Source organism: Macadamia integrifolia, chromosome 5 (assembly GCF_013358625.1).
Source record: "Macadamia integrifolia cultivar HAES 741 chromosome 5, SCU_Mint_v3, whole genome shotgun sequence".
NCBI classification, from domain to species: domain Eukaryota; kingdom Viridiplantae; phylum Streptophyta; class Magnoliopsida; order Proteales; family Proteaceae; genus Macadamia; species Macadamia integrifolia.
The window spans coordinates 889,609-1,011,491 of NC_056561.1; the positions used below are offsets into that span (position 1 = coordinate 889,609).

The 121,883-nt window shown below is 39.6% G+C and overlaps 7 protein-coding genes and 3 pseudogenes across 9 annotated transcripts in view; 9 read left to right on the forward strand and 1 right to left on the reverse strand.

Moving 5' to 3' along the window:
- LOC122078205 (lipid phosphate phosphatase 2-like) overlaps nt 1-2,250 on the forward strand; it is an 8,014-nt gene extending 5,764 nt beyond the window's left edge. The window contains exon 8 of the mRNA XM_042644093.1: nt 1,839-2,250. Within this exon, the coding sequence (XP_042500027.1) occupies nt 1,839-2,059 (221 nt within the window). The 3' untranslated portion in view covers nt 2,060-2,250. The remainder of the gene's footprint in view (nt 1-1,838) is intronic.
- A 3,268-nt stretch (nt 2,251-5,518) lies between these two features.
- LOC122079650 lies at nt 5,519-6,246 on the forward strand (annotated as a pseudogene).
- A 135-nt stretch (nt 6,247-6,381) lies between these two features.
- Nucleotides 6,382-12,027, forward strand: LOC122079649. The gene is made up of 2 exons (XM_042646294.1): nt 6,382-10,850; nt 10,953-12,027. Exons 1-2 carry the CDS (start codon nt 10,587-10,589, stop codon nt 11,460-11,462), a joined length of 774 nt encoding a protein of 257 aa, XP_042502228.1. The 5' UTR covers nt 6,382-10,586; the 3' UTR covers nt 11,463-12,027.
- Nucleotides 12,028-31,670: 19,643 nt separating this feature from the next.
- On the forward strand, nt 31,671-32,087 carry LOC122079603. The gene has a single exon (XM_042646208.1). It carries the CDS (start codon nt 31,671-31,673, stop codon nt 32,085-32,087), a length of 417 nt encoding a protein of 138 aa, XP_042502142.1.
- Nucleotides 32,088-35,842: 3,755 nt separating this feature from the next.
- On the forward strand, nt 35,843-36,827 carry LOC122079605 (annotated as a pseudogene).
- Nucleotides 36,828-37,335: 508 nt separating this feature from the next.
- On the forward strand, nt 37,336-44,004 carry LOC122079850. 3 transcript variants are annotated; one of them, XM_042646601.1, is made up of 3 exons: nt 37,336-37,732; nt 38,150-38,408; nt 41,262-43,595. In XM_042646601.1, the coding sequence occupies exons 1-3, from the start codon at nt 37,581-37,583 to the stop codon at nt 41,505-41,507; spliced, it is 657 nt and encodes a 218-aa protein (XP_042502535.1). In that variant the 5' UTR covers nt 37,336-37,580; the 3' UTR covers nt 41,508-43,595. The 3 variants fall into 3 exon arrangements, with proteins under 3 accessions (XP_042502535.1, XP_042502536.1, XP_042502537.1); XM_042646602.1 differs by lacking the exon at nt 41,262-43,595 and adding an exon at nt 43,760-44,004 and having other exon boundaries at nt 37,342-37,732; XM_042646603.1 differs by having other exon boundaries at nt 37,349-37,732; nt 41,213-43,595.
- Nucleotides 44,005-54,995: 10,991 nt separating this feature from the next.
- On the forward strand, nt 54,996-56,003 carry LOC122078891 (glycine-rich cell wall structural protein 1.8-like). The gene has a single exon (XM_042645083.1). The coding sequence runs from the start codon at nt 55,039-55,041 to the stop codon at nt 55,840-55,842; it is 804 nt and encodes a 267-aa protein (XP_042501017.1). The 5' UTR covers nt 54,996-55,038; the 3' UTR covers nt 55,843-56,003.
- A 4,723-nt stretch (nt 56,004-60,726) lies between these two features.
- LOC122078892 (glycine-rich cell wall structural protein 1.8-like) lies at nt 60,727-61,638 on the forward strand. The gene has a single exon (XM_042645084.1). The coding sequence runs from the start codon at nt 60,738-60,740 to the stop codon at nt 61,449-61,451; it is 714 nt and encodes a 237-aa protein (XP_042501018.1). The 5' UTR covers nt 60,727-60,737; the 3' UTR covers nt 61,452-61,638.
- A 13,940-nt stretch (nt 61,639-75,578) lies between these two features.
- On the forward strand, nt 75,579-77,699 carry LOC122079998 (protein SCAI-like). Its single transcript, XM_042646831.1, has 4 exons — nt 75,579-76,188; nt 76,292-76,679; nt 76,832-77,038; nt 77,232-77,699. Exons 1-4 carry the CDS (start codon nt 76,082-76,084, stop codon nt 77,490-77,492), a joined length of 963 nt encoding a protein of 320 aa, XP_042502765.1. The 5' UTR covers nt 75,579-76,081; the 3' UTR covers nt 77,493-77,699.
- Nucleotides 77,700-87,654: 9,955 nt separating this feature from the next.
- LOC122078981 lies at nt 87,655-91,815 on the reverse strand (annotated as a pseudogene).
- Nucleotides 91,816-121,883: the final 30,068 nt, after the last annotated feature.

Here is a 121,883-nt window from a genome sequence, read left to right on the forward strand (position 1 = left end):
GTTGAGATGACCAATGAAATTTGGACTTTGGTGAACCAGATGATCATATAAAGGTAGCTGTTTTTGGTACAAAATACGATAAGTAGAAACACAGTAGATATCACTGGTAACTTTGGGGCTAATAGCACCATCATGGGTGAACCCAGGCACCTTGGTGAACCAAGGCGTTGAGGGGGGAAAATTTGAAGGCAACACCAGCAAGACGCCTGGGCGACCAAGGCTCTAGTCCAGGCCAAGCCTCCTGGATGCCTAGGCGATGCCTTGACAACTATGAACACAATAACAAGTGATGTATTTGGGGGTACCAACCTGGTATATGGTTGGTTTTGGATCTTCCAGATACGTGGCAATGATGTGATATCCAAATTACCAGAACAATCAGCAGCAAAAGATTCTTGACAAGTGTAATTTCTTTCAGCCAAAGCTTTATGTGGACTGTTGTTGTTACTAAACTTTCTGGTAGAGTAGTTAGCTTACATAGTCAGCTATAGTTGTCAAGGCCTTGCCTGGCCCCAAAGCTCTTAAGAATGACAGCCTGTACTCACTTATTTTTTTTACAACTTGGCCCTCACCGAGGTTGCCTAGATATTGCCTTGGTGATATTGGCGAGATTTTGTCTTGGGAGGGTGCCTTTTGTTTTGCTTTTGTTTATTTATTTATTTATTTTTTTTACTTGGTCTAATCTATGGTTGTATTCTCTGATGATGCACCTTATTATACTTATTAAGGGTGCTAACATTGGAAAAACAGTGAAAGGAATATTTCCTTGACCATTTGGTGCTTGTTTTGATGAATGCTGAATGATCATTGATTGATCGGTGAATGCTTGATGTTTTCTCTTTAGTTTTTCATCTTATTTGCTAGTTGCTACTGGGCAGTGTAAGTTTTTTCACAAATTGGTCAAGAGTATTAGCAAACAATAAGTGCTAATGTAATGTAACAGGCCATAAATTAAACCCTGTTTTATGCATGCCTTTGGCCTATAAGGCCTCACCTAGGCTCCTAACCACCTTGGCGCCTTGACAACTATGTGTTAAATATATATTAATAATATTATATTGCCCTTCATATATGTCTTACTGTCTGGATATGCCACAGCCAGTAACAAGATTCCTTTGAAAATAATTATATATGGTATACAGAAGTGACAGAAGAATTTGCATGCTGAATTTTCTGTCAATTCAGAGTGAAAAAAGGAAAAAATTTACTGCTTTGGAATTAAAAAAGGAAAAAAGAAAAAGAAGGTTTCTATCATATAGCTGGTTTGTTGAGTAAAGGGCTGCCAAGCCAGTCCCGCCAGTGATTGAGCAGTCCTAGATTCACTGGTTGGGGTCAATTGCCACTTGTTTCTTATGATTGGTGCTTTCCAATTTTGCTTCTGGGAGGTGCCATGTTTTAACATTTGGATTTCAGGAGAGAACTCCATTTTAGGAACTTAGAGTGAGTCCTCTGGAGGGACTGGCTATCTTCTTAAGATTGTATCCTCTTTTTGCCCTTTGAGGCCTTTATAATATTGCCCTTCATAGGATTTTAAGTGCAAAAATAAAAAAGACTTGAGATATGCCGAGAAAGAAAGTTTTATCTTTATCGTCCTTTATGTGGTGTTCCAGAAACTCCTCATTCCTGTCCATATGAAAATGGTTGGATTTCTGAGTCAGTTTTATGTGCTTGGTTGGGGGTTCATGAGGAGGGTGTCGTAGGATATATGACCTGCTAACTAGCTCATTCCTTGCTTTCCTCGGACTGAACTGAGAAATCTTAAACCGTCAGCATATTGGTCCAGCTTTTTTAATCGAGTTAATGGACTTTTTATTTCTTTGGCTCCATTGGACGTGCAGGATGGGGACCTTTTGCATATTTTCAGATGTTGGCAGATTCTTCCCAGAATGACGAATCCTCATCCAACACAAACAACTGCCTTGGTGTTACCAACTGTCTTGGAGTACGTACGACTGAGATGGAGACTGTTTATATGCATTCTGATGATGGGGAGGCAGGAATTGGCTTAAGGGAATCAAACCCAATGCTGGACAGCATGGAGGCTGGAAGAAGACGTTAATCTTGGTTTGAGAAAGTGATAATATGTACCTGATAAATTTTGTAGAAAATTCGAATGTCACACTTTTTTTTTGGGTAAAATTTGAATGACACGCTTGCATCTTTGTGTATTGAAACGTGAAATGTGTTATGTTGTAGCTACTGACTAGTAGTGGTGCTTTTCAGACATCAGTTGGTTTCATTCTTCGTTTCTGTGCAGATGCATCGTGCGGAGAAGATCTGCTGGAGTGTTTGGATTACATTAATCTCCCCCCCCCCCCCCTCTCCTCTTTCTAATAATTGTTCGGAGAATGAAATGAACAAAATATATAGAGGTAAATTTCTCAATAGGTAACCTGTAATTCATCTATATTCCGTATGACTACCTTCTTGATCTGTGTATCAGCCTAAAGAAAATTCATGACCTATACCATAAATACACCATAACTTTGTAATTATTCTTTTTTCTTTTTTTTTTGGTGAAATAACGTTGTTAAATTTTGTTTCGAATTCTTCACCTATTTTGAAGATTGACCTGTTCCAACATATTTTGGTGGTAACCTGAATGGGAAGTTTTCTGAGATCTATGATGGAAATGGAGGGGTTGGGCTACGCCCTCGTGGTATGGTTCGATAGGATCGATTGTGACTCGATGGGTCGACACGTGACTTGAAGTATATAATGTACTGTAGTCTTGTTGAGAAAGTCATTGTATTTTTGGGAGTTTTTGAGCTAGGGTTTTAGGATGAGTTTTCTTGTCGCTGTTTGGGTGTAATCTCTCATCTACATAATAAAACATCTTCTTCTTCACCTGAGGATGTAGCACACCACATTGGTGTGTGAATCTCGTTAAATCTCTGTGTCGTGTAGATCTTTTATCTATTTATTTTCGTATTTCTTGGTGTTTGATTTAACAAAATTTATAACTGTTTTAATCCAATTACAGGGGCAAAGAATAACCCCAACATGTTGCATATGATATCAATTTGGAATTTGAAGGCTCATTTCATATGCAACATGTATGCATGTTTGAGATTTGACGGCTCATTTCAACTCTATGCATGTTTGGAATTTTTCAACTTTCTTTTGACAATATCACCGTCGTTTAAACAACTTTATGAAGAATTGATTTTTTTTTTTTTTTTAAGCAATTTTTAAAGCATCATATTTATAAGAAGCAACAACAACAACAACAATCGAAACCTTATCTCAATTTAATGGGGTTGGTTATATTGAGATTCAAAGCAAGGATGATCGTGTGGATCCATCTAAAAAAATTGACGGGTTATGGCTAATTATAATAAGTGTTGGTTGTTAACTTGACGCACCAATATAAATAAGCTACAAGTTTATAACGACAGACTATAATAAGGTATCGACTGTCTACCTGATGTACCATATAGTTCAATGAAGCCAAGGCGTCTTGCATGCATTACGTCCACCACCAAGACAATTCATCACCCAACCTACTTTTATAAAATGTGTAATAAGATAATGAATTCTTGACTACCCCACTAAATATGAAAATAACAATTCGAACTACACGACTTCGCATTGAAAACTAGATATGCAATATACAACCCTGCATTGAAAACTAGATAAGTAACCCACAACTCGGGTCAAAGATATTTGTGAATAGCGGTTCAATACACCAGCATAAAGCCCACCACCATGAGCAAACCAATTGCAACTCATGTGCGCTACGTTCACTATCAAACCTACTACACTAATAAGGATTTGGTAGAAGAAAGCTCATTATCCAATGACAATTGGATAATGTTGGTCAATACAGTTATGGTTGTCTATTGTTCTTGTGCAACGAGTTGCAACCAAAATATTCAAGTAGACACACAACTCCACATTTAAAAGAAGCAATTAAAAAAAAATTGCGATTACACATGATTAGATGATTACAAGAACATGTGTATCAGATTGTGAAATTTTACATATGATTGGAGTTTACAAACAGCTCCCACATGAATGTGTGAAAACTAAATTTATCCTCCATATCTAAACAATAAATCTTCTTTACCAAAAAAAAAAAAAATCTTAGAAATTTGTACAATTAACAAGCTGTAATATTAATTAGGTTGGATCAGGGCATTAAATTTTCAATCAAATCTACTCTTTACTAGGCCAAAAGTCCTACAAATTAGTACAATTGAATCCATTTTGTGCTCCATTTTCTGTTTTGTGAATCTTTCTAGTGTAGTAGTCAGCTTCATTTTTTTTCCTTTTTCAGATCTTAAGTTCTTTGTTTTAAGTTTGTTATTGGGTGGAGGAAAAAAATAAATAAATAAATAAAGAAGGAAAAACTAATCCAATCCTTTGACAACCCATATTGGGCCTCCGTTATTTTGTGAGAGGAATGGTTTTTTGGAAAACAAACAAATTCCACATGGCAGGTTGATGGGTCTAAAGTTGTGCAAAATTTGGCCCTTCTCTTTATATATATATTTTTAATGGTTTACTAAGGTCTCCTACTTGAGTATTAAGTTTCATTTCAAAAGAATTTGATAACAAAAATATAAAAATTCAAAAAAAAATAGAATTTATGAAGAAAAAAAAGAGTCCCAATTTCTTGGGTGAAGGAGGAAACCATTCATCACTGCTTTATGCTGAATGTGATTGAACTAGAGAGGGGTATTTTTGACCTTGTATAAATTAAAGGTGAGAGTCATTGGTGACGTAAGAATCCAATCACAGGATCACATCTCTATTTGTGAGGGGATTCTTCTTCCAACTCAGTTCCTCATGTCTGAAGGTACCATGTATAGTTTCATGAAAATATGCATCCTCGTGCTTCCACAAATGACCCTCTATAGCGTCATTAAAAGTGTTTCGACACACATTTGTAAAATAAAATAATACATATCATCATGAACGTGAGAATTCGTTACTTTGGCATATGGAATCAAAAACTTAATCATTGAAACAATGGTTGAAAGGTGAGTGAAATTAGAGGAAGAGAGCAGATAGTTAGAAATCAAAAGAAAACCGGACTGATCAAATGCATTGATCATAAATCGGAAATAGAACATAATCAAATAAAAAAAAGGGATACTAGATCGATGGTAACCCGATAAGAAACCGAAAACCCAAAAAATATGATTTTCTCATCAATGTCCTTATGCATGCATGTAAACCCGAAACAAGAGTGGATTAAACCTTATGTTACCCTGATAACAAGCCGATAAGAAATCAGACCAAATCGGACCAAAACAGAGAACTTCCTTAAAATGATTTTGTTTCGGGTTGTTCCAGTAACAGACCAAAATTGTTTTGAGTCTGACGGAAACTGGTCTAAATTGGGACCGCCCGCCCGCCTGCCCGCCCGCCCGGCCGGGACCTGGGCTGATCGAAATCAACTAGCCAAACATCGGGGCAATATAGCAATTTTGAAATGTTAAAGGGGTATTTTAACCGAAAAGCCAAAACCCTAACCCTAGCCTTCATCTAATATATATTTGAGAGAGCGAGCGAGGAAGGAGATTTGTCGCTGTGCCTTAGCCGGAGTACTCTGTGAGCACTAGAGACGAGAAGAGAAGAGGAGATCAGCCATGAAGTACAATCCACGGGTTCAAGCTCCAGGCGCAAATGCCGAAAGGCACACTTCACCGCACCTTCTAGTGTGCGAAGAGTACTGATGAGCTCCCCACTCTCATCGGACCTGAGGAACAAGTATAATGTGAGGTCAGTTCCAGTGAGGAAGGACGACGAGGTGCAGGTGGTGAGGGGAACCTACAAGGGCAGAGAAGGTAAGGTGGTGCAGGTCTACCGTCGCAAGTGGGTTATCCATGTGGAGCGTATCACTAGGGAGAAGGTTAATGGATCCACCGTCAATGTCGGTATTAACCCTTCCAAGGTTATCATCACCAAGCTCAAGCTCGACAAGGATCGCAAGGCCCTCCTCGATCGTAAAGCGAAGGGTCGTGCCGCCGACAAGGCCAAGGGTAAGTTCACAGCTGAAGATGTTGCCGCCGGTGCTGCACCGTCTCTACAAGAGATCGATTAGATCGCTCTGGTTAATGCTTTCTTTCTTCTTGTTTCTTACGATTTTGTTAAAAAGAATCGCTTTTTATTGTTGTGGTTTAGGAAGTAATGTAATGGTTTTGAGCTACTCAAATTTTGGGAACATGGATGGTTATTTACATATTCTCCTTGGTGCTTATTTTGATAATTAATTAATGTCTTATGGCATTTTAATTAGTGGCGAATACGGGAATGATTTCAATTTGTTGGTTTTAAATAGTTCTTAAGGATTATCAATTTAACTCGGTCACTCACATAACCCTAGCTTTGCATTGGACCTTTTTTTGTTGCTTATTACTGAAATAGTTTTGAGTGCCTGCATTCTTGTGGTTCTAAGTGATTGTGGTGAAGCTACAAGACCGGGTTTTGGAAAGCCCATTAGGTGATACCAGAGGTCAGCAGATTTAAACTTGATGGGTTGGTTGCTATATGTCAGTAGGCTTTCAATCATAAACTCTGTTAATTTGTTGGTTACAAGTTGATGTACATTAGAATATCATAGCCAAGTTATTGACGTGAAGTGGTGTGGAGTTATATATTTCTAATGTATAGATAGTAGTGCGGTTAGAGTTATTGTTGCATAGACTTGTATTGATATCGTGGTTACTAGTTTGGAGAACCTTAGTTAGGTTGGATCATTGGCTGTTCATCTGAGATTGTCAATCCCTTTTAGGATGCAGGATTGACATAGAGTTTTATGACGTTTATTTTCTTGTTCCGACGATTGCATGAGAAATCATCTATTTATAGGTGTTTGTTAGTTTGTTAGTGAACTAATCTAGATTGAAGAAAACCTCTTATAGGAGTTGAAGCATTTATGTCCTTCCCTGTTTGACCTTCAATCTACAGAACTTCTAGATTGGGTTGATTTTGAGATTAGTACCCTTCATATATACATACACCATAAAGACACATTTGATAGGATTCTGCATAACAACCTTGATCATGAATTTGGAATTCCTTCTGTCCTTGACTTGCTCTTCTAGGAGAATATGGGTATAGAAATTGTATAATGTTGCATTTGTTGGTTTCAGATGGTATATGATTATATGAGCTTGTTGTTCTCTTAAAAAGGATAACCTATATGACTAATTATGATATCTCTTTGGGAGGTCCTTTCATTTCCATTATGTGAGATCGTGGACTAGTGGTCTGACCCTCACTGATCATGGAGGTCATTCGTCATAGTTTCTACCTGCTCCTTTGTCCATCAAACCTAGCTTTTGTTAGAAGTTGTCTAGGGAATCCAGGGGATGCTGGCATTGGTTGGGTCTTCTGTCTCGTTCTTGGCTGTATAGTTATGTTGTTTTCCAGGCCTGTTGGAAGAAATGATTTGAGCAATCATAAAAGGTTTCTATGTGTTTCAAAGTCTATGCTTTTATTGGAGGGCAATCTGGATTTTTTTGTTAAGTTGATATCTAGAAATGGAGCTTATAACACTTGTTTTTTAGGGTAAGATATTTGTGTCTCTGAGAAACATCTGACCTATTTGAAAATCAAGATATAGTAATTTCTTAGAGGATTCTTTGGCTGAGGAATGAGGAAGGGTTTGGGAGTGTATCCGTACATGCTGGATTTACCCAATAGCTTCTTGTGGATATTGAAGGCTGGTGAGTTTTGTTGTACTACTATTATCCTGTGGTGACTGTATATTGATGTTTCAAGTTTGTATTGTTATATTATTATTTCGTTTGCCCAGTAAGCTTTTATCATTAAAAACTTTAGGTAATTGTGATTATTTTGAAGTGTTGGCACTGGTGCTGTTAGTAGATTCTTACGAGACTAGGAAGAAGCAGAAATTTGTACCTTTAAAGGCTTTTACTTGGCAAGTTGGAATTCAAAAATTTCAAAAAAGGAAGTGAACTGAAGAAGGAAATTGGATCTTACCAAGAAGAAAGCAAATAATGTGCCTTTGGAGTGCTTTTGTGTGTGTATAACGATTATGTACTCGTTTTTTTTCCCAAGATTATGGCTTTCACTCTTGCTGCATCTGTCTGTCTTTTTTTTTTTTCCAGTTAAATTAAATGAGGTAGTCTCCTTATGCAGAGGAAATAGGTGCTACTTCTGTTGCAATGGTAGTGTCCCAGAAAACAAGAATAGGTGCTCTGATCACCATTTATGGCAATGATTAGAAGCATTATTAACTGCAGTTGCATTTTTATGTGCAAGCACCATAGGGGTTTCAACCTGCAGTATATCCTTGAGTTTTGATCTAGTGTGATATTCAGGGAAATTGAGCATGGGTAGCCACTGCTGGAAGGGTTTCAATCAAATCAACAAGAAGGGATAGGACATCTATGGGTCTTTGTATGTCCTTTAATCAGCTAGTGGGATTATATGAATTGTGTGCATGTTATTGCTGTCAAGTTATTATATCAGAGTAGTTCTTTCCTACGTGATGGAGGATCTGTACACAAATTGTTTTACTGCATTTTTTCACTTAAATCTTGGGTCCTGCTATGAAAATATCATTGCGGAAATAGAAGTAAATTGTTTACACATCATTTGGCCCATAAATAATATGTTGTTGATGTCATATTCTTTGCTGTTACAAAACTTATATTCTTCCTTGTCTCAATACTGAATCAATCATTCACTATCCTCTTATGAGTGGACGAAATGGAAGAGAAGTAATGGAACCTGCTATGGCTACTGCATTATCTCCTTTAATAGGAAGGGTTTCATACAAAACGATAAGAGCATATAGGAATTTTTAAAGTTTCCTCTAGGACACTTGTAGCTGTTGCATTTTAGTGTATATGCATATTTGATAACCAGATTAGGGCTAATTATTTCTGTGGCTGATTCAAGTATTGGCACAGGATAAATCCCTTGTAGCATTTGCTTGTGGTGATGCCACAAGGGAATTCTTTATATGGGTAATAATTCTCTCCATGCACAAAGACTATATTATTGATTTCAAATTCCATGTGTATTCAATTATTATATGAGTGAGTTCTTATTACATCTTGCTAGTTTTTGACTTGTATCCAGTCTTGTACTTGTTATGGGCTTCATTTGAGGAAATCTAGGGCATGTTTATCCCCATGGTTCTTCTATCCTCAAAGCCAGACGTTATCACATTCGTTATAAAGGAAGGAGACACCTTCATATGGAGTTGCATTATGCTTGAACCCAAGTCACATTTGGTCGAGGAGAACTGAATTCCTGCTTGTGCCAGGCCTAGCCAAATTAAGGAGTTGGTCCCATCCAGGATTTTGACTATTCTCTGTTTAGTTAATCGGCGTCCAATGCTTCGTATGATGATCTTCCACCTGATTTCCTGAAAATGGTAGAGCAACTTGAAGAAACTAAAAAAGAGAAGTTTTGCGGGCAGGGACTGACTGAACTATCTTTAGCAAGAGGCAGCAGGCGATGTTTGCCGTTCCGGTTTTCGCCGTGCCGCCTTACAGTGAGCTTTGGCCTTGGCATCGTCTTTATTGAAGTATAGGTATCTTCTCCTGGCGAGCAGCTTACTACTTCCTTTTATTCTCAGCCATCCCAGCCTTCTTTTGATTGTGCCCCTTCACTCGACGCTTGCCCAGCTTTGGTTATCTGGTCGGATCTCGCACGTTGTTTTGCGGATCCTGACAGTAAAGAGAAAATCGATCACTCTTATCAACAAGAATTTTGGTCCTCTTGCCATATTTGCTGATGTTTCAATCCGGGTTGCCTTTTTTCCACCGCCGGCTGGCGTAAGTTCTTCCACATTTCCGGTCATAGACAGAAGTATATGGTCTGTCAGGTTTCTTGATCGCAGGCTAGGTTTAGCACAATATTTTATTTTGCTTGCCAATGCATGTGACCAGAGACTGTGTCGTCCACGTGGCTCTCATGCAAACGTTCTCCACTTTCCCCCTTTGCCATTCACTTCAGTTTTTAGATACGTTGCTGCGTGTTTACCCTTTGGCTTCCTTAACCTATCATTTTCTCCATTTATCTAACCTCTACCCTCGCCCATTGTCTCAATTCATCATTATTCCCACTATTCCATTTTCCACATCATGCATGCTCATCAACTTGGCTTATCACTTATTTACCCGAGAATCTCACCCATGTTTATACACCCCACCTTCTATCCTTTACCATACTCTCACGGTCTTACACCCTTCTGTTTATCCCCTCTTTAGTTAAATTGCTTCGGGAGATGAGGAACTGGTAGAGCTGCATCTGTTTTTATGCACCCTTGCAAGACTCCTCCATGCGCATTCAGTCCATTTCGGTAGAGGGCTGCTCTCTGGTACTGCTTGAAGATTCTGAAGTGAGGTGGCTGGCCAGATAGCCACTGCAAGTGCCATGAAAGTATTAGCTTTAAACTGCCGGGGAATTGGTTTGCCCTTGGCACGGCGCAAGGTTCGCCTCCTAGTAAATAAAACCCGATCTAGTTTATGTTTTCTTTCTGAAACCAAGTGTCCCAACCCCGGAATGAATCGGCTTTGTAGCACTTTTGCGTCCCTGCTATCGGTGGGGCGGGGGGTATTGTGCTTCTGTGGTGTCGTCCAGTCAGTGTCAATGTAATGTGGTCGACTCCGTGGTGTATCCATGCTGAAGTTCATCTTCCAGATCTTAATCAAACGTGGACTATGTCGTTTGTGTATTTGAGCTGTGTGGCAGAAGTTCGAAAGGTGCAATTTCATTCTCTGCGCAATCTGGCCGAGTTCAATCACCTCGGTGACTGGAACTCTTACTTAACCCCATCAGATAAATGGGGGGGTCGCCCAATCACAAATGCTCAGTTGACTCCTTTCTCAGAGTTCATCTCTTCCTCTTGCTTGCCAGAGGTACCAATGATCGATACTCGGTTTACCTGGAGTAATAGACAATTTGGAGTCCGATGCATTGAATCAAAACTTGATCGCTTTCTTTGCTTGGCTTCATGGCAGCTCAATTTTCCGCAGGCGTTTGTGTCCACTGAACAACTATCTTCTTCGGATCACAGGGCTTTAATTCTCCATACTCATTCTTTGCGGTGGCGAGTTCAGAGGCCATTTCGTTTCGTAGCTCTATGGACTCTGGAACAATCTTACCAGGACACCATCTCCTCTTCTTGGAATTCAACCCAAGCAAGGGGATCGGCTCCGTTTAAGCTACACTTGAAGATGAAGGCTCTTAAATTGTCTCTTAAACACTGGAACTCCTCAGTGGTTGGTAATGTTTCTACGAGGATTGAACAAATTAAGGGCCAGTTGGTGGGCTTGAACCAGATTTCCTTTGACCGACGGGATGATCGGTGGTTTCTCCATGAGAAGGAGCTTCTCTATATCTCCATCAAGAGGAGCTCTTACGGCAGCAGAAGTCGAGGGAGCTTTGGATTAAATGCGGTGACTGCAACACCAAGTACTTCCATATGTCCACAGTCCGACGGAGGGCTCGCAACAATATTAGCTTCTTGAACCACCGGGGTACTACTTTGTCCGATGCAAATCTTATCGGCTCAGCTATCTCCTCATTCTATAAGGAGCTTTATACTACGCAACCTCTGCAAATGGAGGGCCTTACGGACTTCCTGGCTCCGATCGATTCCCGTGTGACTCCCGAGGACAATCACCTTCTCACCCGCCCTGTTACATAAGCTGAGATCACTGCCACTGTCTTCTCCATGGACGCCTCCAGGTCTCCAGGGCCTGATGGTTACCCAGGCTTATTCTTCCACTCTTCCTGGCAACTGATAGGTCCAGATGTTATCGCCACAATCATGCATTTTTTCAGGACTGGAACTTTCTCGCTCTATTTGAATCACACGTATATCACCCTTATCCCAAAGGTGGAAAACCCGTCTTCCTTATTGGAATTCCGTCCGATTAATCTCTGTAACTTTTGCTATAAGATCATCTCCAGGATCATTGTCAATCGGCTTTGCCCCATTTTGCGCAAGGTTATATCCTTTAACCAAAATGGGTTCATCCGAGGACGGCAGATTCAGGACAATATTCTAATATGTAATGAGCTTCCTCATAAGGTCAAGAGCACGCGACGGGGCAGATTGGGGTTCTTTTCCCTCAAAGTCGACATGCTAAAAGCGTTCGATCGTGTGGACTGGAATTTTTTGAGGCGGGTCCTTCAAACCTATGGTTTTGCTCAGGGGTGGATACAACACGTCATGTTTTGTGTGGGGTCCTCACAACTTAGTGTTCTCTTCAATAGGTTGCCACTTACTCCTTTCAATCCCACTAGGGGTCTGCGTCAAGGCGATCCTTTGTCCTCGTATTTGTTTATTTTATGTGTTGAAGTTCTATCTTCGAGGCTGGCTTTGGAGTTGTAAGCCAAAACCATCAATGGCATTTCTATTTGTAGGGGGGGGGGGGGGGGGGGGAGCGCATATCCCACATGGCATTCGCAGATGACTTGATCTTCTTCGGGGTTGCCTCGATGCAAGAAGCTCATGCTCTTTCTTCGATTCTGGACATCTATAGCAGGTTCTCCGGGCAGCAAATCAATCTTTCCAAAACTCGTGCGTAGTTTAGCCCCAATGTTATTTCCGACATGAAGAGACAGCTTCGCACTCACTTCCAAATTGCTCCAACTGGGGCACTCGACAAGTATTTGGGCATTCCTTTTGTGAGCGACCAGCTTTCCAAAGCCCATTGTGTTGATCTCCTCCAACGGGTTTCGGCTAAACTGCAGCATTGGAAGGCACAGTTTCTCAGTCTCGCGGGTAAGATCGTGCTTATTCAGTCCACATTGACCACGATGCCACAATATATTATGTCTTGCTTCCAAATTCCTGCCTCGGTGCATAAGAAGCTGGATCGCATCAACAGAGACTTATTCTGGTCTAACGGTTCTTCTCTTCAAGTTCCTACAATTGCTTGGTCAAACATATGTCAATCAAAGAAATCTGGGGGCCTTAATATAAAGATTGCTTCGATCATGAATTCTGCCCTCCTCGCTTAGAAGGGCTAGGAATTGCTCCTTCCCCCCTCTTCTAAGTGGAGCTTTTTGATGAAGCGCAAATATTTTCCTTAGACTTCTTTCTTCTTCGCCAAGTGCCCTGCATTGGCTCAGTGGGGATGGAAATCCATTTGTTCTACGAGGGATCTTCTTCGACTTGGAGCCTTCTCGGTCATTGGAGATGGGTGATCCACTCACCCATGGACTGACTTTTGGATTCCTCACACACCCCCGCCGGCAGCTCCCTTTCCACTCCCCAGAGATGCTCCAACATCTGTGGTTCAGCTCATCAACCCAAGCTCTAGGTCCTGGAGACGAGATATCATATCCCGGTGGTGGCTGCCTGACATTTGCATGGCAATTTTCGCCTTGCCCATTCCAATTTTCCCAAACCTGATAAATTGGTCTGGGCATTCACGGCCAATGGCAAGTTCTTGGTTGCTTTGGCCTATCATTTCGCCACTCATGGTCCGCCCTTCATGGCCAGCCAGCCCTCTCTGTGGTAGTTTATATGGAACTTACCTGCAGCGCCTAAAGTCTAGGTCTTCATTTAGAAGATTGTACATAACAAGTTGCCCCTATTGGACCTCCTCAACACCCGTGGTTTCAAATTACCTGTGTCGTGCCAGCTCTGTAGCTCTTCCCAGCAAAGTGCCACCCACCTTCTCCAGTGCCCCTTGGTCCAACGGGTATGGATGACCCTCTCATCACTTCTTCATTTACCACCCTCGACAAAGTTGATTGACCTCTTGTCACTCTTTTGTCTTTGCAAACTGTCTAATTGGGAGCATATCGCAAAATTAGCCATCTTCTATTCGGTTATCTAGAACTTGTGGACCGCATATTGGAATTGGGTTTTTCGTCAACAACCCTTTTCCTTCCAGGCCATCGCCCTGTGGGCGCTTTGTGAAGCTCAGGAGTACTTCCCGCCTCGTCCTGCTATAACTGTTTCGTCTGTACGTTGGATTTCTTGGAAACCTCCCCCTTATGGAACTCTTAAAATTAATGTTGTTGGGGCTAGCCATGGGAATCTTGGCCCGACAGGTTTCGGAGGTATTTGTCGAGACTACACAGAGCACGCGGTTGGTGGGTTCTTTTCTGGTATTGGAGAAACTTATTGTTACTGCCGAGAATCTCTGTGAGGCTAAGCGTCGATCCTGCACATGCACAGAAGGCAGAGGTCCAGAGGTGTCTCCGGGATTAGTCCTCCGATGCCCAAGTTAGAGACCGACAGAACAGTATTTTCATAGGAAGAATGGTGTGAGAGTATTGACTTACACGTTCTGTCTTTTAGGGTTCCTTCTTATAGGATTACCCCCTTTCCGAGTCCTACTAGAATATGTCTTCCTACCTTCATGAGGAATATTCCCTATTCAGGTATCCCCTCCTTACGTAGTTAGAGTCCTTTGCGAGCTACTCTTCATTGAGGGGACTCAAGCCTCCCCCTTCTTCTGATCTCTGGAGTCTTGGTCGTGGCGGATATCCCTCGGCTGGGTACCACGTGTCCCTACTTGGGATGCCACGTGCCTTTGTCTCACTGGGTAACTAATTTGAGCGTATCAGAAGCCCCTTACTGCCACTAAGAAGCCCTTATAGTGGGAGTAACCATGCCTTTCTTTTCCCCTCTCTTCATGTTCCTTTGGCCCTCTTCATTCGGATTCGGCCTTCGTCCTGTCCGAGGTAGAGGCCTTCGGTCAGGTCTACTCAGCTTTGGCCTAGGCAACCAACCAAGGTAGTAGTGACCTTCGGTTAGGTCTGCTCGGCCTTGGCCTGAGCTCCCAACCGAGGTAGAGACCTTTGGTCAGGTCTGCTCGGCCTTGGCCTGAGCCCCCAACCGAGGTGGTGACCTTCTGTCAGGTATGCTCGGCCTTGGCCTAGGCAACCAACCGAAGTAGAGTCCTTCGGTCGGGTCTACTCGGCCTTAGCCTGAGCCCCCAATCGAGGTGGTGACCTTCGGTTAGGTCTTCTCGGCCTTGGCCTGGTCAACCAACCAAGGTAGAGACCTTCGGTTAGGTCTGCTGGGCCTTGGCCTGAGCCCCCAATCAAAGGACGAAAGAGGTTTGGTTCCTCGTGAGTTTGACTTGAATAGTACGTTGCTCGTGTCTCTGGCTCGAGCGTTGCGTCACTCGTGTGTTTTGCTTGGCGGTGCCTCGGGAATCCCAACTGATGATGTGTCTTGGTCATTAATGGCCTTAAGCAGTTGGATAGTCACTACCTTGCCTATATAAAGCGACCTTCCCCTCATTGCCATCAACCTTCGGTCTCATACTCTCTCCTTCGTCTTCGTCTCATATTATAGAGGGGGTTCTTGAATCTCGAGCTTAGACGAATGAGTCTCTTCCCGTAGAGGCTAGGGACATAGTATCTATAATGTCTGAGGTCGAGCTCGATGAGCTTAGGGTCTCCTGTAGTATCCCGATCGAGTTCGACCTTCGGCCCCCTGAGGCCCACCGACAGGGCCAGTTATAGGAGCCCTGGTGAACTCTGCTTCTACCGAGATGCCTTCAAGGCAGGGCTTTGGCTTCCTCTTCACCCTTTCTTCAGCCAAGTGTTTTGACACTATGGCATCTGCCCGGCCCAGTTGACTCCGAATGGGTGGCGGTAGATCCTTAGCTTTATAGTATACTTCTCTCGGATTCAGAGGCCCATCTCCCTTCCTCTTTTTCTTAATTATATGTCCCTCGGTGCCAGTAAAGGGGACTCGGGATTAGGCCTCGGAAGGACAATAGGTTGCTGAATGGATATCCTACATTGATCCACGGCTGGAAGTATAAGTACTTTGTGAGGTCACCCGAGGGTTTCCCCATCGGCAACGTCTGGGATATGCCTAACTTGAGGGATGTGAACTCTGCGCTAGCCCTCTTCGGGGTGGATGCGGAGTCTCTAGCATTGGCCAAACGCAAGCCTCAAAGTCCACCAGTTGAGTTCTATAGTCTTCAATCGGATGCCGTTCTGTTTCAATTCGGGCTTAGCCCCGGGTGAGTCTTAGGTTCACCCGATTTTATTCTTGCCTCATCTGCTTCTTCATTGTGCTAAATTTCGCTTCTCCTATGCAGTGCAACTCTCCAGGGTGGATCTTAAGGCAGCTACGACCACCAAGCAGGCACAAGCGAAGGAGGCTCGAGTGAGAGAAGAGCAGCAGAGGAAAAAGCAAAAGCAAAAGGAGAAGAGGAAGGTTTTAGCTTTTAAGCCAACCGAGCCTACTTCTAAGAGGAAGAGGGGTCTAGCACGCGATCCCACCGAAGGGGCCATTCAGGCCTTGGCCACGCAAGACCGAGATGCCTCTGCCTCGGTTGAGCCTCCGTCCCCGATTGGTCTATGAAGGAGGATGACTCATTTTCCTTTGGAAGGGTGGCTCGAGAGCTATGCTGAAGGGGAACCTTCCGAGAGATGTTTCCGATGCCTAGAAGCAGGGGACCTCGACCATGGTGACCAACGCCTACTTCTAGATGGCAGGGGTAATCTTCCTTGGGCCTTCGGCCTTCAGATTTCCTTCTTAATCGATGTATCTCCTTTCTGTAACTTGTGCTTTTCTACAAGCCCATAAGCAACTTGCCCATCTCATCGTCCGAATTGAGGTCATGGTTCAGGATTTGGAGAGATCCGAGCTGGAGAAGGTGAGCCTGGAGACTGTGCGGTCTGTTCTACTTGAGAAGGTAGAGCATCTGGAGACCAAGCTCCTTCGGGTTTGTCAAGAGCACGATCATGAACTATTAGAGCTGAGGTCCCAAATGTCTGCAAGGATTGAAGCGGTCGAAGCCCGAGGGGTCGAAATGTATAAGGCCTCCGAAGACTTCTATGAAGAGGTTAAGCAGGCCACTGCTCCAGCATACACGATGGGATCGCTCGAGGTTCAAGATTGGGTTCTTGAGCATTACCCTGAGGTATCCTTCGAGGATAGTGGCCTAATTTTTGAGGAGGAAGGTGGAGCAGCCTCGGCTTGTGCCCCTGTGGCCACTTAGGTGACCGAGATCGAGGAGAGTGGTGACGAGGAGGAGGTCCAGAGGCCCCGCAAAGTCCCCCTTACTCCTGGTCGTGATGGTTCAGACCGAGTGTCCCTGGCACTGTTGATAGCGTAGCCATTCTCCCGACCGAAGCACCTTGAGATGTCTAGATCTTTTTGATTACTTTTTGGCCTTCGGGTCTCTTTTTTTTTCAACTTTGGCCTTTAGGCCTTTTTATGTAATTTTGGCCTTCGGGCCTCTTTGATGAATGGAACACTTTCTTTCTTTCTTCAGATTTCCTTGTATTCTCGCCCCCTTTATTATTATTTTTTTGCAAACCGGATGATTAATTTCAAACCCAAAGGATTGTCATAGGTCTTTGGCGGTATGAAAGCTGAAGCTCTTATGCAAGTGATTTTGCCAAGTGACAGCCAACCTTAAGTACAAGGATCAGCCCTGATGGGTTGTTGGTTCGATGGTGGGAGCATAAAGGCCGAAGCTCCTACGTAATTCTCTTAAGTAGTGTTTTCCTTTAGCCCCAACCACAGGCGGTTCCTTTATGACCGAAGGATGAGGGGCGCTATTGGTGGCCCTCTTGTGACTTTGAGTGGACCTTCAATTAGGCATGCTCGGCCTTGCCCGAGCCCCCAACTGAGGGGGGTCCCTTTGGTCAAGTCTGCTCGGCCTTGACCTTAGCCACCAGACCGAGGGAGAGACATTTGGTCAGGTTAGCTTGGCCTTGGCCTGAGATCCCAACCAAGGGGTGTCCCGTCGGTTAGGTAAGCTCAGCTTCGGCTTGAGCTCTCAACCGTGGGATAGACCTTTGGTCAGGTTAGCTTGGCCTTGACCTGAGCTCCCAACCAAGGGGTGTCCCATCGGTCAGGTAAGCTCGGCTTCGGCCTGAGCTCCCAACCGAGGGGTATTACTTCGGTCATGCCAGCTCGGCCTTGGCCTGGGCACCTGACCAAAGGATGTACGTTTCATAGCCAATATCAGGAAACAATTGCAGTAAACCAGCTTATATATTTTGAAATGAAAATCCTCTGAAAAGCTTAATATGGAGAACTACAAATTGAAAGTGCTTAAGAATTGAAAAAAAAAACTAAGTAAATGTGTACGCTACTACAACTAGGCACGTTATTACTACTGGTAGAATTTTCTTAAAGTTCTATGATCGGGGTACCCTTTCTCCCCCCATTGTCTCCAGGTGATAGGACCCTGGTCGTATTATCCTGGTGACTCTGTAAGGCCCTTCCCAATTTGGAGATAACTTTCCTTGATGCTTCGGGTCCGACCTCCGCCCTTCTTAGGACGAGGTCACCCACGTTGAACTCGTTCCTTCAGATTTTTACATTGTAATGCCTCGCAACCTTCTGTTGGTAGGCTGCGATCCTTTTTCGTGACGCTTCTCACACTTCATTCAGGAGGTCCAGATTAGCTCGAAGCCCTTTGTCGTTTTCTTCTTCATCGTAGTACTGAAATCAATGGGTTGTGGCTCCTACCTCTACTGGGAGCACATCTTTGGTGCCGTAAGTTAAATTGAAGGGTGTTTCTCCGATGGTGGACCTTTCAGTTATGGGGTAAGCCCAAAGGATGCCGTGTAGCTCTTCTGCCCATAACCCCTTGGCATCATCTAGCCTTTTCTTTATTCCTTGAAGCAAGGTGCGATTGGTTACCTCCGTTAACCCGTTGGTCGATGGGTAACCAACGGATGTTTTCCTGTGGTCGATGCCGAGGGCTTCACAAAACGAGTCAAAAGTTAGGTTAGTGAATTGAGTTCCATTATCTGTTACCACCACCTGGGGGATCCCGAATCGATAGACCACCACCCTCTCGAAGAAGTCCCTTATACTCCTTCGGATATCGTAGCCAGAGCTTCGGCTTCTGCCCACTTTGTGAAGTAGTCCACCACCACCACAACAAACTTTCTTTACCACGTGGCTAGGGGGAACATGCCCAAGATGTCCATTCCCCACATGGCAAATGGTATCGGGCTTGATAGGGAGAAAAGCTTGTAGCGTGCTGCCTAGGGACAGGGGTGACCATTTGACACTTAATACACTTCCTGACCAACTCCTCTGCATCTTTGCTCATGGTCGGCCAGAATAGGCCCTGCCTCAGTACTTTGTGGGCCAAGGCCCGGGCTCTCAGATGGTAGTCACATATCCCTTTGTGTACTTCTCAAAGTGCATATTCGGCATCAACAAGATTTAGGCACTCAAGGTATGGTGTGGTGAACCCTATCTTGTACAATGTCTCATCCTTCAATAGGAACCGTGTTGACCGCATTCGTACCTTCCTCGCTTCGTCCTTGTCTTCGGGGAGCGCTCCTTAAAGTACCTTATTATAGCATCCATCTAGCTAGGGTCGTTCTCACCTATGGGTAACACCTCTTAGGCACTTTTGGTGCTTGGTTGAGGTAACACTTCAAAATAGATCGATCGTCCAAGGTCTGTGAAGTCAGAGGTGGCCAACTGCGACAATGCATCTGCGTTGGCATTCTCTGCCAGCGGCACCTACCTTACCTCGAACTCCTTGAAGGCTGCCACTTTCTCTCGCACCGCCTTCAAGTATTCGGCCATCCTTTGTTCCTTGGCTTCATAGTCTCTATTCACTTGTCGCACCACGAGCTGTCAGTCACTGTGTACCACCAACTCTTGTACCATCAAAGCCCGCGCTAGATTAATTCTGGCTATCAGTGCTTCATACTCAGCTTCATTGTTGGAGGCACTGAAGTCTAACCATAAGGCGTACTCGATCTTGAATCCTTTGAGGCTGGCTAGTATGATCCCTACGTCGCTTCCCGCTCGATTGGATGCACCATCCACATACAATGTCCAAGTCTTTTCTGCCTGAGCCTCGACAAACTTCTGGGGTTCATCTGAGAGCGTTGTCTCAGCTATGAAGTCGACTAGGGCTTGTGCTTTTATCACGGTTCTCGATTTGTATTGGATGTCAAATTCTCCCAATTCTATTGCCAGTTTACCAGGCGGCTGAATGTATCCAACCTCTGCAGTATCTTCTTCAGGGGTTGATCCGTGAGCATGCATACCGTGTGATTGAAAATAGAGTTAGCTTTCTTGCCGCTATCACCAGAGCGTATGCCACCTTCTCCATCTTTTTGTATCTTGTTTCTACGTCCAAAAGGGTTCGGCTAACGTAGTATATTGACTGTTGTTGTCTTCCTTCTTCCTTTATCAGTATCGCGATTATCACCACTGCCGATACAACTAGGTATAACTGCAAGGTATCCCCGGTGTTTGGCTTCGTCAGTAGCAGGGGTGTCGCTAAGTACTCCTTCAGATGTTCGAAGGATTTCTCAAATTCCTCCATCCATTCGAACTTTTTAGATCCCTTTAAGGCTTTGAAGAAAGGAAAGCACTTGTCAGCTGATCGAGACATGAACCATTCTAGAGCGGTGACTCTGCCAGTCAACTCTTGGACTTGCTTCACATTTTGCGGTGATCTCATATCTCGAATGGCTTGTATTTTTATCGGGTTGGCTTTGATCCCTCTCCGAGATGATGAAGCCAAGGAACTTCCCCGATGCTACTTCGAATGCGCACTTCGTTGGGTTCAGCTTTATGTCGTATTCCCTCAGTACTTGGAATGCCTTATCTAAGTCTCGGATATGGTGTTCTACCTTCAGACTTCTCACAAGCATGTCATCCATGTACACCTCTATGGTCTTGCTGATCATGCCCTTGAAGATCTTGTTCACTAACCTTTGGTAAGTGGCCCCTGCAGTTTTTAGCCCGAAGCGCATTACTTCATAGCAGTATAGCCCCCCCTCAGTTAGGAACGATGTCTTCGGGACATCGGCCTCACACATCTTAATCTGATTGTACCCTGAATACACATCCATGAAGCTCAGTGCCTCATGTCCTGAAGTGGCATTGATGAGAAGGTCTATCTTCGACAGGGGGTAGCTGTCCTTTGGGCAAGCCTTATTTAAATCCGTGAAGTCGATGTAGATCCTCCACTTCCCGTTTGCCTTTGGGACCGTAACCACATTGGATATCCATTCGGGGTATTGGATTTCGCGGATGAACTTGGCCTTTCGTAACTTCTCCATCTCCTCATCTATCTTCTACTGTCTCTTAGGGGTGAAGGTCATCTTCTTCTGCTGTATCGGCTTCTTAGTCGAGTCGACACTTATACGATGCTCTATTACCTCTCGGGCTATTCCAGGCATGTCTGAGGTTGACCAGGCGAAGACATCAGAGTTGTCTCGGAGGAACGAGATGTGCTTTTCTCGTTGTTGCCTTGGCATTAAGGCCCCAACCTGGAATTGGAGTGTTATCCCCTTCTTCGACGTCAATTTGTATCAGTTCTTTTGGCTGTTCCCCCCCTCTGATAACTAGTATAATCTCACAGATTTTCTATCGGGAGCGCCTCGCCTGCCTTTTCTTTTCCCCATAAGGTGGTGGCGTAGCACTTTCGGGATGCCTCCTGATCACCTCGACACTCGTCGACTCCGTTCTTGGTTGGAAACTTCATCTTGAGATGTGGTGTGGAGACGACGGCCTTTACCAGGTTTAAGCCAACTCTCCCCAGTATGGCGTTGTATGCCGTGGTGATGTCCACTACTAGGAAGTTGATCATGACTGTTACTTGGTGGTCTTTGGTGTCGGCCCTTACTAGTAACTCGACCGACCCCTCTACTCTGACGGGGCACTCGAGAACCCTTACAACGGGTGTTCGACCTTCTTCAACTTTTCTCTGTCTAGGCCCATCTTCTAGAAAGCTTCGAGGAACAGGATATCAGCTGAGCTGTCGTTATTCACCAAGATCCTTTTTACTCTACAATCGGCTAGGATCATGGTGACTACCAGAGCATCGTCATGTGGCGTCTGCACCCCTTCCAGATCATCATCAGAGAAGGAGATAACCGTCCTGATCTTTGCCCTCTTATTTGACCATTCGGCCATGTGTACGCTTTTCGCATAGGCCTTCGCTTTCCTGGTCGAGATGGAACTTTCTCCAGCGGCCAAGCCTCGACTGATAGTTGCTTTAACCCTGGTTGGGCTTTTATAATCATCCTAGGGTTGATGGTCAGCTTCCTCGGGTGTCCGGTCCCTTTGTCGTTCCTGGTTGCCTCTATGGGCTGGCCCCTTCTATCACGATTGCCTCTTCCATCCCTTTGGCGGTTGTCCCTGCGGTCATTGCCGTCTTGGGCATCTTCCTTTTCGTGGTCTACAAATCAGCCCAGATATCCTCTTTGGATCATCCCTTCTATTTCCCCATTCAGGTGCCAACAATCTTCGGTGTTGTGGCCGTGGTCTCTGTGAAATTGGTAATATTTGTCCATGTTGCACCTCTCAGGATGTCGTCTCATCTTCCCCAGCCACTTCATGGCCCTGGCATCTGAGATGTCTTTTATCTGCATTAGCACATCCATCCGTCTCCGGTTTAGGGGTGCATATCTTTCAAACTTCTTCGGCGAACTGGGTGTTTGATCATGTTCGAACTTTCGTCTTTTGCCTTTAGGAGGCTTATCCTCACCTTTTAAGGTCCTTTTCCTCTCCGCCTTCCCTTCAGCTTCTTCTTCAGCCTGGAGGGTTTCTTCCATCTGAATATACTTATCACACCGAGCCCTTAACTCAGTTAGGTTCCTCGGTGTGTGCTTCGCCAAAGACCTTTTTAGCTCTTTATCTTTGACACCTCCCAACAGGGTTGTGAACTCTTCTTTCCTGTCCAGACCTCTGATCGTGATCTTCTCCTGCTGGAAGCGCTTCATGTAGTTTCGCAGTGACTCTCCTTCATGCTGTTTGACGTTAGTCAGATTCAATGTGATCTTTTGAAGGGGTTGTCTACTGGAGAATCCCTTCACGAAGAAGTAACCCAAATCACTGAAGCTGTGAATTGATTTCGTCGACAGGCGGTTGTACCATAGCCTTGCTGTTTCGCTGAACGTCAAAGGCAAGGTGCGACACATGATGTTTTTCGAGACTCGATGGAATTGCATCGCGACCTTGAAACCTTCTAGATGATCGACGGGGTCCCCAGACCCGTAGTAGGTGTCGTATTTGGGCAGACGAAAACCAATCGGGAGCGGATCCCTCATGACCTCATCAACTAGAGCTGTGTCATTAGTGAGGTCCGATTCGTGAGTTTCCGTCTGATTTTCTGTTACCTTTCAGATCTCGTCCTTCAGGTCTAGGATCATCTGCTTCAACCCTGGGTCTTCATGTCTCTGAGCGTCTCCTTGGTGCGATTCCTTATGCCTAGCCCCTGTGGCATGCTGCGTCCTTTCTTTAGGTGCAGGGCTTTCCCTTGTTGCTCGGCTTCGGGGATTCTGATCGGACCTTATCGACCCTGAGCTACTCCGGTCTTCATCTTGAGCTCGCTCTAGTGGACATGGGAGCCTTGCGTTGCCCCACCGGTCTTCTGAGAGACGACCTTGGAGACCTCCTTCATTACCTCAACCATTCTATCATACTTCTCCTGAAGGGCGTTGAACTGCTCCCTAGTCACATAATCCTATGCCCAGGGAAGGGGTGGAGGATTACTGTCTCTACGCATCGAATATCCGATCGAGCGGTGGTCCCTTGCAGAGCCTTCCCTATCATTGTTTCCCCATTCTTCACATACGTTCGCCAAGGGGGGGGGGAGAGATTCTACAGGTTCCCCCTCATTCATATTTATACTCGGCGCTGCTCTTGTTTTCTTACGATTGTAGGTTTTCCCCACCATTACTCTGTCGTTTCACATAGTCAGCGTCAATCTGTTACTGTTGAGAATCTATGTGAGGTTGAGTGCCGATCCTGAACAAGCACAAAAGGTAGAGGCCCGGAGGTGTCTCCGGGATTAGTCCTCCGACGCCCAAGTTAGAGACCGGCAGAACAGTATTTTCACAGGAATAATGGTGTGAGAGTATTGACTTACCCGTTCTGTCTTTTAGGATTCCTTCTTATAGGATTACCCCATTTCCGAGTCCTACTAGGATATGTCTTCCTACCTGCGAGGGGAATATTCCCTATTCGGGTATCCCCTCCTCCTTACGTAGTTAGAGTCCTTCGCGCGCCACTCTTCGTTGAGGGGGACTCAAGCCTCCCCCTTCTTCTGATCTCCGGAGTCTTGGTCGTGGTGGATATCCCTCGGTTGGGTGCCACGTGTCCCTACCTGGGATGCCACATGCCTTTATCTCACTGGGTGACTAATTTGAGCGTATCACTTATGCACTTGTTGCTGAGGCTTTGGCAACCGGCTTCACCCTCATCTGGGCTGCAGATTTGGGTCATCGATCCATCCTTGTCGAGAGTGATAACCTCTTGGTCATTCAGCTTCTCCAACGCCGCTCTCTGTCCTGCCCCTGGCGCATCACGACAATCATTGAAGACTGTTTCACTCTCTTCTCGAGATTCCAGACAGCATCTTTCGTTCACACTCTGCGCGAAGGAAACAACGTGGCGGATGCCCTCGCTTCTCTAGCAGCTTATGAGCAGTGTCCCTTGTGTGTTTTCGATCATCCCCTCTCCTCTTTCCTTTCTACCGCTTTGTTTGCTGATTCGGATGGAATGTTGTTCCCTCGCGGTTAATAAAGTCTCTTTTTACCAAAAAAAAAAAAAAAGGTTCCTTCTATCAGTTCAGCCCAAGTGTGCCAAGTGGCATGATAGAGCTTGGAGAATATCAGGACTATTGTAAGTGGATCAAGTCTGCTGTTCCAGCAGTTACCTTGCTGCTGGTTGGAACTTTCCCCTGGGGGTGTTTTAGGGACTTGGTCAGTGCCTTGATGGCATCCAAGTCATAGAACTGTTAGTATCTTTCCTATTTTTGAAGAAGGATGTGGCCATCTTTGGCTTTTTTGATTGCTTCGTGGGTCATTTGTATGGCTTCTAGTGGGCCCTTGCACAGTTAAAAATGATGTACAGCAATGGGGTATCAATACGTTTGCCATGCGTGCCAATACATGAGGGAATTGATTGAATTAGGCTGTGTTGTTTTTACATGATTAATTGAGACCATGTCCTCTGTTTCTAGTGATCGGAATAGTTACATCACTTATCCTTTGTGGCACAATAATGATTGGAAGTGCAGAATCCCTTCCTAAGTGGGTGGCACAAAGAATCCCATTTATATTTATTTATATAATGATAAGTTTTGGGAAAGGGAAGAGGAAATAAGAGACTAGATGGTTTAGGGCTCCTAAACCCTTACTAGGTAGCATAGTTAGAAAATTCAGGTTTTGAGTCTTGTTTCAGTTGAACTGAATTAAGCAAAAGTTGTTAGACAGAGTAACATAGTAGCCGACTCCTTAGTTAGGAAAGCCATGTTGGTGATGTGAACGATAGTTTTGTTTTATGTGTTTTTCATGTTCAGATAAATAAAATTTCCATTTTTTTATAAAAAAAAAAAGAAAAAAAGAAAAAAAGAAAGAAAGTAGGATTTTGTTTTTGTTTATTTCTGTTTTTTAATGAAAAGAGGAAAAACATATATTAGTAGTTAGTTAAAGAGTTTAACAAATAATTAGGGTTCATCGAAACCAAATCGAGCCGTTTACATTGAAACCAAAATTGCTTATCGAAATCGAATTGAGCCGTTTAAATCGAAACCACAAAACCATTTAGTAAATGGTTTGGTTATGGTTTCAAGTTTTAGACCGATTAGCTAAACATGTTGAAATCGAACCGTGCCATTTAACCCGTGGTTTCAAACCGAATTGAAAGTTTGAAACCGTGAAAACTGATCCGATTAACCCGTTTAAAGATTAAATAAGGTGGTTGCAAAATGTCATTAATCTCTTTTGATTCAAAGATTGAGTGCTACAAGCTTGTAAGTAATTTTAGAGGTAGCTTGCTCATTGTTTGGAATGCCGATTGAATTAATCCAATGCATTAAGTAGAACGTATATTGATAAAAATGCAATTTTTACTTATACCATGACATATTAAACATATATTTTCTAATATTATAATACATTATTTGGGGGTGGGGGGGGAGAAAGAAAATCCCTGCTGTAAATTACTTGCTTACTTGTTAGATGCGCTTGAAACTATTTTCTATCAAAATATTTTCTTTTGCTTAGTTGTTTAGTTATTTTAACAAAACATAATGGTTTGCATTTCACATTCTCAAGATTGAATCGTTTATCACCAAAAGCAAATTTTAGTAAACATGCAAATAAACTAGCAAACCGATTACTAGCCGTTTATAAACCGTATGAAATAAATCAAAATCGAAACAATTTAAAACTGTGAAACTGAAACCGTTTAAAAAACGTGGAAACCGAAATCGTTTACTAAATGGTTACGGTTTTAGAAAGTGCAACCGTTTAATAAAAAGTATGTGAACCAAACCAAATTGAACCATTTAAACTGAACCGATTAACACCCTTAAGCTTAAGGATGATGTTGTTATTAGGCATAATACATAGATTAGGCCTTGATAAAAATGATCAGTAGTCAGCAAAAGAGGGGCTGCAGTCCATGGCCAATGGCTAACATAATTGGTTCCCCGAAAATTCCTTAATTCCCCTATGTCAGTTCAAATCTCATCAGCCTCCATCCACTTTTCATTGCTTTTGTTATCCCATATAGGAGACTCTTTGCCTTTATCATTTTCTATCAAAATATAGTTAGAATGGAGTAAGGGACAATTTCTTTTTTGATATTAAGACTGTAACCCAACTCGATATATTTTTTAAGAATCAATTATCCCAGTGCATAGCAAGATAGAATTCGGGGTAACAGGTAGATTAGTTTTTTGGGGTAGACTGGTGAGGTTGTCTGGTCACCTTTTGTTCATCATTGATAATATAGAGAGGTCCAAAATCCACCAGTTTAAGAATATAATATGGGTTGGATTTGTGATTTTTCATAGAGGACCTGGTTCCTATATTGTTCCTATATTGCTAAATATGATAGCACGTTATAATGAATACAATGAAAAAGGGAATCAATTATTTTTTAAGATAATATTAAAATTGAAAAAATACATAAAAACTGAAGAGAAAGAACTGTTATTAAGAAGATCGATTTTGAGACCCAGGAATCCAGCAGCCCAAATTTTAGAAGTGTCGGGTGTTTTGGCGATGCAATCCAGACTTTAAAACGGCATTTATTAAACGGTGAAACCCTTTTAAGCTTCCATCTCCCCAACCCCGAGTTCCCCACCACCCACCATTGCCAATGGAAAAAAACACAAGAAGAAAATAAGAATTTAGATCAGACCGGTGGAATGGCAACATTAGTCATCATTCCTCAGCCATCTGGCTTAAGGAATTGAATTAAAGGTGTTTGTAGTCAAGTAGGTTTTACTTTTGGATCAGAATATTCATGATATTCATGTGGCGGTCATGCACCGTTGGACTTTCCTAAATGGTTTTTTCTAGGACTTTCTTTGCTTTTAATGCTTATGAAAGTCTGAATGTGTCCAAATTTTATTTAGTTTTTGTATGAACTTACGATGCCAAGTGTGGTTTCAAAGTCCCACTCCCACTGTTGTTGGATATAATACTTGTGGCCCCCTTTAAACTTGAATGTTGCATGCTAGTCAATTCTTTGACCGACCACATATTAGCTTTTTCCATCAAATAATTGTATTTTCAACTTTATTTATTTATTTTGAATTAACTTGTTAAATATATTTTTCTAGCATGTTTTTATTAAAAAATCAGGGGTTTTAAAGTTAATTTATTCTAAAAAAAAGCTTGGTGACTCAAGGGAATCTAATATGTAACGGAAGAGAGATAATTAGTAGGAAAAGAGAAAATAGAAAAATATTAAAGATAAAATAGAAAAGTTGGCCATAGAGAAAATATAGGAAATGAAATTGATAATTTTTTTCTTCTTTTTCATTCCTTTGTAAGTCTAGTTTATAAATTAAATTAGTTACAAATTTACAAGTAGTTATCCGTATACCATGATACCTACTACCCACGTATTATCCCATTATATAACTCCACTACTCCATTAATTACTAGATAACTATTGTAAATAACTATACAATAATTACCCATTAACCACACATGAACTACATAATAGCCCATCTAAACCTGGTACGTAATAGAATCATTTTTTTTTTCAACGGATTATCTATTCAACAATGAAAAGGTGATGTTTTACAAAATCATAAGACAAATTTTAAGTTATTTAATTTTACATTATTTTTATTGTAAATTATTTTTTTCACTTAAGAGTTGGGAAAGTGCATAGTAATATCTAGAGTATTGGTACACATGAAATGGCATATATTGGATGTGTGCTAACACAAATGGGACGATTGAGTTAGGCTTTGAAATTTGGCACGTGGCTACTCTAGACCATGCCCTCTTTATCTAATTATTATTATTATTATAATATTTTTTTTTGGTAAGGAATCCTCTCTATCTAATTGATGGTATGGATATCATATGTCCGTGTGGCATAATAGACGCTTTGTGATTTTTGAAAAATAGCATACCTTTGTAATAATGAAATTATTCATCTTTTTAAAATACAAGAAATATACATAAATCATTAAAAATATAGACAATTTTTGAAAAAGATGAGAGAATAAGAAAGTCCCATTTATGAAATTTGGTTGTTCATTCAATGGAAAAAACTAGAATTAAAATTCATATAAATGATTAGTCTCAATAGTAAAAATAAGGGAAGGAAGATCATCGAACTCGACTAGTTTTTACTGACTTCGATAATAATACTAAGTCATAAGCAACTCGGGAAGACTTGGACTAAATTCAAACAAGAACCCGTGAGACTTCAAAGCTCATGATATTTTTTACCTAATTCCGGTGACTCACCTAAATTAAGGCTTAGGATTTTCGATAATAAATTTAGGAGAAAATTTTCCAGAGCCGCTGATGAATAAGAATATTTCTTGTGTGGACTAAAAATTTCTTATGAAAACAAAGATGGATTTCCTAGGTATCCACAAATTTTGAAACTCAATGAAACTGACACTTTGACACTAACACAAGGCGTGAAACAGATACATACACCGAACCTTAGTTTCATAATTCATAGGGCGCCTTAATTTTCTTTGTTAGATGTTTCCATCATGAGTAGAAGCTCCTTCAAAAAGTCATATAGTATGGTAGGACACTTGTTGGCTTGTGAGAACAGTACCAGATGCTTGAGGGCATCTCCCATTTGAAATGTATAGGTCTTTCTTATCTTCTTTTTAATGATGTTTTGAAATTTATAGGTAAGTTGTCTCCTTCTTAGGGGATGTAAGCCTAATAAATGAAAAAGGATATCATCATCATTCTGAATTTATTTATCATTAACTCAATAAACTTTGTTCCTTAAACTGGTAATCCACAACTATTGCTCATTAATTTTACTTAAGTGGTCCTATGGGTTCTCTCTTTCCTTTGTGGGTTCCTTCATCATGTATAAATCTAAATTTGTTAAATTTAATAATCTTTAAAAAGGAAAAAAGAAATGTATGATACTAAGATGTAGACTTCACAGTAACACTCATCTATTGTCACCAATTGTTAATAGTGAGACAGAGATGCCTAACCTCAGAGAGGAAAAGGGGTTAGTCCATGCATGCTTCTAGGGTTTCTACATGGGCTTTTAAAAGTCAAATTCTACGGTTAAAAGATATACAATTAATGCATTTTGTTTGGAATCTTTATGGTATAACCCCAAGAAACTATGCCCCCATCTCCTAAACTTCTCATGCTTTAGCTAATGAAATCATGCATAAGATAACAAAGTATTCCCTTAGTCTATGTATGAGTCATTCCCTTATATAAACGAAGTGTGGAGGCTTTTTATCCACTAGAGAAAAGAAAGTTTTCTTATATAATGAAGAATTGTACAAAGTTTACATTGTGATACAGTTGTAGAGAATGAAAATGGTACATTTAGAAAGAGAGAATTGAAGGAATACATTTGGAAGACGAACAGACTTAGAAGGATTCTGTGTGGCAGGTGAAGGTGATGTGGGCGATGAAATGGCATCATCATCCTTATTACCTTTCACCCTGAAGAAAAAAAATAAAAGATATATCTAGGTTACCTTATTTACAAATATTCAATATAATCTATACTTAAACCCCCCCCAGCTAACAAAGTCAAACATTTTGAAGAGTATCAAAATGAGAATTTGATTTTGATGATTCCATTTGTTTTCAAGGAAAAATTGGGTAAATGTTAAATTTCAATCCTTTTGTACTACTTTTATCTACATTTTCCCTCGCTTTTGCCTTAAAAACAAATAAAGCATTAAGAAAAATTCAATTCACTAATCATTAAAAGTTAACATAGTTATTTAAGTAAAATATTTCTGCAATGTATAGTCGATTTACACTATTCGACTTGGTCACCTAAATCAAATATTTCTAAATTTCTTGGTAGATTAATCTAAGTGTATTTCACCAGTAATCGGAAGTTTCAAACCATCATCCTGATTGACCTATTCAACTTAAACGATTTTTATTTAAAAAAAAAAAAATACAGTATACTTGTGCATTGCTAATTAATATTTAATGAATGGAAACTAATTAGAACCAATTCTCATCAATATCATATAATATTCCCAAGGGGCTAGCCAAGTTGGCCAGGGAGGAAAACAGTGTTCTAAATACAATTCCTCTTATCTTTTTGGGGCCACTCACATGGGATGCTTAGTACTCTTCACTGCTTTCGTTGAAAGTTGAATGGTTTTCAGTCAATTTCAATATGACCTGGTCCATATAACTATGGGGTCAGTATGGACTCGTGGGACTAGTCAGGCCAAAGGCCTGGATACCGTCGTTAGCAAAAAATAAAACTATAACATATAACATCTAACTCAAAGTAAAAATATCACTGGGGGGATGCTCAAGTAAGACCAATATATTACAGCACTGTTAAAGTTATCATAAGAAATTAAGAACTATCTTCTTGTGTCTCATGTTGGTGTGGTTGGGATCCTCAAGTAAAAGATGTATCTAGTTATATTAAAGGATTCAATTTTAATATATAGCATGATTAAATAAAAGTGCACTCTAGAATCGTTGATCGCAATTTCAATCAACTAAAATAAGCTATGGAGATAAAAAATAAGGTTACAAATTTTTTCACCAACTTGTATTACAACAAGATTTTCCCCACAGAATAGTAATTCATAGTAAGGATTAAGTGTTGTTAATCCTATTCTATTAATGGAATCAAAACAATAAATCAAATATTAATAAAATTCATAGTAGATTAAGCATTGTTAATCCTATTATGCTAATGGAAATATTCAAACAACTAAATCAGATATTGATAAAATTCATAGTAGATTAACTGTTGCTAATCCTATTCTGCTAATGGGAATCCAAATATATGCGGCAATGGTGTTCCAAGTCGAACCGTAGAAATTTCAACCCATCATACACAAATAACTTGGTATACACCAACTTTTTTGCTTAACTGTGAAAAAAGTGGATATTATTTATTTAAGAAAAGTCAAGATTTAAAGTTCCAGAAGATGCTCAAAGAAAAACCCATCACAGGTATGAACACCAGTTGAGTTTTCAGAAACCTGGATGGACTTTCACCACACACGCACACACACATACACACTCTCTCTCTCTCTCTCTCTCTCATCCCATTAATAATTAATGGCAACTTGGTAAGACCGACTTTATTGACACAAGGGGCTGATATGTATTATTAAATCCACCCTTTTCTTTTCCTATAAAGCGTTTCTTGATGCCTTTCTGTAGTCATCAAGTTAAGCTGCTCTCTTCTGGTGCTTCATTGTCTCTCTTTCTCTCTCTCTCTAGCTCTCTCTCTCTCTCTCTCTCTCTCTCTCTCTCTTAATCTCAAGAAGAAGAAGATGGACATGACTTCAATTCCAGTTTATGGGAGCTTGAAGAGATATTGGAGTAGGAGATCATATAGTCGACTTAAAGATGGATTCAATGTCAAGAAGAACATAAGGGTGTTGAGGTTGGGAGGGTACAGTAGTCGAAGACGTTCATCATGGAGGATAAGAGCAATACCAAAGCTGCAGCTGAAAATGAAGTATCCCATGAAGATGTGGAGAAAGCTTAGAGATGGTTATATAAATATGATGCTTGGTTTTGCAGGCAACGTCGGTGGCTACTCAGACAACAGTGTTTTTGGTGGAAAGAGGATCCCCAGAAGCCGACCCATTCCACAGATTTCTAAGTATGACAGTAATGAATTTGATCAGAGACTTGCTCTTCACATCTTCAACTCACTGCTAGCTTCTCGTGAATTGGTTGCTACTCGTTAAATTTTAAGTAACTTTAATTTTTGTCTTCATAATTACTTGATCTTCTTCAATTTCCAACTTAGATTTAAAAAAAAAAAAAAAAAAATGTTAGGGTCTTATTTCTGGGTTCCTTCTTGTTTTTGGGACGATGAAGAAGTTTCATCTTCCTATTTCTGATGGTTTTGAACGATAATACTAAGCTTTAATTATTCTATGAATGTGTATGTAGAATTGTTTGCATGTATTTAACTTAATGAATGGCCTAGTTTTACCATTTTATGAATTTTTTTGGTAAAAAGAAATTTATTCATTAGAGCGTGAAGGCGGAAGCATCCAGGTTCCACCAACTATGAAGTCATACATGCTTTTGATAGAGTCATCCCTAGAATTGATCTCCCTAGCAATACAATGAAAAGAGCAAAATTTAAAATATGATAATAATTACAAGATACTAGATGGATCGGTCATACTTGGATTAATTAAATCGTTTTATCTTTTAGATTAAATACAAACGCTTTGGTTTGTTGGATTGTTTAACCCTTCCTCGTTCTAATACCACCACTATAGTGTCATTATTATATTAGTAATGAATATTGTCTAGACCAATGAATATTGATTACCGGCGATACCAATATGACACCGACACCTAAAATCATCAATTGATTATTGCATTTGTTGTGTGTGGTTAAAATATAAGTCCAAAATCTATTAAAAAAAAAAATGTAAGTTCAAAATCATACGTATAAGACATGATATGTGTATTGATCTCGATTGATACCAATATAGATTGGATAAATTAGGCCCATTCGATCTCAAATGGTTTATTTTACTGTATTAATAATATCAGGTGCTGCAGATACCGATATTGTATTGGTCAATACCCTCATTTGCTTTCATGTTTTAAAACCGTAGCTAAATTGTGTGAGAGAGAGAGAGATGAAATAATATATTGACAAAACTGCATTCAGTTTAGCAAATCCATTAATTAAAATTCTCATACTTAATTAAGACATTAGAGCATGTGAGAAACAGACCCAATCCGCCGGTCAAACGCACGGTTTGGAGTAGACACCATTCTGGTTTGGTTGGTTTACTTTTTGTTATCTTATAGAAAGAAAATATAAAATTAACCTTAACAATTTGTGTGGTTTCGACTCGCCTTTCAATAATTTTGAATTGTGGTGTTTGAGGACTTTAAAAAGTAGTAACACTTTTTGTGGTTTGACTTTGGCTTTCTATTTTCTTTGTGGACTGTGGACCACAAAATCTTTAGAGAGATTCTCCAAATCTTATCGGTGAATGTTTCTAACAATACTAGCATGGTCATGACATCACGAGGAAAGTAAATAGAAAGGGGGAGAGGGTGAAGTGGGTGGGGGGAGAGAAGAGAAGTGTTGAGATTATACGAATATAACTGGAGTGGCATAGGAGTGAAAGCTCTATGTCCATTTTTTTTTGGTGGGTGAAGCAAAAGCATCCCATCAACTCCTCTGTATATGTTTCCTTGCTCGTTTCAATTGGCATTCATTAACCGTCCTTCTTTGGAGGAAACACTTCTCATATGAAAAATAAGCGTTCAAGTTCTACTCTATTTGGACTTACGAGTTCATTCCAGATCAAATCGGACTAAATTAATTTTTGATTTGATTTTTGGTTGGGGTTTATAGACTAATGCAAATCAAAATCATACCAAACTGACCAATTGTATTGATTGATTTTGGAAATCAGATTGAACCCAATAAAAAATCAAGATGACAATAGTAATCCAATAAAAAACCGTAAACCCTAAAAAGACAAGATTGATTTTCCATTAATTTTCTTACCCAATAATTTTCAGTTTAATTATCTCTAGAATGTAGTGCATGATGAGGAGGAAAACTAGGATGGGCAACGGTCAATCACCAAGTGCCTTTATAAAGTCACATATATATAAATTTTATGGTGTTGAACGTTTCCTTTTACAGTTTTACCACTCATATAATTAAGGTTTATATAGGCCTACACTAAAAAAACATAAGGGTTATGACTGTTATATGCCATTAGTTCGATCCTTTTTAATAGCAATTTATCAAAAAAGAAAAAAAAGAAAAACACAACTTGTAATAACAAGCTTTTAAAATGGATTTCTAATATAGAGATTAGTTGTTCCGGATCGAGATTCAAGATTCACCTTAATTATCCTATTAAAAAAAAGGAAAAAAAGAAAAAAAAAAAAGATCAATCTTAGTTTTCATATTTCAATAAAAGTATGTTGTTTCTCATTATAGAAAAGAATGTCATTGCATTAAAAACATGTCTCAGGTTATTAGATGAGGATTTAGATCCTCTCCAATCGCGTTCGAAATCTAATGTGCATCCAAGGGCTAGGAATTGCTATTTCATCAAAAATATTTTGTATCTCATAAAAAAAAAATATATATATATATATATATACACCAAATAAATAGATAAATAAATAAAAAGAAAGTTTTTTTCATTCAAAACACATCTCAGGTTAATCGGCGAGGATTCAGATCCTCTCCAAACGTGTTGTGAGCGTAATGCATATGCTATGATTGGGAGCTCCTGGGGTGCACACCTAAGTGTTAGGGTGTGTATCCAAGTTCCCAGCCATCGAAATGGTGAAACCCCATGCCATTCTCCAAACCTAAACCACAATCCAAAATCATGGAGATGAAGTTACGCTTCGCCCACAATTATTGTAAAAATCTCTCTTAAAAAGGGTTGAAACCTATGTAGACTCCATTTTCACGAATTTGTTGGGTTCGTTTCTAATTTTTCATCGCTAATTCTCTACCAATTCTCTATCTACATGCACCGTGTGTCCTATTCTAGTTCAACGACTGTGGATCAAATCTCTTTTTTTTAATTCTCAAAACAACACTTGTGCAAACGCAAAAAATGAGGATCTTCCTACCCAAAACCACTCTCATTTCACTTTCATAGGATTCATTGAGATGCTCTTCTAACCTTTACCAATTTTTCCACCAAGTGTCTACTGTCAAGACTCAAACCTGCGTCTCACCTAGGCACCTTGAGAATATATATTTTTTTCAACCACTCTCGTTTTGCATGTTTTCAAAGTAAGCTTATCTAATTGTGGAGGTACTAGGATGATTGGTGTAACTAGGGAGTAAGTTTGGCCAAACCTGCCATAGAATCAAGCAAGGGCTAAATTGGGTTTATTTATATAGAAAATTACATTATCACCTCCTGGACTTTTTGAAATGACATAGATATCCCCTATAAATTTAAAAAATAACAAATTCATCCCTGCCATTAGCCATCTCTATTAAGTGATGAAAAAACTATTAGTTTTTTTTGTAAAATGGCCAAAATACGCCCCCACTTAATGTGACATTACTAACCTCCCCTTGACACATCTTCTACAATCAACTCAAACAATTTCTTCTTTAGACAGTTGCTACGATTTTGTGAAAGAAGGGGCTGCGGTGATCTACAACTATCGGTTGCTGCTGCCGCCCTCCAACGAAGGTTCGTGTGTATGACCTTGTTGTACGGGCCTCCCGGAACGGGTAAGTCTTCTATGAGAGCGGCCATGGCTAATCTCTTGGATTACAACATTTATGATCTTCAATTGATGGTCATGAATGACAATACGGAGTTGTGGAAGTTGCTAATCGATGGATAAACTAAGCTTCTTCTTCTACTTCTCTACTTCTCTGCTCTCCCCTATTTCTTGCATCTCTCGCTAACATTCACAAGCGAGAGGAGCTTGAGCCTTATAGTGGCAAAAGAAAATCTAATTAGCTTCCATGGCTATTTCTTCTACTGCTATGGCTGCTACTGAATCCCCAGCTTCATCAAGGCTTCTCTTTACTGCCGCCTCTTCCACCACTTCTTCATCTAATTCTGCTTGTACGACTAATTATTTTCCTGTCTAATGGGAGAGCTCACCCTAACAGTAGAACCCTTGCAAGTAAAGCAGCACCTAGCCTCACCTCCTTCACCAATCCCTCCAGCATCCTCTGGTTGACTTCTATGGCAGCAACCGAGACTAGGAGGAGCCACCGCTCCTTCATGGTTTGCACTGCTAGGGGTAAGCTTGAGCACAAGAAACCCATATCAATATTAATACCATAGGGCATGTCGACCACGGCAAGACCACCCTCACCATGGCATTGGCCGTTGTCGGTAACAGTGCCCCCAAGAAGTATGATGAGATCTATATTGCCCCTGAGGAGCATGCCATAGACAGAGAATCGCCACTATGCTCACGTCGACTGCCCCGGACATGTTGATTACATCAAGAACATGATTACCGGTGCCGCTCAAATGGACGGTGCCATCCTTGTCATTTCCGGCGGCGTTGATGGCCCTATGCCCCAGACCAAGGAGCACATCCTTCTCGCCAAGCAGGTCGGCGTCCTCAATATGGTTGTTTTCCTCAACAAGCAAGACCATGTCAATGATGAGGAGCTTCTCCAGCTCGTCAAGTTGGAGATTCGTGAGCTACTCTCCTCCTATGAGTTCCCCGGTGACGATGTTCCCATTATCTCAGGTTCGACGCTTCTAGCCCTAGAAGCCCTCATGGCCAATCCTGTCATCAAGAGAAGGGATAACCAGTGGGTTGAAAAAATCTATGAGCTCACAGATTCCGTAGATGGCTACATTCCTATCCCCCAGCATCATACTAAACTCCCCTTCCTCCTTGCCGTCAAAGATGTCTTCTCCATCCCCGGAGGGCAGCATCATCAATCGATAGATGCAGATCACCGGAGCCCCTTCTTCACAAGTTGATTGTAGAAGATCTGTCAAGGGTAGGTTAGTAATGTCACATTAAGTGGGGGGTCTTTTGGCCATTTTACGAAAAAACTAATAGTTTTTTCATCACTTAATAGAGATGGCTAACAGTAGAGATGGATTTGTTATTTTTTAAATCTATAGGGGATGTCTGTGTTATTTTAAAAAGTTCAGGGGGTGGCATTGAATAAGGACCATTGTTCAGGGGTGATAATGCAATTTTCTCTTATAGCTAAGAAAAATATTGTTATACCGAGTAGGTGAATTAAGATTTTTTTTTTTTTTTGAGGGGGTTTAAGCCTTTAACTCAAAAAGTTGTGACCGTAATCGTTTCCATACTTCAACCTGACGGTCATAGCGGTCCTCAAAGTTACCGGCGTTCAGTTGACAGCAGCAGACTACAGCTTTTGAGGTATCTCTTCTCTTAAGGATTACCCTCTCATATTATAATAGGCTTAACTCCGAAAGGCACAATAATGGCCACTAATGGGGGACCAAAAAAAAAAAAAGCCTTCCGTTACGGATACCCTTTTTCCTATCAACTACTCTTCAAAGCTCTATTGTTTAACTTTACCCTCTTTGACGTTTGAAGTGGAGTAGAGGATAGTGAAATTCCTTTTGACCTTCAGGTCTAGATTCTGAACTTCTCTGGCGGTTGCAGATAAAGCTGTTTAAAAGGGACGGAAAGCAGAGGCAGAGTCTCTCGTAGAGTAGTAGTAGAAGTTGGAACACAAACGGTTGGGGATTTACATGGGAGAGGAGATGGAGTCTGAAATTAGGATTTCAGAACTAGTCCATGACGGATCTCCTTATTTTCCTCTCCAAGACGACGATACCGTTAAATATGATGATTCTCGGTTGAAGCAGCTCGGCTACAAGCAAGAGCTCAGTCGAAGCCTCAGGTACGTCTTTAATTTTCCTCCCCTCTTATGATTCTGCATTCCTTCGAAAAAATGGGGTCCAACTGCGTGGTATAATGGTGTTGAGTTTCTTGTAGACCATTTTCTAGGTATTTTTTTAACTTTGAAATTTAACTGTGTTCGTCTTATGTAGAGTGAAATAGGAAAAGGATTTTGATCTTCCCTTGGAGTTGAGTTTCTTCTAGATCATTTTCTAGCTAGATTTTGTAATTTAGCTCTGTTCGTCGTATATAAACTAGAAAATGTTTTGATCTTTCCTTCGCCATTGTTGGAGAAACTAGATCTTCATTTTAGCCCTTTTTTTTTTCATAAATTGGAGCTTGATCTGAGATCCTAGATGGCAGTTCTGTTCCATTTTACTTTCCGAGCTAAGAGTAGTTGATTCTGTCTTCTCCACAGTGCTATCTCGAATTTCTCTGTGACATTCTCCATCATTTCGGTGATCACTGGTCTGACGACCACGTTCAACCGGCCTGACGTTCGGGGGGACGTTGACAATGGTCTACGGATGGCCAATCGCTGGCTTCTTCACCCTCATCGTAGGTCTCTCCATGGCCGAGATCTGCTCTTCCTTCCCGACCTCCGGGGGCCTTTACTATTGGAGCGCAAAGCTCAGCGGCTACTATTGGGGCCCTTTCGCTTCCTGGCTCACTGGCTGGTACGTACCTCTACTGATCCCACACTACCCACACGTTTACACGCTTTTCGATGTCCACCTGTCCTACCGTACGTTTCCCCGATATACGTCTACGTTAAAAGGTAACCAACGCGCTTCATAGTAGATATCGCTATAGCCCATGGGGCACGAAATTCTTTAACTATTACTCGAAACATAATTGGTGTGCCCCACCTGTGACACGACCTGTCAGAGATAACGTGCAGTTGAAGGGAATTTTCGGCAAGGGTGTTAGTTGGTTCCTATTCGGTTTAAATGGTTCGATTTGATTCAATTCACATATATTTTGGTTATTTTGGTTGAAATCATAATTGCATCATTTACTAAACGATTACACTTCTGAAATCATAACCATTTAGGAAATGGTTTCGATTTGCACGGTTTTTAAATGGTTTTGGTTTCATGATTTTAAACGATTTCAGTTTCGATTTATTCCATATGGTTTCTAAACGGTTAGCAATCGTTTTGTTAGTTTATTCGTATGTTTACTAAAATTTGCTTTTGACAATAAACGATTCAATCTTGAGAATGTGAAATGCATACCATTATGTGTTTGTTAAAACAATCAAACAACTAAGCAAAAGAAAATATTTTGATAAAAAATAGTCTCAAGTGCATCTGATAAGTTAGTAAGTAATGCTTACAATAAGAATTTTCTTCTTCTCCACTCCCCCCAAATAATGTGTTATAATATTGAAAAATATATATTTAATATGCTATGGTATAAGCAAAAATTATATTTTTATCAATATACATTCTATTTAGTGTGTTGGATTAATTTAATCGGCATTCCAAACAATGAGCAAATTACCTTTAGAATTACTTACAAGCTTGTAGCACTCAATCTTTGAATCAAAAGAGATACTAATGATATTTTGCAATCACCTTATTTAATCTTTAAACTGATTAATTAGATCGTTTTTAACAGTTTAAACGATTTGATTTTTACGATTTCAATTCGGTTTGAAACCATGGGTTAAACGGCTCTGTTTTAACCCGTTTAGCTAATCGGCTTGAAACTTGAAACCATAAACGAACCATTTATTAAACAATTTTACGATTTCGATAAATAGTTTAGATTTGATTTTGATAAATAGTTTTGATTTCAAATTCACATCGTTAGTTTTCGGTAATTTAGGGCATTGGTGTTAATGCGTTATGGGAAAAATGAAATCAAAACTGTACGTTGAATTGGGTTCACGTTGCTGTGATTGCCTGGCAAGAGGTGTTCCGTTATATTAATTTGTTTGTGCTTGGCTGTCTGCGTCACTTACTTTAGCTTCGTACTATTAGTGCTGTTTTCCCCATAACCAATCCCATTGGATTGGCGTTTGTTTTTTGGGCACCATAATTGTAGTTCACGGTATCGGATCTGGTATCGATCACGGCTGATGATACTGATACATATCGGATAGCATCGATCGCAATCGGCTGCAAATGAAAAAGCAGTTACTTTTTGCTCGATACTAATGATATGCTGATGCATATGATGCCGATACTGATTTTTAGATCCGATATCGATACTTAAAATTATGTTGGGCAACGATTAAGGAGGGATTCATGCCTGTTTGTAACCTATTTAGTTGTCACCTAGCTTTTTCTTTTCCTATCATAAAATAAAAAAGCTTAGTTTTTCCTTTATATATGTAAATTTTCATGCGTTTTGCTTGATATAATTACAGTTGGTTACATCAAGAGTAAACCTTTTTATTAGAATCTTTATACAAATAGGGAGTTTTTGTGTAGTTAAAATTTTATTCTTATTAATGTGTTTTGTCTTATATGCAAAAGGGTTTTATCTTTTCTATGCCACGTAGGATGATAATAGTAATAAGAAAAGTTGGTGTTAGTCTCACTGTGTCACCATCGTTAATAAAACTATTGTTCATTCAATTAGAATAACAAAAGAAAATAATAATAATCTATAATAAGATATCAAATAATTATTTAAAAGTTTAATCTCAATGTAAATATATATGTGACCTAATTGTTACCATTCTATGTGGCATAAAAAAGACAAAACTTTTTTGTATAAAAGACAAAACACCATTAATGAGGCTCACATTTTTATTATCCAAGACACTCCCTTATTAGATTGAGATTCAAACTCGTTAAGGTCCTTAGACTCAGTGTAACCAACTGTAGTTACACCAAGCAAAACCATTTACTAAAATTGCATTTAATTGAAGATAGATGATAGATGACAGTTAGGAGACTTGTTGGTAGAGTGTAGGCTCCTAGGAAGTCTCGGATTCGAGTCTCTTGTCTTCACTTTGTCCCCTTATTCCCTTCATATCAAAAGGAAAAAAAATCTCCGACCTTTGAGTGATTATACTTTCTTCAACTACTTTGGGGTGCTTTTGTCACTCCTCTTTATTGCCACCATTATTGCATATAGATAATCCCCTCAACCCCCTTTTTTTAAATTCTACTTGACACTTCGGACTTTGACTACTATATATATATATATATATATATATATAGAGAGAGAGAGAGAGAGAGAGAGAGAGAGAGAGAGAGAGAGAGAGAGAGAGAGAGGTGTGCCTTAAAGTATACGGTGAAGACAAGAGAGTCAAACCCGTGACCTCCTGGAACGTCTACACTGTACTGGTAGGATTCTAACCAATATCACTAGTAGGTGTCTTCCATTTGTATGCTTATTTGATTCTTCAAAAAGCATCCATTGTTTACATACCAAATTTGTCTTTTTTCATACAATGGGAGACAATTTTCTTTATCCTGTAAGAAGTATAAATGATAATATAAAAAAATTGCAATGTTATCAGGTTTTTTAATTGCCCTTTGTTTTATATGGTCCACGTCAAATGGTGACAGCTCAGTGTAACCATGCATAATTACACGGAGAATATCTTAATACAAAAGCATCTTTGCTCGAAGGGGTTTTCCCTCTACATAACCTTTAAGAGGTGTTTGTTAGAATTTAAAAGTGGGGAGAGGGGAGAAATGGATTGGGCATGGCATTTGGCTATAGGTAAGGACTGTAAGGTAGGCTTGAGATTACCCTTCATGGTGGCATGTAAGGGCCTCTACCAAGGTTTAAGATTCGAAATTTGGTGTTAGATTAGTCTCCATTGGTCTTGTTCAAAAATTTCGAGAGTGGTTTGTACTTGTTCCAACTCTATCAAACTTATTAAGTATAGAATTTGTTGATTCTATTGATTCTGAATTGATTTTTAAAACTTTGGGCTCGACTCTTGTCATGTAGAATTGGTAAATTTTTTATTCTCTAATCCCATAGGGTTTTCAAAAAAAATTCTCACTTTTTTCTTTCTTTCTTTCTTTTTTTTTTTTTTTCTTTTTTTTAGTAATACAATGGGGTGGGGGAGGCTTGAACTTGAGACCTCCAGGGAACTTGCACTCTACCGGCAAGGTCCAACGAGGCACGCTAGCATTTGGCTTCAAATAAATTGTCTCTTTATCTCTTAAGGATATATAAATACATGAGTTAAGTCAAGAAAACAACATCCCTGTCATTTCAACTTATAACTAATTTCCCTCCAAGGGAAAGCATTATCAATGATATTTGGATTTGGGAAACGGCCCATTGACTATGGACTTAGATGGGATGGGTCATTAGGTTTTGTATGTTCGCCGACATGAGTTGTTAGCCGTGGGAATATATTTGTATCATGTTATTCTAAATGTATATTTTTGGTGTAAGTTTGCATGGTTATACGGAGTCTATCACCATCTGATGTGTATCATATAAGACAAAGGGTAGTTATGATTTTATGGTAAAAAAAAGTTGCATTACCATTTATACTCCTACAGGATGAACAAGACTGGCCTTATTGTACGGAGAAGGATAAATTATGTATAATGATGTTATGTGCAATCATTATTGGTTACACTGAGCACATCTCTTATTTAAAATATACACAAGAATTTCCTAATCCCCCCTATACGGGTAAACAAGGAACATCCTATCTAACGAAGCTGATGAGCCCACACCCTCTTCATTTTCTTAGTGTAAAGAACCCCCACCATGGTTTCAAGTATCACTATTGTATTGGCTATATTATATCAGTATCGGTTGAGATCGATCCCTAATCCTTGACCAATTTGGATCGGTTACCCGTATCATTTCAAAGGTAAAACAGTAAAAAAAAAAAGTATTTTTTTTGAAAAGCAAGGGGCAAAAGTGACTAATTCCTACTTATCCTCTCCGATACAGATCTGGATCAGATCGGTATCAACGGAGACCAATATCGATATTGATATTGATATTGAGAACTAAATCCATGACCCCCACCTTACTCTCCTTAGGCAAGGAGGGTAAGGAGGGTAAATGGGTCGGTCGTATAACGTGCATTTAAGGTTATAGTTGGCATAGCCAGTGAGATAGGATCTGCTGCTCGTACGATCACCTGGTCGTACAAGTCAGCATCCAACACTTGTCCTTCCTTTTATCATTACAAGGATAAAAAGGGGTATATTTGAAAATAAAAAGGACAGATGTTGGATGTTGACTCGTATAACCAGGTGATCGTACGAGCAGCTGATCCATTTTCTAGCCATTTACTTTGATAATAGTAAAATTAATATAGTTTATAGTAGTGGTTATCTAGATCATAACAATTTTGAAAACTATTTTCTTTTTTTAATGGGGAAAAAATGAATATTTGCTTGTGGTGATTCACTTGATCAATTATGAGTAGAAAACTTCCATTTTCTTCCATGAGATTTCGTTGGGGAGATGTAATTATACCTTTCGTGAAAATTCTGATTTGACTGTCATCATCAGAAAAATGACTTGATCATCCAATGAGTTTCAAAGGGAAAAAAAAAAAAAAAAAAACTTTATTTGATTTATCCTCATTCCTATTTATAGTAGATTTATGGGGTGGGGCCATCCCATGTGGGATGTTTGGATAGGATTATTAGGATATTTTGTGTGACAATGATTGTAAAGTTAGTTTGGTTTTCAAGGAAATAATCAAGTAGTTCAATCTGAACATCGTACATGGTTCATGGGATGGGTCCGCACATGCAAATCATAATACAAAAGGTGTGAGAAAAATCAAATAAATCTTTACAATTAATCTATCCAACCATTTCCCTAGCCGCTTGTACGTCGTCTTTGTCTGGGTTGATTTCCTTTTGTGTTCTATCTTTATTTGTTATATTTGAAGAAAGGAATTTTGTACCCAAAAAAACAAGAAAGGAAGCAACATGATAACTTGCTGGTTGTAAATCATGCTGATTAAATTAGGAGAAATAAAAGATCTGTATTCATATGTCAGCTATTATACATCTGACAGTATTGAATTTCTGGTTTCGTAGAATTCTATATTCTTATTTTCCTGTGTCAGCTCTTATACATGCCTGCTGCTATGGTATTTGCTAGAAGGTATAAATTCTATCCATGCTCTTCATATTTGCTTGGAGTTCGTGATCCTGGTTCAGGATGAAGGCTGGTATGCATGGTATATACATGCAAGTCTTGATGTTGTATATTAGTGTTCTATATGATATAAAGCAAAAACCATGTTTTCCGCCAATTCCTTGTGAAAGATATCCCACCGATTAGATTCAAATTGAAACTTTAGATTTGAAATTTGAAGGGTGTTTTCTAGAGTCAGACTAATCCTAATTTTGCATTTCTTAAACCATCTCCACGATTCACCCTCAAATTTAGCGTGTTAAGTCATGTTTATCTTGGTGGTTGTGTATCCTAATGACTTTGGTCCTAGCATTAAAATTAAAATTAGTGTTTGACATGGGGAATTCCTTTGTCATATGGCACGTGCACATAATCAATTTGACCATCCATGCGGTATGCTCCACAAATATAGCACCCTGCCTTTATTATGGAGAAAGTCCAACATGAGTGTGAAATCGACGTCTAACGGCGGAAGATGAGTTTTCTCTTGTAGGCTTTGATGATAGGTATAAGCGAGTGATATTACAATTAGAAAAACCAAAACCTGCCTTCCTGTCTTCCTCAACAGCTGGAAATGTGGAAGTAGCAGACAGGCAGTAGAGCTTTTAACCAAGACACGAGCCAAACAAGCGTATATTACTTGCGTTTTTCTTGCTCTTGCGTAATCTACTCGGCTGTCAGCACCTTTTCTCTTTATTCATCGCTGGTTTTTAGTTTCCTGTCATACTTTCCACATCCTAAGGTCGTTGACACTTCGCACCAAATTAAGTGGATCCATTCTTTCGTTCTTTCTTTCTTTCCTGTTTTGTTTTTCCATAAGTAGGCTTGGGTTCTCTTTCACACATCCGATGATTTCTTTATTAAATATACAACCTACTTGACATTTTCTTTTGTGTGTGTACCTCCCTGATGAAATCAAATTTGCAAAAGGTAAGGTCCCAACTTAAAATTGTTTGTCTCAAACCCTTGATTCCATTTTGAAATGGTGCTAATAGAATTTATTTTACTGTTAAGTTTAATGGAGGAGGGAAGAGGGTTTTATGGTTTGGGGGCTTAAAATTATGAGTCCTAATGACTCTTGGATGTTAGTAGGGTTATTATGGTAACTTCATCCAATAGCGGGTGTATTAAATGTTTTTTCTACAATGGATGACTCCATGTCGGATGGTTCATCTCTAGTCAATAGACTAGAAAACTTTTTTCTATTAGATTATGTTTGAAAATAAATATTTTCAACTAATTTTTTGGTAAGAGATTTTTTGGTCGATGGAGCAGTGATAGGACATCGTGGTTTGGAATTATTCACTATAGAGAAAGTATTAATACTTCCCCTATTGGACGAAGTTCTCGAAATACCACTCCACTTTTAAGCAAGAGTTATTATGAATTTAACTTTTTTAAGCTACCTACCATGGGATCTTTTCCCCTTTTTCTTGTTGCAAATGGGAATTCCTACTAAATGTATTTGTCCATATTTTTGTTTTAATTTGATTCTAATAACTTGGCATGAAATTTATTTTAATGAGCGATTTAGAGAGGTTATGCCGTTGGGATTATTTGATCCATTTGAGGCTTTAGGAATACAAAAGGAAATGCAAGGAAAAGAGTTTAATTAAAAAAGAAAAAAAAAGATGAGAAAAAAGTAATAGAAACTTATATAAGCTCAGGTTCGCTTTGTGCCATGTAAAATGATGTAGTAATTATAATTTTGATTTTAGTTACGAGTCTAATAGTAACAATAACAGCAACAACAACAAAGATTAGCCTTATCCCAACTAATTGGGGTCGGCTACATGAATCGACAGGAAAAAAAAAACCTTTGGGTCATCCCACTCACGGGTCTAATAATAGCATCTAATTCAATCAAACACCCTCTTGTGTATTTGAGCACAAAATTTCAATCCCACTTAAATTGTCATCGTTGGTTATTGAATTCATGCTAATTTACGTCCTAATCGAGATGAGGTCATGTTGAGCTGCGCTTGCTCACCTTTTTTTTTTTTTTTTCCTATCTTTTAATTTATGGTAAACAGCTAAACATATAGCTCACCTTATCTTCCTAACAATCTATTGTATCACTTACTATTTTAATATATTAGATCGAGATTGATCTCGATTTTAGTTGTTGCATAGCAATCAATTCTAGGGTTTTTTGGGCTATTCAACCTTTAGAGTTTAAAATCATTGGTTACATATTCATGATTTTAATTTCTGTTTTAGGTCATGTTTGGTATGTATTCTTGGAATGCATTCTGAACCAAGAACACATTCTGAACTGTTAAAAATTGTTTGGTAAACATTCCATTCTCAAAATTCTAGAACACGGTCAAGAATGTAGCCCATTCTGGAATGGAATGTTTTCCCATTTTGCATTTTCCATTCTCCAGCTCTTGGCACAGTCTGATGGACATAGCTCAGCCACTAATCTTATGAAAGACACCTTCTCTCCCAAGGAATAGCGTCTCATTCTTACAAATCTCCAAAAACTACTTTTTTTTTCTCTCTCAAAAAATCGTTTCTCTCGCCCCAAATCTCTCTCTTTTTCTCCTTCTTAAGATCTCCTCTCGAATCCAAAATCGTAGAATCTCCTGTTTTCCACGATCTTTCCAGGTTTCATGTAAGAATACTATCTAAAAAACCATTCAAAATTTTATATTTTTATTTGTGAGTTATTGATATAATATTGTCTGGGATTTTCACCAAAGAGATTCTACCTGTGAGGTGTTTGATAAAATGTTTGAGCATTCTCATATAAAAAATGCATTTTAAACAAACATTTTATCCAAACAATGTTCTCATTCTCAGTTAAGAACATATTCTGTATTTTCAGAATAGTAATGCACATTCTCATAATGGGAATGCATACCAAACACAGCCTTAATTTGACATAATAGCATTCCATAGCTTAATTAATAGCAGTCCATAATTCAGACTTCCGAAAAAACCTTCCTCCAATAAATAATTGAGTATTACATCCTCTTAAATTTCAAAATTCCTATAAAATTGATCAAATGGATAAGTTACGCTTGACCCTCTAAATTTTTGAAAAGTTTAGACACCTCCTTCACCCGCTTCACCCTTCTTAAGATTTCAAATATTACCCTTGAGCTTTTAACTAAACTTGTAATTTCACTGAGTTTCTCAAAGATGAAATATACACATAACGATACGATATTGATTTTTTCCTTTCATTGCTAATTAAAAGAGATCTTTCCTTATTTTCCTTGAATTTTTTAGTCTAGTTTTTGTCTAAACAAGGTTTTATAGTATACAGAATCGGTAGCTTTTTAGGGTCTCGGCTGATACCCAATTACCCATAACGATACGGATCAGCTGTATTTGATTGGACCAATTTACCCATAACCATCGATATCGGTATCCACCCATATCGATACAATACTGATACCTAGATCCACGGGTCTAACGGCAATTTGTCCGAAAACTATAGTGGGAATTAATAGTATTTTAGGAAGATGAGGGAGGTATCTAAAGTTGTCAAAAATTGGGAGGGTTTAGGTGCAATTTACCCAATTAAATTATCTAAGTTTGGCTTTTGCCGCAAAGGCGCAACCCACCTCCAGTGTTCTAGTTTTCAAGCTGCGTAGGGAAATGAATTCTTGGTAGTTTTGCACAGCCAACCTTATTTGACCCGTCACAGATTCTTGAGATTCAGAAGACCTGACGAATTGAAATTCAATAACAACCCATCCATTATATTATGAATTGAGTTTTAGCCCTCTAGGAGAATGAGTAATGAAACAGAGTGAAGCAGGGAAGCATTAGTATTAGCTAATCAAGATGGTCTGGAAACGCGAAGAGAGAATCCTTCCTTCTAGAGTTAACAATGGCGATGCTTATTCTGATACAGGCACTTCACTTCTGCAACAGCTTGGTTATAAGCACGAGCTAAAGCGTGATCTCTCGTAACCATTTCAAACTCCCTTTCTTTCTCTTGCTTCTTCTTCTGGTTCTGTTCATTGATACTCATTCTAAAAGGATGAATAGTAGAAGTTGGGTGACATGGTTTCATTTCGTTTCTGATGTAAACGGAATTGCAGGGTCCTTTCGAATTTTGCGTTCTCGTTTTCGATTATATCGGTGCTTACAGGGGTATCTACCTTTTACAATACTGGGCTTACTTATGGAGGTCCCGTTGTTATGATTTATGGGTGGTTTATTTGTGGTCTCTTCAGGGCTGGTACTTCCTTCTCTCTTCTGATTTCTGTCTTCACATAAACCAAGCTGAACTGATGATTCTAATATTCATTTTCAGCCCACCCAAATTTAATGGTTTTTTTCTGGAAAGAAAACAAAAAGGAAAGCACTTATTTAACTTATTCTGGTTCAATCATAGTTTTGACTTATGCTCCATTATTATCTGAAAATGTAAGACATGGGTAGAGTTTGAACTGAGTTGTGTTGTTGATTCAGATGGAATCTCCTATGCATGCAAGCTTCCTTGATTCTTGCACTAGAAAAAGAAACCCAAAAGGAGCTTGCAATCTTCCTTTTTGTACTCAAAACCATGATGAAGTGGTGATAATTCTCCACTGTACTTTGTTTGAGATTTTAAATGTAACTGTAAGCATACGGATCAGTGTAGCTACGGGTCGAACTCAGGGAGAACAGCCACTTTATTTTTCTTTTCTTTTAATAATGCGAAAGTGAACCTATTAATGGTTGTGATATAATTCTAACTACCGTCCTAAACATATGTATCTAAAATAACGTCCTAACCATTAGTCATCTAAGAATTTAAAAACACAAGTCACGCAATTAAAATTAAATAAATAAATAAATGAAAATAAACAACCCACGCAATTAAAAAAAAAATAAAGGAAAAAAAATGCTGAAATAAAAATAAAGTAAAAGAAAGGGGAGAAAGCTAGAGAGAGACTCACAAGTAGGTTTCTCTACTTAGCTCGAGGGATGCATCATAATATGAGCTTCCCTACTTGACCAGAGAGTCACTCTTACAAGGGTTACTCTACTTGGCTTTAGGGAAAGGGAGACAATTAAAATAAAAACAATAAATTGAGGGTTCTATGGCTAGGAGGGGCAAAGCCAACACATACACTAGCCATGAACCTTGGGGGAAAGGGATAGCAATAATGTAACGACTGAAAATAAAAATCCTAAATTAAGAAAGAAAGGGTAGTCAGAAGAGGGAATGAGAGGGGGGGAGAGAAGACTACTGAAGGAGCCTACTTACTTGAATCAATGCTTGAACTTGAAAAAAAAAAATTGCTCCACGGCTCGTGATCTTGTCACCTAGATCTAAGCCTAGAACTATAACTTAAAAAATTACAACTCAATTGCATAAATCATAAACATAAAAAGGCTGAATAAAAATAAAAGAGTGCTTGCATTAATTAACATAAAAAACTATTACAAAAGTGATTAAAGCAAAAATAGAGAAGAACTAAAACTAAAGAGTGAGAGAGGGAGAGAGAGAGCAACTAAAAAAAAACTAGAAGAAGAATGAATTGTCTCTCCTCCTCTTACATGAGTTGTATTTATAGGGAATGAGGAGGTAGGGTAAAAAATTTCTCTTTCCTAAAAGAGAGAAACCCACAATTGATAGTAAGATCTTTTGAGTCCAAAAGTGCTAAGATGGAGGAGAGAGAAGAGAGAAATAAACTTGGAGAAATTTCCTATAATTTTTTTGCTTATTTTCTTTCTTTTTTTTTCTAATTTATTTCTCTTCTTTTTCTCCCTCCAAGGGATGATTTTCTTCTTGCTTTGTGTGATTTGGACAATATATTGGTGATGATGTGGAGGAGAGAGAAGATTTGGACAATCTTTATTTCTCCCTTTTTTTTTCTTTCCTTTTTTTTTTCTTCTCTTCTTGCGTAGGAACCCTTCCACGATTTTGCTTGCTTCTAATTTGATGTGAAAATCCCCTCCATGCCCTTAGTGCTTTAAGTGAGTGAAAAGCAGAAAATCTTCAACAAAATTCTCTAAAAAAAACAACCATGAGATTCGAACTTGAGACCTCTTGGTGAGCAAGGGAATTTTGTACACCATAGCTCACCAACTACGCTAGGTAGTTGTTGTTACCAAAAACAAATCTTTAATCACTTAAGGATGTGGTCCATCGATCCTTGTTGGCATTTGGAGTATTCCTTGTACCTCTGGGACAATTGCAAACAGGCTGGTTCTGCATCTCGGTTCAGTTCTGATCCATTATTCTTTTTCTGGCCCGAAAAGAATAATCATTTGTACGGGTGACCAAACAAATGTGTACTTTTAATTGAACACGTCCATCTTGCTCAGAATTTTGTCCTCTTCGTAACCATGAAAAGAAATAGGACCTCTTTACATGTAAATGAAGATATAGCGCCCGATAGTCCTTAAGGTCTTGCAAATATAAAACCTGCAAAAAGAGAGTAAAACCCAAGGTAGCTTCATTCTAAATATGTAAAATGCATGTTTTACTACCCTAGATTTCACACATAAATGTGCTCATCAATTCCCATAGCTAATTCCTCTTCTAGAAATATAGCACGGAAAGCCTGCCCGTATTCCCACAATTGATTCTTATTCTAGGAATATAGCATTGAAGCCCTGCCTATATTCCCACAGTTGATACTTATTCCAAGGATACACTGCGGAAGCACTATCCAAATTCCCAAAACCAAAATCCATTTCTAAACCATAGCACGAAACTTTTGTCTGATTTCTTTCCCAAGTGCCGGAAGTTTTAGTTTCTCTAAGAAAGTGAGAAGAAAGTCAAATCTTTGCCCCTGAGTCTTAGAGAATTACTGAAAATTTCATTATTGTCATCAGTTGTTATCAAGTAAATCTTAGATCGTAATTTTATTTATGTTTACAAAATACAGACCCTATGTAATGTGGGGACAAGGGTAGAGTAAGCTAATACGTGTATAGCGGATCCCACGAGCAAAGAATGCAATTCAACACAGCAAGACCCACCGGATTATGGTCACCAAAATAGGTCATTGTCCAACCGGTGGGTGCTACCAGTGGACAATACCAGCTATTTTACTTAGCTGATTTCTGCCAACACCTAGGGTGGTTCCCTCAGAATTTGTGCATGGTATATGGAGAGTGTTTACCATGCATGGGAATCATGTGATAGGGTGAGTCACTTACCACCAAGATTTGAGAGGTCTGAAACCTTTCCACGTGTCCCGGTAAAGTCTGCACTGGCAAGAGGGTTCATTCCTTAGTAAATTGTTGCTATCCACAATTCTTTGGTCCTGACACTCTCAAGGGCATCACCGATTAACAAAAGTTAAAATTTGATCGAATTAGGGCACGGGTGTAACATTACCTATAGAGAACAATTTATAAACAAAAATATAAAGGTCGAAGCGTATTAATTCCCAAAACCTCTAGAAAAATAGGGGAGGGGATCTGTCAGTGCCAAGGTCTTTATATGGCTTGTAAAGAAAAGGGCCTCTTTCAACTCCTTTAAACTAGGTCTTTGACATAACATAATGTTTTCATCCTCCAAAACACATGGTTGAATAGAATAAAGAGCATTATCATCAAAGCCTTCAAAACTAAATAAAGAGCAATAACACACTAATATTTTTAATGCACCTCCTACTCTGAGTAAATGCACATAGATCTCAATTTAGTTCTTCAAATGCCTAGATGATCGATAATGTCCGTGTGAAAACGATCCTAGCCTCATCCACTTCAGTATCTACCTTCCTCATAGAAATCACCCAATAGTCTGTTGAGAACTTGAGATATATTTTGGCTCCATGTTTTCAATTCGGAAGAAATAAACTATTCTTAATTTATGGATTACCAAGACAAAAGATGGCATACATACCCAAGCTAAAAAAAAATACATGAGGACCCCTAACATAAGGATTGTTACAAGGCAAAACGATTCCTCATCACTCTTTAATTAAGAAGCTTAGAAAAAAAAGGATCCTGGTGAGACAAATCAATATCTTCTCTAATAACAATTAACCACATGAGTGAAAAACTGTGAGTTACATGACTTTAAGCATAAAAAGCATAATAAGTACATTAGAAATTATCTTTCTTTATTTAATTGTATTTATATAGATGTTCTTATCTAATAGGTGACTCCAAGGTTTTGTCAGATACAATATTCATGATTGTAAAATTTCTTTAACTAAATTGAGAAGATGTGTTGCTTAGTATCATCTGTCTAATACACTTAGATCTATGTAGTTAACAAAGAACATTTAATATATAATGTCCCAAAGTGTAAAGGACCCCATGCTGAAACAATCTTGGATTAGCAAACCATAATCAAACTTAATATCGAGTGGGGGGGATGGCCAAAAGCTTCAGCTATTGGTCCTTCTTCTCCATCCATGTTGGCTTTGCAGCCTTCTAGAGAAGATTCTAGTGAGCACTATGTGGTGCAAGGAGGTATGGCTACTGGTGGTGAGAAAGAAGGAGTTTCTTCTGTCCATGCTTTCAGAGCTTCCTACTGGGAGAATGGGGTTTCATCTATGGGAAAGATGGATGTTGTCAATGGAATTCTTTTTGCTTCTTTATTCTCGCCAAATGTATGGAAGAATAAGGAGGGTTTTCAACTCAAGTTAATTGATCTGGTCATGGTGGGTGATCAAAAGGTTGCTAATCGTCCTACTGAAGCTATTAGAGGACAGATTAGCAGATGGAAAAATGCTCTTGTAGGGTATTTCATAGGGAAGAGACCATCTTTTCATTACACTAAGGAGTTTCTTCTCAAGAAGTGGAAGATTTCAGGCAATGTTGAGATAAATCTGCTTGAAAGTGGTGTGTTCATCTTCAGCTTTAACTTGCAAGATGATAGAGATAAAGTCTTGGAAGGAGGTCTGTGGTATGTTCAACGTAATCCTCTTGTTCTTCACTCTTGGAGCAAAGAGGTATCGTTGGGGCAGATAACTTTAACCTCTATCCCGATGTGGATTATTTTACCCAATCTTCCCTTTCAATTCTATTCTCCAGAGGCATTAAGTGCTATTGGGAGTGTTATTGGGCATCCAATTTCTTCAGATTTGAGGACCAAGACATTGGAGAGATTATCTTTTACAAGGTTGTTTGTTAAAATTAATGCTTCTGAAGAACTACCTTCTATTGTAGCTATTAAGGACGAAAAAGGTCACATTTTTAATCAAGAGATTAGATATGATTGGAAGCCTCCTAGATGCAATGTCTGCAATGTTTTAGGCCATTCGATGGAACATTGTGGTGGAGCTCCGGTGGTTCAACAAAATCAGAAAACAAAACTAGTTTGGAGAAAGAAGAAAGATGGTGGAGAGCCTACACTGTCAGCTGAGAATAGTGACCTGAGCAAGGAATCTAGCCCTACAATTATTCAGAGTTCAAATTCAAGTTTGAATTTCGAAAAAAGTGGAGTAGATAAGGAAGGATTCATTAATGGCAGATTTAAAGGTGAAAAGATTCCAAACTGAGAGGAATCAGTTACCCATGTTAATGCTTTCTCTTTCCTTGAAGGGTTGGCTGAAGAGGTGCCAATTTCAATTTCAAAAGAGTCATTTATTGAGGATGAGGAGAATGAGATTTATGAGGAAGAAGTTTTGGAAGTTCAGTATATTGCTGAGTTGGATTCGGGTTCCAACTTGGTTTACTCAAATTGTTGGCGATTGAGGAGAAGAATATTTTGGTGTGCAATAAGGATATCTTGCTAGCAAATAGGGAGGAGGATTTGGAGGAAGGTGAGTTGGAAATTATTCCATATATTAATGGCTTAAATAATGGGGAAATGATGGGGCGTTTTTCAAATGAGGAATTTCCTCATCAATATACGTTGGTTCCCTCTTTGGAGAAAAATAAGGAGTTTGATGGAGAAGAATTAGGGAAGGAGGCGTAGGATTTGAATTTGGAGGAAAAAGTTAGTAAGAATTCAAATTCTAATGAAGAAGTGTCTGACGTCGTGGAACGCACCAAGGGACGAAATATTATCTCCAATTTGAATCTTATCCAAGACTTTCTTAACATTGAAGGTCTGCTGGATGATGAGGTGGCAAAGGCAACATATTTTATTAAGCAAAAGGGGGTGAACCAGCCAAGGAAATCTCTTATACTAACCATTTAACCATGGATTTGCCTTCCTCAAAAAATTTGGTGGAGAATATTCCTAAAAGAGACAATGTTGACGTGGCAGATGAAGAGGATAATGGTAGGTTAATTGAAGATTTGACTTCCAAATCTGTAGCAGATGTGACTTATTTCAAGGGAGCTGAGAATCTTGTAGATTCCGTTATTTCTTCAGAGGAAGAGACAGAGTTGAATCATAATGAGAAGGTGATAGATCAAGCTGAGTTAAACCACAGTGAGGAGGTGACCCATCAAGTTGGTAATATAGACGGTATATATTTGGATTTTTCAGAGGAAGCACCAGAGTCAAATGAGGACGATGGCCCTGAAGTTTTTAGAAACCTGACCCATCCAGTAGTGAGAAGCTTTCTGCGGAAGAGTCGTCGCATGAAAAATGCCCCGTACTTTCTTCGCTCCCGTGATTAGGCTACTTAACTCTTTCATAGCATCTTTTCCTAATTGTTAAAACTTTTCTTTCTATATTAGATAAACTATGTTACAGGCTTTGTGCTGTTTGATTTAAGGACCTCTCAACCTTTTTTTTAGTCTACCCAAAGAAGGTTGTAGGGGTTGCCTTAATCTGTATTTTTATATTTTTCTTCTTCCTTAATACATACAAATTACCTATTGAAAAAAAAAAAAACATAATCAAACTTAATAGTTACCATTGTGAAGGAGGATAATACCAATTACCAATATGGGTTGCCCTATAATGATTCAAATCAATGTCTTATTAGATCATAAGAGGAGATTCAAATTGATCATTCAAGTCCATGAACTTAACAAGGCAATGCAGGTGTAAAAGAGGTTCAAATGAGTCCAAATCCACCAAGAGCATCAATAAAAAAGGGATAACAAAAAGTCAGATCCAAAATATACACTGATGGCTCTAAAGAAAAGTATAAAAAATTGATACTATGGAGGACAGCAAAATCACACTGACTCTACTAGTGCTAGTGTATCTCTATCTGTTGGTTTATTGGGCCAGCCTGTGGGACACACATCCTCTATTTCATGTGCCTCGGCTCTCAACCACTCCCAAATGACATAACGCGGGTTTGGACTTTGGACCACCACAACACTCCTATAAATACCCATCTTCTCCTTCCCTTCTTCTCCATAGTTGTGGGACTTAAACATCTTCCACACATGGCTACTCAGAGACTTGCTAGTATTCTCTTCTTTGTGTTATTGGGCATTGGCATATGTTCAGCTGCTAGAGCCCTCCTCAGTCACGATGAAGGAGCTGCCACTGGTTATGGCGCCGGCCATGGCATTGGTGGTGGCTCTGGGTATGGAGGAGGAATTACAGGAGGATATGGTGGTGGCGGTGGAGGGGGCTCTGGTGGTGGTGGTGGGTATGCAGCAGTAGGGCTGAAGGGTGCTGACGCCTATGGTACTGGTGCGGGAAGTGGCAGCGGTGAAGGTTCTGGTTATGGTGCTGGTGGAGGACATGGAGGTGGCTCTGGTGGTGGTGGCGGTGGTGGTGGTGGTAGTGGGGGTGGTGGTGGAGGTGGTGCTGGTAGTGGTGGCGGTAGTGGCCATGGAGCTGGCAGTGGTAGTGGTGGTGGTGCTGGATATGGTGCTGGAGGAGAACATGGTGGAGGCTATGGTGGAGGCGGTGGTAGTGGAGGAGGAGGTGGTGCGGGCTATGGTGCAGGAGGAGCTGGAGGAGCAGGCTATGGCAGCGGTGGTGGGGAAGGAGCTGGTGGTGGAGCTGGCTATGGTGCAGGAGGTGCTGGCGGTGGAGGCTTTGGTGGTGGCGGTGGTAGCGGAGGAGGAGGTGGCACGGGCTATGGTGCAGGGGGAGCTGGAGGATCAGGCTATGGAAGCGGCGGTGGTGAAGGAGGCGGTGCTGGCTATGGAGCTGGTGGAGAACATGGCGGGGGATACGGAGGTGGCAGCGGTGGCGGTGGCGGTGCCGGCGGCGGTCACACTGGCTACAAGCCATGAAAATACCATAAAATTGTCCAAGTCCTACTATCTCTGATGTCATCGAAAAAATCTACTATCTCTGCTATGGGATATAATTATTAGTATAATAACTGTAATGAGGGAAGAATGGAAGATTACTAAGTAAAAGATAATGGCTTTGTGTTGTGTTGTGTCTCTAATTAAGGAAGCGCTTAGTTCGTTCGAACTCTTACGACTATGCACGTTACGTACTTTTTTTTTTTTTTTTTTTCGGCTAACGGATCATTTCTATTAAATGAGAAAAGAAAAGAAAAAAAAATCAAAAATCAAAAGAAACTACACAAATCTCCGGCAATCTCTAGAGATACACAAACAGCTTCCACTGCTGACCCCCCCTTCTCACCTTCAGTATTGCCATCAACAGGACAGAGGGCCAGAAGAAAACACAAATATCTGAGACAATGAAAACCTCATACAAAGTTAGTGAATTTAAGTAGGCCAAACAAGAATAGCTTCAGAAGTAGTCATTCTAAGTATGCATGGAAATATCTCTCTCTCTCATCCATATCTGCAATCTTCACTTTTCTTTTTTTTTTCTTTTTTTTCTTTTAAATATGGTAACAGCAAATAGCCCATGAAAAAATTTGGATTGTAATTAGTAAATGGCTGGTAATTGGATCCTCAACTCGCCCATGGTGAGTTCCCACCACCTCGGAATGGTAGCGGCAGGGTGGTTCATCTCAGCATCCCAAAGTCTTCTGCTAAGGTGAGTAGAGTGTAAATTGCTTCACTGATTCATTTTTAATTATTGATGCAGCTTGGAAGAAGGAGAACCAACCTGGTGGCTGGTATCGGGTTTATTATCAGGGATCGTTAGGGTTGCGTCTGTGTAGCGATCACATAACCTTTAAGTTTTCTAGTCTCCTACAGGAAGGTTTGGTTTGGTGATATGTAGTGGGATGCTTGAAGCAATCTCTGAGTCTTTTGGCTGTATTATAGTGGAAACAGATTGTAAAAAGTTACGTTCTTACATCACGGAGGGGAGCACATCCATTCCGTTAAGTGTTTACCCCTGTGGTGGAGGACATATCCCATATTGCTTTTTATTTGCTGGAATGTAGTTTTCATTTTATTCTTCACCAAAATAAAAAGTTTCCATTTTATTCCTAGAGAGAACAAACTCTAGAGTGAACTCCTTAGCCAGAAAGACCTGGTCTATTCTGAGTACAACGGTTTGATATATATTCACTGTGTGATTAATAGAATCTTGTAATTTGATAACTACAAGCTTTTCTTACTCTCATGAATAAAATCTTATTTACAAAAGAAAGAAAAAAATTGGCCTCAAATCCATTCTTTGCAATTCCATGAAGACAACCTTTGAATGCATGCCCCCCACCCCCCCCCCCCAAAAAAAAAGAAAATCCATCCTCAACCTTCCAAGTACTAGAATGTAGAATTCTTCTTAAAGATAGATATAATTCCATTAATAAAAATTAATTTTACGTTTAGCATTTAATAGATAATAGATATAACGGTCAGAATCATCTTGAAGAAGTTACCTGAACTTATCCAGAAAATCAAAAAGTAAGAACATTCGGTCAATTCTATGTAAGGATCACACCTCATCAAAATCTACATGCTTCCTGAGTTTGACTCTTCTTACCCATTTGAGGCCAACCCCACCACTTCTATGATTCTCATAGGATTTATTGTGGATCGGATGTGCATATATAGAGGTGTATGTGCATGCCAAGAGAATATTCAGGCAGAATGTCCAAACACCCCCACCCCCAAGAAAAAAAAAAGCCATTCTATATAGGGATCATAGCCAGCACAAGGATTCAAATAGAAGCTTGAGAGCTAATCATACATTCTTGGATACCTCAAATAAGGAGGTGGGGTTCAATTGTTCTAAGAAGCAAAACCCAATTCTCCATCTCTATTATTGAAACAATCTATCCTGCTCCTTTCTCCGGAAGCAAGGCGACCACAGAAATACACAAGGACTAGTTGTCCTTCTGTGTTTTGACTGGACATTTTATTTTGAGTTGGGCTCCAGGGATAGGGTTTCTTGGTAAGGACATGCCAATTGGACTCTTGGAGCCTCAAAATGGAACTTCCAATGTGTAGATGGCCCATGAATTAATTAAGGGCACCATACCTATCCTGTTGGCCCCTCAATGGTTTAATCCGTCCAAGGCTAGTCAGAGGCATGGATCTAAAACCGGACCAGATCGTTCAATCGCGGTTGGTCAAGCCAAATTAGAATCATTAGCCAGAATCGACCACTAGTTAAAATGGCTTTTATTTTTCCAATTAGATCCATGATTGGCGTCTGGTTCGTTTTTCTAAACTATGGATTATCAGAATTAACCTGGAATCGGATAGAATCCGTCTAAACCTTAGAAAAAAGAATCAGGTAGAAGAAGGCGAAAAAAAATCAAAAAACTTTGATTTTTTGGACTTATAGTTCAATAAACTTGACGATCTTGCTAGAAGAGGTAAACTGCATTGATTTTATGCGATTTTACTGATTTAGAAAAAGGAAATAATGGTTAAAAATGAAAGTTAAACATGAGTGACTGTTGATTCAAAAGAGGGTTGCAGGGATCATGTTTGGGAGATTTTAAGGGTTGATGTCTTCTATTTTGTGGACTGAGTTGTGGGATGCTGCTCATGCATGCAAGGGTTCAAGGTGTGAGGTTCTAAGGAAAATTTATTTTAGGGTTTACATGAGAGTAATTACGAAAATTTATGGCTTATTAGAATTACTGAAAATTTATGGCTTATTGCTAGTGAAACTACTCTCATATCTTCATGAAGGTAAGCACATTATCAAACCATGTATATCCTTAAGTTGGGTGATTGTTTAATTGCTCAATCTATTTGTTTTATGCTATCGTATATAAGAATTTAGGTTGTGTTTGATAAGCATTATTAAAATGCATTTGGGATCAAAGACGCGCTCTGGATTGTTAAAAAATAAATAAATAATTGTTTAGTAAACATTTCATTCTCTAATCTTTGGAACGCTACAAAGAACGTAGCCTATTCTAGAATGCAATTTTTTAATTCACATGCCACGTTCTCATTCTTCAGCTTGAATCACAAGTCTTCCCTCCCAAACCAAGAAATTGCAGAGCTCTACAGCCTTAAATCAAGAAATTTTGAGTTCCAAAGTCGACGACCCAATAGATACATGACTTTCTCTCTTCTTTGCTTAAGACTCCTCCATCCTCCATCGCCGGCAAGAGATCAACAATTGCATGAATTGCTCAAACAATCTCAATCAGCCCCTCTCACAGTGAAAGAACAGATAGTTACTATTATACCAGAATAAATGGATATCTTGATTTGCAGCCAACTCGTGGATTCCCGAAGTTGCTTGCCGACGTGCTGCATCTACCACCATCAGCGAAGATTTATTGTATATAGATTGTCATTGTTGGCAACCATGGTCATGTTCCAATGATGTGGTGGCCAAAACAGTAATAAGGTGGCTAGTTCTGATAATGTAGCAGTGCCCACATCTAGTGGTAGTGTCTGCTTTGGCGGTGAGGATGTGTATGATTAGAGCAGCAGTGCAGATCGAGGCAATGGTTTAGAGTGGGTGCCACAGTGTTTGGTGAGGTGGACAAGGCCCCACAGTGCAGAGGCGCTGGGTCAAGGTCCAAGAATCCCGTGTTTTGTGTTGATTTGATCCAAGGGCACTTTGGTCTTTTCAATGACCTAAGGGAGCGGTGGTGATGGGCTTTGTGTATTATAGCCATTTTGTTATGTGGTTTACCACGTGGAAGGATTGTGGTGAGGTGGCAGGGCCATCTGAGTCATCAGCCAGCATCAAGGGCCTCGTGCATGGCCATGGGCTACCAGCAGCCAAGCCAAGCCAAGCCAGGGACCTTGGTATGCCACGTATATAATAATAATAATGCAAATTTTTATTTGCTTTAATCACTTTTAATTGTGTTTGATGGACGCATATACTCAACAATTTAAACCTCTCACCTTGTTCATATTTTTTTTTCTAGGACGATATGAATTTTTTCCCTTATACTTCAACCTAAGGATGATAAATCCATTGTCACCCGAATTAAAACCTTCTATTGTGTTAAAATAATTCATATTGGTTATTATTATTTTCTTGAAGAATGGAAAAAAGAACGTCATCCATTGATGCAGTTACACACCTAGATACAGCTAGTGAAGAAAGACTGTGCTACCCTTGCACTAAAGATACTCCAGCATGCCCTCCCATTAGACTACGTGCTGGTATGTATCAATGTTAACAAGGTAGCATGATATTAGTTATTAGAGTATAATTAACTGTAATCCACAAGCTTAAAGTGCAAGGGTAGCCAGAGAGAGAGAGAGAGAGAGAGAGAGAGAGAGAGAGAGAGAGAGACCTTAAGCTCTGTACATATATTTTTGGCATCCTTCAAGGTTTCTTCATCAGCTACTAAAGCAGACTTTGATCAAATACTTGATAAAAAGCTATTGATTTATCAAGAGATCGATTACCCAATAAAATAAACTTAGCAAAAGATCCATGCAAGAAAATTATGGTCGTGTGGAAAGGGTTGAGAATTGAGACCTCCCAACATCCATCATCATTGTAAGGAATAAAAGCAAAGGCCCATACACGTTAGATTTCATCCAAGTACCAGAAAGAAAAAAGAAAATAAAAATTTGATTTTACTTCATCTAATGTGGACGACAGCCAGTCACACTAGCGAGTCTCAACTCCCAAGTGTGACTGCTTCAGTGGTAAACCTAAGTGCCTGTGCATGTGCTGATGTGCCTCTCAACAACTCCATAACCAAATCACGCGGTTCTGGGCCACCCCCACCCCTTCCATTCCGTGATATTTTCATCTATAAGTACACCTCTTCTCTTTCCCTCCTATCTCATCAGTGTGCGACTCAAGTCCTTTCATGGCTACTCACAGGGTTTTTAGTGTCCTCTTCTTTGCTTTAATGGGCTTAGGCATATGCTCTGCCGCCAGGGTCCTCCTCACTTTTGAGGAAGGAACTGGTTCTAGCTATGGCACTGGCCATGGCATTGGTGGTGGCGCTGGCTATGGAGCAGTAGGGGACCATGGTGCTGTGGGATATGGTGGTGGAGGTGGAAGCGGCATTGGTGGTGGCTATGGAGCTGGTGGAGAACATGGCGGTGGTTATGGAGGCGGCAGCGGTAGTGGTGGTGGCGGTGGTGGTGCCTATGGAGCTGGAGGAGAGTATGGTGGTGGCTATGGAAGTGGAGGTGGCGGTGGTAGCGGTGCTGGAGGAGAACATGGTGGTGGTTATGGTGGAGGTGGTGGTCATGGTGGTGGAATTGGTTATGGTGCTGGTGGGGAACATGGTGATGGTTATGGCGGCGGTGAAGGAGCAGGCAGTGGCGCTGGTGGAGACCATGGTGGTGGTGGTGGTGGTGGTGGTAGTGGAGGTGGTGGCGGCATTGGTTATGGTTCAGGGGGAGCGTATGGAGGTGGCTATGGTAGCGGTGGAGGATCTGGCGGAGGCATTGGTGGTGGAGGTGGAGGTGGAGGTGGAGGTGGAGGTGGAGCTGGTGGTGCCAGAGGATATGGTGGCGGTTCTGGGGGTGGTGGTGGAGGTGGCCATGGTGGTGGCTACCCCAACATCCCATGAGAAAAGCTTCAGATTGTCTAGGATTATTATATCTGTTTACTACTTAATTACTCTTCATAATTCGATTTTGGGTAGGGAGAAAAATTAGTAAACTTTAAGTGAGAGAGCTTAATGATCTTGTTGTAAGAGATGTGCTATATATTAAGTTGATATTAAGACTGTTAATTTGGTCGGTTCTATGTGTTAATCTAAGAGCCTGTTTGGTATCATTTTTGTTTCAGAAACTCTGTTTCGTGTCAAAAATGAAATTTTCAGTTTCTGTGTCAAAACACCGTTTTTAAATGATTTAAGGTTGTTTGGTGAATCTGTTTCTGAGACAGTTTCATAACAGAAAAACAACAGTTCTACCATTTAGTAATGCTTGTTTCAGAAATTTTTTTTTTTAAGTCAATAATTACAGAAATAACATTAAAATACTATTAGAAATTACTAATCCTTTGGGACAATAAAATATTACATACCGAATAAAAAAAAAATGGTTTCAAAAGGACAAATAAAGTACAGAATTAACAATGCCTCATCCAAATTAATTATGCATTACATAATTTCGCAAATTTTCACTTTTTATCTTAGTCTAAAGACTTGAATGCATGAAGGATATCTTTCATCTTATTTGTTTGGTCATCTAATCCTTTAAGTGTCTCTTCCAAATATCCTTTCATGTATTCGTTTGAAGTGGACAGTGGTGTACATGCTATTGGTGTTGAGCTTTCTGAACATAATGTATGTTGTAAGGTAGAGATATGTATTTCATCTTTCAACCATACAAACATACCACATCCACGGTTATTATATATTTTTCAATCATACAAGATAGTAAAATCAATGCAATTTTGAGATTGAAAGCCCAATATATATCTCAAACTTCAAATTTTCAATTGTCATCAATTTTGTGCTTAATTTGGATAAATTAGATGAATTTTCAATCAATAGAAGGCCATGAAATATTAATTTTGTGATTATAAGCTTGAATTTTTGACAACATCTTGCTCAATATCAACACAACAGGCTCTTATTGAGTAGTATCACTCTTTGGAGGACAATTAAAAATCTAATTTCCATCAAGGACTGAATCAATTAACATGAATTCTTTTAAGCAGAAGGGAATAAGTTCAGCTTCAATACCTCTAAAATTATAAGCGTTAATTGATTCCTTGAATATGAGGGAAAAAAAATTATCTATCATTCAAAGAAATGACTAAACAATTTTGAGAATCAAAGAAATGTTAAAAAAGAAGTGACTATAGGAAAGAACTGCACTTTAGACTTTTTAATGCACATAGGCTGGAAGAGAACAAGTTATCTTAAAAAGTCCAAATTATGATTAAGTATCTGGGAAGAAATGATGCAAAACCTCACAAAAACCCTTTCCCGTCCACCACCTCGTCTTCAAAATGTAAATAAGTCCTTACCCTTGACATTAAACCAATGAACAAAACTAAAGTAGAGAATAATCCCTTTAGTACTACCACATAAGTCAACCATATATTATAAAATTTAATATTTATCCTCTTTTCTTTTATTGTTTGAATCCAAGAATAATGTTCCTCAAGTCTATTGGTCTTAGAGAGTATTCCAGATATATGAGTTTTAACCACCCTTATAGCCATGAAACGCCTCTCCTTGCACATCTAAAGTTCTTTCCCTAGATAGTTGATGAGGGTTATTTTAAGGCATGGAGGCAAGGTCGAACTGGGTATCCATTAGTTGATGGTCGGATGAGAGAGCTCTGGGCTACTGGTTTCCAGTTTCTTTGTGAAGGTTCTGTTTAGCCTGGGCTACTGTTTAGCCTTCCCTATTTTTCATAGCAAGATTTTTAGATCTATAAAGGTCATTATCCTCGATCCAGATTTTTTTTGTTTTTTCAAATTAGGTTCTGATCCTTTCAAGTAGTAGACAGTTGACCAGACATTCTCAAATACCAATCTGGATATATTCCTTTTCCATTTTTTTCCAAATTTCATACGTTGGTGGGATTGTCAACCAGCCCATTGTAATTAGGCTTCTAATAAGTGAATTCACAACTTGAGAATGCCTAATTGAGAACCCATCTCATAGCACGAAACAGTTCATGAGTTTTCACCAATGTAATCAAATAAAAGCTGTTCTTTACATAAACCGTGATAAAAAAAAAAGAAAGAGAGATGGGAGAAGACAACAGAACCAATTCACATCATCATAGATTTTTAAATTCTCCTTAACTCAAACATAACTATGGCACATGGAATCATTCAGTTAAGAGATAACTCACTTGGACTCCACATATAACCACTAACCCTAGAAAACCCAAGTCCCCAATTGCCTAATTTTTGAGTTGTTCTCCATAACAGTACCATTCAACAACATCACAATTTTGCAGAAAAACAAATTGCAGACAATTGCAGAGGCTTCAGAGGGAGATGGAGCCACTTTTAGATGGGAGAGATGGGTCAATGGAAGTTCTTCAGAGACTTCCCAGTCTAGGGAGAGAAATAGGCACACCTGTTTGAGCAAAAACGAGCAGAGAGCAAGGTTGAGAGGTAATCTGGTTACTTGCAGAGATCTGAGTCTTCACAGATGAGATATGAGACTTCCAAACGTGATCGATGAGTAGAGACGAGCAGAGATGAGCAGCGGAGTTCTCCCTTGAGAAGAACGATACAAGAACCTTCTGGTTTGTAAAAAATCCAAAAAAAAATTTGTACAAAATAGAGAAGAGCAAAGAAGAAGAAGAAGAATCAAGATGAAGAACAAAGAAGAAGAAAGAAAGCAAAGATGTACCTGCTATGTCGAGGTTCAAGGTCGATCATGCTTCTTCTTCTCCAGCGATCGTGTGTGCAAAGGTGAAAGGGTGAGAGGTGAAAGAGGGCGAGTGATTTTATCGGGAACGAAGGGTTCAAAATCGTTCCTTTTTTACAACTTTGGAACGAAACTACACGGACATAACGACAAATGGTCATTCCGTCTTTCTTCCTTCAAATCGTTTTTTTCCCAATTTTTGTTTCAAAAAAACTGAAACACATCATAAGGTTGCCAAACAGTTTTTTTCGTTTTTTGGTTCCAATGGAACAAAAAAATGGTAGAAACGTTTTTTGAAACGATACCAAACGGGCTCTAAGTGTCCAATGTTTTTCCTTTTTAGCAGCAAGTCTTTTTATAGTGTGTTGTGGACTACAAACTGTAGAAGTTGGAAGGCATGGTAATCGTGTAGGTATTATAGGGCCCCACCATTATTCTCATTGAGTCATTGGTCCTTCAGTTCTCTTGTCATATATTTGGCCAAAAACATGTATAAGGACAGTTGCGGCATGAATTTCCACCCCTTCCATGTAAGGAGTCAAGGCCTAGTCAGGCTTACCCACTTTAGGACCTCGCATTGAGATCTATCTATTTAAGTAATCATTCCTAGGTATGGTCTCATTTCTAAATGGTTGGTCAAATATTGATATTTAGTTAGGCTATCAACTAGCTTTAAACGTGTTCAGCTCTAAATGGGCTGTGAACATATCGAGGTTAGTCAGGCTATTAATCGGTCAGTCCTAATTAGGTTCTTATCAGGTAACACCCTTGCACCAGGAACAACCAAATATTAGGCAGGCCGAACTTGAGCCCAACATGCTTAATAAATGGATTGGATTGATTTTGGGTTTCTCGATCAAGCCTACCAGTGCCGGCCTGGAAATGACACCCTTACTTCCATGCATTAAACATTGACAAATTCAAATATAGAAGGGATGACAAACATTATTTACCTATAGTATTAATTGGACAGTCCTACCCCCGCAAAAAAAAAAAAAAATGGATAGTAAGGAAAATATTAAAAGGTTAAAAAACAAATTTGTGATTGTTTTAATAATATATAGTGAACAATATAATAAGTTGTGTTGGTCTACAAAAATGGACGCATCTTTGTTTGGTTCTTACATGAGAGCAAAGTACTTAAAAATTGAAGGATCCTTAATATCTACATCTAGTTAAATATTGTTGTGGCAATAAATCATCCTAGGCAATTTGTGGAAACTACATAGAGAAAAACATAAGAAAGTGAGCGTCGGGTCGATCCAACGAGGGACTCTCAGATGCCTAAGTCAAATCTCTTTGCAAACAGGAATCCCAACAAGAATGGAAAAGTGTCAATCCCCTGAAAGGGTGACTTACCTGGGTTAGTTATAGCTGAGGAACGACGACAAGAAAGAGAGTCCCAATCTGATAGTTTTCCTAGCATTAGCAGGAGTCCATATATGGCAAGAGTTATATTAGGAAAGTGAATCGGGAGGATATTCTGATTGTGGATATTGGGAGATACTGTGAGATATCTTCCTTCTGAGGAGGATTTGATATCCCCAGAGTCATTTCCTGATTAGGGCAAGTCTACTTCATGCTTGTAAACCACATATTGGACTAAGAATGCCCCTCAGGAGGGGCATATTCCATATGGAAACCCACGAGCATTATGCGCCAAGCGACCTGGATCGGGTGGTTCAGTTGCTAATCTACTTATCCCGATTGCCTGATGGTGGTATTACTTGCTGCTAGGTTAAAGGTAAGGCCTTGAATTTGCTACAGGGCCATGGTTCTGGTGTTGCCTTGAGCTACTAGTTGTTCAGATATGGCGCGGCTACCCACACACATCGCTTTCCATATGCTAGTGCTGACCAACTACTCACTAATTGATCAATTTTATTAATGTTGATCGACTGAGTTATACTTGACCTAGATAGAAGCTATCGTACAAGGATGTAGTTCAATTGGGACTGTCCCGTTTGGGTTCACTGAGGCCATCTATGCCTGCTCATGATGCCCTGCTCAGTCCTGGTGGCATGCCCCCAATGGTAGCATATTCTACCATAACAAATGCCCCCCACTCCTACCAAACCACTTGTGGTCGGTTGGAGTATTTGGGCCATGCTCATCGTCATCGTTTCCATTTACCGAATCCATCCCCTGGGTTGGCTGAATGATTTGGTCCTTTATCCGAGGGTCATTAGCCCCGTTCGTTGTGGCTGAATGGTGTTTCCAGTGGGAAGGATTACTGCCACAAGAGCTTGGCCTTTGATTTTTGAATCACGGTCTTCTTTAGCCATTAATGTGCTACGGGTTATTCGAGATGGAAACTAACGCATCTAATTTTCATAATTTGAAAAGATACCATTTTGACAGTCTGATGAGGCGATCAGTGTTCTTGATACCAGCCTGACGTAGGGGGCAGAACTGGTTCACCAAGCTGGTCCGATTCTCGCCCATTTCCCTGAGGGGTTTCAATTTATCAGTTCAACATTAAATGCCCCCTCCCGTGAAAAGCGTCTTTTAAGTACTTCCATTTTTCATCATCTCCATTTTACTATTCTTCCTCCTTGAGTTCGAGAGATTGTTGTTTCTACATCTCTACTCCCTTTCTCATCACCGATGTCTTGGGTGTGCCTTCTTCACTTCTGATAACATCACCGTCATCATCACATTCTCTCCCCTTGCTGGAACTTGCTTGTTCACCAGTAAGATTCCTCCTTTTCTTTTACTTCATCTCCTCAGACCCAAGTTTGTTTTCGCATTAATGGCTTCCAACCAAGACTTGAGGGCAGAAATGCCGCTAATACAGAGCCCTTCACCCATGATTCGTTAGATGCCCCTCAAAAGGTTGCTTTGGCCCTTCCATTTTGGTCATGGCATCTTCTTCAAGGACAGGCCATAATTTAGTTGTTCTTGGTGTTTAGAGGGGTACTCACCCTGCCTTCATTCCTTTGGGCATAGGCCTCAATCCTAAACTACCACATCACCTAGTAGAGGATGACCTGGTCACGATTAGGTCATGCTACCACATACCTGGCTTAGTCACCCTTTGAGTTCCTATAGTCAATGAGTTATCATGGATGCCAGTCAATGATGAAGTCTGTCTGTATGAGAAGTTCTTCAAAGCCGGACTTCACTTTTCCATTCACCCCCTCGTAAGCGAGGTCTTCACCTATTTTGGAATCAACCCTTCCCAACTTCTCCTGAACGTTTGGCAAAGTCTCTTGGTGTTTTGTGCCCTTGTCAATGGAATGGACCGCTCAAAATCTTTTTCACCCTTCTTGGCGTGTTGTCACTTAAACTCTCAGGGCGGTTGTCACGGCTAGTACGTGTTGTGCTAGCGTGCAAATATAAAGGTTGTGGAGGGGAACATGTTCTCCTTCGCGTTAGGGTTCGAAGGTTTCCCAATCGGCAACAATTGGTACGATCCAAACATAGCTATGGCAAACGTTCGCCCCACTCTCACAGCCCCAGATGAGAATACCCTTAAAGAGCAGCAAGATTTGAGCCACATCATCAACATTACCGAGCTGAGTGATGGGGATTTTCTCACTCGGCATGGGTTGAGTGCAGGTGATTAGATTTTTTAGAGTGTTCCCCTTTCCCCCCCTTTTTTTTTATTTGGCACTAATCTTGACTTTGCGTTATAGTGTTGCTTAGTCGTCACTCACTACAAGTAGCCTTCGTTTCTCATAATGCAGAATCAAAGCTGGGCAAAGGTACTTAGGGAGAAAGAGGCTGAAGTTGCCAGTCACCGTCTTGAGAAGCGACGAAAGAGGAGAAGAGTAGTGGCTGCTACAGGTCCATCCGCTCCCCCAAGATGCCATGGTAGAGGAGAGAGAAGAAGTTGGAATCCATGGACCGCTTGGCCCTCGAAGGATTGGGCAACCGGAGAGACTCCCTATATGGGGGACACTCTGTTGAACAACTGGTCTCCCCTATCATGAAGGATTTTCCTGAGTATGTGGAACCCAGAACACCTCAGAGGGAGCATACCCTACTTCCTGAAGAGACCTTGCGTCATGTGGGGGTCTCCAAGCGACCAATGTGGTGTGGCCCCAGTAATGTCCTAACAGGGGTCATATTCCATTGAGGCGAGCGCTTAAGATAGATGAGGCCGAGCAGGCAAAGGTTGCTGAGGCTAGGGGTGATTGCGTGGCCCTTGATGATGAGAACTGACTAAGGATTGTGTCGCTCGATGATTGTTCGATTTTTTATGAAAACTTCATGGCTGGCTTCTGGACCCTCACATGCCACTACACCCATGACCATCTGCTTATGTATGAGATGACCATACATGAGCTCAACTGGAAAGGGAAGGCAACAATCACTTGGGTAAGTTATATTAGTAGTTGTGCTTGGATACTTAGTTCTTTACTTGTGTAGGCTGCATCATATGCTTCGGAGGTGTACGGCCGAGTGGGCAGGCTGACCAACTAGGTGGGGGAGCTATGTACCTCTATCATGGCTAAGGACAAGGAGATCGCCTCTCTCCGCGAATAGTTGAGGAAGATGAAGGTCGAGACTAAGATGACTCAGAAATCCCTTATTGATGCTCCGTAACGGGTGTCAATTCTTGAGGCCCAAGTCACGACAACCATCAAAGTTCACGAAGTTGATAAGTCTTGCTGAGAAGAGAAGAAGAAGGAGATGCTGGTTTTGTTCACAAGCACCAAAGCCGATTTAAACTCCGCCTGGGCCCAATTGGAGGAGGAGAAGGTCTCCTCACAGAGTGAGCAGACGACCAGAGAGAATGTTGAGTGGCAGGTAGCTCAGTTAGAGGCAGAACTAAAGTCCTTTCGAGAGATGATACCCGCTATTCAAGCTCGCAAGGTGGAGGACTACATGGTTTCGAAAGATTTTGAAGACTACATCTCCACCTTCCACATAGAAGCTTATATCTATGGGGCCCTGAGTGTTGGGGTTTTGTTCTTGCCAAGCAGCCAACCTTTAACCTCGCACCCCTTATGCTTTTCAATTCTAAGACTATGAAGGAGTAAGGGTGTCAATTGGTCGGTTCGGTTTGGTTTCGGTGGGATTGAATCGGTTTCGGTCTAGGAATGAGGGAGACCAAAACCAATCCGTTAAGGAACTTCAATTTTTGATCGATTTTGGTTTTGATTCGGTTTGGTTTCAGTTTAGTTCGATTTTTCGATATTGGGTTACTACTAGTTTAGATCGGTTTATTATTGGGCTTGAACCATAATAAAATCTTACATTCATAACTTATAGTGATAATATGTGAAAAAAAAAAACACTTTAAATTTATGATTAACTCATGGTTTATCATTATAAGGGAAAGATAACTAATATAAACTAATGGATAACAAATTACTAAGAAGATAACTAATATTGAAATCACAAAATGAACCCTATTATCTAATCATTCATTTAACTATCTAACTAGTTTTGTATAGTGAACAAGGAAATCAATGGAAGCATTATAATTTACAAATCAATTTCTCTATTCATAACCTAATATTCAATGATTTGTAACAATTCCCCTTACAATAAAAAACATTCTCACTAATATTGTAAAAAATGGATAGTCAATTCACCAGTTGATAATCTCATAATCATTTTTTTTATCGGTTTCATTCGATTTGGTTATTGGTCGGTTCGGTTTGGACCAGTTTTCACCCGATCCCAACATACCTCAGTCCAAATCCAATCCAATAAGAATTGGTTTGGTTCGGTTCGGGTTTTATCAGTCGATTTTGATCGGTTTTATCGGTTCGGGCTGGGTTTTGACACCCCTAGGAAGGAGATAGAGGAGGAGGGAGCAGCTCAAAATGCCGACAATGACCTCATACATAATAAACACATATTTACATAAAAAGGACTTCATCTATCTTGTAAGGACTCTTCAACAGTCTTCGCGTTGAGCTTGCAATGCTTATGGTTTTTTTATCTTGTATCAAGTCTTCAAGTGGTACTTGTCTTGATATGGTCTTCATGTCTTGACATCTTGGGTCCTTGGTTCTTGGTGTTTGATATCTTGAGAATCCTTCTTCAAAATTGATTCCTTTCACCAAGTAGTACTCAACAACTTATGATTAAATGAGTCATTTGTTTGCTATCATCAAAACCAACTGTAAAGGTACGTACTTAGGAGTGTGGGCATATCCCCAAAAATTTGAATTGTATGACATGTTTTATTGTTGATGAACTATTTACATTTTTTGATTGTGTGAACGAGATCCAGTGTGGCTAGGGGGATTCCGGTACCGTGATCACCATGTGAATGATTGCATTATGCATTGGTGTGCATTAGAGTTAGATATGACTATGGATATGCGGTGTGGCCGATGGTAATTCCGGTATCATATACGTTATGGTCACACTTGAAAATGGGTGTGTAGTGTGACCGATGGTAATTCCATTACCATGTATCCCATACTATACTATATGTATGCTATATAGGCTTGGACATGGATGTAATGTGTCCTATGATAATTCTGGTATCATATTCCATAGTACCTGTATCACTATGAAAGACATGTAGATTATTGTGCTTAAGTCTACATCCCTATGCTATGATCCCTTGCCAATAAGGGTGAAGTGTTAGATAACCCACTGTGGGATTGTTCAATAAACATTTTTGGAATTTCACTTCCGCGGTGCGATATGATTGTTATCGGAGGTGGAAACTAGTCTGGCATGGCCAATGGTAATTCCAGTTCTGTGACTACCAGGAGGGGTTATCAGGGACCCGCGGGCTCCTAATCTCAACTAGGGTTTGTATCGTTGGGTGATTGATTGACGATTTTTAGGACCAGGGATACTGCCTAATGCATCATATTATCATAAACCCAACTTTGTTTTACGTTAAGTGGATAAAATAAAATGAATAATCATTCTTGCACTATAGCTTATTTGTGTATGCTTGCATGAACCCCGTCCCTCTTGAGTTAGTTTGAGCTCACACCACGTATGTGTTGATTTTTAGATAATGATGCAAATACCATCTTGTAAATGGGCATGGACACTTCTTCCTCTATGGCTTAGTATTGGGGTGATTGGTGGACACCAGAGCTTGAGGAGCACAATCCAGATTGTGCATGAGATACATGTGCCTACTCTACACCTTGAGCTGAGGGTGAAGCTATCGAATTCTCTGATGTCGTATTTTTGGATGATAACTTATGGGATATTATGTGTATGTCTTGATGACTTTTTTGTGAATGATTAAATATGTTATGTAATATACCTAATATTAGCTTCTTCCCCAACTGATTTAAGTTGGTTTTACATATATATATATATATATACTTTGATTTCCACTGCATTGATTTTAGTTGGTTCAATTGTGTTATGGTTGTGACTTTTAAGGTATTGCTATCAGAGATCTTGGTAGAGATATAGGACGGGGGTAAATATCCAATTCACACTGCTGATATCCTAGTTCGGAGTGGAGTGTGATGTGTTGAGCCAAAATGATATATTATTTTGATAATGTGCTAAGGGTATAAAAATCATTACTTTATTTTTTTTTTTTTTTTTTGTGTTTAACCTATGTATTAATGTCTCATAAGAAAGATAGAGCCCAAATTTTTAAAAAGGATTCCACAAAGCAAAAGATATAATGATGAGTTGATAGAGAATTATTGAGTAAGGTCAATGTTAAGAATTGCAATCATCTGTGAACAAAAGACACAAAGCTTCAAGATAAACTCATTTGAAGAATAGGTCTTCCGAAGATCAAATTTATGTGTCCAGTAATGTCGAATGTTATTATAATCTTGATGATGTTAATGTTCACAAGATCTAAAAGAATAAGCCCAAGTAAGTATTTCATTTAAATATCTAATTGAATTAACTTTAGGAAAGTAGGTGGTTTGAATTAGAAACCTTATTTCTACTATGTAAGACTAACCATGAATTTATACGGTCATATGTGACTTACATAGTGCATCAATGGTTTAATTCTACACTATCAAAAAAGAAGCCTCACCTAAAAGGACATTGTTTTTGTTGTCAACCGTAATTATCTATAGTCACCTGTGGTCATTGAAATTAATACTCTTCAATTCAAGCGTCAATCGGATTTTGATTAAAAAAAAAACTCAAAGTCTTTTAAACGAGTCTCATAAGTTTAGGAAGAATTTTAAATAAGTCTTTGAAAGTTAATTGCATTAAATATTTTTCAATCAAATCAAAGCTTATTTTAGAAAAATTAATGAAGTTTGTTTTGCATTAAAATCTTTCCATTAACATATTTATTTACTAGGTTATTTAATGAAGTTTGTTTTATACAAACATTTTTCACTAAAGAGGCTTCCTATATAATATTTTCACTCAAGTTTAAAAGTTTGTTTTAAGCTTTAAATGATTCTCATTTCAATTTGAAAGTTTATGTAAAACTTAAATGATCTCCATTTACTATCAACCACATTGGATGGAGCGAAACCTCCGAAGATGGACTTTCAACTCCCGTTCCTTTGAAAGGATTTAGAATGCCATCTATTTTGACGTCAACTCCAAAATTGGCACTATCAGGCACAAGCCCGTCAAAGATTCCCTAAGGAACATGCTTATTGTTGTCTCCTGGGGACTGCCCTTCTACATCATATCCCCCACTGTAGCCCCCCGCCATTGATAGTTCCCCCCATGTTGTAGGGTCCCCTAGTTGTGATCCTTTTTGTGCCCTTGGGTGTTTGTATCTCTCTTCCCCCCCCTCTCTCTCTCCCTCTCCCCATTTCCCTTGTATATTCTTTCTCTTGCTAATGAATTATTTATTCATCCAAAAAATAAATAAATAAAAATATGATCTCCACTTGAATTTAAAAGTTTGTTTAAACTTTAAATGTTTCATTTTAAGAATGTTTTACATTTGAATATTTGAGCTAAATATTTATGAATCTAGTCAACCTTACCTTGAAATCAAACTTTTTAAGAAGTCATTCTTGGCTAAAGTTGTTGGGAGCTTGTCGAAGCTCATTGCTTGTTTGTTTGAAAGGAATCATTGGCAGTGTGCCTTGGTATATAATATGAAAGGATTGTGACTGTGTCAAATCCTTGGTCCATAGCCTGGGCAAAAATCCTTAGTCAAGGACCTAGGTGCTTAGCTTGAAGGACTATAGCTAGGTTTTAGAAATCCTTAGCCGTGGAGAAGTCTGGATCCCAATCTAAAGGACGATGATTTGTTCGTGTAAGGGTTTTTATCCTTGCCTAAGAAAATGATCTATTAATGAAAAATCCTTAGTTAGGTTGAACTTGGGAGTAAACGTAGGATCGTGGATCCAAACTACTATAAAAATCCTTGTGTGCTTTACTTTCCTTACATCACTGTACTTCACTTGAATGCTTAGCACACATATGGCTCTTAGTATGGTTATATTTACATTATTTCTTTATTTGAATGCATAACTAGTTTAATTTGTTTTATTTCGTTTAAATTGCTATAACCCAATTCACCCCCTCTAGGGTTGCATTATGTGTGAATTTATGTCATAACCTCAATCTATAATAAATTCCATTGTTTAGAGTTTGTGTAATTAGGAATGGACCAATAGAAATATTTTCACATTTTTGTATGAAAATAAATATTAATGAATAAAATTGTAGTACATTATTCATCCCTCCCTTGGACTATGGCCCGATTGTGGACCACCCCTTACGATTCGAAACTTGACTTGAACCTCACTTACATTTTATGAAGTCTTGCAAGTAGCCCTAGTCCATTAGTATGTGATCGTTAAGTGATGATTCAGTAGGCACTACATTCATAAATGCCCAAGATATCATTTGGTTGTTGTGAGTTTACTTTTACCCTTTCAAAGTTGGAAGCTCATTTCCCCTATTCAGAAGTTCTCTCCGATGACCAGTGTGTACATTCAAGTTTTATTTTTTTATTTTTAATTATTAAGGCAAAGAATTGGGATGAGAATATTCCCCACCTTCTCCATAATGAGCTAAAGTTCAATCTTGCAATCGGAAAGATAGTCGAAAAGAAAAATTTGCAGTGATCGATTCTGACTACCACTGGTTCCCAAAATAACCGTGAAGGATGAACCAAGTTCGTGACTTCGTTGCTAGGTTAGGTGCGGAAAAAAACAAGGCAATGTAATTGCATTGATAAGTACCCCTCACGTCAAGAGACCTATTATACACTACAAATGGAAATTCCATTTCATAATCAACGGATAGTACCACACATATGGAATTCTCGTATGATACAGTTCAATGTACAGATAGTATGTAGTATGTACACTCAAATTTGTACCTTAAAATTTTAATTCCTAGCTATACATAGTGTGATGACCATATGGACAGAGTGTCCAATCCTGTCCCTAGTCGTAAACAGTTTTAAGTTAAAACCTAAGGATAACCAAGACTCGTTATTAAATCATACTAAACAAATGAATAAATTAAATAAATTTGATTCAAATAAACCAGGTTTGATGGATACACTTCCAACAACAAATTCCTCCTCAGGCTCTCCAGCGTTATCATCCTTCTTTTGTGCTGTGCCAACATTTGGAATCCTTCCCATAACTCTTTTAATACAAAACTCTCAATTCCATCTTCTCTGCCATCACCAACAACAAATAATTTCTCTCTCTCTCTTTTCTCTTATTCAGTATTCATAAGGTTTTTAAAGTAAGATGTCATAATGGCATCTTTGTAATTATTGAGTGTAGTAACGAAAATAATTCTGTAAAAGGACCTTCCAAACTTTATTTCTGGTCTTTTCTTTTTGGATTCCATCCCTGAATAGATATACCAAACCCATTTTACTCATACAGCTCACTCTAATGGAGCAAAATAAAATCAATTCCACCAAAGAATTTACTCTTAGGCTATATTTGGTGGCCAAGAGAAGAAAAGAGAAGAAAAAAAAATCTAGAAAAGAAAAGAAAAGAAAAGAGAAGAAAAGAAATGAAATGGTGAGAAAATAAAAAGAGTATGTATGTTTGGTAACCAAGAGAAAAAAAGAAAAAAAAATTAAAAAATTTTGAATTTTATGAGAGAAATAGACACATAGGAAATCATTGTGTAATCATTCATTTTTTATCTTATTATGTTTTCAAATTTTCTCATATTTCCTTGTGTTTTATGCAATAATTTTTTTGGAGAGCAAAAGAAAACTTCACAATTCTCAAGAAGAATTTTGAATTTTAAATGTTGAATCTTCTTTTGGGTGAAGACATACCAAGTCCAAAGAAAATTTCCTAAATCAAGAAAAAATTACATCTTTTCTTTTCTTCTCTTGGAAGCTATGTTTGGTAGCCAAAAGAAAAAAAGAAAAAAAAAAAAGAATTTAAATATTTCTGATATTTTCTATTTCCTATTTGATTCCAAAACAGATAAAACACATTTTACTCCCATAGCTTATTCTAGCAGAGCGAAAATAAAAACAAGGGAGGGAAGCGAATAAGCGATGGCATTTGCCGGACTTAAGAAGTCATAATGTTTCCGTTCAAGTATACATTTCAAATCCGCTTCAGCGCTTTGCATCGTCGAGCGTCCCACCAAGCCTTTCGCCTACAGAGTACAGAGAGACTGAGAGAGGGTGTGGAGTTGTGCACCGTGTTGAGCTTTAGCGTTCTACATCCTTAGAGCTTGTGTTAGTCCGATCATCACTTATATAGGGATCATACTTCGTTATCGATTTAAAGAAGCTTAAATCCATTCTCTGCAAGTCAGTGCATTCGATTACGATTGATCAAATGGATTAGATGATCAAGAAAATTTCGCCACAATGATCGAAATTTTGATCAAATAAATCTTGAAATAGGGACATTGAAGTTTAATTCGATTTTATTACTTGTTCTGCGAATGATCTTCTCTGGAATCGATTAAAAGAAATCGCTCTGGAAATCCGCCAAGATTAGCTGCGATTGTTTCCAGAATCCTCTTTAATGGCGCAGAACAACATTCCGGTCAGCGAAATTTACTGGTCTCTGTCCGATAAAGCAGATAAGAAGTTCAATCGTATTAGGGATTCGCCCTACCATGCTAGAAACAGGTGCGACCTCCGCCGTCTTTTTTCTTTTCTTTTCTTTTCTGTTCTGTGTTCAAAATGTATGTCCTCTGCCTTGGAACCCTAAGTTTTGGTATACATCTTTCAGGAATGATGACTATTTTAACAAGGTCTTCAAGGTATACACGCAGCTATGGAAATTCCAACAAGAGAATCGCCAGAAGCTAGTCGAGGCGGGGGTTAAGAGATGGGAGATTGGAGAGATTGCTTCTCGCATTGCTCAACTTTACTATGGACAGTATCTCCGGACTAGCGAGGCCAGCTATCTGTCGGAATCGTATGTCTTCTATGAAGCTATATTAAATCGGGAATATTTCAAGGAAAGTTCGATGCAGGATATTAATATCGCAAACAAGCAATTGAGGTGCATTGTCAGGTTCTTGATCGTTTGCTTGATTTTGAATCGGAGAGAAATGGTTCATCAAATGTTTAATCAGCTAAAGATGTCTGTAGATGAGTACAAGAGGTCTTTCCAGGTGATTTATTTGTTTCTTTTTTACTTCAATTTGCTATTAAGTTTATACTTTGAAATCCGACCTTTTGTTTTCGGAAGTTTTTATTGGTAGTAGCATAATAGAAGTCGTGCAGATTCTTATAGTTGGTCTTTTCCCTGATATCTTCTTTCTAGGAAAATGACTTCAAAGAGTGGAGACAGGTGGTTCAAGAGATAGTTCGATTTCTTAAAGCTGACACAGCCTTTATGAATATGAGGCCTTTGAGATATAGTTTAATACTTGATTCTCATCTAGATTCTCAACCACATGTGAGTTCATTTGAGGCAAGAAGAGGGTTAAAGTTACGGGAGGCAATTTTAAGTAGCTATCACCATAATGAGGTAATCTAAAATCCAATTTTCCTGTTTGTTACAATTATAAATCATAAAAAGACTTCATAATAATTCCCAAGAGCTGCTCCTTTTCCCATCCTTTGTATTCAATTCTTCTCTTCCCTCTTCCTGTGATATCTACTTGTGTTTATTCATTTTATGCCTTATCAGCCTTGCCTTTTTCATTTTCCTTTTTTAACAGGTCAAGTTTATGGAGCTCACCTTGGACACCTTCAGAATGCTTCAGTGCCTGGAGTGGGAACCTAGTGGTTCTTTTTACCGGGCAAGTGGACCTCCTAACAGTGGGATTGGTAGTAACATGGGTCAGAATGGGGCCTTTGGGCCTAATTGCATCAGCTATTCGCAGGACATTACAGATCCTACTTTGCCAGCAAACCCACGAAAGGCCATTTTATATCACCCGGCTGTTACACATTTTATAGCTGTGAGTATGACAAGATAAAATGAAACTGGCAATCAATTGTTTGACTATTAGAAACTACAACATATGCTCCATGTGAATGATCATATGGAGTGGCATTTTTAGTACCAAAGTGTTTTAATTAACTAATAATCAATAATTTTCTAAAAGGCCAATATAGAAAGTAGAAACAACGTCCACCTCTTAAACTGTTAATGCAAAAAATATAATAAAATAAATAAAAAAGGAGATATTGAAATAACCTAGAGGGGGGGGGTGAATAGGTTATACTAGTGGAATTTAACTCTTTTCGACAAAAAGATCACAAGTGTGACTACAAGTTAAAAGCGATGCTGAATAAATAAGATAACAACAACCACAACACAAGATTTATGGTGGTTCAACTCAATTTGAGTCTAGTCCACTCCCTACAAGAATCCTCTTGTAAGGTATTCCACTAGTTTTCCCTTTCAGTACAGTAGGTAGGGAAGAAACCTTTACAATCTTTTTACGGATAAGAGTATCCTTACAAATCTCCTTTCTAGGCAGAGAGACGCCTTCACAATCTCTTTAAGAGGTAGAGAGAGACCTTTCTCTTTTTAGGATAAGAGTATTCTTACAATCCTAAGTACAATCTAGAATTGTAAAAACAGAAAAATAAGAAATAGTGGAATAAGAGGAATACTTCAAGTGTGGTGCAAATGAAAATGAATAATAAATGAAGAGTGATGCACCTTTTGTAAAGTCCTCTCTTATGGCTTTGACTTGCACAGGAGAGAGTAGAGGACTTTGATTGAGACTTGAGCCTCTTGATTGGGATTTGTGTAACAGAATAACTCAAGTAGAAATAATCTTCTCTAATGCTTGCAACAATGCTCTTAAAGCTATTTCTTAATGAATAATTAATTAAGAGTGATTAGGGTATTAATAGGTGAACTTAGTGAAGCATTTTAGGCAGGGAATCAAGCTCTAACGGACATATTCTGGGTCTACCGGTCGACCGCCATTGGTAGCCGGTCGACCGCCATTGGTAGCCGGTCGACTGCCAAGAGCCGTTGTAGGCAAAAAAATAGCCGTTGGAGTACTTCCAGGCAGGCACCGGTCGATCGGGACTTTCAGCCGGTCCACCGCCTATGGTCTCGGACAGGTCCGGTCGACCGGGGCTTCCAGACGGCCGAACGCCTATGGTCTCGGGTGGTTCCGGTCGACTGGGGCTTCCAGCCGGTCGACCGCCAACATGACATGCTCTGTCATACTGACTAGTCACCAGTGTTTTGACCATAACTTTTTGGTCCGACTCAGAATGATCGTAGTACAGTTGCGTTAGAATCACAACTCAATTTTCTACAGCTTCTATGAAGGATTCATCTCCTAATACTAATCTTGAGATTCCCTAAAAATACCCTTAAGTCAGGTTACTGTGTGTTCCATGCCACTTAGTGACTTTCCATACCTGGTCAAGGCATGCTCTATGGTCATTCTAATATGATGTAATGCACATGCATGAGGTGAGTGCATATAAGTAGGTGAAAATTACAAATTACATTGTAAATAACTTAATCTATCCTAGTGATCTTCTTCTGCACTTGAATCTTCCATTCTTTGGCCCTTCATCTTCTTTCCTTCTTGTTTGCTGTTTCATGTCTTTAAGCTTAGCTTCATGTCTTGATTCGACCTTCAATCTTCTAAGGGTTTCTTCAAGCTAATCACACTTTATCAATCAAGTTAAAGATGTATGTTTGTTTGTTAACACCAAAACATGGCAAGGAGTGTGGACATGTTTCCCAACAATCTCCCCCTTTTTGGTGATGACAAACAAACATAGACAATGAAACCAAATACAAGAAATAATTTGACTACTTCTGTGTAAAGATCAATAGTATAATCAAATTCAGAGCCAGAAAGTAAACAAGGATAGATAAAGTCATTTCCATAAATAATTCAACATTTATTTAAAGATAACACTATCATTGTCATTGTCAGGAGTAAGTCTTTCTCCCCCTTTTGTCAACAGCAAAAAGGTAATCAAAACAACACAAAAAATACTCCCCCTGAGTATGTGCCATATATAAAAATATCATAAGGTCACATTTCCATAAATGTCAAAAGTATATAATAATAAACGACAGAAACAAACAGAAAGTTGCAAAAAAAACATAATTCCTAATCTGCTGCATCCTCATCCTCCATGTCCGCCTCGTCATCCTCATCGTCCTCTTCGTGGCGGAGGAGCTTGAGAATCTCATTCTGCTTTCTTTCCATTTTTGCCAACTGGGCAAGGATGATGTTTCCAACTGTCTGAAGATCAACAACAGTTGCATAGGCTGATGTCTCATCAATGCCTGTTTGCGATGGCTGGCTGGGTCCAGCAGTAGTCCTTTTGGAGGGCGTGGGCTGCTGGGGAAGAAGATGCATTTTGCGAATGGTGGAAATATTGATCTCTTGGGGAAATGGGTCAAATGATTCACCAGAAAAATCTACTTGAAAGTGGTCCATGATTTGGCAAATCATCCGTCCATAGGGTAGATTTCCCTTTTGAAGTCTATCACCATGGGTAATCATGGTTTTGAGCAGGATGTAAGGAAGGTTGATGGGTACACTTTTGCAGACACAGTAGGTAAGATAGGCATGAAATGGGGAGACTTCATCTCTATGACCACTCTTTGGAAGAATGTTGTAAGAGATGATAAGATTAACAATTCTCCCTATATCAGTAAGTTCTTTAGCCTTAATTTTGTGTGTATTAGCATATTCCTTCATAATGCTAGAGTGCACACAGTCAACATCCATGAATTGTTCTATGTAGGTCTTGGGTTGGTAGTATTTGAGGTCCCCTGTCACAGAAATGTCTAGGATTTCTCCTAAAATCAGGATGTCGATGTCTATTGGAACGCCCTTAACATAGGAATGGACTAAAAGGGTGTCACCTTCACCAGAGAAGGTAAGGTTACAAAAGAACATTTTAACTAAATGGGGATAACAATGGGAGTCAAGTTTGAGAATGTTGCCCCATCCCAAAGCATCAAAAAGGTCTTTGATGTCATACCTGGACAAAGGGTCGGTATTAATGGTCCTACCTTGCTCTATGTTGCGAGAGATGTAAAGATCCCATGACTCTTGAGCAATGGTGGAAGAGAACCATGTATCTTTGTCAGAGGCCTTCCTTTTTCCCTTCTGAGCCACGGTTTTCTTGCCTCTATTTGGGCGGTGAGAGTCCATGATGATTAGAGGTATAAGAGAGAAAGAGATGCAAGGATTTTTGGAGATGAATAGGAATGAATCTCAAGAGTTCTAGGGTAGAAGGAAGTTCTAAGCTAGGGTTTTGGGAGATGAATAGTCGAAATAGGGTTTTAGGCCAAATAGGATTCTAAAGTTGTTAAAAAATGAGTTAAAATTTTGATTTTAAAGAGTTCAGAATCGAATTTTCGGCGGCGCCGGTCGACTGGTATATTGTGGCTGTCGATCGGTATCCCTTTCGGTTAGAGGCGGTCGATCGGAAGTCATTGGCGGTCGATCGTCAAACTATTCTGTCAGTGCCGATCGACCGGTATATTGGGGCGGTCGACCGGTTGAGTCCAAGAAATTTTCAGAACCTAAAAATTTCTGGCTGTGAAAAGGATTTTTCAAGTCCGGTGCTTTAGGAAAAGAATTTTTTTTTTTAAATGTTTATTCAGCCAAACGGGTTGCAAATGCCAAGTTCCTTCCTTAGGAAAATAAAACGCTCTTCACCAAGAGGTTTAGTAAATATATCTGCGAGTTGTTTATCAGTTTCAATGAATTCTAGAGAGACATCACCATTTTGAATGGTGTCTCGTAGAAAGTGGTGTCGAATATCAATGTGCTTTGCCCTTGAGTGTAAAATGGGATTTTTACTCAAGTTTATGGCACTGGTGTTATCGCACATGATTGGGCAAGATTCGAAACGCACTCCAAAGTCCTGAAGAGTTTGCTTCATCCAAAGGATTTGAGCACAACATCTACCAGCTGCAACATATTCAGCTTCTGTGGTAGATAAAGCAACGGAGTTTTGTTTCTTGCTAAACCAAGAGACAAGGCAAGAGCCGAGAAAGTGACAAGTACCACTGGTACTTTTTCTATCAATATGGCAACCTGCGAAATCAGCATCTGAAAAGCTGACCAAGTCAAGGGGTTGGTTTTTGGGGTACCATAACCCAACATCACAAGTGCTTTTCAGATATTTAAAATTTTTTTTTACAGCAGTGAGGTGAGATCTCTTGGGATCAGCTTGAAACCGAGCACATGCACATACACTGTACATGATGTCAGGTCTACTTGCTGTTAGATATAGAAGGCTTCCAATCATGCCTCTATATTTAGTTGCATCCTCAGAAGTTCCATCCTCATCCTTGGTTAGTTTCAAGGATGAGCTGATCGGAGTGTCTGAAGATTTTTGACTATTAATGTCAAATTTCTTTAGCAGCTCCTTTGTGTACTTGCTTTGATTTATGAAAATTCCATTTTCAATTTGTTTTATTTGAAGTCCAAGGAAGAAATTTAACTCTCCCATCATACTCATTTCAAATTCACTACTCATTTTGTTACTAAATTCAGTACACATTTTCTCGTTGGTTGAGCCAAAAATGATATCATCTACATAGATTTGAACAATGAGTATGTCATTCTTCAGGTTCTTCACGAACAGGGTTGTGTCAATCCTCCCCCTTGAGAAGCCACTTTCTATCAAGAAAGTACTTAATCTCTCATACCAAGCTCTAGGGGCTTGTTTGAGTCCATATAGAGCTTTCTCAAGTTTATAGACATGGTTTGGAAACTTAGGGTCTTCAAAGCCGGGAGGTTGAGCTACATATACCTCTTCTTGTATGTATCCATTCAAGAAGGCACTTTTGACATCCATTTGATATAGTTTAAAGTTCTTATGGCATGCAAAAGCTAGTAACATTCTAATGGACTCCAACCTTGCTACCGGTGCATAGGTTTCATCATAGTCTATTCCCTCTTGCTGGTTATACCCTTTGGCAACTAATCTTGCTTTGTTTCTCACTATGTTCCCATCTTCATCCAATTTATTACGAAAGACCCACTTAGCACCAATGATGGTGTGGTGGTCAGGTCTAGGGACAAATTCCCATACCTTGCTTCTTTCAAACTGGTGAAGCTCCTCTTGCATAGCTATAATCCAATCACTGTCTTTTAGTGCGTCTTCTATGTTCTTGGGTTCGATCCTTGAGATAAATGCAGTGTTATTGCATACCTCTCGGGTTTTAGATCTAGTCTGGATTTTTCCATCTAGTTCTCCTATGATGTTTTCTAAGGGATGATTCCTATGCGGAATGACTTCCTTAGGTAGTGTTTCTAATTTTTCTATGGTAACATCATTTGAATCATTAAGAGAAATATCATTAGTTTTGTTCTTAAGTTCATCAATTATAATGTCATCATCATCAACAAGAGATTTATTTAAATCATTCGGTAAAGATTCATCAAATCTTACATTCATAGATTCTTCAACCATTAAAGATTTTTTATTAAAAATTCTATATGCCCTACTGTTGAGTGAGTATCCTAAGAATATTCCTTCATCAGATTTTGCATCAAATTTTCCAAGATGATTTTTGGTGTTTAAGATGAGGCATTTACATCCAAATACTCTAAAGTAGTTTACTTTTGGTATTTTACCAAAATATAGTTCGTAAGGTGTTTTAGAAAGCAAAGGTCTAAGGATTATTCTATTTAGTACATAACATGCTGTATTTACAGCTTCAGCCCAAAAGTACTTAGGCAAAGAGTACTCATTAAGCATAGTCCTTGCAGTCTCTTGTAATGACCTATTTTTCCTTTCAACTACTCCATTAGATTGAAGTGTTCTAGGAGCAGAGAAGTTATGGTCAATACCATACTTGTTGCAGTATAAGTCAAATTGACTTATATTGTCAAATTCTCCTCCGTGGTCACTCCTCACAGAGGTTATAGTATATCCTTTTTGATTTTGCAATCTGTTACATAGAGTTGCAAATTCATCGAAGGCATCATTTTTATTTTTTAGAAAAACAGTCCAAGTGTATCTAGAGTAGTCATCAACAATTACAAAGGTGTAATTTTTACCACTCATACTAGATATATTGATAGGTCCAAATAAGTCTAGGTGGAGTAGTTCCAATGGCCTAGAGGACGAGACAATATTCTTCGACTTGTGGGAGACTTTGGTTTGTTTGCCTTTTTGACAGGCATCACAAAAACTATCTATTTCATACTTGATTTTAGGGAGGTTCCTCACAAGATCCTTGGATGCTATGGTTTGAATCAACTTGACATTTATATGTCCAAGTCTTCTATGCCATAATGAAGACTCACTATGGTTGGAAACCAAGCATGCATTTAAGGAACTTACTTCATCAAGTATACAAATATAAATGTTGTTTTTCCTGGATCCTTTTAGTATTAGGTTATCATTTGCATCTTTGATACAACAGTGGGAGACATTGAATTCTACTTTGTATCCAATGCTACATAATTGACTTACACTTAGGAGATTATAGTTCAAATTTTTCACAAGGTAAACGTTCGAGATTGAAATACCTCCAAGTCTTATTTTTCCAATACCAGCAATCTTTCCTTTGCTGTCATCTTCAAAGGAGACCCATCCTCCATCGTAGTCCCGTAAGCTTGAGAATAGGTTCTTGTTGGATGTCATGTGTTTGGAGCATCCACTATCGATGACCCATTCAGCTTCCACCTTATTCTTCAAGCAAACCTATAACAGAAATTTAATTGTACATTGGTCCCCATAATCTCATGGGTCCATTATTGTTAGTGTCAAACTTCCCAACTGGAACCCAAATGGTTTTGTACTTTTTAGGATTTTGGTTCTGCCTTTGGAATGGCCTTATGTTTCTTTGAGTCCTCTGTTTTTCATAAGATCCATTTGATCTTTGTGGAGTATAGTATCTATAGAGTCCTTGATTTTGGTATTTCCCTTGTGATCTATAAGTCTCCCTAGGATAGTTATTGTATCCTTGGAATTGCCTTTGGATCCTCTCAATGGAGTACTCTCTATGAGGTTGGGTTTTTCTATACCTAGGCATAGGTCTAGAGTTTTCTTGAGGCCTATATTGCCTTCTTAGGGGTGTGTAGTAGTAGGCATGGTTTACTCTTGATCTCTCAGTTTGAGAGTTGGGTTTCTTCCTTTTCTTGGAGTGACACTGGTTTATGGAGTGTCCTGTCTTTTTACAAAAGCTACATTTAATGTAGGAGGTGGATGGTTGGTTTCTTTGGTCACCCTTTCTTGGATTCCCATTTCTAGATGGATTTTGTCCATTATAACCCAGTCCTTCTCTTTCATTTTGACTCTTCCTTTGAGAACCTAGAAGATTGCCAAGGTTCTTTTGCCCCTGGGTAAAGGTGCAGAGGGTGGAGTTCAACTTAAAGTTTTCTTCCTCCAGTTCACTTACCTTTGAGGTTAGTGCCTCCACTCTCTTATTTAGTGCTTCAACCTCTTTTTCAAGTTTACATTTAACAGACTCTAATTTTATACTTTCTTCATATAAGGCCTCGAAGGCTTCTTGAAGTTCCTCATTAGAGTCCCTTGCTAAAAGTTCAGGTTGAATTTCACATACCTCTTGTTCTTCATTTCTGATGGCCATCAAGGCGAGGTTGGTGACTTCTTCTTCAAATTCACTTTTCTCTTCTTCATCACTTGAGTCCCATGTAGCTGCATAGGCCTTTCTTTTTTATTTATTTGGGCATTCAGTTCTGAAATGTCCACGCTTTCTGCACTCAAAACAAACTATGTCTTTAGTATGAATTTCCTTGGGTTTAATTTTTGTTTTACCTTTTTCCCCATAGGATTTGTCACCGTAGGATTTGTTCTTGTGTTGGAACCTTCCTTTCTTTTTGAGGAATTTGTTGAATTTCCTCGTGATGAGTGAAATTTCCTTTTCCATGTCGAATTCTTCATCTTCTTCATCATCACTTACTTCTTCGATAGGTTGAGTTGATTTCAGCGCTATGGTTCTTCTTTTCTCAGAATTTGGTTTGTCGGCGTTTAGCTCTACTTCATGCGTTTGTAGAGATCCAAGCAAATAGTCCAATGATATTTTAGTCAAATCTTTGGCTTCTTCTATTGCTTTCTTCTTGGGTCTCCAAGCTGCAGGTAAGGCTCTTAAGATTTTTCTGACTTTTTCAGCGTTAGTATAAGTTTTACCTAAACCTTTAAGATTATTCACAATATCAGTAAACCTAGTAAACATAGAAGTTATTGACTCATTTTCTTTCATAGAGAATGACTCGTAATCAGAGACGAGTTGATCTACCTTTCTTTCTTTTACCTCTATTGTACCTTCGTGTGTGACAAGAAGCATATCCCAAATTTCTTTAGCCGTGTCACATGTAATGACTCGGTTGAACTCTTGTTCATTGAGGGCATATTGAAGGAACGTAATGGCACGAAAGTTGTACTGGATGAGGGTGATGTCTTCAGCCGTCCATTCTCCTTCATCCTTAGGTACTGTCTTTCCATCAACTATCTTGGTGATGGTGTATGGTCCATTCTCTATGGTTCTCCATACAAGAATGTTGTGACCACACAAAATTCTTGAATCTGCACTTCCAGAAAGAAAAGTTTTCTCCATTAAAGTACGGGGGTCTCGAGGCGTTCATGCCTTCAGGTGGTCCTTAGAATGTGGCCATGGTCTTTGACTCACTATTAAGACGATATAGTCTTAAATAAATAAGATAACAACACCCACAACACAAGATTTATAGTGGTTCAACTCAATTTGAGTCTAGTCCACTCCCTACAAAAATCCTCTTGTAAGGTATTCCACTAGTTTTCCCTTTCAGTACAGTAGGTAGGGAAGAAGCCTTTACAATCTTTTTACGGATAAGAGTATCCTTACAAATCTCCTTTCCAGGCAGAGAGACGCCTTCACAATCTCTTTAAGAGGTAAGAGAGACCTTTCTCTTTTTAGGATAAGAGTATCCTTACAATCCTAAGTACAATCTAGAATTGTAAAAACAGAAAATAAGAAATAGTGGAATAAGAGGAATACCTCAAGTGTGGTGCAAATGAAAATGAATAATGATGAGTGATGCACCTTTTGTAAAGTCCTCTCTTATGGCTTTGACTTGCACAGGAGAGAGTAGAGGACTTTGATTGAGACTTGAGCCCCTTGTTTGGGATTTGTGTAATAGAATAACTCAAGTAGAAAATAATCTTCTATAATGCTTGCAACAATGCTCTTAAAGCTCTTTCTTAATCAATAATTAATTAAGAGTGATTAGGGTATTTATAGGTGAACTTAGTGAAGCATTTTAGGCAGGGAATCAAGCTCTAACGGACATATTCTGGGTCTACCGATCGACCGCCATTGGTAGTCGATCGACCGCCAAGAGCCGTTGTAGGCAAAAAATAGCCGTTCGAGTACTTCCAAGCAGGCACGGTCGACCAGGCTAGCGGTCGACCGCCTATGGTCTCGGACAGGTCCGGTCGACCGGGGCTTCCAGCCGGTCAACCGCCAACATGACATGCTCTGTCATACTGACCAGTCACCAGTGTTTTGACCATAACTTTTTGGTCCGACTTCAGAATGATCTGAGTACAGTTGCGTTAGAATCACAACTCAATTTCCTACAGCTTCTATGAAGGATTCATCTCCTAATATTAATCTTAAGATTCCCTAAAATACCCTTAAGTCAGGTTACTGTGTGTTCCACGCCACTTAGTGACTTTCCATACCTGGTCAAGGCATGCTCTATGGTCATTCTAATATGATGTAATGCACATGCATAAGGTGAGTGCATATAAGTAGGTGGAAATTACAAATTACATTGTAAATAACTTAATCTATCCTAGTGATCTTCTTCTTCACTTGAATCTTCCATTCTTTGGCCCTTCATCTTCTTTCCTTCTTGTTTGCTGTTTCATGTCTTTAAGCTTAGCTTCATGTCTTGATTCGACCTTCGATCTTCTAAGGGTTTATTGAAGCTAATCACACTTTATCAATCAAGTTAAAGATGTATGTTTGTTTGTTAACACCAAAACATGGCAATGAGTGTGGACATGTTTCCCAACAGAAGAGAGAAGCGAGATGTAGAGGATGGGAATCGACGAAGTTGGTTAGAGGGGTAGTTTAAGAATTTTGAAATATTAGAGGAAAAAAGAAAGGTGGGAACAAAAAAAATAAGTTTTGAGTAAGGGTGTTTGAGTGATAATAGTACAAGTTTAGACAAATAATAATAATTTACTCGAATTTAATTGCAAATCAGAAAAGAGGTGAAATGTAAAGAACCATGGTCAACAACAATAAGAAGAAACGCCAAAGCCTAGGCACCCCATAGGAGAATACTCAATGGGGTTGTTGTCAAGATATAATGACTCTGTGCCAACTACTTCCCTGGCAAGCTCATCAGGCAAGAAGTTGGCAGATGAGAAAATTACCCCTAGCATGCAAGGACCTTGCGTTCCTTAAATTTCTCTTCCTCACCTGTTCCTCAAATTTCTTTAAAGTTCTTATTCCACAGCTTTAAAGAAATTTAAAGTGCTATTTTTCTCTTTCATGGTGACTAGCATACACTTAATTGTGCATTACCCTTGATCCACTCACATTATCTGGGCTCTAACTCACTGACTGACATTTCATTAACAGATATTGGTGTCCCCCTGCTTTTAGATTGATCTGATTCGGCATTCTGCATTTGTTTCCCTTCTATAAGTATGCCTGATTCCATTCTGCTTCGCACAAAGAATGCTGGTTGTGAGGGGGATGGAAGAGTAACTGTAAAGCTGCTCAACATAAGGACTATGCTCGCCATAGTAGGTCTATCAGCTGCATCTTCCTGAACACATAATAACCCCATTTGAATGCATCTCATCACTTCACTTCTTGAACAATTTTCTCTTAGAATTGGATCAATCATATCCAAAGTTGTTCTTGCATTCCAATGTCTCCATGCCTACAACCAATTAATTTATACAAGTCATAAGATAACTCTAGTTTAAGGCAAACTGAAAGGCCTATTAATGTTCTAGCAGATTGTAGCAATATACAGTAATGAAGGAAAAAGACTTACATAGCTTAAAAGGTCCTCAGCAAAGTCCAATTGATAGAAACTACTATTCTTCTTTCCAGTTATAATCTCCAAAACTAATACACCAAAGCTAAATACATCTGATTTGACTGAGAACTGCCCATGCATTGCATACTCGGGAGGCATGTAACCACTGTGAGCAATTATTATTATTATATAATTTAAGAAACTAAAGGTAACTACAAAGATTCTACTAGATCACTTTTCTCCTCAAAAGTTGGCTAACCTTTGTTTTGGAAACTGGTTTTAGGTTGATTAGTCCTAACCAAGAATATGTTTTCATGTCCAGCATTTCCACATGGGCTGAACCATCTTCATGAAAAATCATCTCTCTTAATTTTCAACTAGGTCCAACTGCTATAAGCCTTGTCCAAATTCAGCTAGATCAGGTATGACTCACCAAACTAATCTATTGCTATATCTATTTCTATTAGCTCTCTGTTTTTGTGAAACAATGTAATTAAGGTTGTAGATTTAATAGATTATGCACTTAAATTTTCCTCACCAGGCCTAGCTGGAGCCTACAAATATTAGCCAACAGTTGTTATTGGGAGGGAGAAAACCCAATTATTTAAGAACTTGATAAATGTGAATGCGTCAAAATGTTTTCTTTGATCATATATATAAGAAGGAATGAGGCTTTGAAACTTACTAAGTCCCAACTACTCTGTTTGTATTTGCTTGAGATTGTTCCACACCAACTATTCTTGCCATCCCAAAGTCTGAGATCTTGGGATTCATTTCTGCATCTAACAAGATATTGCTGGCTTAAGATCCCTATGAATGATACGGAGGTGGGAATCTTCATGAAGACAAACAAGCCCTCGAGCAGTCCCTTCTATGATTTTATAACGTCTTTGCCAATCTAACTGCACACATTTCTCTGGATCTGTAGTCATCAAAATAAAATGTAAAATCAGAATTTTGGATTTGATCAAGTTGACAAATAGTTCATCCTAATAGGTCAATGCATGGACAAAAGAGGATGAAGTGTCATGAGTTTCAGTTGTACTGAAACATTTGCATAAATTGGAATGTATAATTCATTTAAAAAAAAAAATGTATAATTCATGGAAATCCCTGTAATATAAGAGAAAATAAATCCTGAGCAAAAAAAAAAAAAAAAAGGAGAGAGGTGTTCATTGGGCCTACCAAATAGGAAGTAATCGAGGCTTTTGTTGGGTACAAACTCATAGATAAGGATTTTTTCTTCGTCCTCCAACCAAAATCCCAATAGCCTAACTAGATTACGGTGTTGAAGCTTTGCAACTAACACAACCTCATTCCTGAATTCTTCTGCACCTTGTCCTGAGTGTTTTGAGAGCCTTTTTATTGCAATTTTTTGCCAGTTGGGAAGATTACCCTGATAACATAATACAAGTGATTTATAAATTCTTTATCTTCGAGACTGAATGAAAACTTCTTCCAATTATTATTCACCTAAAAAAAAAATTCTTTCAATTATTTTAAATTCATATCTAATAAGAATTTCTGGCTATGGCACAATGAATTTGACATACGAGAATTCTATTTCATTTGCTACATGTTTGTAACTTCTTTCTTACCTCATAAACGGAACCAAATCCTCCTTCACCAATTTTGTTTTCCTCTGCAAAGTTGTTTGGGGCAGCAAGGACCATACTGAACTCAAATTGCAACGCCTTTGCAATTCTAATTGTATTTTCACCTGTTCAGAAGCCACAAAGGGAGATAAATTTAAATCTGACCTTTGAAAAGAATAAATGAATAAATAAACACCCCAACAAGATCAAGAGGTCAGGAGTTTAACTCTCCTTGGAGACTAATTAAAAAAAAAAAAATCAAGAAGATTAGGAAACATTGGCTTCCTTAGCCACCTGAGGTAATAGATACAAAATCATACTCAGATCTATAAATCTAAGTCTCCAACTCTAAGATTGAAGTCTCAATATCATCAAGTTTAAGGAGTAAGACAATAAACTTTGGATGATCAAATCGAGGGTTATAGAGTAGATGAAAAGACCAAAGCTTCTACCATTGTCCTTTGATGGATCCTTCTTTTTCTTCCGGATTAGCAAACACAGAATACAGAAAAGAATCAATACTCCTGCAGCAGCAGCAATTGGCACAAAAATGACCAATAAATTTTCTAGACGAGCTTCCTTTTTGTTCTGCATAAACAATTTGAAAAAATTAATTAATACTCCCAAATGTGACAAAAAATTAATTAATATTCCCAAATAAGATTCTCTCTCTCTCTCTCTCTTTGAGTAGCTCACCAGTAATGATGGTTTTGTTACTCGGAGGCGGCGGAGAAACAAGAAGAGTAGGCGAAGGAGCCGGTGCTGAAGCTGTGATTGTATAGAAAGGGTACACCTCAAACCTGATATTACAGCTCGGATAAAGAACCCTTCCTCCTTGCTTGCCACTACAGCAAGTGGGGATATAGGAAATGGCACCCACAAGAAGGCATGTATCACAGTCGTTTCTTGTTAGATCAGGGCTGCACTGCGCTAGACAATACAAATTCTGAAATTGAGTAAAAGTAGCTTCTCGAGTGCCGAATCTCTCAGAATTAGAGATAGCTTTAGTGGCGGCGTCGTTCATGGTTTTGCTCAAGACCTGATTAAACCGAGTGGGGTCAGATATGTTCTGTGTATTCCACATGTAGATGTTAGGGGATTCGGCAACAGCGGAGAAGGACTGGTTGGAGTAGCGCAGCGTACACATTTCGTACCAAATGTATCCAAATTTTCTGTTGGGGCAGCGCTGGACAATATCAGTAGCTGCGGCTTTGACGCAATCACGACAGACCCCGTGGGTGACATCGCCTCTGCAGTAATAGAAGCCGTAAACGGTATTGGGACTCTGGCCGATGGTGGCATTGTGATAGGCGTAGTTGGAGTTGGATGTGGCGTTGGAGGAAAGAGAAGAGAGAAGGATATTGAGGTTGGATTGGTAGCTACTATTGGATGCGAAAAGAGTTGTGTTGGAGGAGCAAACGTGGTAGAGGTAAGTTTGGTCGGCACAGCTACTGAAACTGAGGAGGAAGGAGAGGGCAATGAAGAAGATAAGCAACACGGCTGGGGCTCTTGGGGTCGTGTTGGTACATGGTTCCATCGCTTTTCCAATTCTCCACCTCCTTCCTCCACCATAAACTCTCTCTATCTTAGGGCTCAAGAAGAAGACTTAGGGCAGAGAGGAGGCAGAGTCTTCCTTGACCATCTGCAGAGCTTCCATGTAGCGGGTCACATACATAAGGCCGTAGCTAGCAAGGCATGGGTTTGACTCTTTGGTTAAGAATTTTGGTTTGAATAGTCAATAAGCTCAACTTCCAAATGTGAGCCTTATAGCAAAAGTGCGATCATAAATCCTACCATCTCACTTTTCAATATATATACACGCTCTTTCCAGCCCTATCAAGTTCTGTTTTTTCCTTTTATTTAAATGTTTGACCTGATTTTCACCCAAAAAAAAAAAATGTTTGACATTGGTCCAACGGTAAGGAACGGGCTCATCTCCAACAATCGTCCAACGATTTCTCACGAAGTGACACATGGACTTTTCCTAATCCAACGATCATGAAGAGCCAATCCATTTAGGTACACTCAACACTCAAACCCGATCCAACGATGAAAAAACATTCAAACCGATCCAATTTCCTTCGATTTTCAGGAATAGACTTCATCTACCTCAAACGAGGGTTTCCCGAAAATTAGAGCTTGGGCTTTTGGTTGTTCTAGTTTATTCTAAGCAGAATGGGAGAATCAAGAGTTGAACAGTTGAACATATTGTGTTCTTCTTGGGAGTTCATAAAAAAATAAAATAAAATAAAATTATTTAGAAAATTCATTATCACTCCCTTACACTTGAGTTATATTTACCAAAACTTCCTTAACTTTTACTTTTTTACTAATACTCCCTTGCTTTTTTTTTTACATCTCTTTCTCCACTTTTTTTTTTAAATACTCAAATTATCCTTCTTTTTCACTTGTAAGATACTACATTTTTTTTCATATTGATTAATTTAAAATATGGTTTGAACCAAACCACTAACAAGTTTTGTCTCATCCAATCATCAAGGATATTGTAAATTCAAAAAAGAAAAATTTTGTATCTAATCTATATCTATATCGGTATCATAAGTTTCAATCGGGTACCACATGTTTTTTTTTTTTTTTCAATCCTTAGATTTGTTGAAACTGATACCAATCTAATATCGATAAAAAAAATAAATTGCTAAATTTGTGATGATGGAGGAGATAAAAAAAAATAATAATAATAAATAAATAAATAAATAACATCTTGATGATTGAATGAGACAAAATAAAATAAATAAATAAATAAATAATATCTTTAAAAAATTAAAATTGTTTTAGCTTTGTACGATCCAAACTAGCTTTTGAAAAAGACTGGGTATGTCTCGTCTGAGATGCAGCTGAAGTGAAGACTGTTAAAGAGTTATTTTGTTCGAGTTCTCAATTTCAGATGCAGATGATGTTCAGAATTGGGGTTTCAATTCCGACTTCCAGCAGATATACTCAGAAGGAAACCGATCCAAACCCTAATTCTCCTCCCAATCCAGCTCCTGCACCAGTGGTGAAGAAGAAGAGGATTCTCTACAGGTGAACTTTTTTTTTTTTTTGAGGAGTTGGGGTGTTCTACAGCTTTCTACCTATGGGTCACTTTTTAATTAAACAGATCCAGACGCCGAGGTGATAGCTTTATTGCACAAGACACTCATGGCCACAAACCGATTCTTCAACAAATGGTTTTAGAGAGACTAGAACTTGCAGCTTCATCGGTGAGGGCATAATCTGCCGAGGAAGCTCAGGCAGACAACGAACAAGGGAAAAATTTTTTGACCATCATATATTTTGTGGAGCAGTCAAACACCTTTGTTGTTGGGCTATTGGGCCTTTAAGCATTCCTACAAAGTAGTCTGGGCCTCTGGGCCCATCAGTCACTGGGTATTTCATTTTTTTTTTTTTTTGTTGTAATCTACTCACCAATGTCTTTGTGGAGTCAGCATTTATAATGTGAGGCTATGGTTGTTCTAATTTTCTCTAGAAGACTTTCCATTTGTACAATCCACAGGAAAATTGATAGTACAATCTGTCTCCCTCTTACCCCCCCCCCCCCACCCCCTTAAAAAATTAATGAAGAAGTTTCAGTGGAAATTTCATTTGGAATTTGGAAAACATATTATTACCATTTTAACTCTCCTATGTATGAAATCATGATAAGTATCTTGACCAATTTGATTTTAAAGAAAAAAAAAATTCAGGTTTAAAGTTTTGTGAATGAAAGTACAAAAATAAAATTGGCGATCTTTCATTCTTTAGGTAGAAAAATTCTTAGGTTCAAATTTCATGATTTTCCTATTAAAAAAAAAGAAAGACACTAGTTAATTAATTTTCGATCTTGTTATTGGCAAGTTGTGATCTTCAAACAACTACTCTCAATTTCATGTTAATGTTTTGTTATTTTGATGGAAAAAAATTCATTTGAATGGTCTGCTTTGGTAAGCTTAGAAATTTTCTCTATAAGATATACTCACTCCATTCCCATAAATAATGACTATGTGCTAAGTGTTAACTACTTCCCTAGCAAGCTCATCAGGCAGTAGGAAGCAGGCATATGAGACATTACCCCTAGCGTGCAAAAGGACCTCACGTTCCTTAAATTTCTATTCCTCACTTGGTTTCCTCAAATTTCTTAAAGAAAATTATAGTGATATTATTGTTAAGTTTGTCTTGAATTCTTGACCCGTTTTGAAGATTGACCCGATCCGACATATTTTGATGGCGACCCGAATGGGAAGTTTTTTGAGATTTGTGATGAAAGCAAAGGGGTTAGACCGATAGGCTCAAGCCCGGAATCCATCACTGATCTCGTATGAGGGTGCAGGGGTGTATGGTTCAACCGGATCGACCACGACCCGATGAGTCGACCCGTGACTTGGAGTATATATAATGCACTGTTGCTTCTTGAGAAAGTCATTGTATTTTGAGGGTTTTTCGAGCTAGGGTTTCAGGGCAAGTTTTCTTGCCGCTGCTTGAGTGTAATTTCTCTTCTGCATAGTGAAACATCTTCTTCTTCGCCCGAGGATGTAGCACACCACCCTAGTGTGTAAACCTCGTTAAATCTCTGTGTCATGCGGATCTATTGTCTTTTTATTTTTCGTGTTTCTTGGTGTTTGATCTAACAAAAATTATAGTGCTATTGTGTTGTTTCATTATCAACCATTTTTTTTTCTGCTAACAACGGGTATCCAGGCCTTCGGTCTGACTAGTCCTACGGATTATCAACCATTTCTTTGCCTGTCACCAACGCTAGTATGTTTCTTGCTTTGATGAATATATGATTTCTATTCACTTGCTTCAGTGAATGGATTATTTTCATTCAAGGCATAATAAAATGTTGCACAAACCCAACTACATCATACACTTATTGTCCATTACCCTTCATCCACTCTCATTATCTGGGTTCTAACTCACTGACTGACATTTCATTGAAGGATATTGCTGTCGACTGGCTTTTAGATTGATCTGATTCGAATTCCATTTTGCTACGCATAAAAAAGGCTGGTTGTGAGGGTAATGGAAGAATAAATTTTAATCTGTTCAACATAGAGACCATGTTCGTCATAGTGGGTCTGTCAGCTACATATTCTTGAACACACAATAACCCCATTTGAACGCATCTCATCACTTCAGTTCCTGAACAATTTTCTCTCAGGCTTGGATCAATTATGTCCGAGATTGTTCCTGCTTTCCAATGTCTCCATGCCTACAACAGTTGAACCATACAAGTCATTAGGTACCCAAGCTCTAAGGTAAATTGAAGGAACTAGCAATGAAATGGGCAACATGGAATGGGCAAACAATCATAAGGCAAAGAGGGGGATTTCTCCATATTCCGTTCACACACTAAAATGATAAAAAGAGATACTATTTTTAGGCTTTTAGACCCACTAGCACTTATTTTGACGAACCTACCAAAAATAAAATCTTTTTTGGCCACTGCCAAAAAAAAAAACACTGTTTCACAGACCCAAAAAAGTTTGGTAAAATTTCAAAGAGAAATTTGGGGGGCCCACCAGATATTTGGCAGGCCCGAGAGGAATCTTTGGTCCAGGGTTGATCCAGTTTGTCCTGATCTGACTTTTGGGAGCTATTTTGGGAGATCCAGTGATCCGATTTTCGTATGCAATATATTATCAGAATCGTCTTTCCGAGCACTATCCAATGTCGTGGTTTCGAGCTCATTTTTTTATCGTAAAAATTTGAGAGTTGCAAGGAAGGATTTTCTACCCTATTGCAAGCTGGGGGTATTTCGATAATCCTTATTCATGTTGTTCCAGCACCATTAGAGAGTACTTAGAATCGATTCTTCAATATATAACATTCTAATATCACGTGCCATAAGATCGGGTACAAAAAAGGTCTCGGACCGGATTAGGGTTTTGGGTTATCGTTGGGTTTCAAGTTGAATTAGGGTTTCGATTTACTGTCGAGTTTTGAGTTGAATTAAGGTTTTAGGTTACTGTCAAGTTTTGGGTCGTTGTGGGGTCTGGATCATCATGAAAGGCCTAAATTCTCCTTCGATGTAGAGTACAAACCTTGATCATTCCCTGTTTGTCATCATTATCGGGGCAGGTGGTAAAATTTGGTGTCTACAAAATGTCCCTCTTTGGCTAGGCATGTGTCATGGCTGAAAGGTAAAGAAAAGAACTACCAAATTTTTTCACCTTAAGCATATATTGTCGTCATCTTGCCGAAGGATGGTGGAGGTGCAAATGCAAAAACTTGGGCGAATAATTCATTGATGAAGTCTTTTGAGCAGGCAAAACCTCCATCAATTAATAAATTAATATGATCTTATCTAGTGAATTTGACTAGAAAGTTGGGATCTTACTTGTGCAGCCAAATGGGAATCCTTTAGTGGGCCACCATTGTTTGGTTCCTGCCAAGGTGTTAGTACATAACAATTTTGATCAGATTTGATTAAACAAAGGTTTAAACAAACTTCATCTAGTCCAGGGGCATTTGGATCTCTTTTTGACCTGGCACCTTGGGTTGAGCAGTCTTTGGGCCATCTAAGGGTATTTTAATCATTCTAGACCTAATACCCTGAGCCAATTCAATCTTTGGGCCATCCAATGGTATTTTGATCATATTAGACCTGATACCCTGAGCCAATCAATCTTTGGGCCATCCAATGCTATTTTGGTTATATTAGACCTAATACCCCAATCCAATAAATCTTTAGGCTATCTAATGGTATTTTGGTCATATTAGACTTGATATTCCAAGCCAATTCAATCTTTGGGCCATCCAATGGTACTCTCCTCATGTTAGACCTAATACCCTGAGCCAATCAATTTTTGGTCATATTAGACTTGATATTCCAAGCCAATTCAATCTTTGGGCCATCCAATGGTACTCTCCTCATGATAGACCTAATACCCTGAGCCAATCAATTTTTGGATAACATTTTTTCATGTAAATGAATTTCAAAATAACTTACCTTCTCAACCATCAAATGGTTCATACATATATATAGACCTAGGTATTTTTATGTATATTATGTACATATATATATATATATATATATATATTCACAAATGGGGTGCAAGCGCACACATGGCGGGAAGGTCATAGACAAGCTGGCTGACTCATCGTCCCAAAACAGCGTGGCAACGTAGTACCTTGGGTCGACCCTGAAGGGTATGAAAGATCATATGTGAAACTCCACTTAAGAAAATGGGTAAGTCCCTTACTTTTATTTTTTTACTAAAAAATGATTTATTATTACATATTTTTATTTATTATCATTTATTTTATTTTATATACAACAATAACCAAAAACCTTATCCCAACTAAATGGGGTCGGCTACATGGATCCGATATTGAAATTAGAAAATAAAGAAGCCCAAAAGAGAGGTTAAAAAATGAGAAAAAAATTGAGATAAGAGAAGACAACAAAGTAGTAAAGAAAGACGCATCATGGGAAACATCCCCAATAAGGGGTCAGCAACATGGGTCCTTGTCCTCCACAAAACTCTATCCAAAGTCATACTAGGATCAAGCTCTATCCTTTGCATATCTTTCCAAACCACTTCATCAATAGTCACCTTAGGCCTACCCCTACCTTTTCTAGCTCCCACAAAATACATCTGGTCAGTCTTCTATACTGGGGCATCCATAGGTCTCCTTTGAACATGGCTATACCACCTCTACCAACTCTCATAGAGTTTGTCCTGGATAGGTGCAACCCCCAAGGCATTCCTAGTACAATTATTCTTTATTCTATCTCTTCTGGTCTTCCTGCACAGCCCTCTCAACATTCTCATCTCCACTACACTTAGTTTATTTAAAGTACTCATCTTGATTGCCCAACACTCTACTCCATACATCATAGCTGGTCCAATAACTATCCTGAAAAATTTTTCTTTCATTTTAATAGGCACTCTTTTATCATATAACACTCTCGATGCACCTTGCCATTTCATCCACCCAACTTTAATCCTGCGGACAACATCATCATCTATGCCTCCCTCTTTGGCAATGATGGACCCCAGGTATTTAAAACAATCACCCTGGGTTAGATCCTATTCCCCGAGTTTTACCACTCCCTCCCCTACTCTACATTGGCCGAAGTGGCACATCATATATTCGGTCTTCGTCCTGCTTATCCTATATCCTCTTGATTTCAAGCTAGATCTCCATAGCTCCTGTTTAGTATTAATCACATCCACAGTTTCATCTATTAGAACAATATTATTAGCAAATAGCATACACCACAGAACCGAGTCTTGGATGTGCCTAGTTAGATCATCCATAATGAGTGCAAGCAAATACGGACTTAAAGCAGAACCTTGGTGTAGCCCAACTGTGATTGGGAATTCGATACTTTGACCCTCTGTTGTTTTGACACTCGTCACCACTCCCTTGTACATGTCCTTAATTATATCTACATAATTAATTATACCACTTCTCCTCTCTAGGACATACCAGATTAAGTCTCTTGGTACTCTGTCATAGGCTTTTCCTAGGTCAATAAATACCATATGGAGGTCTTTTTTGTGGGTTCTAAATACTTCCATAAGCAACCGTAGGAGTAAATAGCTTCTGTTGTGGATCTCCTTGGCATAAAATCGAATTGATTCTCCAATACCTCAATTTCCTCTCTTAAGTGGATCTCAATAACCTTTTCCCAAAGTTTCATGGTATGACTTATAAGTTTTATGCCTTTGTAGCTATTGCAATTCTGGGCATCATCTTTGTTTTTATAAATCAGAACCACAATGCTTCTCCTCCACTCATCTGGCATAGCTTTTGTACTCAAGATTTTGTTGAATAACTTGGTTAGCCAAGACACCCCTTATCTTCCTAAGCTCTTCCACACTTCAATTGGAATCTCATCCAGTCCCAAAGTTCTTCCTACATTCATCCTTCGCAAAGCCTCTTTAACCTCGTATTCGCCAATTTACAGTAAATGTCCATCGGGTGTGTTGGAATCAGGTCTACTCCCCTCCTCCACTGAGTCCAACCCATCAGCTATAGTATCTCCATTTAGTAGGCTACAAAAATAATCTCCATATATCCTCATAATGTCCTCATTCCGTACAAGCACTCTACCATCCTCACTTTTGATGCATCTGACATGGTCCAAATCCCTGCTCATCCTTTCTTTTATTTTAGCTATCCTATACATCTCTTTTCCTCCTTATCTTGTATTAAGGTTTTCATACATCTCATCATATTTCTTTTCCCTAGCTTTCTCCACAATCTTCCTAGCCTCATTCTTGGCTGTGAGATATCTTACTCTATCCTCATCCTCGTTATTCCTCTGCCACGTCTTAAAACAATCCTTCTTATTTTTAATGGTGATCTGGACCTCGTTGTTCCACCACCAAGTCTCTCTAGGAGTATGCCACCTACCATTAGATAACCCTAGGACCTCTTTAGCCACATTCTTAATGCAAGTCGTCATTGCCATCCAAATCTCATTGGTATTCCATGCACAGTCACATGTGTGTTATTCAATCACTTTATCTGTAAAGGATTTTAGGGGTACTCCATGTAGTCACCTCCAATTAATCTTTGGGCATACTTGCTTCACTTTCTTGTGTGGCCTCATACTAAGGTGTATATCCAAGACCAGCAGTCGATGTTGCACCGTTAAAATCTCTTCTGGAATAACCTTACAATCTTTACAAAGCACTCTGTCGGACTACTTGGTCAGAAAGAAATCAATTTGGCTTGCTTCCAATCCACTCTTATATGTAATCAAATGCTCTTCTCTCTTCTCAAAAAAGGTATTTGTGATGCATAGGTCATATGTTATCCCAAAGTCCAACATAGAGGTCCCTTCTGCATGCCTCTCCCCAAGTCCGTATCCTCTATGCACCTCTTCAAAGCCTCTACGATCCTTGCCTACATAGCCATTAAGGTCCCCACCAATAATAATTTTCTCCCCCTGGCCAAGGCCCTACATAAATTCATCCATTTCCTTCCAGAATTGTACCTTAACCCTGTCATCAAGTCTTGTTTGGGGTGCATAAGTGCAAACTATGTTGATAACCTCATCGCCAAGCACAAGTTTAATGGCGAGAATCCTATCTCTGAGTCTCTTAACTTCCACAGCGTCATCTTTAAGATCTTTGTCAACCAGTATGCCTACTCCCCCTCTCCCTCTTTCATTTCTCAAGTACTATAACTTAAAGTTGTCCAACCCCTTTGCTTTACTACCTTTCCATCTCGTCTCTTGAACAAAAGCAACATTAATCCTTCTTCTCTGCATAACATCTATCAACTCTATACTATTACCCGTCAGAGATCCAATGTTCCATGATGCAATTCTAAATCTGCATTTATCCACAGGATTAGAACCACAAGACATGCTATATACGATGAATAAGAAAACACAAATTTTAAAAGTTTCAATAGTCAAGAGATAAGTAGTAAAAGAGTAGGATCCATGCAAAAGTGATTGGCTGAATATAAGTGTATAGTGCCGGCTGCCTACTTGACGCACCAGTAGTAAAGATATAAAATATAGATATATAAATATTAAGATGACTAGAAGCCAAAAGCACACATGCAACCCGTCAACTCAATAGGACCACATAACATGAAATATAAAAACATATAAATTACTATCCCACTATAACCTAACATGCACGTAATAGGATGCAAATATGCACACAGCTACACAGATGCAAAGGAGACTAGACAAGATAACTATAGTAAATGAGTACGCAGAGTCAACTATAAGTATGTAAGTTTTCAAGACTAAGCAAATAGAGGAAAAAGCAAAGGAGGTGTTCGTTTACCCGGAATACACTAGACAATGCCGGTTTAGGATGCCAATTAGTGCCCTGCTACAGTACAAAACCCGAAAATGATGTTGTGCGATCATCAGTGGCAGTGGAGGTGGTGTGTCATTCCAAATCCACAGTATTTTTTTTTTTTGTGGCAGCAGATGCTTGGAAGAAGGGAGCCGCCAGTGTGCAGGTTTGCTATGAGGAGGAATCACAGGAGGGAATGGACTAGAGAGAGAATCGGAAAAGAGGGAGAGAGTTACATGATGCATGCCTAAGAAATTTCTGTGACATCTTGGTGAGCTAAGTAGGTATGTTCCTAAAATACTCCATGTATATATGCTCATGTCATGTATGCTAATGTATGTATAGAATATTCCATGTATATACGCTAATGACATGTACGCTAAAGATATTCCATGTATTTATGCCAATATATGCTCAGAGTGTTCCATATATATATGCCCATGATGTGCATGCCAACATATACCTAGGAATCTTATGCACATATGCCAATGTATGCATGCTAATGTATGCCTAGGAACCCTATGCATGTCTGCCAATGATATGCACGTAAGCTTTATGTATGTATGGGTCCCATGATATGTATGCATGATTTATGCTATGATGCTTATGTTGAAATTTTACCTGTTATGATAAGATGGAGTGGAGTCCTCATATCGGAGGCATGGTTATCCCAACAAAGTTGGGGAGTGGTTTAACCAACTCCACCCCCTCATGTGGCAGCTGATCCGTAACTTACCCTTCTGTCGGTGCCTCCAGTTGGGTGCTCAGAAGTTGGATGTTGAGCTTACTAGGGCCTTGGCCGAAAGATGGCGGCCGAGCACCCATACCTTTCACTTGCCAGTGGAAGAACTGACAGTCACCCCCTATGCTTCCAAGTAGTAATCGGTTTGCACTTTGGTGGGGAGCCCGTGATCTTTTCCACCCCATTAATCGATCTGGGATTTTGGAGCTCATTGGTATTGATTCTCCAGATGCTGTGGCACCTCACTGCTATCCATAAGGCCTAGGACAATATTACAATTGATGTTTCTTCCTCTCATGAGCAGAAAGAGTAGGTCATTCGCTCTTTCTGTATTCTATTGGGCCGAGCAGTGTATGTTCAGCAACGCATCGAACAAGGTCGACCTCCGACTTGCCTATTTCTTCAGAGATCTCCAGGGGATCTAAAAGTATGACTAGGGTGGGGCCTCTTATGCCTACTTCCTCAAGATAATGGACCACTTGGCCTAGGGTGACCCTAATCTTTATGGAGCCTCCTACATCCTTCAGGTATGAGCTGCTTGATTGTGTTTCTTTCCTATATTGCTTTACTTCATGTTCTTATATTGGTGTTTCCTTTTAGCTATGGGCATATGAGCATCTCATCTTCCTTTTCCCTCCCCTAGCATATGGGAACATGAGAGATTTCCTATGACTCAGAAATGGGGAAGGGCGAGAGGATTTTTTTACTCTAGCTTTAATGGACCCAATTGGAGACCAATGCATTATTGATTGTGTTTTTGATAGATATGCTTGAAGAGAAAAAAGGATCTTGAATGGTATATTGACAGTGGCTGCTCCAAGCATATGACCGAAAACTCCAACTTATTCTCAAAAATCAAAAGACATGATGGAGGATGGGTGACTTTTGGAGACAAAGGCAAAGAAAAAATCTTTGGCAAGGACTCTATCAACATAGGAGGTACCACTATATCTAATGTATGCTTAGTTGATGGTCTTGTTTACAACTTAATAAGTGTAAGTCAATTATGCAAAAATGGATATATAGTAGAATTTAATGCTTCTCAATGCTTAGTGAAAAATGATAAACTTGATGTTGTCTTGAATGGCATTAAAAGAAATAACATCTACACTTGTGTGTTTGATAATGCTAATAGTATATGCCTTGTATCAAAACAAGAAGACTATCAACTTTGGCATAGAAAACTAGGCCATGTCAACACAAAAACTCTTATACAAATTGCTTCTAAAAATCTAGTAAGAAATATGCCTAAACTAAATTTTGAAAACAAATTTTTTTGTGATGCATGTCAAAAGGGCAAACAAGTAAAAGCCTCACATAAGTCTAAAACAATAGTATCAACCTCAAGACCTCTTTAACTACTCCACATGGATTTATTTGGGACAATCTCAACCTCTAAGTAAAAGGATTCAAACCAAAAGGGTTGTCGAATCACCAATATTAGAACCGATCATGGTGGAGAATTTGATAATCTACCACAATTTGGTAAAATAACTCATGAGTTCTCACCTCCTACAACTCCTCAATCAAACAGAGTTATAGAAAGAAAGAATAGATCAATACAAGAAATCGCAAGAACCATGATCCAGGAGTATTCACTTCCAACATATTTTTGGGTTTAAGCCGTTAATATGGCATGCTATGTCCTCAATAGAGTAATAACAAGAAAAATACTAAATAAGACTCCACATGAACTCTATTTTGACAAAACACCTAAGGTTGACTATTTCAAAGTATTTGGATGTAAATGCTACATCTTAAACACTAAAGATCACCTAGGAAAATTTGACTCTAAAGCAGATGAAGGCATCTTCCTTGGCTACTCACAAAATAGTAGAGCTTACTGGGTGTTCAACAAAAGAACACTTGTGGTAGAAGAATCAATAAATGTAAAATTTGATGAATCTCTACCAAACACAATATACAAGCAACCTTCAGATGAAGATGAAGATGAAGTAAAAGAAATAAGGAAGAAAATTGAAAGCATATCAACACAAGAAACATTAGAAGAAGAAAACAATGAGTTACCCAAAGAAGTCAAAACAATTAAGGATCACCCTATCGAACAAGTCATATGTGATTTAAAAAAAGGGATACAAACAAGATCAAGAAATCAACATCCTAGTAATAGTGCATTCATATTAACTATTGAACCTAAAAATATCCAAGAAGCACTAACGATAGTGATTGGATTATTGCTATGCAAGAGGAACTTAACCAATTTGAAAGAAATAGTGTATGGGAGTTAGTTCCAAAACCAAAAGACAAGACAATCATTGGAGAAAAATGAGTATTCCGAAACAAATTTGATGAAAAAGGAGAAATCACTCGAAACAAAGCTAGACTTGTAGCAAAAGGATTCAATCAAGAAGAAGGAATTGATTTTGATGAAACATATGCTCTGGTCACAAGACTAGAATCCATAAGAATGTTGCTTGCTTTTGCTTGTCATAAAAATTTCAAACTGTATCAAATGAATGTCAAAAGTGCATTCTTAAATGGTATGGTGTCACTAGTGAAGAAGTATATGTAGCACAACCTCCAAGATTTGAAAATCCAAAACTTCCCAATCATGTATATAAGCTTAAGCAATTTTTATATGGCCTCAAGCAAGCTCCAAGAGCTTGGTATGAAAGGTTGAGTAAGTTCTTACTCAATAACGGCTACACCATGGGAAAAGTGGATACCACATTATTCATAAAGCACAAAAGCAATAACATAATTATTGTCCAAATATCAGTGGATGATATTATTTTTGGTTCCACTAATGAAGCAATGTGTGATGAATTTAGTAAATGTATGAGTAAAGAATTTGAAATGAGTATGATGGATGAATTAACCTTCTTCCTAGGCTTTCAAATCAAACAAAATGAAAATGGAATCTTTATATGCCAAACAAAATACGTAAGAGATCTCCTAAAGAAATTTGACTTAGAAAGTCAAAAATCCTCTCCTACACCCATGAGCACCTCATTATCATTATCTAAGGATGAAGACAGTCTTTTAGTCGATGCTACACACTATCGAGGCATGATAGGAAGTCTTCTCTATCTGACTGCAAGTCGCCCGGATATTATGTTTAGTGTATGTGCTTGTGCATGATATCAAGCCAATCCTAAGGAATCCCATTTGAGTGCCGTAAAACACATTTTCAAATATCTAAAAGGCACCTCAAACTCAAGATTATGGTATCCTATGGATAATGAATTCCATATCATCAGCTACTCTGATGCCAACTTTGCTGGTTGTCACATTGATCGAAAGAGCACCAGTGGAACTTGTCACTTCCTAGGATCATGCCTATTCTCATGGTTCAGTAAGAAACAAAACTCAACTGCCTTATCAACCACTGAAGCTGAATACATTGCGGCAGCACAATGTTGTGCACAAATTCTGTGGATGAGACAAACCTTGATGGACTATGGAACTCACTTCAACTCATCCCCTATCTTCTGTGACAGTACAAGTGCCATCAATCTAAGTAAGAATCCAATCTTACATTCTCATTCCAAACACATTGATGTGTGCCATCACTTCCTTAGGGACAATGTCCAAAAAGAGAAGTGTCACTTGAGCATATTAACACAACCAAACAAGTGGCAGATATTCTTACAAAGCCACTAAGTGAACAAAGGTTTTGTGAGTTATGGGGAGAACTCAATGTCATAGACCCATTTGAATAGGTTTATAGGGAGACAATGACCCAAGCCATCAAAATTTCAAGCCAAAACTCAAAAGTTTGATAAAAATTGAAAACAGGGCTAATCCGGATCTCCGAATCAGAGAACTCAGGATCCGGATCTCCGGATCTACCCGAGAGTGAATAAAAACCTTATTTCAGGCTCATTTTGTTTTACTCCTATTCCTCTTCTCCCTCCATTTCTTTCTTCCCAAAACCCTAGTAGCCTCATTTCAACCATAACCCTTCCTATTCCCCTCAAAAATATCACTCCACTATACATCCTAGTGAAGAGTTCATCACTCTCTTGCCATTTTCCTCTCACCTCTCTTCCGTATGGCTGACAAAAAATACAAAAGGAAAAGGAAAGCCTCTTCTTCCCATGCTCAAGATTAACCAACAGTTCCTCGAAGACCTCATACGTCTCCATAGTTTGTGAGTGAACAAGCACAAGCAAATTGGGAAATCTTTCTCCAAAGAAAGATTGAACTTGGAAGAGGTAAACCTGTCATCCTTTGCTAACTATGGTTTGCCTACTAGTCTGTCTATACTTGGTTGGGACAACCTTTCACTCTTCCCTATCCATGTTTTCCTCATCTAGTCTGAGAGTTTTATTGCAACCTCACCTACACTGGAGCAGCTGAGGAGCTTACCATTCATTCCCTAGTAAATAAAATACCCATACATTTCAATGTAGCTGAATTAGCACAAATCTTAGGTATCAGTAACCGTGGTCCCTGTCGATACTGGAAACCTATGGACCACTTTATTCCTCTTATTGCTCCCTTGACTAAAGATCAAATTTACCAAGGTATTGTTGAACCAGCTAGATACACTACTGTTCCGAAACCTCAAACTAAGGATCTTGTTCCCATAGCTCAAGCGATAAACTGGATAATTGCTGACTGTATCATTCCTAAGGGAGGCTATAGGGAAGTTGTTCTGTCTACCTCAGAATATCTGATTTATTGCATTGTACAATGCTATGAAACAAATCTTCCTTACATGCTCATGCGTCATATGATCATTATCATTCCCTACAATAAAATGTGACTTCCATATGGTCGTCTTCATGGGACATTCTTTCATCATTTCAACATTCCTCCCTCTAGTGATGCAATTATTGACAATCCAAATCCAATCCATGCAAATGCCTTCAAACCTATAAGACAGGAAATAGAGGTTACCTAAACAGATGATGTTGATGAGGAACATGCACATTATAATGGTGAAGACCATGATGAGCATAATGATGGATATCATAAGCATCATGAACCTATTGTCCCTAAGGAGACTATTCCTACTTAATCAAGAGAATCATCTGCTGATTAGACCACTCGACTGATGCACCTTGAGCAGAACTTCTCCTCACTTAAGATGAATGTTGATCAATAATTCAAGACCACACATGACAAGATTGACGATCTTCGATCCTACTTGGAGCATATGGCGCGGCACATGGGAATACAACCTCCTTCTCCTCCCCATACTTAAGATCTACTTTATCTTTTAAAACTATTTCTCAGACATGGTTGTTTAAATTTAAATAGTTTTCTGGATTTCTGTATTCCTGAATTCTGATGAATGTTGTGATAATTATTGGCTCAACTGACCTATGTTATTTATCAACTTTACTGTTTATGATGCCTCTATGTCTTTCATATAGCACATATAAAGGAGGAGCCATCTAATTAAAGAGGAGCTTGTTTCAAGGGGGGGCTCATCTCAAGGGGAAGCTTGGCTATGCTGCCACTTCCCACTTTTTGTTGATGCACGAAGGGGGGAGAGAATGCATATAAATGCAGCATATGAATTCCATATGGGGGAAAGGGTAGTATTGATGCATATGTAAGAGGGAAATAATAAATGATATAGTAGCTTGTCTTATTTTTCTTACATATTATACACATCATAATGCATTGTTTGTCATCACCAAAAATGGGGAGATTGTTGGGAAAATCCCTCCTCCACACTAATGTTTTGGTGATAACAAACAAAGAGTATAGTTGCTAACCTTCTCGACAGCAACTAAATGAATCGTGAGACGAAGAACATTAAAGAAGAACACCAAGATTAAAGCAGCAACTGATCAATCAATATGTTGAAGATATCTCAAGAATGAAGATCGATCGACGCATTGGAACAGTCTCAAGCATCAAGAAAAGAAAGAAGACATGAAGAATAAATGTGCATACAATTGTAAACACGCACACACTTGTATACGCATTACAATGTGCATTTAGAAGACCCTAGGAAAATGACTAAAATGCCCCCAAAAGGTTCCCAAAAGATTGGAATAAGGCAGACCAAGAAACACAGTCAACACAACCTCAAAAACCAATCTAGATTCACTTTCAGTGTAATCCGGATCAGGAGTCCCAATCCTGATTGGGGATCCGGATTGTACTGTATGTCAGAAACTGACACACAGAGGGATCCGGATTTAGTAGGACTAAATCCATATGGGATCTAGAAATCCAGATTAATCCGGAATGAAAAATCTCCAATCCGAAGATCTGGATCATAACAAAACTCAATCTCTCAACGGTCATATAACGGCTATATTGAATCTGGATCAAGGATCCAGATCCAGATCCAGATCAGGATCAGAATCAAAGAGAATAGATCCGTTGGAGGAGTTTCTTGTCCTCTTCTCAGTCATTTTTTTGGCTATAAATACCACCTCTTAGGCACGGATTTAGACACCTCTTCACACAGCCATCTGAGCTATATGTAATCATTATTACTTTAAAAGAAAGAGAGATTGAGAAGAGATAATAGCTTCAGACATTCAAGTCATTGAGAAGCTTCAAAGTGCAACCAAGCTCATTCATTGCATTCATCCACTTGCACACTTACACAAGAGTTTTTATTCTATATGGGTAACATTGTTCAACTCCACATATTCAACTCCATTGTTCACTCCGTATGATTCCCGAGCTCAAAATGAGCCATAGCTCTGGGATCGCTTTGGCCAAAAAGGGAAGTTAGGGTTTTGGCTATGTATCGGTCATAACACCCAAATGGCTTAGTGAAAATACGATATAGTATGTTAGAATGAAAGGTGGGAAGATGCTCTCTGGACCCCACAAAATAATTCCCGACAATTGGACTTGAGACAAGAAAGCCCTGCGAAGTTGCTAAACTTCTTAGTTTGCCATCGTAGGAACCCACTAGTGGCCTTTCTAATCCCAAATCAGCCTCTGTTTCCTTACATAGAGGAGCCACCAGTAGGAATAGTCAATGTAATCATCCAAGTCACTCCACATGTATCCTAGCGGGAGTGCGGTGTTATAGGGGGAACACTGGTGGATTTTTCTTTTAGAATTGGCTTATGTTATAATCACCGGTAGGACCGCCAATAGGAACAATCATATACCGGTGGGTATCTACCGATGGATGAAACTTTTGTTGTACTTTGAAAACTACTATGCCATTCTCCATACACCTGCATAGCCCCCTATGTATGCTGCAATTATGTAAAAAGTGTTATTATGTTGCTTGTGTGGCTAATGGAAATCCCTAAAACATGAATTATGTCACGTCGGAGTACTCATTCCAACTCGGCATGGAACAACAGTAAGAACAGTTCATAGCCAGGATTGGTACTCACATCAAGGCTTTCATAACTGCCAAGGGTGCACCTCCTGCACCTCCCACTCCACATGTGCTAACTAAGCCACCTACTGGTCTACTCACCCCACCTACACATCTCAAACCTCAAGAATGGGAGATAGTGCTCAGATGGACATATTTGACTAGGATAATGGAGAAGTTCTAGAAACTTCGACCTCCATGCTTCTAAAGTGTTGGGCAAGATCCGTTACAACTGGAAAAATGGATTCGGGGTATAGAAAAAGCTTTATAGATGGGCTGCACTGACGAGCATAAATTATTGTGTGCAAGCTATCAACTTTAGAATGAAGTGGATGCATGGTGATGTCCACCCAGCCTATTATGCCTTCTATACATCCCAACCCTACATGGGAGGACTTCAAGGAGGTATTCTTCAGGAATTATATTTTAGAAAGTTTTAAGGATAGAAGAGAGGCTGAGTTTATGGCACTGGTTCAAGGGCAAAGGTAAGTGTTAGAGTACTAGCAAAGGTCCGAGGAGCTGTACTACTTTGCACCCGAACACCTGAAGATTGGCAAGTCCAAGGCAAAAAAGTTTGATCAGGGCAATGATTGTAAGGCAAAAGTTATAGACCTATGCCGAGGTTATACAAGTGGCCAAGGCTATTGAAGATCAGCATTGGGATAACTTCATGACACAAAAAGGCATGGAAAAGAGCCCTACGGTGCCCCAGGGTTTCAGAGGATTCACTAAGGATCCCAGGGGGCCTTATCTCAGTCCAACTGTGGTTCAGTCCAGGAGGCCAGAAGATGCAAGACAGGATTCATAGTCTTCCCGATCCACATGTGCATCTCAACTAGTTAGGCCCAATCCTCGATGCTTCCATTGTGACTAGCCAGGGCAATTAGCCAAAATATGTCCTCATTGTAGGTCAGATGATGCACCACACATTCTGCACCCTTGGCCATAATAGTCCCAATTGATTGATCATCTGGTGAATTCATAACAAAGCAACAAGCCCTAGGGATGTAGACTTTGTTATGACTACAAAGGATGCAGAGGCCACTCCAAGTGTAGTGATAGTTACCTTGTCAATTTCATTATTACCTGCTCACATGTTATTTAACTTTGGAGCATCTCATTCATTTGTATCGCCAACATTTTCTAGCAAGATGAGAACTCCCCAAAGCTTAACTCATTGCTCAGCAGTTATTACACCCACAGGAAGTGTAGTGGATCTAAACTAAGTGTATGAGCATTGCCCAGTGAGTATCAGTGGTCAAAACATGATAGCACACCTAATCAAGCAAGATATGACTGACTTCAATGTGATTCTAGGGATGGACTAGTTGTCTGCTTTATAGGGCCCAGTGTGCTATATGCAAAGAAGATGATTGTTTTTGGACCTTGTGATGGAGCTAAGTTTACCTTTATGGGATAAAAACTCAAAAAACCCAAGAACATTATTATATCGGCCCTCCATATGAAGAAGCTACTAGATCAAGGGGGTCAGGGTTACTTAGCACCTGTGACGGATACTGAGGTGAAGTCCAAACTAATGATTGAGTTAGATGTGATAAACAACTTTCCAGATGTATATCTAGATGGTTTGACAAGATTGCCACTAGGCCGAACAGAGTTTATGATAAACTTACTCCCATGTTTGGCACTAGTGTCAAATGCCACATACCGTATAGCCCCCATAGAGTTGAAGGAGCTGCAAGTACAACTTCAAGATCTTTTAAAGAAGGGATTCATCAGGCCCAGTGTGTCCCCAGGGGGAGCCCTAGTACTATTCGTCAAGTAGAAGGATGAAAGTATGAGATTGTGCATTAATTACCGTGTGCTCAACAATCTTACCATCAAGAGCTGGTATCTTTTGCTAAGGATCGATGACCTATTTGACCATTTGTAGGGTGCAAAAGTATTTTCTAAGGTTGACCTCAGATCAGGCTACCATCAGCTCATGATCATGGGTAGTGATGTTAGCAAGACAACCTTTAGATCTTTATATACACACTAAGAGTTCTTAGCAATGTTTTTAAGACTAACCAACACACTTGCTACATCTATGGACTTGATGAATAGGGTATTGTAGGATGTTCTAGACAAGTTTTTGATTGCATTTATTGATGACATCCTGGTATGTTCCAATAATGTAGAAGAACATGCCGTTTACCCTAGGCTAGTACTATATTGTCTGAGAGAGAAGCAACTCTATGCCAAATTAAGCAAGTGTGAATTTTGGCTTCCTCAGGTGGCATTCCTAGGCCACATAGTCTCAAATAAGGGTATTGAAGTTGACCCAGGAAAGATGAAGGAAGTGTTAGAATGGGACACTCCCAAGAGTGTAGCAGACATCCGTAGTTTTCTAAGATTGGACAGATATTACAAGAGATTTATTGAGAACTTCTCACGTATTTTGGCATTGATGACCCGACTGATATAGTGTGTGAAATTTGAGTGGTCTAATGCATGTCAGATGGGTTTTCAAGAGTTGAGACAAAGATTGGTAACAACTCCAGTATTGACTATTTTGACCGGTACATGTGGTATTGTTGTGTGCTTATACAGGATGGAAAAGTTTGCTTATAATCCCTGACAGCCGAAGGACTATGAGAAGAACTACCCTACCAATGATTTGGAGTTAGCGACTGTGATCTTTGCTTTGAAGATCTGGCAGCACTACTTGTATGGTGAGAAAAGTGAGATATACAGTGACCACAAGAGCCTAAGTATTTCTTCAACCAAAGGGAACTCAACATGAGACAAATGTGGTGGTTAGAGTTGATGAAGGACTATAATTGCAACATCCGCTATCACCTAAAGAAGGCCAATGTAGTAGCCGATGGACTTAGCAGAAAATCACAAACCATGACTCTTACATCGTTGACAACCAATTAGTATTTGATTGAAGAGGCTAAAAATTTGGACCTGGAATTTCTGGTGAAAGATGTCACCTTGTCACTATCAGAATTGGTGGTACAACATGTGCTTCTGAACAGGATCATTGAAGCCTAGGCTATTGATGCAGACCTTCTCGTTTTGGTCGGCGTCATGGGTGTTGCCTTTGGTGTTTTTACTTCCCTTCAAGGAGTAGGGATGTGCCCTTGGCACTTGATCTGGCCGGCATCATGGGATTGTCCTTGGCGTTTTTACCTCCCTTGGAGGGTAGGGTTGTGCCCTTAGCGCTCGGGTTTCTAATCCATTGTGGCGTGGAGGAGAAAAGTGCATAGATGAAGGAAACTGAGTATTAAGATCATAATTTTCTATTCCATTTATTGATCACATGGTTGAAAGAAGACATGTACAAACCTAGGAGGATTTTCATTGATGTTTAAGAAACAAAATTAACTAGCAGCCATACTCAAAATGGAACTTTTTACTAGATAAGGGGGAGTGACTTTATTGGTAGAACTTTCTCAAGTTTTTTCGAATTCCAAGTCCTCTCTATCTCAGTGGCCCCCAAATTTTCCACATGATATGTCTATGGTCGGACTATCATGGTAACTCTGTATGGCCCTTCCCAATTGGGTGCCAACTTGCCTATATTCCTCGAATCTAAAACTTTTACTCGGCGGAGGGCTAGGTCACCAGGTTGGAATAGTTGTTGCCTCACCTTGAAGTTATAGAACTGAGTAGATTTACTTTGGTAGACAACTACACTCATCTGGGCCTCGTCCCTTGCTTCATCTAAGAGGTCCATGTTATTTTCCAACCTTGGTTGTTCACTTGGTTATCACAGGCATTCACTATGAGAGAGGAGACCCCGATCTCCACTGGGCTTACCGCCTCTGTTCGTAGGTTAATGCAAACGGTGTTTCCCTTATCTTCAATCTCTCAGTTTTTTGGTGAGCCTAGAATATGCTTGGGAGCTCCTCGACCCATCTCCCTTTGGTGTCATCCAGATGTTTCCTTTACCCCTTATAAAAGAGTTATGTTTGTGTTTTCTATAAGTCCACTAGTTTGAGGGTAGGCTATGGAAGTCTTCCTGTGACTTATCTACAACTCCTTGCATAGTGCTCTGAAGCTCTTGTTGTAAAATTGCTCACGGTTATCAGTGATGAGGATCCTGGGTATCAAATCTGAAGAGAATAGAATATTTGAAAAATCCAAGGTATTCTTCTCTATGCTTACCGCCAAAGGTTCAACCATCACCCATCTTGTGAAGTAGTCAATAATTATGATTGCAAGTTCCTTTGGCCGATGGCAAATGGAATGGGCCCAAAATGTCCATTCCATATATAAAGAACAGGAGGGGGCTTAACAAAAACTTGAGCTGAGTAGCGGATTGTTGAGGAACTGCCACAAATTATTGGCACTTTGCACACTTCTCCACGTATTATATGGCCTTTTTACGTATTTTTTTCCAATAGAACCCTTGTCTAAGGACTTTATACGCCAGTGCTCGGCCTCTAAGGTGATAAACACATATACTTTCATTTACTTCCCTTAAATTTATTGTGCATCAGAGGGCCCTAAGCATTTCATAAGTGGGCCAGTGAATGACTTTCTGTAAAGTGTGCCACCTTCCAAGACAACGGACTTGGCTACTCAGCTTCTGATTTTTTGTGCTTCTGCTCAGCCTTCTCTTAGTGCTCCCTCTTTCAAGTAGTTAAGGATGGGGTCGATCCAACTCTGCTCTAAGTCTATTTGCATAACCTCGTCCTTCTGATCTAAACTTGACTTGGGTAGTACTTTGCTAAAGATAAATTATGCTAGGTCGGAGTGTCGGACAGTCCAAAGGTGGCTAGCTTAGATAGTGCATCAGTAAAAGCATTCTCTGCTCGAGGGACCAGTTATAACTTAAAGAATTCTAACTTTTGAGAGGATTCCCTGACCTTTTTGAGGTGTTGTTCTATTCGTTGCTCCTTTGCTTCATACTCTCCCAATAATTGGTGTACCACCAACTGAGAGTCATTGTGTACTTATAGCCTGATGACTTCTAGTGATTTGGTCAATCTCATGTCTTCCTAGAAGTGCCTCATTATTGGGTGCTTTAAAGAACCTTAGGCACATTATATTTCAAAGCTTTTTTGGCTTATTAGTATTAGGCCTTCACCACATCCGATCGCATAAGATGAACCATCCAAAAATAGGATACACACAATTTGCTACTGCTCGTCTTGTTTATTGTGCTCATCCTTAGCTTCTTTTATTGACATGCACTTTGAACGAAGCCAATGAGTGCCTACACTTGATGTCAAATTCACCTAGCTCTATCGTCCAACCAATCAATCTACTAGAGGTGCTCGACTTTTGAAATATCTTCTTTAGTGGCTGGTTGGTGAGAATGACCACACTATGCATATGGAACTAGGGGCACATATTCCTCATGGAAACAACCGGCACATAATTCTTGATCTTGGTATAATGTGCTTTTGTGTCTAAGAGAACCTTGTTTACATAGTAGATTGGCTTATAGAGCCATTATTTTTCCTTCAACAAGACAACACTTACCGCAATTGTGGTGATAGCCAGGTAAAGCTGGACCTAATCTCCCTTGTTTGACTTGGCCAACAATGGTGGTGATGCCAGGTATTCCTCAAGTTTTTCAAAATCCATCTGGAACTCCTTTGACCACTCGAAATTCTTAACTTGCCTCAAGGTCTTGAAGAAAGGTATATGTCCCCAACATGAGATATAAACTGACCCAAAGCTGCCCACCTCCTCGTTAGTCTCTGTATCTCTCACCATCCTTGGTGGGGTCATCTCTAATGTAGCCCTGAGTTTGTCTGGGTTCTCTTCAATCTCTCTTTTGGACACCATGACCTAAGGATCTTTCCTATGGTCACTTTGAAAGCACATTTACTTGGGTTTTCAGAGGATCTCAAAGGCCTCTTCAAGATTGGTGACATGGTCTATAGTCTTCATATTCTTGACGACCATATCATTCAAGTATACTTCAATATTTCTAATAATTAAAGGCTTAAAGATTTAGTTTACTAATGTCTGATATGTTGCATCAGAGTTTTTCATCTCGAAGGCATAACTTCATAGCAGTAGAGCCCCTTGTCCCATGACAAAGGTAGTCTTTTGTCTGGTTGGTCTCACGCACTTTGATTTGATTGTAGCCATAGTAGGCTTCCATAAAACTCATCAGCTCATGGTCTGCGGTGGCATCTATGAGGAGGTCTATATGAGGTAATGGGTAATTATTGCATCTCCCGTTGGTGTGTGTTGAATTTCCTTGCCATAACCACCGAGGGTGGAATTTGATGGAGTCATGAGTAAGGACCTTCCATTGACTGTGCTCCATTCTTCACTGTCGGGTCATACTCTATCCCATCTCTTGCTCCTTGGTAGTTGCTTAGCAGTAATACGGTAGCAGATCTGGATGGTGTGTTGAGGCTTTTTTCGCTATGTTCTCATTCCTTTGTAAATCTCTACAACTTAGAAACACTCTTATGGATTCTTGTTCATGTTCCATAGACGACACCAATCTATTATTGTAGATTCCCGCTAAGTGAGACTTGCAATCAATGGATAAGAAACTGCTCTGAGGGTGCTTCGGGAAAGAGGCTTTGACGCCTAAGTTAGAAATGGAGTAGAGAAAGGAAGAAGATGAAGCGGAGCTCAAAGTGTTCTCTAAGTGTCTTACCATTAGTTTTGCTGACTCTCTGTTATCTAATTGTCATTACTCCTACTTATTAGATGGCTGGTCACTTTTTCTGCTGGCGTGGACCCAAGCGCAACTGGTGTACAGGTCACTTTCTTGGTTGAGGTGGTTGATCTTATAACGGTTAACTTGACCATGGTTACTTCCAAATTTGGTAACTCAACCTGATCGTGGTTGAGTTTGTAGAGAATGATCAAGTTTATAAATGGTTATGGTCATCACAATCCTATTATTAGAGGAGGATCTATATAACACGTGGACAGTAGAGGCAAATTCCATAGGTGGGATATGTGTTTGGTATAGATGGCGTCTTCAATATAGGTGGGTAGAGATGACCAACTCCTGGTCGGTGGACATGACTAGACTCGGACAGATGAAGACTAAGTCTTGGTTGGTAGAGATGACTAGATTCCTGATCGAAAGACATATGAGATGTAATCTATAGGAGTGATCAATTTTGGTCATATGGAGCCGACCAAACGTGATCAGCATTGTAACTGCCTCATCCCTGATACATATGTCCACCTCCTATTGGATGATTGTATTATGGTATATCAATCTCAAAAGACTTTTGGTGATTAATGACCTTTGCCCTTCCTACAATAAGGAAAATGAGACGAATTGGCATCTTTTCCTTTCTTGCCATATATCTAAAAGTATTTGGGGTGTAGGATTCCTAGGACTAAAAACTGAAAAGCTCCATAGCAATTCTATTTTGCACATGTTGTCTTCTTTCTTGGAACATCATTAAATACCTGTTGCTGTCGAGAATCTGTCGAAGGTTGAGCATCGGTCCTAAAAAATCACAGAAGGCAAAGGCCCAAAGGTGGCTTCGGGATTAGTCCTCCAACGCCCAAGTTAGAGACCCGCGCAATAGTATTCAGAGAGTAATGGTGTGTGAGTCACTCACCTCCTGCTTCCTTCTAGGCCTCTTCTTATAGAATCAAGTCTCTAAGAGTCCTACTGGGAAATGTCCTTTTTCCCTTGATGAACTCGGGGCTGTTTGGGAGGACTCCATCCTTCACCTTCCTTCCTTCGTGGGGAATATTCCTTTTTTAGCCTTATCCCCCTTCAGGTAGCAGAGTCCTATTATGACTCTGAATATGACTCTACCACCCGAAGAGGACTCCAGTCTTCCTTGTTATCCTGGTATCCAAAGTTCGTGGCTGGATGTGGTGTTCTGGATATCCCCTGTAGCTGGGTGCCACATGTCCACATCTCACTGGTTTGAATGTATGGAAAGCCTCCCGTCTACCTCTGAGAAGTCCTTCTAGAGGGAGTAATAGTGCTTTTTTATCCTGGTATTCATCTCTTTCTCCTTTTTTTTTTTTAGTCCTTCGGCCTTCTTCATGCGGCTTAGTCCAAGATCCTTCAGTCTAATGTGCCTGAGCCCCCAACCAAGGGTGGTCCCTTTGGTCAGGTCTGCTCAGCCTTGGCCTGAGCCCCCAGCCGAGGGTTGTCCCTTCGATCAGGTCTACTCAGCCTTGGCCTAACCCCCCAACTGAGAGTGGTCCCTTCGGTCAGGTTTTCTTAGCCTTGGCCTGAGCCCCCAACCAAGGGTGGAGAGCCGAAGGTTGTACTTCACTCATGGTCCTGACTCGAGAGGGCCTCGAGAATCCTAACAGATCATGTGTCACAGTTATTAATGGCCTTGGGGATTCGGATCGTAACCCCTCCATCTATAAAAGGGCGCCTTCTCTTTATTTTTGGCATTTTATCCTTTTACCATAACCATCATCCTTCGGTCTCCTTTAGTTTCTTCATATTTCAGTTTCTTCAAGTGTGCATAAGTAAGTTAATGATGTATAGCTCCTTTGGTAATGGTTCTTCGTCCTCTGAGAGGACCGTGTCCAAGCCTAAGGGTCATTGTCCTAGGTGCATCCGAGCAATGCCTTCGAATTCAAGCCTAGACTCTCCATCCTCGCGCATCTCTACGTCCATTGCCACACCTCAGGAATCCGTAGATAGTCCGAACGGTGATGACTTGAGGGAGGGGGTTTTTGAATCCGAGCCCAAAACCATGATGCTATGGTGGTAAAGGCTAGGGATATCATGTCTACCATGACCGAGGCCGAACTAGTCGAGTTGAGGGCCTCCTTTGGGATCCCTGATACATTCGTTCTTTGGGTCCCCAAGCCTACAAACAAGGCTAGTTATAGGAACCCCAGGGAACTATATCTCTACAGGGAGGCCTTCAAGGCTGGCCTTCAGCTTCCTTTCTTTACTCAGGTGTTTTGGTACTATGGGATTTGTCCTACCCAGTTGACACTGAACGAGTGGCGACAGATCCTTAGTTTCATAATCTTCTTCTCTCAAGTTTGGAGGTCCCTCTCCCTTCCTCTCTTTGTCAATTGTCTCTTCATTCAGGCTAACAAGGGGGACTCAAGCTGGTACTACATCAGACCTCGGAAGGGCATCAAGCTGCTGTCGATCCACAACTGGAAGTTTTAAGTACTTTTTTATGGGGTCGGCAGAGGGGTTTCCCTTTGGTAGCATCTGGGACCTCCCAGACTTGAGAACAGTGAACTCCATACCTTCCCTCTTTGGGTTAGATGTGGAGTCATTGGAGATGGCAAAGAACAAAGTACGGTGTACCCCCGTTGAGTTCGATAGCCTTCAATCGGACGTTGTTCTATTCAGATTCGGGGTTAACCGAGGTGAGTCCTAGGCATCGTTGCCCCAACCTGAAACTGGTGTGTGATGTCCCCTTTCTTGACATTGACCTAGATTAGATCCTTAGTCGATTCTCCTCTTTGGCGGTTGAGGTCAGCACATAGATCTTCTATCGGTAATGCCTCGCTTGCCTTTTCTTTCCCCCATAGGGTTGTGGCATAACACTTTTGGGAAGTCTCTTGGTTGCCTCGGCATTCTCCGACCACATTTTTCGTGGGGAATTTTATTTTGAGATAAGGCATGGAGACTATGGCTTTCATTAGATTTAGGCCTACCCTTCCGAGTATTACGTTGTAAGTTGAGGTAATGTCGACCACCAAAAAGTTTATCATCACCATCACCTAATGGTGCCCCGTTCCCGCTCTCACCGGTAACTCAATGGATCCTTTGACTTTTATCGAAGCTCCTGAGAATCCTTGGAATAGGTGTTCAACCTTCTTCAATTTTTCTTTGTCCAGGCCCATCTTCTAGAAAGCTTCGAGGAACAGGATGTCAGCTGAGCTGTCGTTATCCACTAAGATCCTCTTTACCCTGCAATCGACTATTGTCATGGTGATTTCCAAGGCATCGTCATGGGGTGTATGTACTCCTTCTAGGTTGTCATTTGAAAAGGAGATCACCGTCCCCGTTCTTGTCTTCTTATTTTTCAATTCGATCACATTTATGCTTCTTGCATAGGCCTTGGCCTTTCTAGCCGAAAGGGAACTTTCTCCTACAGCCAATCCCCAACTGACAGTTGTTATGACTTTTGTTGGGCTGTTTGGTCATCTTGCGATCGGGGGTCAGGCCTCTTAAATGTCTGAGCCCTTCGTTGTTCCCGGTTGTCTCTATGGCCTGGCTCTCGCCTTTCACGACAACCCTTCTTTAGCCCAAGCGATCGTTCCTCCGATCATTGCCATCTTGGGAATCCTCCTTTTCTAGATCTACAAACCTACCCAGGTATCCCCTTTGGATCAGACTCTCTATTTCTCCCTTCAGGTGCCAGCAGTCTTCAATGTTGTGGCCATGATCTTTGTGGAAATGGCAGTACTTGTCCATATAGGGCCTCTCTGGGTATCGTCCCATCTTTCCTGGCCACTTGAGTACTCTGGCATTTGAGGAGTCCTTTATCTGCATTAGGACATCAGTGCTTCTCCAGTTGAGGGGTGCATACCTTTCAAACTTTCTTGGCGGGCTGGGTGCTCGATCATGTTCCGATTGTCGCTTTTTTCCCTCAGAAATCCTGTTCTCCTCTCTTGAGGTTCTTTCTTTCCTGCCTTCTCTTTGGCTTTTTTGTCAGCCTCCAGGGTCTCTTCCATGTGGATATACTTTTCGCATCGGGTTTTCAGTTTGGCTAGATCCGTTGGTGCACACTTTGCCAGGGATCTCTTTAGTTCTTTATCTTTAACCCCTCATAAAAGCGTCGTGAATTCTTCCTTCAGGTATAAGCCTCTGATCCCAAGCTTTTCCTGATGGAAGCACTTCATGTAATCTCATAGGGATTCTCCCCCATGCTGCTTGATATTTGTCAAGTTATATTTACTCTTTTGGAGGTTGGTTGCTAGAGAATCCTTTTACAAAGACATGGCTCAACTCACTAAAGTTGTGGATAGACTTTTGGTGGCACAATCTCCCAACAGCTTTGAAGGTTAGGGGAAGTGCCTGAAACATTATGCTTTCTGACACTTGATGGAATTGCATTGCGACCTTGAACATTCTAGGTGGTCGACAGGGTCTCCTGTTCCATCATAAGTGTCGTATTTAGGCAAGTGACACCCGATAGGGAGTGGATCCCTCATGACTTCATCAGCTAGAGCCGTGTCATTAGTGAGGTCCGACTCACGTGTTCCATCTAGTTGTCTGCTACTTTTTGAATTTTTTCCTTCAATTTCAGGGTCATTTACTTCAACCCTAGATCTTCGGCTCTCTGGCGTGGCTCTTCATGTCCTGCCCCTGCAGTGCGCCGCGATTCTTCTCTGGGTGTGGGGTTCTCCCTTGCCAAGCTACTCTGAGGGTTCCTACCAAATCTTACCTATCCTGAGTTGCTTCAGTCTTCGTCTCGAATTGGCCCCAGCTGCATGCCAGGATCTCTCGTCACTCCATTGCTCCTTTGAGTGACAACCTTGGAGACTTCTCGCATTGTGTCGGCCTATCAGTCGTATTTCTCTTAGAGCGCGTCAAACTGATCTTTGGTCACATAGTCTTGTCTTTCGACTAGAACAGGCACCGCTGATTTCCTGGAGGGCCTTCCATTGTTCCTCGCCTTCAACGGCCAAGGTTGGCCGAGGCTCTGAAGGCTCCCCTGCACTCATGTTCTGAGCCAGTATTGCTTTTGGTGCTGCTTTTCTTTTCTTACGGTTGTAAGTTTTCTTCACCATTACTCTATTGCGTTCCCACGGACGATGCCAATCTGTTGCTATCGAGAATCTATAGAAGATTGAGCGTTGGTCCTGCAAAATCACAGAAGGCAGAGGCCCGAAGGTGGCTTCGGGATTAGTCCTCCGACTCCCAAGTTAGAGACCCGTGCAACAGTATTCAGAGAGTAATGGCATGTGTCACTTACCTCCTGCTTCCTTCTAGGCTTCTTCTTATAGAGTCGAGTCTCTAAGAGTCCTAGTAGGAAATGTCCTTTGACTTAGGGCAGTTTGGGAGGACTCCATCCTTCACGTCTTCCTTCCTTCGTGGGGAATATTCTTTTTTCGGCCTTATCCCCCTTCAGGTAGCAGAGTCCTATTATGACTCTGCCACTCGAAGAGGACTCCAGTCTTCCTTATTATCCTAGTATCCGAATTTTGTGGCTGGACGTGGTGTTCTGGATATCCCTTGTAGTTGAGTGCCATGAGTCCACATCTCACAGGTCGGTTAACTTGAGCGTATCACTACCCAATCCTAAGTCTTCTTTCTTCATATCAATTTTTTTGTGATAACATGTTACTTCATTTGGATAGACAGAAATAACAACATTAAGAAATCTCAAGCCCCAAACCCCAAAAATTATCCTATCAAACATTGACTGATGGTTGTGCGACCTCAATTTGCGAGACCTTAACAGCCATAAAGAACACCACCTTGACCTAGATAAACCTTTTTCCATTGGCCTGGGTACCAAGGGCACATACCCAGGGATAAATATGCGATAATTTGTGATGATAGTTTTGTCCATTCAATATGAAAAATGGGTTGGACTACACTTATTTATAAATGGAATTTGTGTATATGACTCTTTAAATTCAAGATATGCAGAGAGTGCATAGGAATCAGAAGTACAAGGAGTGCTTGAAGGGTTGTCTCAGACCAAGAGATTAGAACTCACAACCACCACCATCTAGATTAACAGTGAAGTCTTACTGGTGCTTCAGGAAGGGGAAGAAGGATGGCATTGGGTGATTTTTCCTTTCTTAATGGGCACTAGGAGCTTTTTATTTGGATTTGTAATGTTACTATAGAGAAAAAACACAGAGACAAGGTTCTAATGGCTCATCACCTAGCTAAAAGGGCTAAGAAAAACAATATAACATGCTATGTAGATGATATTCTTTCTTCCAATTTCATTTAATTAAATTTTCCCATTTATCATTAAAAAAATAATAATAATTGAAGCTTGGATGCACTGCAAAGAGCTGTTGATTTGATTAGTAAAGGGTGGAATCTGTATGGCTCTGGGACTTATCTTCATTACTGTACTATGTAAAAGCTTTAATCAGTACTCTTGGGTTTGTAATAGTACTTAAAAAGAATAGTTGTTAGGTAGTCTATCATCG

What these genes read in the sequence shown, in the direction of transcription:
- LOC122079998 (XM_042646831.1), top strand. Translation starts at nt 76,082, where the DNA reads ATGGCGCAGAACAACATTCCGGTCAGCGAAATTTACTGGTCTCTGTCC. An exon ending in CCCTACCATGCTAGAAACAG is followed by an intron (nt 76,189 to 76,291) that starts GTGCGACCTCCG and finishes TACATCTTTCAG; the next exon opens with GAATGATGACTATTTTAACA. An exon ending in GTAGCTATCACCATAATGAG is followed by an intron (nt 77,039 to 77,231) that starts GTAATCTAAAAT and finishes CTTTTTTAACAG; the next exon opens with GTCAAGTTTATGGAGCTCAC.
- LOC122079649 (XM_042646294.1), top strand. Translation starts at nt 10,587, where the DNA reads ATGTGGTCGACTCCGTGGTGTATCCATGCTGAAGTTCATCTTCCAGAT. An exon ending in CTTCCTCTTGCTTGCCAGAG is followed by an intron (nt 10,851 to 10,952) that starts GTACCAATGATC and finishes GCTTCATGGCAG; the next exon opens with CTCAATTTTCCGCAGGCGTT.
- LOC122078892 (XM_042645084.1), top strand. Translation starts at nt 60,738, where the DNA reads ATGGCTACTCACAGGGTTTTTAGTGTCCTCTTCTTTGCTTTAATGGGC.
- LOC122079603 (XM_042646208.1), top strand. Translation starts at nt 31,671, where the DNA reads ATGACTTCAATTCCAGTTTATGGGAGCTTGAAGAGATATTGGAGTAGG.
- LOC122078891 (XM_042645083.1), top strand. Translation starts at nt 55,039, where the DNA reads ATGGCTACTCAGAGACTTGCTAGTATTCTCTTCTTTGTGTTATTGGGC.
- LOC122079850 (XM_042646601.1), top strand. Translation starts at nt 37,581, where the DNA reads ATGGGAGAGGAGATGGAGTCTGAAATTAGGATTTCAGAACTAGTCCAT. An exon ending in GAGCTCAGTCGAAGCCTCAG is followed by an intron (nt 37,733 to 38,149) that starts GTACGTCTTTAA and finishes TCTTCTCCACAG; the next exon opens with TGCTATCTCGAATTTCTCTG. An exon ending in GCTTCCTGGCTCACTGGCTG is followed by an intron (nt 38,409 to 41,261) that starts GTACGTACCTCT and finishes AAATGGTGACAG; the next exon opens with CTCAGTGTAACCATGCATAA.